This window comes from Cornus florida, unplaced genomic scaffold, assembly GCF_030987335.1.
Source record: "Cornus florida cultivar Cherokee Brave unplaced genomic scaffold, ASM3098733v1 CherokeeBrave_3.0.0_Hap2_Chr10, whole genome shotgun sequence".
NCBI classification, from domain to species: Eukaryota; Viridiplantae; Streptophyta; class Magnoliopsida; order Cornales; family Cornaceae; genus Cornus; species Cornus florida.
In genome coordinates, this window is record NW_026775580.1 from 72,977,623 (window position 1) to 73,121,801 (window position 144,179).

At 33.9% G+C, this 144,179-nt stretch overlaps 9 protein-coding genes and 1 long non-coding RNA gene across 18 annotated transcripts; 5 read left to right on the forward strand and 5 right to left on the reverse strand.

Annotated features, from left to right (window-relative positions):
• Nucleotides 1-6,821: 6,821 nt before the first annotated feature.
• On the forward strand, nucleotides 6,822-9,387 carry LOC132276439 (tubulin beta-1 chain-like). 2 transcript variants are annotated; one of them, XM_059777859.1, is made up of 2 exons: nucleotides 6,822-7,191; nucleotides 9,251-9,387. In XM_059777859.1, the coding sequence occupies exons 1-2, from the start codon at nucleotides 6,987-6,989 to the stop codon at nucleotides 9,307-9,309; spliced, it is 264 nt and encodes an 87-aa protein (XP_059633842.1). In that variant the 5' UTR covers nucleotides 6,822-6,986; the 3' UTR covers nucleotides 9,310-9,387. The 2 variants fall into 2 exon arrangements, with proteins under 2 accessions (XP_059633842.1, XP_059633843.1); XM_059777860.1 differs by having other exon boundaries at nucleotides 7,622-9,312.
• On the forward strand, nucleotides 9,310-10,130 carry LOC132277846 (tubulin beta-1 chain-like; the record flags this gene model as incomplete). Its single annotated transcript, XM_059779687.1, has 2 exons — nucleotides 9,310-9,619; nucleotides 9,711-10,130. Coding segments are annotated over 2 exons (516 nt in total), but the record flags the coding sequence as incomplete, so codon positions are not given.
• On the reverse strand, nucleotides 9,970-10,287 carry LOC132276437 (uncharacterized). Its single transcript, XM_059777858.1, is given in 2 exon segments — nucleotides 9,970-10,032; nucleotides 10,035-10,287. Coding segments are annotated over 2 exon segments (315 nt in total). The 5' UTR covers nucleotide 10,287.
• A 691-nt stretch (nucleotides 10,288-10,978) lies between these two features.
• LOC132276436 (uncharacterized) lies at nucleotides 10,979-12,118 on the reverse strand. The gene is made up of 2 exons (XM_059777857.1): nucleotides 11,699-12,118; nucleotides 10,979-11,589 (listed from the first exon to the last, which is right to left on the reverse strand). The coding sequence occupies exons 1-2, from the start codon at nucleotides 12,023-12,025 to the stop codon at nucleotides 11,302-11,304; spliced, it is 615 nt and encodes a 204-aa protein (XP_059633840.1). The 5' UTR covers nucleotides 12,026-12,118; the 3' UTR covers nucleotides 10,979-11,301.
• A 3,120-nt stretch (nucleotides 12,119-15,238) lies between these two features.
• LOC132277847 (uncharacterized) lies at nucleotides 15,239-22,721 on the reverse strand. Its single transcript, XM_059779688.1, has 3 exons — nucleotides 22,633-22,721; nucleotides 15,951-16,007; nucleotides 15,239-15,842 (listed from the first exon to the last, which is right to left on the reverse strand). Exons 1-3 carry the CDS (start codon nucleotides 22,719-22,721, stop codon nucleotides 15,239-15,241), a joined length of 750 nt encoding a protein of 249 aa, XP_059635671.1.
• Nucleotides 22,722-56,785: 34,064 nt separating this feature from the next.
• Nucleotides 56,786-68,772, forward strand: LOC132279562 (filament-like plant protein 4). The gene is made up of 6 exons (XM_059781579.1): nucleotides 56,786-57,057; nucleotides 59,058-59,177; nucleotides 62,659-62,899; nucleotides 63,144-65,571; nucleotides 66,239-66,284; nucleotides 67,862-68,772. The coding sequence occupies exons 2-6, from the start codon at nucleotides 59,064-59,066 to the stop codon at nucleotides 68,300-68,302; spliced, it is 3,270 nt and encodes a 1,089-aa protein (XP_059637562.1). The 5' UTR covers nucleotides 56,786-57,057; nucleotides 59,058-59,063; the 3' UTR covers nucleotides 68,303-68,772.
• Nucleotides 68,773-72,687: 3,915 nt separating this feature from the next.
• On the reverse strand, nucleotides 72,688-73,479 carry LOC132279729 (protein SMALL AUXIN UP-REGULATED RNA 12). Its single transcript, XM_059781762.1, has one exon. It carries the CDS (start codon nucleotides 73,377-73,379, stop codon nucleotides 73,068-73,070), a length of 312 nt encoding a protein of 103 aa, XP_059637745.1. The 5' UTR covers nucleotides 73,380-73,479; the 3' UTR covers nucleotides 72,688-73,067.
• Nucleotides 73,480-79,741: 6,262 nt separating this feature from the next.
• Nucleotides 79,742-98,115, forward strand: LOC132280184 (5'-3' exoribonuclease 3). Of its 7 annotated transcripts, none has more exons than XM_059782334.1 (23): nucleotides 79,742-80,221; nucleotides 83,211-83,313; nucleotides 83,412-83,488; nucleotides 83,573-83,764; nucleotides 83,903-84,022; nucleotides 84,147-84,209; nucleotides 84,408-84,557; nucleotides 84,651-84,815; nucleotides 85,463-85,540; nucleotides 85,655-85,741; nucleotides 86,856-87,215; nucleotides 87,454-87,555; nucleotides 88,289-88,384; nucleotides 89,849-89,919; nucleotides 93,475-93,603; nucleotides 93,713-93,789; nucleotides 93,887-93,927; nucleotides 94,056-94,130; nucleotides 94,239-94,396; nucleotides 95,364-95,468; nucleotides 95,605-95,688; nucleotides 96,870-96,949; nucleotides 97,092-97,308. In XM_059782334.1, exons 1-23 carry the CDS (start codon nucleotides 80,018-80,020, stop codon nucleotides 97,169-97,171), a joined length of 2,697 nt encoding a protein of 898 aa, XP_059638317.1. In that variant the 5' UTR covers nucleotides 79,742-80,017; the 3' UTR covers nucleotides 97,172-97,308. The 7 variants fall into 7 exon arrangements, with proteins under 7 accessions (XP_059638317.1, XP_059638311.1, XP_059638312.1 ...); XM_059782328.1 differs by having other exon boundaries at nucleotides 79,744-80,221; nucleotides 95,605-95,680; nucleotides 97,092-98,115; XM_059782329.1 differs by having other exon boundaries at nucleotides 79,744-80,221; nucleotides 83,937-84,017; nucleotides 95,605-95,680; nucleotides 97,092-98,115.
• Nucleotides 89,926-91,630, forward strand: LOC132280186 (uncharacterized). Its single transcript, XR_009471490.1, has 2 exons — nucleotides 89,926-91,351; nucleotides 91,414-91,630. It is a non-coding gene; the product is annotated as an uncharacterized LOC132280186 (long non-coding RNA).
• Nucleotides 98,116-100,332: 2,217 nt separating the features above from the next.
• Nucleotides 100,333-107,353, reverse strand: LOC132279277 (LRR receptor-like serine/threonine-protein kinase EFR). Of its 2 annotated transcripts, XM_059781207.1 has the most exons (5): nucleotides 106,476-107,353; nucleotides 105,826-106,188; nucleotides 101,202-103,187; nucleotides 100,722-101,085; nucleotides 100,333-100,629 (listed from the first exon to the last, which is right to left on the reverse strand). In XM_059781207.1, the coding sequence occupies exons 1-4, from the start codon at nucleotides 107,263-107,265 to the stop codon at nucleotides 100,742-100,744; spliced, it is 3,483 nt and encodes a 1,160-aa protein (XP_059637190.1). In that variant the 5' UTR covers nucleotides 107,266-107,353; the 3' UTR covers nucleotides 100,333-100,629; nucleotides 100,722-100,741. The 2 variants fall into 2 exon arrangements, with proteins under 2 accessions (XP_059637190.1, XP_059637191.1); XM_059781208.1 differs by lacking the exon at nucleotides 100,333-100,629 and having other exon boundaries at nucleotides 100,925-101,039.
• Nucleotides 107,354-144,179: the final 36,826 nt, after the last annotated feature.

The following is a 144,179-nucleotide window of genomic DNA, read 5'->3' on the forward strand; positions in this document are numbered from 1 at the left end:
CCTTTGTTCCATCAAACCCCATCAAAGGGTTGGAGGTGGGCCAAATTGATGATGATGGGATCTCCAACTTGTAATGATCCGGTCATTTATCTCCTTTCTTTCTTCGGTACTTTTTTTTTTTTTTTTTTCATTTTCGTCTTTTTCTCGGTTTTCGTTTTCGTTTCCATAACCTCACTTTTGTGCTCGGATTTGATTCTGGCTTTGCAAGCATCCATGATATTTAATTTCCATGATATGTATATTTTTATTTTTCTAGAAAAATATGTTAAATGTTTAATTTTCGTGTAAAGAGTATAGATGCATAATTTCTTCGAAAATATTCTTGACTTTTAGGGTTTTAATGTAATTAATTAAAGTAATTATTTTTCGTCTTAGGGACTTCTTTGCAATTTGATTTGAAAGATATTTTGGAAAAGGACCTTTTTGTAATTTTTGAAAAGTGTGACAAGTGTTACGCTCTCATAGAGCCACTTGTTGGCATTGGGGTAGAGTCACTTGGAAGCATTACCTTGTGACATGTGGAGGGTGGAGATTCACCCACTTGTTAGCCTAGAATTGGTGCACTTGTTGGCTTGGATGGTTGACAAGTGTAGGTTTAGGATTAAACCTACGAAGGAGCCATGGATTAGTGACAAATGTAGACACCAAATTGAGTCTTGCATTGTGTTTGTATGAGAGGCAATGTAAGAACACCTAGTGAGTGGAGGAATACTAGATCCTTCACCCACCACTTTTCATTTTATCTCATCTTCATCCCATTTGCTCTCATCCGAACCTAGCCTCCATTGAAGGAAAAGCTTGGCTTAGAGCTTTTGACTTCATTTTGCCTTTCTTCCACTCACCTTAGACAATAAAGCTTGGAATACAAAAGTTTTATCTCACCTTCCTCTTCAAAACCCTAGTTTAGTTTTCCATTTTAAGCTTGGTTGCTTTGGATTATAGTGATTCAATTCTCTATTGAGGTAGGGGTGGTTGTATGTTTATCCTCTTTGGGTTTTATATATATTGGAGTTCGATATATATTGATTACATGTCTTTTAAATTCTTGTAATTGCATATAAATGGAGATTTGATATGCTTGACTTAGGATTTGTGAATTAAAGCATGTATATGACTATTAAATTGAATAGGTAGATTATTGTTTAATGACTTGCCTAATACTTATAATTTCATTGAGGGCTTGTTATGAATATCTTGGGGTTATACTTATGTTGCTAAGTAATGGAGGTTCATTGAAAAGTTAGTATGAAAATCTTGTATGTAACACTTGAATTTACTTGTAGGTAAATTATTATATTGCAAGATTAGTGATTGTGGCCTACATAGATAGTAAATTGCTTTAGTGTAATGTGTAATATCATTAATTTGCCACTTTAGACATGTAATCTTAAAGCATGGTTTGTGTGGTTTCACTCTACTTGTGCTTGGTAGGTAGTTTCATGCATTGAGTTGATAAATGTCATGGACTTGTTAATTTTTGGAAGTTTGTAAGGATATGAAATGTTTGATGGCTAGGGTTTGACTCTAGTACGGAGGATAAAAATTCTCTTAAGTCATAATGTGCACTAGGTAGTACCTTGTGGATCGTAATTACCCGAAATAACTTGTATGGTCTTGTGGCCACATATCCTAGTTTTTCCTTTATTTGATTTCGCATTTTATTCCAAGTTGTAAATCATGGATTTCTTGTAGCTTGTGATTTGGTGATTTTAATTTCAATACGGTTAGTGTACTTATTCATGTATACTTGGATGCTAAATGGTTATCATTTCAAATATTTGTATAGCTTGAGATGATCCTTTAGAGTACCTTGAGAACATAGACGTTAGGTGGAATGCACCCTTGTGATGATCTATATTTGGTTCGCATTATACTTGAAACTATAGGGTATGCGCATGCACCACATCCTACGAGTAACTTGATTACTCACCCTAGTTGTTTGGGTTATTTTGCAGGTAAAGAAACTTTGTTTTAGGATGCATCACATCCTTAAGTTGCTTTGATGCCTTGAAGTATTTTGTTGTATTTTGGAAAACATGCAAGTGTTAGCATGTAGCATCATTTTGGTGTAAAAATGCTATCTTTGCCTTGAATCATGTAACGTGTACCCAAGTACACCTTTTGTTGCTTATTTTGTATGTATAACAGGAGGCTAAGGGCTATTAATTTTAAAGTCACACAAGTATGTTTTTAAACTTGTTTTGGATCATTTGGAAGGCATGTATAGCTTCAAGGTTGCCTTAAACTTGCTTACTATTTTGTAGTTCAGCTGATTTCTTATTTCTGTTTTGTCGTTCGGCAAATTGTTGCCTTTTTTTTCACCGTTCGACAATTAGAACGTCAAAACGCCTGACTATGTAAGTCCGAATGCCTGACCATGTAGGTCAGAACATCAGAACGCTTGACCATGTAAGTCAGAACATCAGAACGCTTGACCACGTATGTCCGAACGTCTGACCATGTGGGTCAGACCGCTTGACCATGTAAGTCCGAACACTTGAACATGTAGGTCAGAACGTCCGAACGCTTAACCACGTATGTCCAAACGCTAGACCATGTAGGTCAGAACGTCAGAACGCTTAACCATGTAAATCCAAATGCCTGACCATATAGGTCAGAACGTCAGAATGCTTGACCATGTATGTCCGAACGCCTGACCATGTAAGTCCGAATGCCTGACCATATAGGTCAGAACGTCAGAATGCTTGACCATGTATGTCCGAACGCCTGACCATGTAGGTCAGAACGTCGGAACGCCTAACCATATAGGTCAGAACGACCGATCTTGTATGAGTGCCGAACGGGTGCTCAGTGTTGAGTGCCGAGCAGGTGCTCAGAACCTTTCTTTTCATTTGCTTTGATCATCTTTCACTTCCGCATTTCGGATCCATTATCGGATCATCTTTTGGTCATCACTAACGCACCGGGTTTATAAAACTTGGGTCATCACACAACTGTTCAAAAACTGCCTTTGTTATAATATTGGCGCTGCTACCTGGGTCTACCAAGACTCTTTTGATCATGCAATTTGCTACCAGAAGACTGATGACAAGTGGATCTTCGTGGGGAAGCTGAACTCTAGATAAGTCTCCATTTCCGAACCCAATATTAATACTGCCTGAAGTAATAGTGTTTATTGAGGATAACTTCCTTAGTTTGTGGGCTGCCCTTAACCTGGAACGGTTTACCTTTCTGACTCTTGGTTTTCCTTTGATCTCCCATGTATCGCATGAATGACCTTTACTTGATTTCCTTCTACTTTCCGAGGATTGACCTCCCTCGGCCTCGATTGCTCTTCTGGTGCGAAGTAATTTGTTAGATCTCCTCTGGTTATCATATTTTCTACTTTTCGCCTGAGGGATCTACAATCATTGGTAGTATGCCCATAATCTCTGTGGTAGGCACAATGTTTACTTTTATCCCTTTGTTCCAGGGGTTGCCTCATTGGTTGAGGGGCTGTAAATCTTATTTTGTTCTCTTGGAATAACCGAGCTAATGTGGTGCAAAGAGGTGTGAACATCTCTTCGGTCCTTTGTCTTTTCTCAGGTACTTGGGCGACTGGTACTAAGGCATATTGGCTTCTTTGACTTTTTGAACTTGACGTTTTTTCTCGGGGCTTATTTTTCACCGTGACAAGGGTGGCATGTTGTGCTCGGTGGGCTACATTCTCCTCGAGTCAAATGCAGATTTATGCCCTAGCATTGAGAGTCTGCATGTCTGGAGGGGAATATTTGACTAGGGAGGTATGGAACTTGGTTCCCTGGATCATGCCAATCTTGAACGATTCTATAGCAGTCTCAGGGTGACAATCTGCTATCTCCGACGCCTGCATGTTGAACCTAGACAGGAAATCCTGTAACGGTTTTCTTCTCTTCTACCTTATAGTGAAGAGACTAGCGATAGTCTTCTTCTGCTTCTTATTTCCACAATACTATGCTAAGAACATGGCGCACAAAGTTTCATAGTTCGGGATGGACTTGTGCGGCATATTCTTAAACCATTCCAATGCGGCTCCCGTTAGATTAGTTAGGAAGACTTTACACATGAATGCATCATTGTGATTGTCTAGAGCCATTTTCTGCAAATAGTGATCGAGGTGACGGGAAGGATCTCTTGTGCCGTCAAATTGGGTGAAGGAAGGCATAGTGAATTTCTTAAGTTTGTCGACATAGTATATATGATTAGTGAATGGAGTCTTCAACAGAGAGCCCCTGTGCTTTCTAACCATCTCGGCGGGCGTCTGAATCCTCATGAGCTTCTTTTCATCAAAGGCCTCCTGGACACCAATGCCATTAGTCCACACTGTAAGCTTATGGCTGGATTCAGCCTGTTCGTCTTGTGCGTGATAAGGATGATTGTCCGAAGCAACCACCTCGATTCTCGTCCTCTGCTCTTGCTGAACTTCGTTAGGCCGAACCTCGTTAAGCCAAATCTCATTAGCTTGGGGTTCGTTAACAGGAGGAATATTGTGATTAGGGGGAGGTCCCGCTGCATCACCTGGTGGTGGCTGTGGTGCTATCTGTGCCATAGTTGCTTATAGAGCATCGTTCTTCTGTTGAAGCAATGTAATCTGAGCTATGTTGGCCTCGTTCGCTTGATGAAACGTCTCGAATTGGTGCAAAAATTCTTCTCGCATCTTTTGCATTAACTCTATCTGTTGATCAGCTACTGTTACGGATCCTCCGATTGACATTCCAAATTGTAGTAGCATAAAAGGTTTGAATCACTCGTGGGAGTATATTTTTATACGCTTCCCACAAACGGCGCCAAAGTGTAGGTGCAAAAATTCACTTAACTAAAATAGTTAAAAGAAAAAATATAACTCACTCAATAAAAATAACAATTAACAAGAATTATTTAGAGAAAAACGTATATTGCTCGATGATCTTTATTGGAAGTCTCTGCCTCTATTTATATACAAAAAGATGGTGAAATTATGGTAGAAATTGTCTTGCTTGTCCTCTAATTCATTCCATATATACCATTCTTTACACATAGAGTTCTTTTCTTTTTATAATTCTTTCCCTATCAGACTTTTCTTTTATGGAACTTTCTTTCTATGCAGGATCTTTCAATGAGTAGGACTTGTTCCATTTGTGATGAATTTGGGCCAAATACAACCTGGACCAGCAGATCTTATTAACGGTCTAGAAGTTCAATATTAACGACCTTGGGTTGGTAGTGACTTAATTTGGGCTTGACTAAGGCTGGACTTCTGCAATCTATTGAAAGATCAAGAGTGTAATTTTTTATTATGGTGACGTGGACGCTTCTCATTGGAGGAGGATTTTTCCCTCCACAGGTGACTTGGATTATAGTTAAAAATATATATATATATACCGAAATTAAAAATAAAATTAAGGGTTAAGTGCATTAAACCCCCCTCAATTATGAGCCAATTGCAGGAAACCCCCTTAAACTAAAAAATACCCCCTAAACTAAAAGAATGTTGCATTTAACCCCAAGGTGTAAAATAACCGTTAACTAAAAACTAAATTTACTGTTTTGCCCATTATACATATCCAACTTTAGTTGCTGATGTGGCCTTTGTAATCTCCATATCCAATGAAAATTTGACAAGTCATCCTATCATTAATAATTTTACTGTGGACAAAAAAAAATGAGAAATGATAAAATACATTTAATTATTGGACTTTAAAATTGACCCATGTGAAAAGCTGAAGTGGGCTGGATGCAAAACACTATTTCTCTTCCTTCTTGGTTCATTCTCTCTCTTCCATCTCTGCACATGGCAGCAGTGTGGGGGAGCTAACATCCGGCACAAGCTTTGTGGGATATCTTGGTCTTCAACATATATAAATCTCCTTTTCACGAACCTCTCTAAATCTCCCAAACACAAGGCGGATCGCTACCGGAATCTATGGAGGCCATGGTCGCTAGAATCCATGGAGCCCTTGCCGCCAACAAAGCAGCCCTCCTCCTCCTTAGCTCCACCGTCTGCGGCTGCACTCTCTAGTGGAACTGATCCGATCCAAACCCATGTTCATGGTCAGGCGGCTACTGCAAAAACTTGTGAATCTTTGTCCTGATAATCCTACAACTTATATACTGCTATCAAATGTGTTGTCAACTTGGGGTTAGCCGCAAGACCCAATCATAAAAGCTATACATTTAGTCACAAAAGCCCTAAAAATCTGTTGTGGCCGATCACTAAACCAATCCAATCGCAACTGCCCAAAAAATACGCGTTATTCTTTCAATCAATTCCCATCCAAACACTGACCTTTGCAACAAACGATTTTTGTTGAATGATTTTTCACCTTTTCGTCATTCTCGTCATTGCCGGAGTTCGACGTTAAAGAGAAAAAAGAAGAAGAGAGAGGTGGATTGGAAAGAGATAGGGGTGGTAGTGGGTGTGGAAGGTGGATGTGGTTGTCAAGGAAGAAGAATCTTTGTAAGGGCGAGAGAGCGGCGGCAGGTGGTGACGGTGTGGCAGCCATGGACTGGCGGTGCTGGTGATGGTCATGATAGACAGCGAAGGTGGTTGGAGAGAGAAGGTGGACGCGCGAGTATATATATATATACACTTGTATATATAATATTCATTTAATTATAAGGTTATTTTTGTCTTTCTGAATATTTGCCAAGTCATGTGACAAACTTGCCTTTCTTTCCGTTGGATTTCAAACAGCCAAACAATATTTTGCAACAAATTGAATAGTTCAGGGGGTTAAGTATCTTTTTAATAGTTCAGGGGGGTTTTTTGAGAAAGAGAAAATTATTCAGGGGGTTTAATGCAATTAACCCTAAAATTAATTGCACACATATATATATATATATATATATATATATATATAGGGTGATCTTGCATATTCAACCAAATCGGTTCCAAGTTCCGAGAAGTGATCTGCGACGAGCACGGCGTCGATCCGACCGGTAGGCACAAGGGCGATGGATCGTCCGATCTTCAGCTCGAGAGGATCAACGTCTATTTCAATGAAGCTTCCGGTGGTCGCTGCGTTCCTATGGCTGTTCTCATGGATCTCGAACCAGGAACCATGGATAGTATCAGATCCGGCCCGTACGGCCGGATCGTTCGCCACTTCGTCTTCGGCCAGTCCGGTGCCGGAAACAACTGGGCCAGAGGTCACTACACCGAAGGCGCCGAGTTGATCGATGCCGTTCTTGATGTTGTTCGCAAAGAGGCTGAGAATTGTGATTGTCTGCAAGGTAATTTGGTTTATTTCTCATTTCCATCCAAATGTATAGTCATGCTTACATATATACACTCATGCATATATAGATTTAGTTATATATATACCCTTATATGTGTGTGTATACATAGGATTTAAGTTTTGAATGGTTCGGTTTCGTGGTATGTGAATTTTAGGGTTATATTGAAGTTTGATACACTGTTATGGAACTTGTGTTTGCGATTACTGATTAGACTGTAAATGTACTAGATTATTTGCATTTTCTTTGTTTGAATTGCATTATGTGTTGTGTTAGGAAGCATGGATTTAATGCTTTGGAGGTCAGAGGATTTATAATTCCTTTCAATGTATATGTATTTTCAAGTAAGGAAATGAAGATTTACTTAAGAAACGAAAAGGAAATGAGCATTTTTCTACTAATTTAATTTCCTGTTTTAATGTTTCAGTGAATGTACCGACTCACCATTAACACGTGCAGCATTCTGATCCCTAATATCTTTGATGCTGAGTTTTGGAAGCATGGAATTGGAGTAACATTTATTACAGCATGGAATTGGAGTAACATTTATTAAAATTTGGATCTAAAATGATCTACAATTCTGGGATATATTTTGTTCTCCCTTTTAGAATATTAAACTCATTAGATGATTTATAAGTTTCTTTTTTAGCATTACTCTCACTTTGATTGTGATTGCCTAACATTATAAATGCAGTAGTACTAGAATCACATATTTTTTTTAGATCTTCTGAACATGAAACATATGGTACTTATTAGATGATTTGTAAGTTTGTTTAGCACTACTCTATCATTTTGATTGTGATTTTGCCAAACATTATAAATGCAGTATTTTTTTCGATCTCCTGAACATAAGGTATTTGTAGTTGTTGTCCTTGTGGAAGTAGGGGACATTGAAGTTTTAAGCCTCAGTGGAGGCATGAGAGTGCTTAGCTATTAGCTACAAAAAAGAAAGAAGAAAAAGGGGAAAAAATCATGGAAGTAAAAAAAATCAACTTCAATTTTAAGGCCCTGTTTGGTAACGCGGCCAAATTTTGTTTTCTGCTGTCAATTTTTTAGAAATGAGAAGCTTTAACAGAAAACATGTTTGTTAACTCTGTTTGTTTTCTGGGCATCTTTTTTTTTTAAAAAAAAATGCAGCACTGCTGCCACTTTCTTTGTAAATTTGAAAGCATCAAAATGATGCTGCGAAGTAGTGTTTCGAAAAGAAGCGGGTACTGCGGTGGCTACAAGGCCCACTTAAGTTATTACGGGCCTCTGTCTTAAACGGCCGAGGCCACACATCTCTCTTTTTTATCGGCCTAACATAACGTCTCACTTTCAACATCCATCTCTCTGTCTCAAACATCCATCTCTCACTCTTGCCCTCATCTCACTTCATCTCTCGCCATCTGTCCACAACAAGGAAGCCAACTGTCACCCTTTTTTTTTTCACCTTTTGAAGCTTAGGGTGTGTTTGTTTTTACCGATAACACACCCTAAGCTTCGATTGGTGAAGAAAGAGAGTGAGAGTTGGTTTCCTTCTTGTGGTGAGAGAGTATAGTGAGATGAGAGCGAGAGTGAGAAGGTGGATGTTTGCGAGTGAGAGAGCTGAGAGTGAGATGTTACATTAGAGAGAGATGTGTGGCCTCTGTTATTCAAGACAGAGGCCTGTAATAACTTAAGTGGGCCCTGTAGCAGCTACAGGGCCCACTTCTTTCCGCAACACTACTTCTTTACTTACAAAGTGGCAGCTACCCTTGTTTTTTGTAAGATACCCAGAAACAAAACAGAGTTATTAAACACATTTTTGGCTGCTGCATCTCATTTTTTGTTTTTTGTAAAAATGGCAGCAGGAAACAAAAATTGACAGCTTTACCAAACAGGGCCAAAATTATGATTTTTATATTGTTTGAGTGTGCCTTATCATCCATTGATCACTGCTGGATGATGTTCAAATATTATGACAACTTGGTTTGCAATTTATTGTGGCATCTTGGTTAAGCAAGTCCTTTTTGTTATGAAATGGTTAGGAAAAATGTTATTTTACTTTGTGCACTTATTTGGGAACATTATTCAGGTATCGATTGCCAGCACAGAAAGATAATATTTGTCATCTATTGCCAAACGGGCTTGTGATGCAAGTGTGACCTGTATGTTTCTCTTGTTTATGGGACGGGTTTCCAGGTGTGCCACTCCCTTGGAGGTGGCACAGGTTCTGGCATGGGAACCCTTTTGATATCCAAGATAAGGGAAGAATACCCAGACAGAATGATGCTCACATTCTCTGTTTTCCCTTCATCAAAGGTCTCGGACACAGCTGTTGAACCTTACAATGCCACCCTCTCTGTGCACCAGTTGGTAGAGACTGCTGATGAATGCATGGTCCTAGATGATGAAGCACTCTATGACATTTGCTTCAGGACCTTGAAGCTCAGCACTCCAAGCTGTGAGTATTAAATTTCTATTGGTTTAATTAGACAAGGACCTTTATAATGAATAAATATTGAAGCTTAACTTAATGCCCCTTTGTTTTCCAGTTGGTGACCTGAACCACTTGATATCTGCAACTATGAGTGGGGTAACATGCTGCTTGAGATTTCCTGGCCAGCTGAACTCAGTGCGGAAGCTGGCAGTGAACCTGATCCCATTCCCACGTCTTCATTTCTTCATGGTGGGGTTTACACCACTCACCTCTCGTGGATCGCAGCATTACATCTCCCTCAGTGTCCCAGAGCTGACTTAGCAAATGTGGGATGCCAAGAACATGGTGTGTGCAGCTGACCCTCGCCATGGTCGTTACCTGACAGCATCAGCCATGTTCAGGGGAAACATGAGCACGAAAGAGGTGGATGAACAGATGATCAATGTGCAAACAAAAACTCATCATACTTTGTCGAGTGGATCCCTAACAATGTGAAGTCAAGCGTGTGTGATATTCCACCGACAGGCCTAAAGATGGCATCCACATTTGTAGGGAACTCCACATCGATCCAGGAGATGTTCGGGAGAGTGAGCAAGCAGTTTACAGCCATGTTCCAGCGTAAAGCGTTTTTGCATTGGTACACTGGTGAAGGAATGGACGAAATGGAGTTCATGGAGGCAGAGAGCAACATGAATGATCTGGTTGCTGAGTACCAGCAATACCAGGATGCCACTGTGGAGGATGAGGAAGACTACGAGGGTGAAGAAGAGAATTACGAGGGCTAAGACATCGGAGAAGGGTGGCACTTACCCTCATCTGATGAAGGTAAGGTATGACAAAATCAGCTCCCTTGTGGTTGGTTATCTACTACTACTGTGTGGCCTCTTTTGCTCCTTTTGCTTCTGAAGTTTCAGCTCATTTTCCTTCCCTTTCTGAACTTTCAGCTTATTTCTTTGGTTCTTATTGTTCCATCTATTACTGTATTCCTTGATATGTCACTCTGTTTGTTCTGTTGAAGCTTTTGAATAATAAAGTAACTTTTCCTAAAATTCAATTGGTAATTAATTCCTCAAATTAGAGAATGCCCTTTTATGCCGCAATCATACTCTTTTAATCCGTAAATTGTTTTCTTAAGAATTTTTTTTCAAGTCAGAAAAATTATTTTCCATAATCACCTAATTTTTTTGAATTTACAATAAGTCATTTCGGCAAGTCTGTTGTTCATGAAATGGGCTAAGCTTCGGTTGAATGTAATGGGCTAAAGCCCTCGTTTGCTACTTTGGCCCATTAAATGGGCCTGTAGATATTTATGATATAATCAATTAGGACAAGTGTTACTATTCATTTCCTTTCATTTTTCCCTTCAACCAACCACAACATTTGTCCCAAACAATCTGATTTTGGTACAAAATTATATAATTCTGCGTACTATGCTTTCAAATAGTTCGATTCTCACATCAATATTTGTACATGACAAATTACTACAGTAGGCCAAAATTAATATTAGAAAACGACTTTAAAAAAAAAATGATATACAGCAATAGGAGAATCAAACTAGTCAAAAATTTGTTCAACATGAGGTGACTCACTTGTGTACAAGACCGCAACAAATTCTACAATCTGAATTAGGGCAAAAAAATTAATGCAATGTCCTTAATTGTTAATGCCACCTATTAATACAATACACACAGAGTATATGACAAAAATTATTTAATCGCTATAGGTTTCATGTAACGCTTCATCTCTTTGATTCCTACCATTCTGTGCTTTCGTGCTTCAGCAGCTTTGGCTCTGATATGGGCCAACATCACAACCCTAGTAGTCGGATCAAACGCCGATGACTCATGTGGGACCACCAACCTATAACCCCCAAACATCGTCTGAGTCTGATTCACAATTAGCGCCTGCTGATGAACCAGACAAGGTATTTGACCGGGTCTTTCTTGGGCTTTTTCTATTTCCAAACCTATGTTATGGATTTGACCTCTTTCACGCTGTAAAAAACACAGAGTCACACACACGTTGACAGAAGTAAACCGAAAACAGGGAGACATTTAAGCCGAAAACCAATCAAGAAACAGAAATAAGGATTAAGAAAAATACCCTTTTGTCGGAAGGTTTCTTGTGCTGCTGGGGCCTTTCGTCGGATTCACTCGGCGGGAAAGAAAGAGGCGTAGCTGGACTCGAAGACTCGACCATGAATTTGGGCCCTCTCTCTGTTCTCCGCGGCGGAGGCAGTGCCGGCGCCGATCTCCTCTTTTGGTTGCCCCACCGCAAACGGGCCTCTATGAGAATCGGTAGATCCAGCAATATATTGGCGACCACTTCTTCATCGGAGGAAGCAGAGAGAGTGGGAATGGCGGCGGCGGCGGCGGCGGTTTCGATCATAACTTTCTTCTTGAAGTTTGCGGATTTTAAGACAATCTTCATGAATGCAATATCGACGAAAGAGGGCTCAAGAAGATTGATGCGGCAATCAACCACTTTTACATGGAATTTTGGACACGATTAGAGGATTTTATAATTTTAATATCTTAAGATTTTTTTTTTTGAATTTACAATAATATCATTTCTATTAAGGTAAGTTTCTTGCCGTGCAAGCTCATGTAATGGGCTAAGCTTCGGTTTCATGTAATGGGCTAAAGCCCTCTTTTGTTACCTAGGCCCACTAACTGGGCCTGTACATATTTATGATATAGTCAATTTGTATAAGTGTCATTATTCCTTTCCTTTTTCCCTCCAACCAAACACAACATTTGTCCTAGCCACCATTTGCATACTCCAACTTTCACAAACAATCTGATTTTTTTTTTACATACTACACCAATAATTGAAATTATAAAATAAAATAGAACAATAAAACAAAAAGACTAAAATAAGAATGAGGCAAAAATTTTATAGTGTTTCTCAAATTTACATTACATTTTAGATATCCGATTAATGCAATGTCCTTAATTGGTAATGCCACCTATTAATAAGAATAAAATTTACAATTTATTTAATCGCTATTGGTTTCTTGCTTCTGCAGCTTAGGCTTAGATGATATTTATTTACAATTTATTTAATAGCAAGAAAAGAGAGAGAATAGAACTTTTAGTATAAAATCACTACTTCTCCTGCAAACTTTAGTTTCTAAAATATATTATAGCATTCATGATACATTTTCGCTCCATTTGTTTGGATGTAAAGTATTTTCTTCAAAAAAGATTTTTCTTTTTTAGATAAATATATATATTTTTATTTTTACTTTTTTGGTGTTTGGAAAATGTTGAGGTTGAGGTTGAGGTTGAGGTTGACGTCGAATTCATCGGATGAGACGTATAAAATAACTTACTGAAAATTGATGGGTAAGAAAGTTTTAATTTTTTTTCTTCTTCGCTAATATTTTATGACAACCAAATATCAAAAAATAAAAAATATATATTCTAAAGAAATATTTTTCATCCAAACAAAAGGAGCTTTTATGACGTTGATTTCCTGGATAGGTGGTGAAATAATCATATTTATGCCAATTTCGAATGAAAATAAAAAAGAATAGTTTCTTGTTTATACTTTTCTTATTGTCCTCATATTTTGTACTGGTTATTAACGGCTATTTCATTCTCATCCACTATGATGGGCTGGGTAAATACACGGACTTCTATTATAAGGTCTTGTTAGGCCTGAATCAGTCTTCTTGTATTTTGTTTAGCAATGTTACTTTGCTTTCTTTTCTTCGCAGGGCCTAGTGTAACTTTACAATATATACAGGGCACAGTACATAAACCCCCCTCAATTTGTAACCTTTTTCAATAAATCCTTATTTAATTTTTTACCAAAGAACTCCCTTACACTTGTAACCCTAGCTAATAAATCTCCTTGTCTAATTTTTAACCAAAGATCCCCCGCAACTATCTAGTGGGTAAAAGAATTGATATTTGGACTAAAATGGCATTTTATTTAAATCTTAATTTTTTTAAACTTCAAAAATTCATATCTCATAAACTGTACATTCAAATATTGCAAATAATATATGCATATAAGATTTGTTTAACAAAATTTTATACCCAGAAAGAAATAGACAATCCAAAAATCTACTGCAACAATCTTATTTTATTTTATTTTTTATAAAATACTCGGGTTATTTGCAAGAAAATTTTCAGAATTATTCATTTTCATTTAGAGCATAACATATAAAAAAAAATTAGCCACAAATAGAGACCGAATATTCAAAAAATTTTAAATCATGAGTCTATAAAAGAATAAAAATACTTTAACGCAAAATATGATATCTTATGAAATCAATCTCTGTTGGGGCTAAAAAAAATTTTATAATTCGGCTCCATATGTAAATAAATAACTCTAAAAATTTTCTTCCAAATATCTCTAGTATTTTATTTTTTAAAAATAAAATAAGATTATTGGAGTAGATTTTTAGATTGCCTATTTCTCTTTGATTATGAAGGTCTATTGTACAAATCTTATATTTCTGAAATCTTTATTTCATAAGCTTTCCGTGCATATATTATTTATAATTTTTAAATGTACGATTTGTGATATATGAATTTTTGAAGTTCGGGAGAATTAAGATTTAAATAAAATGGCATTTTGATCAAAATATCAACTATTTTACCCCTTTCAATAGTTGAGGGGGGTTCTTTGGTAAAAAAGTAGACAAGGAGACTTATTGAAAAATGCTACAAGTCGAAGGGGGGTTTTTTAGTAAAAAAATAGATAAGGGGAATTTATTGAAAAATGGTACAAGTCGAGAGGGGTTTTCTATATATATATATATATATATATAAAATTGCTTATTGGTAGAATGTTTTGCTTCCTAAGTGGGTGTACCCGTATTTGATTTCCCCCTTCTCCCATTTGCTGGGATGAAAAAAGAAAAAAAAAAATTTGCTTTAACCGTAAATATTTAATGGATTTGATAGCCAGAATGAGATTTAGAAATAACTATAGTTTTTTTATAAAAAAAAATTAAATTGTAGAGCCGGAGCGAGTGCAAGAGCCACAAAATATAAGTGAGAATCAGAACTAGAGCGCAAGAGGGAGTACGATCAGGGAGTAAGAAAAATTGCGTGACTGAGGATCATATACTAGGGGATCTTTCCACTATTGGACACAATCCTTAAAGCAGAAAGTACTGATATTTAATTGGATGTGTCACGACGATATTGCGTGTGTTTGATACAGACATATCAATATATAATTGGATATATGTCTAACGCGATTAGAAATAACTACAAATTTAAATGGTTATTTTTAAAAAACGGATAGGTCAATTTGTGAATATATATATTTTAAAAATATCTTGCTACATTTTGATTTAAAAAATCTAATGAGGTAAAACTAAAAAAAAGGCTTAAAGTCCAATTTCAACCCTTTTTTTTTTTTCACCAACTTAGAAACAAAACATTAAACAAAAGACAAAATACAATAAGGGATAAGAGCATTTAACAACCACTCGGGCCATATGCTCCACTCCAAATCCCCACATTCGGCTACAAGAGCCTTTTTTCCTATCAAATGAGAGACGACGTTTCCTTCTTTGGGAGTCCATACCAAAGAGGAACCCGGATAAACCTAAAGAAGAAAAAAGATGTCCTCAAAAACCACCACAAGAGGCTCCGCAGAGGGCATAAAGCGCTGCACTGACTAACAATCCCCCTCAACGACCACCGAATGGTAACCCCAATCCTTTAGCAAGAGTAGTGAAGTCCTCAACACCAGACCTTCTGCCAAAGTTGGGTCACTAACATTCCGGAAGAAAATTGAAGCCATCTTAATCGGCTGGCCCAAATGATTCCTCACAATCATGCCTCCATTGCATGTCAAAGCAATAGAGTTGAAAGCAGCGTCGAAATTGAGTTTCAAAAAACCTTCAGCGGGGTCGGACCACACCTTCGAAGGATGAAGACGAGGAGGAGATGGGATTACAGAGAGCTTGTTTTGCCTGTAAACTTCTAAAAATTCGGTAAAATCTCTTAAAGCCCTCTGAACAACCTCAAATGGGTCTTTTTCGGACATAGAAAAACATAGGTCATTCATACTCTTCCATATGGACCAATAAATAAATGCAGCCAAACCGTAATACTCTTCCGACTCCACCAAAGAGTTCCAAGAATTACATAACTCAACCCATCTCTTTTTCCAAAAGGTAGGCTGCACTCCACTGAAATCCATTTGGAATGGGCTTAGTTTCCAAACCGTACACGCAAACGAGCATGTGCAAAGAAGATGGTCAAACGTTTCATCTTGACTCCCACAAAAAGCACAACAAGGAATATCAGACACTCCTCGTTGGAATAGTTGCTTATTCACCGAAATTCGCTCATGGAGGCTTTGCCAAATAAAAAGCTGGATCTACCTGTGAGCTTTAAGACGCCACACCTTCTTCCACATAGAGCCCCGGACCGCATCAAAGCTACATCCATCCACAGGTGAGGGAGTTGTGGGCTTAAAAAGAATTGAAAGAGCTACTTGGTAAGTGCTTCGAACGGAGAAGTTTCCATCTCTTGTGCAATCCTAAACCTTGCTGTCAGCACATGAGCGAACACTCAAAGGAATATGCAAAATTTGCCTGCAATCACGCTCATTAAAATGTTGGTGAACCAAAGATTCATTCCAACTGTGAGAAGAATGATTAATTAAGGCTGTCACAGAACTAAAATTAGCCCGACACTACAAAGAGGTAGCCTTGAAATTGGCATAGTCCGGTAACCTTTGAGGAATCGCACTCTCACCTCTTTGAGTGCACTCACTCTTACGATCTGCACTCGTAATATATATATATATATATATATATATATATATAATTGCTTATTGGTAGAATGTTTTGCTTCCTGAGTGGGTCTACCCGTATTTGATTTCCCCCATTTGTCGGGATGAAAAAAGAAAAAAAAAATTGCTTTACCCGTCAAAAAATCAATTAATGGATTTGATAGCCAGAATGAGATTTAGAAATAACTATAGTTTTTTTACAAAAAAAAAATTAAATTAAATTAAATTGTAGAGCCGAAGCGAGTGCAAGAGCCACAAAATATAAGTGAGAATCGGAACTAGAGCATGAGAGGGAGCACGATCAGGGAGTGAGAAAAATTGCGTGACTGAGGATCATATATACTAGGGGTCTTTCCTCTGTTGGACACAATCCTTAAAGCAGAAAATACTGATATTTAATTGAATGTGTCACGGCAATATTGCGTGTGTTCGATACAGACATATCAATATATGATTGGATATGTGTCTAACGCGATTAGAAATAACTACAGATTTAATGTTTATTTTTTTGAATCGACTAGGTCAATTTGTGAATATATATATTTTAAAACTATGTTGCTCAGTTTGATTTTAAAAATCTAACGAGGTAAAACTAAAAAAAGGCTTAAAGTCCAATTTCAACTTAAGAGCTTTGTTATCACTTCTCGTGTCGAAATTTAAGCAAAATCAGCGTGAGATAGGAAGAGGAAGAAGAAGAAAAAGTAGAGACCTCACCCAAAATGAAAGTTGTCATTATGTAGTCAAGGATGAGAAATTGAAAAAAGTTAATTTTTATGTATTAAATATATTTTTGTTTATTCAAAACTTTTTATATTTTATTTTGTGATTTACCATCTTAGCCAATCATCGGGAATTGGCATTATGTGAGCAAAGAAAATAATACACAAATTACATCATCTTGTTATCATTATTAAAGTGATCTTACCGTAAAAAAAAAAAAACAATTTAAAATACAATAAAAAAAAATATACGAGCCAGTCAAATTAAATTAATAGCCAAATTTGATCAAAAGAAAGAGTGCAGAACTTTGATTTACTTTTATAATATATTATAAATGAATTTTGGTACGAAATTTTGACTATATAATCCTTGCACAACACTATTTCAAATTGAGTGTAGAACTTTGATTTATTTCTATAATTTATTATAAAAGAATTTTGGTACAAAATTTTGACTAAATAATCCTCGTACAATACTATTTCAAGTGTTTAAATTCCCACCTCAATACATGTACATGGTCATAATAAAAAGACGAAGTACTACACCTCATAGAAGGGCCTTATGTACAACAAAATAACATGTTGTTTGGCAACATTAAAGATGCAAAATTAATATTAGAAAAAGACTAATTTAAAAATAAGCTAAATGCTATTCAATTCCAATTTTATAGATTAAAATTTATGCTACCAAACACATTATGAATAAATTTGAAGTGGGTCAATTAGGATATCTCCTTGGTGCTAAAAGCAAAAGAAAAAAAGAAAAGGATATATCCTCCTTGATTAGCAATGCTCCCCTTAGTCCCTCCTTTATAGTAAAAAAAAATATAGGTAAATTAAAAATAAAATTAAGTGCATCTATATATATATATATATATATATATAGGGTGATCTTGCATATTCAACCAAATTGGTTCCAAGTTCTGGGAAGTGATCTGCGACGAGCACGGCGTCGATCCGACCGGTAGGTCCAAAGGCGGTGGATCGTCCGATTTTCAAAAAAAATGCCGCACTGCTGCCACTTTCTTTGTAAATTTGAAAGCATCAAAATGATGCTGCGAAGTAAATGGCGAGTTGATAGCCTCTATAAATAGTAAGCCTATACTCCCCAATTGATTGTCTAGTTATTTACGTCAACTTGAGAGTAATTTGATTCTCACGGGTGATCCAGTGAGTAAAGAGTTTTTCCTGAGCAAATTATAAACTCGAATATCACACAAATTTAAATGATCAAGTGTAATTTGTTGGTACTTGCACATTAACTCACACAATTCTCTCAACGTGTGCTGCTTTCACGCTTCGAGTGCGTTCACTCTTACTATCTGCATGCGTTTTCGCTCATATTCTCACTCTGTGTGATTTAAATTTTTGAGCTTCAGGTCTCAAATTCGCTCTTCATCCGGCCGTGGTCAATATAACTTAAATTTGCACATATACAATCTTGTTTATAGCGACAAAGTTTTTTGTTTCTCAAAAATAAAAGTAAATAGAGATTTACATTAGGATGAGTAAAAAAAAAAAAAAAAAAAAAATGTTGAAATATACAATCACTAACTATCTTAATTTTTGGCACATCTCCTCTCATTCATGCTCATTTTTAATTGTAAGTTGCCCACGCATTTTCTTTCTTTTTTTTTTTTTTTCTTCTATCCAATGAGGACGCATTTGAGGTAAGACAAGCTAGATGTTTGCGGATTTTGGTACATGGGGAGGCCATTTTCATAATATAATAGTTTTGCTAGCATACAAGAGGCTATATTTGAGAGCTTGGGAATTCAAAACTCACCAACACAAAAGACAATATAGTTATTTAAAAAGACATACGAAAAATAAAAACAGTTGTCAATTGGATTGTTTCTCATGTCTATACCCTCCTCCTCCCCTCTAATAAGTAACAATTAACTCCTCACCCCTTGACAATTAATTAGCAAAAGGGTTTTATCAGCGTGTTATTGCTTGTGTTTCGTGTTTATTTATTTATGTATTTTTTTTTTTTTTGTTACAAAGAGTGTTTCTGTAACAAAACAAAACATAAAAGCATATTTGGTAACTTTTGTTGCGATATAAATAGAATCGTGTTTGTTATTTTTTTTAAATGCCAAAACTGGAAACACTAATTAGGTGGTGTTTTCAAATATTTCCGCACTATAACAATAACATTGCAACGATTAACAATACCCAAAAAGAAAACCGTAATGACCTTTTTAACTAGTAATTTTATTATTCAAACTTGTAATTTTTTTACCGATCGCGTTTTCATGTTTTTACTTCAAAAAATTTCTTAAAAAATTAAGTTATCAAACATGCTTTGCTCCCTATGTATGACCTTTGAGGAATCGCACTCTCACCTCTTCTTTGACTGTGAATTCTCCAATCCAATTTGGAATTTCATCCAGCTGAAATGCGGATTTCACATCAAGTTGGATTGAGGTCATAGCTTGGTCATCTCATTATTGGAAGGACAATTCAAGGAACTGCCTTGTTTGGCTGTGTAAATTGTGTCTCGCCGCAACTACTTATTGTATATGGAAGGAACAAAATTTGCGGCTATTCGAAGGGAAGGTGTCCAGTGCAAACCAGGAGTCATATTTTCTCCTTTTAAAAAAGGCCACTGTTACACTACAAAAATTACAAAATGTGTTGCGGTGTTTTATTTTGCTACAGTACAACAACAAAAAACATTAAAAAAAAATAGTTGCCAAACAAGTGGTAATTCAATAAATGTACCATTAATGAATGTGTTTGTTCTAAAATGGAAAACTACATCTCACTAATATGGGTGACACTCGTTGGATCACAATAATAAGCCTCTTACAGCAACTCCATTATTGTTAGTATAAAATCACTAATTCTTCTATAAGCTTAAGTTTCTAAAATATATCCTGGCATTCGTAATACATTTTTGCTTCATTTGTTTCCACGTAAAATATTTTTTTAAAAAAGTATTTTTCTATTTAAATATATATATTTTTATTTTTACTTTTTCTGTGTTTGGCAAATATTTAGGTTGAGGTTGAGATTGAGGTTGAGGTTGAATCCATCATCGGGTGAGGCATATAAAATAACTTACTAAAAATAATTTATGGATAAGTTATTTTAATTCAAGTTTTAATTTTCTTTTCTTCGTAAATATTTTATGACAATCACATATCAAAAATCAAAAAATAAAAATATATATATATATTCTAAAAAATATTTTACATCCAAACAAATGGAACTTTCATGACCTTGATTTCCTGGATAGGTGATGAAGTATTTTGCAGTAATCATATTTATGCCAATTTCAAATGAAAATAAAAAAGAAGCAGTTTTTGTTTATATTTTTCTTACTCCCTTCTGTACTCATATTTTGTACTAATTATTAACGGCTATTTCATACTCATCCGCTATGACATGCTTTGTAATTTGTATCTCAAAGAAAATTCACAGAACATGTACTTTTTAATGTATATTTGACTTTTTATACAAGTGCTAGAAGTTCTTGTTTCATAATCATTTTCTTTATGTTTTTATTGTTTCAAAAGTTTGTTTTTGAAACAAGGGTGTTAAACGTAAAAGGAAAAAGAAAATTTCTTAAAAAGGAAAATTCAATTGATTTAAATGTTGGCATTTGTAAAAACCAAATTGGATGTTAACAGATTTGAATCCCATCGTCAATAATCTATTCCTTCTTTTTGTTAAATAATAATAATAATATTATTATTACTACTTTCTCTTTCTCATATATATATATATATATTTACTTTTCTTAAAGCAACTCACGCACCATTTAAGTAACTAGTTCTATTCGAAAACCAAAATAAATAAACTTTAAAAGCTGGACAAGAGTAGCTACATTGTCTTCTGGGCTCATTGGTTGGGCCAGTGACCCATCCAGACCTTATTCTGATGGAAAGGGAAGGATGAAGCCCATATATTTTGATTTTACTTCGTAAACTTGGAACTGCATGGACTGGATTAGCTAATGCCATGTACTGTTAGCTAGCCCAATACAAAAGCTGAGGCTATTCTAGTAAGCAGGCCCAGTACTTTGGGTATGACCCAATATTATTCCAGAAACTAAAATAAGCAGTGCTGGGCTTGGTTGTACCTTCCCCAAATCCCATTGATTTTAAGAATTTGAATGGAATTGTTATTGAACTAAGTCCCGTAAAGCGGGAGTAGGAGCGAATGTGAATGCAAGAGTTAGAGAGTGAAAGTAGCAAAATCTAAGTCACTGTTTTCACGTTTTTGCTTCCAAAAATCTTGCTACAAATTTTAAGTTATCAAACATGCTTCCAATTACTATTGAACACAATGAACAACAAAAACGTTATTTTTTTTTTCGAATGAAAAAAGAAAGGCAAAATGTTTCGGATTGCCAAACATGCCCTAATTATCTAATTCTTTTCATTTATTTCATCTTAATTTTAAAACAATAGAAGTAGAGGGGCTAAAATCCCTTCCACATCTCTTCTCATTAGATGGTCATTTCCTATTGTAAGATGCTTGTACATTTCCTTTCTTTTTCTATTAAATGGGGACACATTTAGGCAAGACAAGTATTGATATTTGGGCATTTTGGTACATGACAAGGCCATTATCAGAATTTTATTGTTATACTAGCATAAAAGGATTTTATCTTAAGAGAGTTTGGTAATTTAAAACTCACTAACACAAAAACAATATACAACTGACTGTTTGGGGAATTGACTGTTTAAGCTTTGGTTGGGGCCTCTTGTTTGGTCTACCAGTAGTGTTGCGTTTGGGCCTAATTTCCCATTGGGCCACTTCTTTGTATATTTCTTCTTTTAATACATATCATTTGCTTTGCCTTAAAAAAAAAAAAAAAATTAAATTAAATTAAATTTCCTAATATACAATTATACTCAAAATTTGAGGAGTCATATTTTCATCTATAATTTTTGGTTAACAAACAAGAGAGTCTCAATATTTAGTTTTTATGGTTAGATTTGTTACATTTGTTCCTAATGTACGCAGTACACATTATATTACAATTAGTGCCCACGACTGTGACTAGCTCTTTTCCTTATATATTGGTGTTGAAAGGGCTTGTAGAACATACTAGAATTATAGTATCTTATTAAATGGTGTAGAATTTTTTAATTTTTTAAAGAGCTTGTGTAAAATACTAGTGTTGTAATATTGTACCAATTCACATGTACTTCATTTTTTTTTTTTTTCTTTGCTTAGGATTGCTATAAATAGGTATGTGCTCGGGGATTGAAATCAATTGAAGTTAAGAGTAGGGTTTATCATTCTTTGTTTTAAGAGTTTATGAAATATACGACTCTGAGTTTATGAAATATACGACTCTCTTATAATATTATAAACTTGATTTTATTTATGCATTAAAATACATATTAGTGGCCAGTTGTAGATATCAGCTATGATCTAGAATTGGAGTAATTTTATCATATAATTTAGTTCTCAATTGCTTATGATATAGCCAACAAACAAAGGTGAATAAAAACGTTGGAAATTACAGAGAGATTGAAATTCCAAGTCCGGACTAAATAATAGAAATCTATCGAGATCTCAAAAACTTACCTGGGCTTCTCTTTCTCAAATATATGTTTTCCAAACAAAGCATACTTTAAAAGCTGGACAAGATTAGCTACATTGTCTTCTGGGCTCATTGGTTAGACATTTAGACCATATCATGCCCTGGAAAGGGAAGGCCGAAGCCCATATATTTTGATTTTACTCCATAAACTTGGAACTGCATGTACTGGATTAGCTAACACCATGAACAGTTAGCTAACCCAATAATAAAGCTCAAGCTATTCTAGTAAGTAGGCCAAATACTTTGGGTATTGTTAAATACAAAAAAGAGAACTTGTATTGTATATATTGATGTAAAATAAGATATATACAAGAAGGGTTTATGTAGGAGGGGTTATGTGTGATGAACAAGTAAACCTTATATGTATATGGTAACTGTACATATGGTAATCCTATACAAGGTAAACCTATATATGGTAATCCTATATAAGATTAGAATATAACATACAATATAGTAATAATATATTCTAACATACCCCCTCAAAATCAAGGTGGATTAAATGAAACCAGTTTGAATTTGGAAACGAGATCTTCAAAGCGGCATGGCGAAAGCGATTTGGTGAAGACATCAGTGATCTATCAAATGAAGTGATGGATCGCAATTATAAGGTCTTCTGAAAAAGATGATGACGAACAAAATGACAGTCAATCTCAATATGTTTAGTGCACTCATGAAAAACATCATCGTGTGCGATCTGGATTGCACTCCTATTATCACAAAAACTATGAGTGGCAGTGGATGAAGAAACTCCCGTGTCTTGAAGGAGCCAACGCAACCACAGAAGCTTAGAAGTAGTATCAGCAAGCGCCCTGTATTCAGCTTCTGTGCTAGATCGTGCAACCACAGTCTGTTTCTTGCTACGCCAAGAGATAAGTGAATCACCAAGAAAGAAACAATAGCCTGTGGTGGAACGACGATCTGTAGGATCTCCTACCCAGTTTGCATCTGAATAGGCACAAAAAATAAGCGATGATTGGGAAGAAAAATGCAGTCCATGAAATATAGTGCCTTTGAGAGAACAAAGGATGCAATGAAAAGCAGCAAAATGAGTGGACCGAGGGGCAGTCATGAACTGACTAACTATGTGAACAGCATGAGAGATATCATGACGAGTGACAGTGAGATAAACCAAACTACCTACCAATAAGCAATACAAAGTACTATCTCGAAGATATTTTTCATCATGTAGATTAAGTCTTGTATTGCACTCAAGAAGGGTATCAACAATTAGACCTGTCAATGGATCGGATTTTGATCCGAATCCAATAACCCGTTTGCTTAACAAATCGGATATGGATTTTGCCGATCCGATCCGAATTAATATTTTATATATATATATATATATATATATATATATATATATATATAAGAGGCAGCCCCAAAATCTCCAAGCCCACTTCTTATTCCCAAGCCCATTCTTCCATTTAATCTTTATCTAAACCCTAACCCTATATAATTCATAATATACTCACACTGTTACACAACACTACCCTTGCCTCAAAACAAATTTCCCTAAACACGACTCCCACGTAGCAGAGCTGCAAAATCAGAAAAACAAGGAACCCATCGATCGGCGATCGTAAAATATGACTCCTCTTAGGTTAGTGTTCTTCCTTTCTCTCTTATCCGATCTCACTTCTCTCCTCTTCATATTGGCATGATCGAAATTGGGACGATTTTTTATTTATTTTTCATGGTGTGAGATTTAACACTAAAATTGATATAGAAGTGTAGATCAGTGCGTACACATGCATAGATTCACATATGCATATTTTTCTTTTAAATTTTTTTATTGATATATATTTTGCCCTAATTTGTGTTGTCTTTTTTTTTTTTTTCCCTTTTCTCTTTCATAAAATCTTTTAGTTATTTTCTTTTGCTTTCCTTCTATTATTACTTTCTCTCTTAATTTAATTGTTCTTATATTTTCTGGTGTGAATATTTTCATAATTTTATCTCTAGAAACTCTCTTTAAAAAAAAAAAAAAATTCTTCACGTTTCTGTTATAGTATTTGCTCCAATAATGTCTGAAAAAACCTAAAGAAAATGATGGTGATCGGACGTCGAATAATCGGATCAGACATCCGATAATCAAACAAATCGAATACAGATTGACTCATTAAAAATCCGTCGGATTATCGGACCGAATCGGATCACTCTTTATGCTTATCGGGTTCGGATCGGATTGACCATGATTCGATCCAAATCTGATCCGTTGACAGCTCTATCAACAATCTTATTGTCAATGAGACCTGATTTTGAGAGAAGATTAGATATATATTTCGCCTTAGTAAGATAGTAACCATCTGTAGATGTAGTTTTCTCAAGACCAAGAAAATAACTGAGAGGTCCAAGATCCTTTATCTCAAACTGACGATTGAGAAACTGTTTAAGCTCCTGAATTCCAATCAAATCATCGCTAGTAATGATCATATCATCAACATAAAGTAAAAGAAGAATGATACCTCGATTGGTGTGTTGAACAAATAAGGCAGAGTCATATTGACTAGTAAAGTAACCAAGTCGAGAGATAATTTGACTAAATTTGGCAAACCAAGCTCGTGGTGCCTGTTTGAGACCATACAAGGCACGTCTAAGTCTGCATACCTTATTAGAAGGATGAGTAGAATCTAGAGGAGGCTGCATGTATATTTCCTCGAGTAAATCACCATTGAGAAAAGCATTCTTAACATCCATCTGAAAAAGTCCCCAATGACGAGAAGCTGCCATGGCAATAAGAGTTCGAACAGAGGAAAGACGTGTAACAAGAGCAAATGTCTCCTTAAAATCAATGACATATTCCTATGTAAACCCTCTAGCAACAAGTCGAGCTTTGTAGCGCTCAATAGACCCATCTGCACGAGTCTTGATCTTGTAAATCCATTTGCAGCCTACAACAGACTTTCCAAGAGGCAGATCAACCAAATCCCATGTATGAGTTTTTGATAGTGCATCTAACTCTTCTTATATTGCGTGCTACCATATGAGGTTAGAAGATGCCTCATGAAAAGTTTGAGGTTCATGTAAGGTAGCAAGAGTATGATAACAATGAAAATCACTAAGATGTGCATGTGGATTTCTTACCCGAGTTGAATAAGGGCAAAGATGTGTGGTAGGTGCACTATCAGGAACCTCAGACTGAGCAGATGAATGGGACTTAGCTGGTAGAGGGTTGACTATATCAGATGATTCTGTAGAATTAGGAAAAAGATCAACAGAAGTGTCAAATAGGGGAAGAGGAAAAGCCTTATCATGAACACCACTAAACTTAGATAATGTATGAAACAGTTTATGCTCCCAGAAAATGACATGACAAGAAATTATGAGGTGTTTATCAACAGGATCATAACATCTATATCCCTTTTGTTCAATTCCATAGCCAAGAAAACAACAAAGTCAAGAACGCGGTGGTAACTTATTTCACTCATGAGGTTGAAGAAAAACAAAACAGGCACACCCAAAGACTCTAAGATGACTGTACTAGGGAAGTTTTCCATAGAGACGTTCATAGGGTGTTTGATTTTGTAAAAGTTGTGTAGGAATACGATTCAAGGTATAAACAGCAGTAGATGCTTCACCCTAAAAAAATGAAGGCATAGAAGCAGAAAAAGTAAGTGAACGAGTTAAATCTAAAATATGTTGAAGTTTACGTTCAGTTCGACCATTCTGTTGAAATGTGCCAGTACGAGAAGTGTGAAAAATTGTATCATAATGTTGAAGAATTTTTTGAAATTCATGTTATCAGTATTCTTGAGCATTATCAGATCAAAACAATTTGATTGGTTTAGAAAACTGAGTAGTAATCATTTGAGTAAAATCACGAAATATTTTAAGTAATTCAGAACGATTTTTCATTAAAAAAAAATATCTATGTGAATCGTGAAAAATCATCAACAAAAAAAACAAAATATCGTGATCCTCCCATAGTAGATATAGTCGAAAGTCCCCAAAAATCAGAATGAATAAGATCAAATGGAGCAGAAGCAAAAGAATCACTTTTATTAAATGGTAAGGTAGGCTGTTTTCCCAATTGACATGAAATACAATCAAAAGACTTAAATTTAACCTGACCTAACAAACCCGTATATGCAAGGGTTTTGACACAAGATAATGACGCATGACCCAAACGAGAATGCTATAACTCAAGAATAGGAGAGGTGGATCGTGTAGAGGCAGTAGAAATAGTGGTAGTAGGCAGATGTAATGAAGAAAGTTCAAACAGTCGTCCTATCTTACGGCCTGTCCCAATGATTTGTCCTGTCCGAGGATCCTATACAACACAACCATTAGAAGAAAATGTTATGGTCAATCCCAACTCAGTTAATTGTCCAACAGATAAAAGATTAAGAGAAAGATTTGGAACAAGATAAACATGGGAGCACAGATAACTGAGATTGAGAAATAGTTCCTATGTGTCTAACAGCCATAGTGAAACCATCGGCTGTATGCATGACAAGAGAATGAGAAGTATGAGTCTGGGATGTGAGTAAGGTAGGATCAGGTGTCATATGATTGCAGCAAGCAGAGTCAAAATACCAAGAACCATGTTTACCTGGTATAGTAGAAAGAGCAGTGGAAGATGCACCTAAATATCGAGATAAAACCTGGTTGAGAACTTCTTCAAGGTCAGTTGCAGAGAAAATAGATGAGGCAGATGTAGATTCGCCAGAAGAGGTGTTGACTGGTGTTAAAAATGGCGGTGACAGATATTCTGTGTTAGCCACAGCTGTAGTGGAGAGTCAAGCACGAGTACGACAAAAATCAACGTTATGCCCTAGAAACCGACAGAAAATACAGTAAAGACCTGAACGGTCCTTTTTGTTATTGGATTGCTGAGAGCCAGATCGATTGTTTTTGTTGCGTCCATTGGAGCTAGACTGATTGGTATTGTTGTGTCTATTTTGTCAGAAAAATGAGGCAGGACAATCTGGTGCTGATTGAGATGACATTAACTGAGGAGCAGAATATGGTGTGTGTAATACCCTTAATTTTAAAAGGATAGTCTCGGTATTTATTTATTTGTTTTAATTATATTTTTAATTATTTAATTGATTATTTGACTAATTGTTTATGTGTTTAATTGAATTAGGTATTACTTGATTATTTGATTATGTGTTTATGTATTATTTGTATTTGTCTATGTGTTAATTGTTTAATTAGATTACGTACTTAAATGGTATTTTGATTAATTCTAAATTAAAAGTTTTCGTTTCTTTTATTATTTTATTTTATTTTTCTTTTATGGTTATGGTTAGTGGTAATTGGCCAACCAATTGGGTCCCATGGACTACTTGGATAGGAGGTTGGATGTGTATGGATTATTACCCGTGAATAGTTGTGTATGCATATATATAGATATATATTATATACATATATAAAAAGGAAAGTAATTTATTAATTACTTTTATGGTAACTTGGGTAGTAATATTTAATCTGATGTATATGTTTTATATTTAAATAATAAAAATATATATAGATTTGATACGTGTTATGTTTCAAGTTACTGTATAATATTATGGTAACTTAAGTATTATTGGATAATCCATTAATAAATAATGGGATGTGTATAATTTATTTATTTAATAAAAATATACTTAAATTATATACGTAACATATTTTACTTACCTTTTTAATATTTTATTTTTTTTTAAGTTGACTTGGATTGGGAAAAGGGTTAGGGTTATTTTATTTAGCCTATAAATATATAGCTACAGGTTGTAAAAGGGGGTTAGAAATATTCACGTGATATATTTTAGAGAGAGAGAGTTAGAGAAGGAAGGAAGGAGGAGAAAAACTCTTTAGAGAGAAGATCAAGGAAGAAGAAGTTTAACTTTCGATCCGGAAGTTTAAGGCAAGTTCTTCTTCTATCTCTTTCCCTTTGATTCGTGTTTCTATGCATGCCTAGGAAATTTCAGGATTTATTAAACACATAAAATTAAATAATTATGCATGTTTAATTGTATTAGAACATGGGTTTTATGAATTTGGTTCATATTTGTTCTTATGTTATGAATTGATAAATGCATGATTTTGATTTGATTTCCGGTTTGAATTTTTACATGTTTAAATTATGTATATTTCATATCTGTGGAATGATGGAACGTAGAAACATGCCTAGGATTCCTGAACATTAAATAGGACTAGGTTTGGGTTTAAATAAATTTAAATAGACTCAATCATAATGATGCTTGCTATTTGAATGTTTTAAACAAACGAATTAATTTAATCTTTTAATATGTTTTAACAATTGAGATTAAATGTGTAGGATGAATTGGATATGGAGAATGCTTATTTGATGGTATAATAAAATATCATCATATGTATAAGATTCAGTTTATGTAGGTCATATGATATAAGAAACTTAAATAAATAATAAGTCATTCCTATTTTGTGATAACTTGATATCATATTATCATAGTTATTTCTGGATTGTTTGATGTATTTCCTTAATCATTACATCAATTGTTGAATTGTGTGATTTAATGCACCGGTATGGGACGGTGGCATTCTAGAAACGGATTAACTTATCAGTTAAGTCCTACCTATTTTATATAAGGGAATGGATTAACTAAAATGTTAAGTCCTACTTATATTCAAGTCAGGTCAGCTGAATAAGTTGAATGACTTATAGATAATTAATTTATTATATAAGGGAATTGATTAACTAAAATGTTAAGTCCTACTTATATTCAAGTCAGGTCAGCTGAACAAGTTGAATGACTTATGGAGAATTAATTTATACCGGATAGAATGGTTAATAGATTTTATATATATAAGTATGGTGCCATGATATGAGCTTGAGTCTCAGGATCAGTGGTTAGGGTGCGTATATCGCCAGGGATGTGTAGCTAGATATAGTGTAGTTGTGTACCCTGGTAGGTCTAGGTATTCATGCCCACTATATGTGCGTTTTGCATGTTGCCTACTATTCAGGTTGAGACAACCCTATAGTCTAGTGAGGTTCCTTTAGTGTGTGTATATATATATATACGGACTACTAGTTACTGTTGGATTGACTAGGATGTATACGTGTATCGGATCTCTGCTTGGACTGTAGTAGAGTAGAACTTGTTTGTGGGCCTGACCCACCATTATTTTTCAGGTGTTCGTCAGGAATAGAGGTTGTTCGTGCTGAGCAGGAATCAGTCTACTTCATTCTTCCGATGCTACATAGGAGTTCCTTTATGATTCAGTTTCCTGATTTAGATAGTTATTGCTGTCATTTGTTTAGTTTGGATTTTCTAGGGGTCCACATAGTATGGATTCCCGAGTTGTATTTTGGAGGATCAGTTGTATCAGAAGAGTTTATTAATTAATGGAAATATATTCTGAGGTTTATTATTAGATTATCATTTTAGTTTCTTGTCAGCATTTTATTTATTCTTCTTTATTCTTTTGTACTCTGTATTCGTTTATTATCAATTTGTTTTGATATCCTCGAGTATTCGGGCGTGGGCCTAGCCAACCCGTATTTGGAAATCAGGGGGTATCACAGTTGGTATCAGAGCACTCCAGGTTCAAGTGTCCTTAGGAGTGTCTTTCGTTATGTGACTTCCGCGTTGCGTCTCTTAAAACTTAGAGCCCGTATTAGGATTCGTTGTACTCTATTTACGGTTTGTTAGGAGGAGCTGATGTCAATTATATTCTATAGTCTTAGAATGGTTGGCACTAGGAAAAGGATGGGTCCAAGGCGAAAATGATAAAGACCCAAAGGAGTAAAGGAGTACGTTATCAATTTCGTTACCAGAAGGCAAAGTTAGGGATGGATGGTTTAGGTTCGTTCGGCGTTACTTTAAAAGTATAAGTCAAGGAAGGATTTAGGTGTACGTGATAGGTCATCGCATATCGGGGCCAACACAACTTCAGTTGATCTCAAAAAGGAGACAAGCGAGGAGTAGGAGCCGAAGAGGATCCTAATAGAGGATATTTATGTGTATCCAATAGAGAGGGTACTAAATCTTGAAAATGGATGATCGCGCGAGGTGATCTGAATTGCTAGTAGTATAGCGAATGTTATTAGTAGAATTGGAGTTGATCAATCTAACATATAATTAAGTTTTTTTTTATCATCTCTAAAAGAGGTATATAAGAAGTATTGTTCAGGAGTTTGGGGATCGAATGTGTTCTTATCAGAACAAAATACATAATTTTTAAATCATATACAAAAGGGCATTGGTATTATGTTGTGACGTTCTAACTTGCTTTATAAAGCCAAGTTAGACAGTTTACATTCTGCATATAAGGAGGATGAGGGTTAAGCCCTTAGTATTTGCTTAGGCAAATATTTGTGTTTTTAAGCTATGTTTTAAAGGATATGTTTCGAGGTTGGATGATTATTTACGAAACTATAAAAAGGAAAATTTGAAACAATCTAGTAAGGTTGATTTCAAATGAGACTCTCTTTTCTAGAAAGAACGATGTCCTAAGTAGGAGTATATTTTGTTTTATTGTGTTTATCATACGTGTTTTATTTTTATTTTTGTTAATTATTCGGGATTTGGTATGTGGTTTGGTTGGGACATAAGTGTGTGATCAACCAATTATTGTTTAATAACATGGTGTAATAGCGCTATTTACGCTAGATTTGTGAGCATACGGTCGTAGGATTTGGTAGATACACATAAATCTAGCCAATCTATTGTACCTAGACATGTGTCATTATGGTGTGTTTTGGGATGGGATAATTAAACCATCACTACGAGTCAAACAATTTAGAACGATTTGTTTGATATACTTTACTCTAGGTATGGATTTGTGTCATATTACAACGCCATGATAATGGTGGTTGTTAATATTTTGGGATGCGTGAGATGGTAGTAAATAAAGATCACTTTAACGCCATGATGATATATCAGAGGTGCTGGATTTGCTGAACATCTTCTTGAAAATTTCAGAAGTTGTTACCAAGTCGGAAGGAGGATTTAGTACTGAATTAAGTCATAGTAATTCTATAATTCAGTGATAGTGGTGTTATAGCATGTGGATGTCCATTATAATGGATGCAAAGTGCTATTTCGAATGAGCTTTATAACGATTTTGGAGCAGCAGTTTTGCTTCATATCTATAGACAGAGGAATTAATCGAGAGATTAAATTAGACCATAAAGGATATGCTTGAGGCATATATCCTATGTTTTCATGGACAATTGGAAGCATTTACTTCGCTTTTCAGTTTTTGTCTGTGGTATTGTTGGCACAAGGAAGTTGGGGTGACAACATTTAAGGTTTTGTATATTACCTCGTAGATACCTCTCATTTGTTGGTTTGAAATGGAAGCAAGGGTTGTACAATCAGACCTTGACTTTATTTAAAAATATGCCGGAAAGAGATACTTTCCTTTGTATTGAACTGCGCGTGGTTAGGAGGCGACAGTGGGCTGTTGTAAATAGTTGAACTCGTATACTGGAGTTTTTCTATCAAGGAGTAGTTTGCTCGTTCTGTTTTCCATATAGGAAGAAAGACGATTTTTGGAGAAAGGTCAATTTTACTTATTACATTGACTTTTAGAGGATTTTGTTTCGCAATTGAGGCAGTCGCCTATGAATTAGCGTTACCAAATTATTAGCGCTGGGTGCATAGGAGTTTGTTCGTATATTCTATGGCACTTGGAGCTATGCAGATCATTCCCTTGTCAACATAGGAGGATTACGTTGTTATTTGATACAACCTATGCATTGTATGATTATTGTGTTTCTTAAAATATAGGAACCCTGTATACCATTTGGTATATTGGAGTTAAGTGGAGCCCTCATAGTGAGGTTGCATCTACTTAGGACTAGGAGGATGTTTTTTGCTCATAGTTTCCAAGCATAATGGAAGAAAATAAGGGCAAATTCCGAGGACGGAATTCCTTTTATTAGGGGGGAAGAATGTAATACCTCTAATTTTAAAATGATAGTCTCGGTATTTATTTATTTGTTTTAATTATATTTTTAATTATTTAATTGATTATTTGACTAATTGTTTAAGTGTTTAATTGAATTAGGTATTACTTGATTATTTGATTATGTGTTTATGTATTATTTGTATTTGTCTATGTGTTAATTGTTTAATTAGATTACGTACTTAAATGGTATTTTGATTAATTGTAAATTAAATATTTTCGTTTCTTTTATTATTTTATTTTATTTTTCTTTTATGGTTATAGTTAGTGGTAATTGGCCAACCAATTGGGTCCCATGAACTACTTGGATAGGAGGTTGGATGTGTATGAATTATTACCCGTGAATAGTTGTGTATGTATATATATATATATATATATTATATACATATATAAAAAGGAAAGTAATTTATTAATTATTTTTATGGTAACTTGGGTAGTAATATTTAATCTGATGTATATGTTTTATATTTAAATAATAAAAATATATATAGATTTGATACGTGTTATGTTTCAAGTTACTGTATAATATTATGGTAACTTAAGTATTATTGGATAATCCATTAATAAATAATAGGATGTGTATAATTTATTTATTTAATAAAGATATACATAAATTATATACGTAACATATTTTACTTACCTTTTTAATATTTTATTTTTTTTTAAGTTGACTTGGATTGGGAAAAGGGTTAGGGTTATTTTATTTAGCCTATAAATATATAGCTACAGGTTGTAAAAGGGGGTTAGAAATATTCACGTGATATATTCTAGAGAGAGAGAGTTAGAGAAGGAAGGAAGGAGGAGAAAAACTCTGTAGAGAGAAGATCAAGGAAGAAGAAGTTTAACTTTCGATCCGAAAGTTTAAGGCAAGTTCTTCTTCTATCTCTTTTCCTTTGATTCGTGTTTCTATGCATGCCTAGGAAATTCCAGGATTTATTAAACACATAAAATTAAATAATTATGCATGTTTAATTGGATTAGAACATAGGTTTTATGAATTTGGTTCATATTTGTTCTCATGTTATGAATTGATAAATGCATGATTTTGATTTGATTTCCGGTTTGAATTTTTACATGTTTAAATTATGTATATTTCATATCTGTGGAATGATGGAACGTAGAAACATGCCTAGGATTCCTGAACATTAAATAGGAACTAGGTTTGGGTTTAAATAAATTTAAATAGACTCAATCATAATGATGCTTGCTATTTGAATGTTTTAAACAAACGAATTAATTTAATCTTTTAATATGTTTTAACAATTGAGATTAAATGTGTAGGATGAATTGGATATGGAGAATGCTTATTTGATGGTATAATATAATATCATCATATGTATAAGATTCAGTTTATGTAGGTCATATGATATAGGAAACTTAAATAAATAATAAGTCATTCCTATTTTGTGATAACTTGATATCATATTATCATAGTTATTTCTGGATTGTTTGATGTATTTCCTTAATCGTTACATCAATTGTTGAATTGTGTGATTTAATGCACCGGTATGGGACGGTGGATTAACTTATCATTTAAGTCCTACCTATTTTATATAAGGGAATGGATTAACTAAAATGTTAAGTCCTACTTATATTCAAGTCAGGTCAGCTGAACAAGTTGAATGACTTATGGATGATTAATTTATTATATAAGGGAATGGATTAACTAAAATGTTAAGTTCTACTTATATTCAAGTCAGGTCAGCTGAACAAGTTGAATGACTTATGGAGAATTAATTTATACCGGATAGGATGGTTACTAGATTATATATATATATAAGTATGGTGCCATGATATGAGCTTGAGTCTCAGGATCAGTGGTTAGGGTGCGTATATCGCCAGGGATGTGTAGCTAGATATAGTGTAGTTGTGTACCCTGGTAGGTCTAGGTATTCATGCCCACTATATGTGCGTTTTGCATGTTGCCTACTATTCAGGTTGAGACAACCCTATAGTTTAGTGAGGTTCCTTTAGTGTGTGTATATATATATATACGGACTACTAGTTACTGTTGGATTGATTAGAATGTATACGTGTATCGGATCTCTGCTTGGACTGTAGTAGAGTAGAACTTGTTTGTGGGCCTGACCCACCATTATTTTTCAGGTGTTCGTCAGGAGTAGAGGTTATTCGTGCTGAGCAGGGATCAGTCTACTTCATTCTTCCGATGCTACATAGGAGTTCCTTTATGATTCAGTTTCCTGATTTAGATAGTTATTGCTGTCATTTGTTTAGTTTGGATTTTCTACGGGTCCACACAGTATGGATTCCCGAGTTGTATTTTGGAGGATCAGTTGTATCAGAAGAGTTTATTAATTAATGGAAATATATTCTGAGGTTTATTATTAGATTATCATTTTAATTTCTTGTCAGCATTTTATTTATTCTTCTTTATTCTTTTGTACTCTGTGTTCGTTTATTATCAATTTGTTTTGATATCCTCGGGTATTCGGGCGTGGGCCTGGCCAACCCGCATTCGGAAATCCGCGGGTATCACAGTGTGGCTAAAACAATGATATGATTTTGAGAACGACGAGTCTGCAAACGTGTCTCTTCTCGAACAAGTTCATTGAGAGCTTGATCAAGTGATGGAAGAGGTGAGCGATGGAGAAGTTGACTACGTACTGGTTCAAAATCATCATGAAGACTCATCAGAAATTGATAAAGTCGAATCTAATTATGATACGCGAGAAATTTCTTTGCTTCAGAAGACTATTCCCATGATAGTTCGGAAAGCGCTAATTGATCCCATAAGCATTTCATCTAAGAGCAGAATTCATTAATTCGCTGACCAGATTCTTGTTTAAGAGTAGAAAGTTGAACCATTAATTGAAATTGGCAAGCCCCATCAAAACCAGAGTAGCGAGAGACAAGCATATCCCATATCGCTTTGGCTGTCTCATAACTCCAAAATTCCATACTAATGGAAGAAGTGGATGTGTTGTGTAACCATGTGATGATCTTGTGATTGTTACTGTCTAATCTTTAACACGTGTGGCATAGGCATCTGATATCTCTTCTTTATCTTGAGTAGGTTCTGTACGATCTCCGGTGACGTAGAATCATAGCTTGTGACCTTTCAAAAAACTTCGCAAATGAGTAATTGTCACCATTAAGAATAACTGAAATATGGTGGGTTACCTCATTTTGGGCCATTTAGAAATTCTAAATGCAAAAACGGACTGCGAATTCTGAATTAGCGTGAAAAACTGGGCTAGATAAGTGTTTTCAAGAAAAAAAAATCTGACGCTGCTGATGTGTCACTGTGATGATGTGGCATTTTGCTGACGTGACAGGGTACTAATGTGGTATTGGCTGACGTGGCAGTGCTAACTTGGTATTGTCTAGCGTGCAGTGCTGACGTGGCACTTGTTGACGTGTCAAAACTGACGTAGGTTGCTGACGTGGCAGAGCGCGTGGATCTAACACACCTGGGTGCGTAGCGGACGAAAAAAGCTGGCTGAATCTTCTAGCAGCGCGTGCAAGCTATTTTTCGATCGTTTTTGGTGGCGTTGGGATGATCTTAGTGTGTTCTTTCGCCTGGGATACTCAGAATTGCAAAAAGACTTGCTGAAAACTCAAGTTCTAACCCCTAATAAGATGTATGCTTGATGAACTTATTGAAAGTCATCAAGTGAAAATATATATATATATTTAAAATAAAGTATACAGAGAATTTGGCGCTGATATCATGTTAAATACAAAAGAGAGAACTCTGTATTATATATATTAATGTAAAATAAAATGTATACAAGAGTGGTTTATATAGGAGGGGTTATGTGTGATGAACAAGTATATCCTATATGTATATGGTAACTATACATATGGTAATCCTATATAAGATAAATCTATATATGGTAATCCTATATAAGGTTATAATATAATATACAAAAATATAGTAATAATATATTCTAATATATTCTAACAGGTATGACCCAATATTATTCCAGAAGCTAAAAAGAGCAGTGTTGGACTTGGTTGTACCTTCCCCAAACCCCATTGATTTTAAGAATTTAATTGGAATTGTTATTGAACTAAGTCACGTAAAGCGGGAGTACGAATGAATGCGAATGCAGGAGTTAGAGCGTGAAAGCAGCAAAATCTAAGTCAGAGCGTGAAAGCAGCAAAAATCTAAGTCATTATGTAGAGTAGGAGTGAGAACGCACGCGGAGTGTTAGAGTATGAGCACGCTCGGTGCATGAAATTGTCACCCGTTTAGAAGAATTGTGTGACTTATGTTGAACCATTTAAGAGTGCTTTTATTTTTTAAAAATTATTTTTTAATATGTTTGGTAACCATTATTTGAAACCAAAACCTTTTGAGATTGGGATCTGGAATGAAATGCCATTTGTATGTTTGGAACAAATTGGATTTGAAACGAAAGAAATTCCTTTTTTTTAGTATGGATGTAAAAATGGGATTTGGAATGAAATTAAAACTATAATATTTTTGCCTTTGTTATAATAATAAATAGAAACTTTGTTTTTAAATATGATTGAATAAATATGGAATTGTAAAAATTGGAAAAGCTCTTCTAGTAAGCAGGCCCAGCACTTTGTGGATGACCCAATGCTATATAAGAAGCTAAAAAGAGCAGCAACACCGGGCTTGGTTGTGGGCCTTCTCCCATTGCCAATGTTAAAACTCTCATCTTCCTAAGGTGTTTGAAGGCATAAACGTGAAAACCCTATTTTATCCAAAAATAAATACATAAAGAAATAAAAATAATTAATTAAATAAAAAAAACTTGAACCATTCATTAGTTGTTACACAAAAAGTTACCAATGAGAATGGAAGGTGAAAAATGGAAGCAAACATGGCATAAGTAGTAAAACTGTGCATGTGATACACTATTATTACATTTGTAGTGGGAACACATGTGACTGACTGTCCAAGATTGCAGTTGAGGCCATGCATGACAAACTCCACTAACTGCCCTTTAAAACGTTCCATTTACTACAAAACAACTTCAAGAAAACCCCAAGACAATGAAGAAGCATGCTTCTTTTTTAGGACTTTATGAGTCAACAGAGTTTTTGGTTTTTACTATTGCCCACTTCACAAATATATATATATATATATATATATATATATATATATATATATCCACTTCACAGATATATACATATGTACACACACGTATACATATACACATATACGTCTACATGTAACAAGTTCGGCTTTACTTACATGTCATGTTCAGACAAAGAGAATTTGTTTATGCTATCATACGTTAAATTGTTAAAAAAGTGACATGCGGCCATTTTTTCAAAGATCTATGGCTGACAATTCAACACATCTAATGAGATGGTATATTTTTTTGAACCATGTCATTTCAAGTATTTTGAATTATTGGGTGACATGAAATATCACAAAACGGTTAAAATTCAATTTCCGATAAAGTGTGGGTGACCGTTAACTTAGAGATCTTTATCCAAATATTACATGGTTAACACTGTGTTTGGAACCTTAGAATTTTATAGGAATTGAAATTTAAAAAGAACTTCAGTTGGTCGGATAATGGGATTTTAAAAGGGAAAGGGATTCGATGGGATTCTAAAGCAAATTTGGTATGGTGGAGAATTCCGAGTAAAAATGATAAGAGTTCAATGGGATTTGAAATATTATTACAACATTACCCTTTTATTAATTGTTTTCTCATCTCTAATTCTAAAACCCACCTTCATTACACACCCTAGTGGTATGTGCAAATGAGCTCTTGTAATGTAAACCCTAGCTAAAAGTGTTTACTTTTAAAAACAAGTGCTTTTACTTTTGAACAAAGAGCCAAATCTCCAGCTAAAATCATATCTCAAAATGAGTTTACTCTATGCATCTTTTCAACATTACCATCATCACATCTCAATGATCTCTTTCTCATGATTCAAACTAATAATGCCGATTATCGATTGATTACCTTCTCGTTTTTGAGATTGATTTTACTAAATCACTATTTGTCGTTTTCTATGATTAATTAGAGGCAACATTGAATTCCTCTTTTTTTGTATTCAAAAATCAAATCCACCTTTCTTGTCAGATGTAGTTTACTAAATTTCCCAAGCTTTTATAATACTTACTTCAAGAGTAAAATGATATTGTAATGTATCATTTCATTTCTTTTCAAAAGTAAAAAAAGGAAAAAAAAAAATTCCCCTATTTCTTAATATTGTTAAGGCTTCATGCATAACATTCTAAATGTTTCGTTGCATAAAATTAGTGTCTTATAATTAAAATTGAAAAAAAATTTATGCATGAAGCCTTAACAATAATTCTAAATGTTTTGTTACATGAAATTAGTGTCTTAGAATTGAAATTGAAAAATATTTTTTTTCTAATTCTAACAAAAAGACATCAATCCTATAAACCGAACATAAAAAAAAATAATAATAAAATAAAATAAATAAATAAATAAAATAAAATAAAATAACTACTTTCTCGGAGTAATATTATTTTGCACATAAAACACTTGCTGACCTATACTTAAATTTATCAATCCCCTTTAATCATTACACAAGACCAAAATATATATATATATATACACACACACACACATCAACAAAACTATTGTTTTAGATGAAAAACATCACAATGGAGTGAAATTCACCTAAATTTCTTAGAATTGAAAAGTGAAAGAGAGTGAAAAAAAATATGCTTTCAAGATTCAACCATCAAATGAGGACCAAGAATGGATGTATTCCCAAACAAGCCCTCTCTGTCGGTTATGTCACAGTGGGCCCTCTTTTTTACTCACACTGATCTGCAACAACCCCAACCTACGGTCCAGCTTGCATCAGAGTTCGGTTTGTGTCAAAATCAACGATCCAGATAAGCACAATCTGGGCCCCATTTGCCCCGATTTGCCCCCATCTGCACTGAAACTAGAAAAGTACGTACCACCCCATAATACTGGGACTTTGCAGAATCCAATTGTTGGATCTCATTGAACTTATGTCTCTTGATAAAAACCAAACATGGACTTGTCACAACAATCTATTGCTTCTCGTGAATGATGAGTTCATAGCCTCCATAAATAGCAAGCTTCCCTCAATCGATTGTCTAGCTATTTATGTCAACTTGAGAGTAATTTGATTCTAACGGGTGATTTGTTGGTAAATTATACATTAACTCACATAATCTTTTCAACACGTGCTGATTTCACCTTCACAATTTGCATGCGCTTTTACTTATGTTTTTATTCTGTGTGACTTAAATCTTGTTACTTTTGCGCTTCAGGTCTTAAATTCACTCTCCATCCAACTCTGCTCAGTATGACTTAAATTTGCATATATGCAGTCTTGTTTACAGTGACGAAGTATTTTGTTTCTCAAAAATAAAAATAAATAGGGATTAACTTTATGATGAGTGCAAAAAAAAATGTTGAAATGGACGATCACTGACTCTCTTAATTTTTGGCACATCTCCTCTCATTCATGCTCATGTAAGATGCTCACACATTTCCTTTTTTTTTCTTCTATCCAATGAGGACGCATTTGAGGTAAAGACAAGTATAGATGTTTGGGGATTTTGGTATATGGGGAGGCCATTTTTTCATAATATTAAAGTTTTGCTAGCATACAAGAGACTATATCTTTGAGAGCTTGGGAATTCAAAACTCACCAACACAAGAGACAATAGAGTTAATTTAAAATGTACACGGGTGAATATGCAGAAAACACCAAAGAGTACAACAAAAATTTTATTTTTAAAAATTAAATACGCAAAACAAAAACAGTTGTCAAATAAATTTTAAACCAAATATTGTGTTATCTGAATGATTGGATTGCTTCTCGTGTTTGAGAGCACGAGTCTTGCACCCTCCCCTCCCCTCCCTACCCCTCTAACATCCAACCACTAACCCTTTAACTTTCTTGTCTTGAAAGAAAAAGGAAAAAACAAGGGTTCTAAGGGCCTGTTTGTCAACCGCTCTTGTTTTGTGTTTTTTTTTTGTTGCGAATGGTGTTATGTAGCAAATCAAAACATAAAAGCATGGTTGGTAATTTTTGTTGCGATTCTATTAGTACTATGCTTGTTTCTTTTCTTTTTTTTTTACAAAATGTCAAATCCGGAAACATCAATTCGGTGTTTCCAAATATTTCCATACTATAACAATAACCCTGCAGCGATAAGCAATACCAAAAAAAAAGCAATAATAACCTTTTTAACTAGTCATTTTATTTATCAAACTTTCAACATTTTTTTACCAAACATACTTTCATGTTTTTTGTTTCCAAAAATCTTGTAACAAATTTTACATTACCAAACATACTTTCAATTACTTATTAAACACAACGCACAACAAAAACGTTAGTTCTGTTTCGGAAAAAAACAAAAACACAAAACATTTTTGATTGTCAAACATACCCTAATAATAAATTTCTTTTCATTTATTTCATCCAAATTTTAAAACAACACAAGTTGAGGGGGTAAAATCCCTTCCACATCTCCCTCTCATTGGATGCTCATTACCTATTGTAAGATGATTTTACATTTCCTTTCTTTACTATTAAATGGGGACACATTTACGCAAGACAAGTATTGATATTTGGGCATTTTGGTACATGAGAAGGCCATTATCATAATTTTATTGTTATACTAGCATAAAAGGACTTTATCTTAAGAGAGTTTGGTAATTTAAAACTCACCAACGCAAAAACAATACATAATTAAAAATGTACATGGGTTGAATGTGTCATAGAAAACACCAAACAGTGAGATATATAAGATCATGATCACCGTGGGAACAAGTGATAGTGATAAAAATAATAAAAATAAAAATAAAAAAGTGCAAATGAGTTGGGGGAGAACCAAAGGCAAATCGAATCCAAAGAAAAAAAATAAAAATAAAATAAAAAACCAAACCCCCTTACCTTGGCACAAAAGAAAAGGGCAGTTGGACTAAAGCTGTCTTGTGTTAGTGAGGGTCCCAATAATTATAATTAATGTGGTTATATCTATATGACTATATATATATATATATACACACACACAAACATATATATGTCATGTCTCTTATATATGCTTGCTTATGAACAAAGCAAAGGTTGAAATTCCCACAAGGGGTAGAAATAATGAACCATGTTAGCAATCATTTCCATCCAGCATTTTCTCCATGAAATAAGGTGGTAATTATATTTTTAATATTCTATTTCAATTGTCTAAATCAATAAATAAATAAAGCCAATGCCCTTTTTTTTTTTTTTTTTTTTTTTTTCAGTTGAGGGTAAGCTTATAAAGCCAATGCCTTCATGATGCACCAATCCATCATTGGACACTGCTTCTTGATCAGATAGGGACGCATAGGCTTTGTTTATGTCAACAGCTAGCAGTGTAATATGAGTCATGACAAATCAACCAAACCGGTGTCTATAAATGTCATCATCTCAATACATACATATGTATATGTGTGTCTATATATTTATATATGTCAGAATTTTTTTTTTTTTTTTTTTCGGAAGGTATATGTCAGAAAATTTTCATCTGACACACGTATATATATATGTATGGTTACTCCTTTAACAGACTACCTTTTTTTTTTAATAAATTGTGAATTTGGAGAGGAGACTTTACAAAGTGAAAATTAGAGCATCTCGATCAGTTTGTTAAAATATTTTTTTGTGCAAACTATACATGGTCACGTATGATATGTAAATTTTTTTTTATCTCTAACACTCTGTTAAGATACACTACTAATGAGTAAAATTATTGTGTATTTTACATCACATTTTTACACAGCCACATCAGCATATTTCTTTTCTCAACCATCTTTCGCATTCCATTAACGAATCAACCCTATATTAGGTAGGTTTGTAAAAATTATGTGGGATGACTGGTTGATTGTTATTGGAGATATATTTTTACACAAAAAGTATAAAACAATTTTTGAAGCTAAAAATAAATAATCCAAATTTTTTATATAAACTTATTATAACATATCAGATTTACACAAATATATATATACACACACATACAAGAGTTTAAAAATGCTTAGATATTGTCCATTTTTTTAGTGTATATCCAGAATTGACTCAAATATAATGCAAAGCATAAAATATCTACACCAATTAAAAGGGATCTGATAACACAATATTGTGCGACACTTGGTCATCACACCTAAACTTGTCTATTTTAATTTTTAATAGAAGATGCCATCAATGTAGCTGGCAATCGAATTTCTCTTTGGAGGAGGGTTGGCACTTGCACTGAATGGGCCTTCTGATTCCCTTTTTTTTTTTATCCCTTTTATCTCTTTATGATTCCCCTATTTATGTGTGTGTGTGTGTGTTTTGTTATAGCAGATCAACAGGGATACATAAATAAATGCCAGCTAAATAATGAATTGTGCCAAATACATAAGGACAGTCAATCACGTACGTAACACGATTTGTATTAGGATCTTTGTTATAAATTTACTTGCTTTTGAGGTGTTTTATGAGTTTTGGCTTCTGCTCCATTGAACATTTGAACTGTCCCTACCTTGCTCTCAATACATTATTATAACATATTGTTACTATCATTAACTACTACAATAAATTCTTGAACAGTATGGTATGATTCAATTTCAATAGAATTGGATGGTTTCATAGTTTATAGATTCAATGTGAATCAAAGTGTGATAGTGTGATATTGTCTCAAGGTGCAGCGGCGTTGGCAGAAATTTGTAAGGTAAATCTCGTATTTGAGTTGTACTTTTGATTTAAATGGTGCGTGTGTTGTGGGATCGCTATACCTGCTCTAAAAAAAAAAAAAATTGTGATACTTGTGCAATTGAGGTGATACTTTTTTATCTCCTTTTATTTGGTTCAAAATGGAATGATGAAGAAATGTTACTATTCTTTATTTATTTTTATTTATTTTATTAAAGTTTGCTTATTATTTTTAGAATTGTCCTCCTTTTTCTTCTTCTTCTTCTTTTTTTTTTTTTTTGACGGATTCAAAATCAAGGCTGAACAAGTAATTGACTACACTAGTAGCATTCCAGATCGTAAAACCATATAATCAACTTCATAAATATTTAAGCCGGCTTCCTTATCATATCTGTTGAATAAGAAATTACGTATTGTCGTATTAATTATGTATTTTTACTTAAAGTAAGTTGAAGGACAAGCATTTAACTCTCACTCTAAACTTTTTTGTACTTCTAATATATATATATATATATATATATATATATATATTTCAATGTCCATTTTGTACTCAAAATAAGTGTAGAGAGTTATTGAGGAAATGCATATAGAATGTCAAAATTATGAAGATTGAGTTGTTTTTGCTCTTTTGTTTGTGCATTTCCCTACTTTATTATTATTTTTTGTATTCATGTGGTTTAAAAGGAAAAATATCATTAATGTTTTTTAAAAAAATTAAAATGTATTAAAATGGATATTAAAAATAGAATTTCTATAGACTTTTAGTAATAGAAATAAAAATATAGATATAATAAATTTTGATTTTATTTTTATTGGTTAGTAACATTTGTTATCACTATCAAATCTTGTGGCATGTTACTTGTGTTGCTAGTAGATATCAAGGTTATGAAAAAAAATTAATTTTTTTTTTAATCTAGATAATAAAAAGTTTGGTTAAATAGGAATTGATTTAAACTAAACAATAATTATTATTGTGTCAATATTTTTTATAAGCTCTGAAGTCGAATCGATTCAAATCATTCTTGTATAATTCAAATCGGTGGTTTCATTTGCTCCACTTTTTGAGAATTATTTAAATGAGTTATTGTATTCCGCATACTTAAGTTATTGATTTTTTAAATAAAAAAATAATATAATTAATGTTTAAAAGTGGAGTGCAAGACTATTTTTTAAAAATAGTAAAATGTGTAAATAGTTTTGAAGAATAATTATATTATTATTATTATTATTTTAAAATGTAGGATTAGAATACTTTGAGCATAAATATATTTTCCATATCACAATTAGGAATCATTGATTGACATTAAGGGATAAACAAAGAATGTTAAATGAAATGTGAATTTGAATATGAGAGCAACCGTTTTATATTAAGTTATAATAAATATTAGTAGTTTTTTTTTATAGTTGTTAGTCTTGTGACAAATAGGAATATAATTCTCTGATGTGCACGTACTGTACATTTCAGTGCACATCCAATGACAGGGATTGACCCAATGTTGAGCCAATCTTAATCCTCCACCATAAAATACTAAAGTATACATGTACTTGATAATAACCTTATTATAATTAATAATGTTATTAATTCCATTTCAATCTAACTGACAAAAGAAAAAGAACCATATAGTGGAAACTTGTATGCATCAAAGAATTTAAAACAATATCATTACACATTTATTGTGAGAGGAAAATGACTTAAACCAATTGGAGAAAGCATTAAATAGCAGGTATTGAGTCATTGGATCATGGGACTCCACCACATTTAAGGGTTACCGAATATTTAATACAACGTACAAGGTACCAATATTAGGTGAGTCCAAGGCATCGTGCACCGAATTTATTAAAATTGTCTGTGCATACACAAAATATATGACCCGTATGAGCTCAATGCGTGTTGCCCTAGCGCACCCAATATCCATCCTCATCGTGCATCATTGCGAGGATTGGATAACAAGTATGTGAGAACAATTTTATTAAGGATCCGTGTGGCATGCATTATTATATATATATTTTTTATATTGGTATTTAAATTTGGACCCATATCTTGTTTGAAGCGAGTGATATTGGATTGGAATAGTTGATAACATATCATATTTTTTTGGCCCAGATTCATATCATCATATTAGTGATATTGTGTGTTTTGGTATTGTAGCGAAAAAACATAAACAAATTTTTGAATTTTTCAAAACAAATTTTGGTTATTAAATATGGTTCTGGTTTCTACCCAAAAACGATTATTTTGGGCTAAAACACATGGCCAGCCAAACGTGCCCTAAATATGTATATTTTCATTGGGTGAGGGTGTCACACCTAATATCTGTGTACTCGTGACTGAAACTGTAGTGGGTACGGCATGATGAGTTTTTGCTGGTTCAAATATAAGCAAAAATTCAGGTTGGCTATCGAAAGTTATGTTTGTATATATATCATTGCACTAGCTCAAGTCTATATCATAATCATAGTAATTCGTTATCTGTTTGTCTGTGCCCAAACTATCATTCAAATTCAGTTGTTGCTTGTTTTTTCTAGTTGATAATGCCCTATAGTATTTTTTTTCCCCCCACTATAGTACTTATTTTGGAACAAATTATGAAAAAAGAAAAAAAAAAAAAAAAAATGAACAAACTAATAACTCATTTAAAGCGAATAAGTAATAAAAATTTATTTAATTAAGGGTGGTTTAAAATGCAAATTGAATATTACTTAAAAAATAAGTGTCATTCAAAACAAAAATAAAATTTTAAGTTATAGGAACACTTGTCACTTAATGCCATACAATTAAAATCCAAAAAAAAAAAAAACATCAAAATAATTTTTATTTTACAATTAACACGTAAATTTTCAATACTTCAATTTTATTTCTTGAATTTTTTAGTTTTATCCAACAACACCTAATTTACACTCCTCTGTCAAAACTATTAAAATAAAGTGCTATTTCATATATATATATATATATATATATATATATATATATTTAAAAAATGAATTTTAAGCCGGCGTAGCCTTATTTCTCAACAAGGAAGAATCGGGTTATAACTTTGCTTGTATAAAATTGTAAAACTTGTTTATTCTAACCACCCAAAACAAAATTAAACTAATAACAACCGTATTATATTAAAAACACCAATCAACGATAATAGTTGAATCTTATAATTAAAAAACCATAAATGTTTTTTTTTTTTTTGTAAGCTAAAAACCATATATGGACCATATATATCAAGAAGTAATTAAAAAATATTCTACTTTTATAAATCATGGAATCACTTTTTGGTAGTAAAAAATGGTTGAATCACACAATTAAGATCAAGAGATCAACATCCTACTTTAAACTTTAAAGTAACTACTGGTTTAAGATGCTTCAAACAGAAAATAAAGTTGAAAAGAGCCGGACCATAATTTAAAGAGTATTCCTTTTTCTTTTCTTTTCTTTTCTTTTTTTCTTTTTTCTTTTTTCTTTTTTTGTGTGTGTGTGTTTATTGTTAAAGAGATTGAAAGGGCAAAAATAATGAGATCAAATTAGAAATTTCAGAACTGTGTAACTTTGTGGAGCTTAAAACATATGAAAGAAAGAAAAATAAATTAAATAACAGAAAATACTATTCTCTCTGTTTTAAAGTTTTAACATATTTATTTTTGAACTTTAGGTACATAGCATTAGTCAAAAAAATAAAAACAAGAAGAATATTGTTAAGCAAATGAAGCGGTCGTTGAAATTATGCATACAAACTTCATACATCAACAAAATAATTTATTTATTTTTGCTCATTATTGTATGGAGTTCAGACTTCAGACGTACGTACAAAATAATAATTGATGTGTTTGTTGACTTTTACGGTGCAACGCCAGAAATTCTAACAGATGGGGATTTATTAGCCCAATCCTTGGTTTAGAGTCAAAAGCAATAAAAGAATGAGTAGAACATCCTTGGTTTAGAGTCAAAATAAATAAAAGAATGAGTAGAAACCAAAATGCACATAATTAATGTTGCACTGGAGATGCCTTCATGTCCTCAATCAAATAAATTTTATGTGTAATTATTTCAAATAAATATAGTTCTCAATATTTGTAAATAATAACTTACAAAATTAAACAAGTAAATAACTGAAATATTGTATTTGAAATCATGATATTTCGAGTTGGTGCCATGATAGTGTTGCATTATTGTTATCTGTAGGTCATGAGTTCAAATTACTAAAATAACATCACCGTGTGCTGTAAGTAAGACTAATTTCACAGGCCTAGAGTTTTGGTGTAGCACCAAGGCGTTGCTTCTACTCGCGCAAACGCTTGGTTTGTCCACACGACCTGCCTTGGTCTCATCAGGGGAATGGCTCCAGCTCCTGACTAGATTGTGCAGGGATGACCAACTCCCTTCTTTATAGCCAAGTCCACGACTAGCGACAAGTTTCTTGAAAGAACTGAGTCGACTTGCTGAACTCTGAAGACATATTATGTTGTAATCCTACACGTCCCTTCCTTGGAAACATGCTCAGTCAAACTCCGCCCTCCAGCAAGCAACATGCGTAACTTCCATGCTCATAATTTGGTCAGGACAATTTCGGAATCCGTCCGTGACAATGTACCTCTAACTTTATATGAGGAGAGTAAATTGTTGCATGAAAAAAATAAATGAATAAATTGCATACTTCTAACTCTCTACAAATTCCACACTAAATATATTTCATTGATGTCACATCACTTGAGGTGCAACCAACATGAAAAAAGTAAATTAATTTATGATATTATTAGTTAAATTCAGCTACTAAATTTAAAGGAATGGTCATGTAACATCTTACCTAAAACTGAGTTAACAATTGAATGAATTAATTATTATTTTTACTAAAAACTTCTCTGTTTAGTCATCTAGAGCATTTGGCATTTCTCCAATTACAAAATAATATTTTACCACTTTACAAAAGCTTCTAACCACTCCTTTTAATATTTTACATTTAATATTGCAAATAAAAAATTTTGTTAACCACCCTTTTCCATCTAACTAAATTATGGCATCAAAATGTGTCATGTGGGACTTGAGAGGTATTTGAAGAAATTGTTGAGGGTAGATTTGTCACGTGAGTAATAATCTTTCAGCTTTTCTCGTTTTAGAAAAAAGTTGATTTTTTAATTATTTTTTGATATTTATTAGAGTTGTGATTTTTTGTTTTCTGCCGACGAACGCCGACAAAGTCCCGGTTTGGGTAATTAGGAGCAAAAAACCCGGGTTATTCGAAAGGTGGTCGCTTTCTTTTAACACGTGTCATATGGGCTTCCTGTGGAGCTGACAGTGAGAGCCTTACGTGGTCCCCACCGACGACAGATAAATTTAAAAAGCATTTGCATGCAGAGTCGTGTGTGTGTGGACTCCTGGGACCACGTGTCTTTTACTTCTCCTTGGATGCTGCTGCATTCCCGTTCCCTCCTTTCTCCGCGGGAGCTCTTATCCTCTAATGCGCAACACATGGGACATAGCTTCTTCAACAATTTATTTCGATTTAATATATTAATGTTTAATTACTCTGACCAAGTCTTAGATTTGGACAAATTACAGATTAATACATTATTCATATTTTATTACTTACATTTCTCCTTAAACCCGTTTTTAAAAGGTTATTGAATATGAAAATTCAGTAATATTTTTATATTATAATAATATGTTATAAATAATTGTTAATCTAAAAATTTATGTGACTCATTGTAATTTATTTAAACTTCAAGAGAAGTTAATGTCATATATCCTATTATTTATTTTTTCACAATGAAGCGAAAATTGTCATCTTATAAAATTTAGTCAACATGTTTGTTGGAAAGAATATCGTTGAAGTATTGAACTGCTAAAACTCAAAAAAAAGTCATAAATGATCTATCCTATGTAATTTGTCGATATTTTATGAGACGTCAATGTAATTTACTTATAGATTAAATTACTAAATAGTCTAAAACCATTGTACTTGATGATGATTCAGGCAATCTAGATTATATTAAAGAAAATGGTCTCGCATGGGTGATAATATAATAATATATATTACAAAATAATAATAATAACATTAAATTTGGTTGGAGTACATCATTAAGTGACGAGCTAATAATTTTTGTATACTGACTTTTAATTTAATGCGTTGTATAACACTATTATTTAGAGATTGTGTATAGCGATTTTTAATTTGAATAGTTATATGAGATACTATCATAAATTAATAATTCTTTAATCTACCAAATAGACATAAATTCGATCTTGGTTTGAATCTAATTTAAATCCGAAATAATTAGGATATAAGTTGAAATATTTAATTAAATAGTCGGTTAATACTTACGAATCGATAATTTATTAACTAAATAAATTGAATTAAACAATGTTTATTTGATTCGAATCTCATCCATTCACAGACCTAATCAAACCACAAACTGTGAAACCCAAATGAACATATATATATGGAATGGAGAACCTTCAACTCTTCATTTGGTTCAAAACTCTTTTTAAATTTTAGTATCAAGTCTTATTACCGACACAGAAAACAAAAGAAACTCAAAAAAAAAAAAAAAAACCATCACAGGTCTCCGAAACAGTACAAGAGGATTCACGAGTATCACTAGGCTGTATCAGAGGTTCTAGAGTGTTTCAGCTGCCTGTTTAGGTTATGCACCTCGACTAACATAGCATATATATATTTTTCCCTATAAGGCTATAACATAGCAAAACTCATACACTATATTATGTAAATATATATACACACTATTACACACTCATAATTTCATAAAGCCTACGTACCCCTCGTAAGTCTTAGGCTCAGTTTGGTAGAGTAGAAATGGGAGGAAAGGGAAGGGAAAGTGATGGAGGGTAACTAAAAAACTGTGTTCGGGTAAAATGGGTGGAAGGGAAGGGAAGGGTTTGGAGGATTATGCATAGCCTTCCACAGTGATTTGTTTAACCTCCCAAAAATGGGAGGAAATGGAAGGAAAGGGAAGGTAATGGTTGATGATGCCAATTTTACCCTCAAATCAATATACATATAAGATAGCAGTTGCAGAAAGAATGGAGAGACGGCGGGCAACGGCGAACCCGAACTGGAACAGCGGCGATGGCGAACCCGAACTGGAACAGCGACGATGGAAACTTGAAAGATATGGGTTTTGATTTTCTGAACAATCTGATATACTGATACGGGTTTTGAATTTTTGATTCTTGTAGACAGAAAGATAAACTGAAATATATGGGTTTGGGTTTTGAACTTCTGAATCTTGTAGAGAGAGAGAGAGAGTTGAGAACGATAATAGAGATGGAGGCCGAGATTGGGAAGGATGAAATGATTTGCCCTGGTTCGGAACCTTCAAGAACGAAGGTGCTACAGCCGGATCTGGATCGCCCTTATTCAAGAAAGAAATTTTTCTTCCCTTTTCTTGTTTATTTCCTTTTATTATATATATATATATATATATATATATATATATATATAATGGGGATGGAGGCGAGAATGGGGAGCTGAAATGATTTGCTCTTTTTTTTTTTTTTTTTGCAAGTATACTATATATATATATAAATAATAAGGGTATAATAGTAAATTTATTATTATCCTTTCTTTTCCTTTCTTCTCCCAAACATAATTATTATCATTTCCTTTCTTTTCCTTCATTGACTAACCAAACACAATGGAGGGTTAAAATAATCCTTCCCTTTCTTTTCCTTTCCCTCATAACTAATCTTATCCTCCCCCTTCAAATCCACCGTACCAAACATATCCTTAATTACAAGGACACTGCGTCTTCTTATATACGTATGTAGGACGCAGTTGGGATTAATTTCGAGGGACCCACTACTAGGTCAGCCTAGGGGCTTTGGGTCTCGCACCAACCGCACCATCGTGTCTCTCTCCCGATAGCTACCACAACCAGTTGTGACGGTGCGCGCTCTTTGCTTTCAATCACCACCACTGCATGGTTTATGTATCCTGCACCCTCCTTTATTTCTCATTCAATTAACCTACCTCTCTATCTTCAATTATTATAGTGTACACACACACACATATATATATAGTACTGTATAATTGAGTTTGTCTGGAGGGCAAAAACAGCAGAGCAAATCGAATCGTGTGGTTGATCAGCATTCATTTTCAGTACCTAGGTCAGGTGTGAAACAATCGCATTCTATGAACTGCTACTTTTTCTTCTTACAAAAGAATAATTACATGACCTAAGCACTTCAGTTGTTAAGTGCAGGCTTGTCATACCAATATTAGCATCAAAATTGACCATCTTCACTCATTTTTGATTGAGACCCTTTAATTTATAAGCTTTTATGTATATGTTTCTACTTCATATATATAACCTTTCAGGTCGGAAGTTGGAGGATTGGTGGGGGAAAGAGAGGGTTTTTAAGTATACGTATCTAATTTGAATTGAAAATTAGTAAGGTGATATAAAAACTGTTCTTTAATCGACTCTTCATATGAGTCAGCTTCTACTTATGAGATCTTTATTAAAATGGTCTACATCATAATAGCCTTGGTACCAACAAAAATTAGAATGCAAAATTACATGACATATCATTTATTGAGTAAATAAATTACATCCACTTTTTCTGAAGTATAACAAATTAATTTCACATGGTTAGGCCTTTCATTTTTCACACGATTACAAAAATCCTAAGGGAGATCAATGTTATTTATTCTTATTGTCTTTTCATACAAAGAAATGGTAAAATTGTTATTTTATAAAATTTATTTAAATATAAATGAGAGAAACTCTAATTATTCAATATTGTATTGATGATGATATGTAAGATATATACAAGAGGGGTTTATATAGGAAAGGTTATGTGTAATGGACAAATAAACTCCATATGTATATAGTAACTATATATATGATAATCCTATACAAGGTAAACTTATATATGGTTAGTATATATTTTACAATATAATAATAATATATTTTACAATATATTTTAACAAATATGGTCAACAGATCTACCGAAAAGAAAATTATAGGCGAGTAGGGGTAATGTTAAGCACATGCACTAAACATTTGGAGAAATAAAAATCATAAATGTTGTGTGTAAAATTTCATTAAAAGTCAGCATAATTTATCCTAATTTATTTATTTTGGATGGTGAAAGTTTGTGCTAAAATAATGATAAAAGTTAAAAGGAGAGTTTGTATGGTCAAAGTAAGCAAGTAGCTAGCAATGGTGACCCTGCGACCAAATCAATATTATATCTTCTACCAAAACCAGTCAATTTTTTAACTAAACAATTAAGAAGAGTGTACTAGTTGATTTACTGAAACTAATCACAGTCTGGTACCATTTATTTTATATGCTTCAACAATTATATAGGACAAATTTAGGTTGGGTGTTCAACCATCCCACACTCTCTAAATGATACAATTTTTTTCATGAGTCGGTGGTAAAATGCCATTAAAATGTCTTTTTATCTAGTCATTGACATGCTAGCTACATATATGCACAACAATTCTTTTCTTTATGGAATTTCTCTTCATGTGTCTAATTTTGATGAGGTGATAAATTTTTTTATTTAATTTTCTTGTATAAGAATTATATTTTACCACCGAAGATTGAAGTCTAGTGACATTTTATCGCCTTTTAAATTGAAAGTTGAGAATTTTTTATTTAAAGTGTGTGCATGTGTTGTTTGTTAGGATAAAAAATATATAAAAAATAAATAAAGTACGTTGCGTCCAATCCTTTAAAGTAGAAAATCAGCCATTCCCCACAAACACGGTGTAATGGGGTGGAAGAGGAATTGTGAGGGTGTGTTTGGCACTACTGTTTTTTTTTTTTTTAAATTTTTTTTTGTGTGTCGGCTGTATTATTATTATTATTTTTTTTTTTCTTGTGTTGGTCTCTTAGGTCATTTCATAATTTACTATCAACGGATTTAAATGTATGCAAATTTTTCATCTTATATTCACTATAAAATTACTTGATTTTTTTTGAAAATCACTTCATGAATATTCGAAAAAAAAGAGACTTACCATTAAGCTATCCCGATTCTTGAAGTTCGAGTGTTTTATTTTGGAAGCAGACTTTTACAAATTACAATGTGATATCATCAACTAAAACTCAAATCCATGGATATGCTATCAAGTTAAATACTTGAATCTTTTCTCCTATTCAATTTTAATTGTTTTTTTTTTTATATTAATTTTGAATTTAAATATTAGTAATACATGACTACAAGTAATGTTTAGTTAAACTTTAAAACACATATGAATTGTTTTTAAATTTAATTAATTAACTTAGATTACTAAATATGTTATTTTTCATATTATGTACCTCACGGTGCTCACATACTATAATATTCGTATGTTCTGTCCTTTTTTCTTTTCTTTTTCTCTTTCTTTGTAATAGATAACTCACAATGTTTTCAGCGAGTTTGAACTCCTCGCATTCCATTTTATAATAAGAGAAAATATCATTAATGTCCTGTTTGGTAAGAAAGAAAAGAATGGATGGAAGGGATGAAAAATAAATGGATGAGACGTTCTTAAACAAGAAACTGTGTATTTCTTTCTTTTAATAAATTCATAATTTACTATATTAATTAAGAAAGAAGGAAATAGAAAACTTTAATTATTTTTAACATTATATCTAATAATATTTATAATATTATAATTTATATAATTTAGGATAATATTTAGTTTAAAATTTCTATAACTTGTTTTCCTTCCTTTCCTTTATGAGTAGATGAAAATTTGTAAAGGAGGAATGATGATATTCTCCTTTCTTTCCTTATATTATCTCTATCGAATAAAAAAATATCGTTTCTTCCTTCGTAAAAATTTGTAAAATTTTTTTTTCTTTCTTCCTACCTTTCTATTTTCCTTTCTATCATCTACGATTTTGCATAACAATTGGGTAAGTTTAATACTGTAAAATGGTTAAAATAACAATTTATTATAATTATTATTTTTGGAAAACTAAATTCCTTAAAAGAAGCAATACACATCTTCTCTATTTTCAAAGTTACCCATTTACTCTGTCTAGCTATGGTTGCTTTATTCAATGTCACGGAATGTTTGGCTATTCATAGAAAACATATTTTCATAATTAGTAGTGATGGACAACTCCACTCATTTATATTGTACAAAATGATGGAGATGCCTTCCCCCCACTTCCCTAGCTATCTTCAATCCAACCACATTGTCCAATACTTCCCAAATATATATATATATATATATATATATATATATATATATATCTCTCTCTCTCTCTCTCTATATATCTCTCTCTCTCTCTATATATATATATATATAGTAAAATTACACCTTTTTCTATTTTTAAATTTCAAAGACCAATAAATCCTATAAAAATTTATTAGGTCAATCAATTCCTGCCTTAAATTAATTTTCAATTGAGTTCAAAATTCTGTCAATAACAATTTTTTTTCTTCTTCTAACATTGCCCTTTCTTTGAATACATTTAATGTCCTTTTACTATTAAAATACTAATTATATCCTTTATCTCAATTTTTCAATTAGCACGAACTAAAATAACAATAAAAATGCACATGACACCTAATTAGTAATCTTCTAATATTTTTAACAAATTAACTAATTTCACTTTTTTTTTTCTTTTTTTTTTTTTTTCATGGAATCCACAATGTTATTTTCAAGTAGTAAATTCATGAATAATTAATGACTAAGTTATAATTTTTTTCAATCATTTTCCTACTTAATATTTGCCCAAAACTAATTATTTCAAAAACAAAAGTAAATTTATATATATGTTTGATATTATTTTTTTATTACAAAGTACCTAAAGATAAATTTTATTTAAAATTTGTTCGAGATTATTTTTTTTATTACAAAGTACCTAAAAATAAATTTTATTTTATTCCAATCAGAAAGGGTAATGATGAAAAAATAATTATAAGTGAACTTAATAAAAAATAAATAATTCAAAGTAGGACCTTATTATTCTATTAAAATTTAATAGGACTTAAACTTAATGATCCGTTAAATTAAAAGATAAGACTAACACGTAATTTTTCTTATTCTAATTAATATGTTAATAGGTGCTCTAATCGCACATTTATGTCCAACAATCAGCCTCGAAATTATTATATCACCATCCTTATAATAATTTATTTGATTTCATAGAAAACAAAAACACGCATCTTTGCCACCATTTCTTGTTTTTTGTGGCGGTTCTAATGAATGTCATCAGCACTCAATGAACAATCTCTTCATGGTGCATGTTAAGGCCTGTTTGGATGTCTCAAGAATTTGGGTTTTTGAACATTGTTTCTAGGGTTGTCATCATTTTCTAAATACCCTTTACAATGTTGATCAACATTAGAAGAGTAATATAATACTTATATCAAAAATTTGCAGTGAATTGTATAATTGACTTATTTTTGATTGATTATTTATGCAAATTACAAGTGGAGGGGTCCATTAATTTATTTATGGAATAGATGACCAATTAAAAACAGTAAATGTAACCATTCACTTCAACAAGATGGTGTAAAAATTATTTTCCATATTAGATAATCGTCATAACTTACTTATTAAGATTTGAGGAAAGGCAATTGAAAATTTGTTTATGTTACATTTGGTTGCAGAAAAAATTACTTTATTTAAATTAAATTTTTTACAATTTCAATTTCAAAACACTATTCCGTACAACTGAACATAACCTTATACTTTTCGATGAAAAATTCAAAATAATATGTCTCCTTAACTAAGTCGAATTTAATCTCCAATTTTATTATCAGCTTTCATATATCATTGTGCCATTTTTCACATGGATATATGATAAACAAATTTATGTCATTTTCCTTCATTTACAGACACCAAACAAGGCACAAGAATGACAACTAAGCAATTCATTTCTTGTCTCAATCTCTGTTAATCGTGTTTTGGTGAGAGATGCAAACATTAATTCATAGTTAAAAACAACACTTCCCTTCAAAACAATCCTAATTTTCTTACAATTTTTCATATGTTTTCTCAATTTAAAAATAATTTTGGTCTCACAAGTCACAGGTCTTTTTTAATTACAATCAAAGTCTTTTTTAATTACAATCAAAGTCTTTTTTAATTACAATCAAAGTAGTTGAAATATGCCATGAAATTAGGTCACGTCATGGTCTCATCATCATCATCAACAAGATAAAGGGTAATTTTGACATTTTGATGAGTATATGAACAATGTTATTGTCGTAGTCAATTTAGTTGCTTTCAACAATTTGTCACACATTACTCTTCAATTATTAATACGTACACATACAAACGTATATAAATATAGATATATAAAAATACACACATATGATACTGTGTGTTGTGTGTGTACACAAAAGTTGAAGGCACTCAAGTGGTTTGTCAACAGTGCCTAGTGACGGTGGTCCAAAAAGTAGCTGTATAAATTCACATACAAAACTTGCAACATCGGGTACAGCTCATGACTGACTTCTGGAACAAGCGTGGGACCTCACCGTCAATAGCGTATTAGTTAGGGGTAATTCTGTCATCTAAACTTGCAAATCAGGATAATTAGTAAATTATTTAGGTTGCTATAATTAAAATTTCCATAAATAATAATATTATTTTAAATCTTTTTTATAAATTTAAAGGTTGATGTTTGGAGCTTTCTTACGTTTTGCTTTTTAAGTGACACCAAACGCGGAATATTTTAGCCCATCCACCAACACCACCAGCAGCAGCATCACTTCTCCACCACCACGTCCTCCGTCTCCCTCTCTCTCTCTAGAAAACACTTGCAGACACTTTCTCTCTCTGGAATTGAAGGAGAAGAGGATCTTAAGGGAGAACAAAACCTATATAGATCTTAATCTCTGTCACTGAAAAATCTCAACTTACTGATATTTCCAGAGCAACACTTGATTTTCTGTTGTGAAAGCTGCATTGCAACTGGTGAGTCGATTTTTGATGTTTCCGATCTCCTTTAGTTCAATTCGATCAATGTCGTTCACTGAAAGAAAAGTGTTTTTGTTTTCACTCGGTTTATTTCTGTTTTTTTCAAAACAATCTCTTTGTTTCTATTTGAAGCTGTTCTTTCTCGTTCGGGAGATATTCTTCTCTTTTTGTCGGTCACGGTTGTAGATTTTTTAATTTTTTATTTTAATTTCTGGATTTGATTTTCGTTCTTCAATGACTATTGTGGTCTATCAATGTTAAAATATAGGGCGAGTTCTTCATTTTGTTTCAGATTTTGATAGCGTATCGTTCCGAGAAATTATATGTATGTATATGTGATTCTATTTTTTCCAGTCGAAGTAACTTATTTTATTTTATTTTTTGTTTTTATTTTATTTATCTCACTGTTGGTTGCTGTATAGATTTGAATTAATCTCCTAAAATTAAGTCATGTTTTTAGATGAATTGGCTTCTAATATGGTTTATATTGTTTTTCAAATTACTTCCTCTGTTCAAGCTTCTATCTTAGGGTGGCGAATTCAAACCGAAAAGCAATGCTCTCTAGATAAATCTTGGTGTTCACATCTTGCAATTGGTTGTTTTTGAATTATCATCTGAATCGGTGGGCTGAAATTGGAGCATTTGTAATGGTGTTTTTTTTTTTTTTTTGTGTGTGTGTGTGTGCCTGTGATAATTAAAAACTTCAGATTTAAACAAAATGTAGGCAATGCATGTCATTGTTTGTACTTCTCTCTCTTTTGTTGGATCTTCTTAATAAATATTCAAATAGTCATGAGCGCATTTTCTTGATGGTCCAGTCTTCCTCCTCTCCCTCTCCTCTTTCATGGTTATGGAAAGTAGCTGTTTGCTTTTTATAATATTTAATTTTCATAGGGCTGGATCTGCATTGCAGATTTGAATATCATCAGGTACTATTTTTTTTTTTGGGTTGATTCTTAAAACTTGAGACAAAATGATTAAGAAATATCTGTATCTGGGAAAAAAAAAAAAAAAAGAAAAAAAAGAAAAAAGAAAAAAGGAATTGGCTCAATGCAATTGAGTGGCTGTAGAAGGTTCAAAATCGGCATTCCCTTGATTTTTTTTGAGAAATTTTTTTTTGAGGTGGATATCAGGGTGATATATATTAGCAATGCATCTAGTTCATGTTTTCTGATCATGCACTGAGGAATAAATTTTTCAAAGTTTGTACAAAGTAAAAACCTCTATGTGCAACCTGCCAACTGACTAATTTGTTTAACTTAGCGAGAAACTGTGAAAATTCAATTTTCTCACAATGTCAAAGAATTTCTCTTCCAGAGATGATCTTTTGTTTGTCAAGTATGTACTCTACATGATGTTTACTCTTCTCTCCTTAATTTCTGTTGCAGATTTTAATTTGGTTTTTTTTTTAGTTGGTCAGAGTAATACAGTATTTTATTACTTATATACAATGTACTATTTTATAACAAACATTTGGTTATTTTACATCTGTACATCTGCAAATAATTGAAGACCATTTGACTGTAGAACTCAGACTCATTCAAACCTGGTTCTCCCACTCCCTCCAACAATCTTCTTAATAAGAGAACAGATATTTTAGTAAGATGTAAGATTTATGTTTGTGTGTGTGTGTGTTTTACATTGTAACTTGCTTATTTTTCTGCACCAGTTAGCAATTGAAAATTTATTGCACTATCCACTTTTATGGATGGTTAGAATATAGGTTGAGCAGAATTTAGTGTGGTTTATTGACATTGAAGTATAGTTACTTATTCATGATTTGGTTAATTTAGCTGAACATTGTACTGTGAAGGCCAGCAAGCACGTAGTGAAAACCTCTATGTATTTAGCAAGTGATTTATGCTTAGCTAGGGGGAAAATGAGAACGATAAGAGACAAATTTTAAGTTATGAGTTCTTCTGTTAGTTAGACCAACTTCTTCATAATATTGTCAGGTTATATTCTGTTGCTAACTTATATACGTGCAAACTAAACAGTCTGGGATGGATCGGCGGAGTTGGCCTTGGAAGAAGAAATCATCTGACAAGACAGCAGCTGTGGTAGCAGCTGCTGCATCAGACTCAGCTGGTGCTTCAGCTGGCACTCAGAATGATCAGGTCTGTTCCTTGACTTCATAATGCGACTTTATTTATTTATTGTTTTAAGTTTGTTAAATAACTTGATTTGATTGTATTCCAAAGATCTCCTCTTATTCTTTTTTTATTAATATTTTTAATGTTATTGGGAGTGTTGAGATGTTGAATAATCTGCATTATTCTGTCTAAATTTTAATGACTTCCACTTTATTTAGTCCTATCTGATTCCTATCAGAAGCCCTCTAATCATGTTAAATGACCAGCACATCTTTGTGTAACATTTTACCGTTCCCAATAATTCAAATTCCCCCCTCCCCTGCGCCTGGTAAGGCTCAATAAATTTAATTGTCAAATGCATAGTTCTACTGTAATTGATCCATGAATTTGAATCTGACTGTGCTTAGTCACCCTCTTTGTTATATGCTGTTCTGAAGACATGCACATACTTATCACATTATGACTACTTGTCTTGGAATGGGCATTTCCTTCTCTCCTCTGTTGAAAGGATTGTTCAGTAAAGTAGTGAAAGCTTAAAGAGCCAATAATAGAAGGGTCGAAGAGAGAATGTAATGGCTGTCTGCTCAATCTTACAAGCACACCCAAAAAAGCTGTCCTATTTATATTTTAGTTAAAGAACAATGCAATTACATAGTAGCCCCTATAAACCACAACAATGTACAATACCATCTGCAATTTACAATGATTGTTTCTACTCTCCCCCACAAACTAAGTCTGATTAAATAACATCAGTTTGTGAACTAAATAGTCATGCCACGATCAGATCATTGCCCCTGCAAAAATATCTGGTATTGATAGTTGGTGTTGAGTGGCAACATGCAGAAGTTTAATCTCACCTTCCAAGTAATTGTGAACAGTGAAGTGACAATCGACTCAATATCCTTTGCACACTAAATAGTTAATATGGGGTTGGATACAATATGAATGCCCTTGTATTATTGGCACTCAGGGAGGTTGTAGTCATGATTAACACACCTAGGTCTTATGGAACACCCTTGAGCCATTGCTTTGTCGTTTGCTTTGGTAGAGGAATTAGAAACAGTGTGTTGTTTTTATACTTCTAGGAAATAAGAGAATCGCCAAGAACACACGCAGCAGCCAGGTGGCCGAGCAATGGGAATGATGGCAACCAACCCAATTAGCATCAGCATAAGCTTGAAATTGGAGAGAATAAAGAAAGAATGGTTTCCTTGAATTAGTGCCTCTTAGACATTGAATAATAAAATGAACTGTTACTGCAGTGACATGTAGCCACAGTGGCAGCCACATAGCGTTGAGTGGGGGTAATTGCCCCCACTCAACTTTTGTTTTATGTTAGTTTTTTAATATAAAAGTTTCTACTATTGTAAAAATGCACTCACTTCAAATTACCAAAAAAAAAAGGTCCTTAATATTGACCCTTTTATAGGTGGCTATCTTCTTGCACATCACTTTTCTGCAACTAGTTCATGTCCTCCATGTTAGTCGATATATCTCTTTTACATTCTTCTAACGAGAAGAGTCATATAAGTCTTCTTTCAATATATTTGGCATATGTTCTACCAGTCTCAAACCTTGGCCTTGTGGTGGGTTCAAGCCTAGGCCAACAGGCCACAAGGTGAACCGGTTTCTTTCAATATATTTATCAACAGTAAGCCAGTGTGGAAAATTCTTTATTCTATTTTTTTCACTTGATCTCAGTTTTTTTGAATTAAAATTTCATCTTAGATTACAAAACAACAGAATAAGAATTTTGTTAACATCAATAAATTGATTTTCTTGTAAATTGGTTTTTCAAATAACTAAAACTATAATAGAGTCTTCTAATTTACTGGGATTATTTCACATAGATTATCATGCAATGTTCAAAACATAAAAACTGATCATATACAATCATAAATGTATAACAATAGATGTAAATCAATATTTAAGTTTTTTTTATTTATTTTTTATTTTGATAAAAGAAATAATTATATTGACATTGTTCAACATTACCCCCACTGAATTAAATTCCTGGCTCCTCCGTTGTGTAGACGGTATGGATTGAAAACAAACTTCTAGTGATGTGAATTGCTTAAAATGTCAGGTGAATCTTGATGATTGGTAGATTGGACAGCCAATGTAGGTGGCACTTATAATTTGGATCTGGGAGCCTCTCACTGTCATTCCTTTTAAACTTGACATATCATCTCCATAGGGTTCAACGCATTTATCTTCAACTAAATTTGCTAATTATATCAAGGCCATGGTATTTTCTCTATGTATATCCACATGGGGAGACTTCTAAACTGATAAAGTATGCTTGTACAATGGCCTTAAATTTTTCATCTTAAAAGATTGTCCAAAAATGTTTCTTTGGTTGCTCAAAACCATACAGATAATTTTTTGTTATAATTATGCCAACAACGTATGACAAAAGAATGATAACCACTAGTCAGAAATGATGGGTGAATAATGAGTAGTCAAGTTTGTTATGTGTGTATCCAACATCTAGAATAACCTTCTAAATGGTTCAAAACATGTTCTTGAGCCTGCTTTACCCATAAAGTGATTTTTATTTTTACATATTTTATAACTGGCATACTATATACTTCTTAGAGAAATATCGTCAAGGATACACATAAAAACTGTTCATTAGAAATCTGAAAGACAGTTCTCTGGTTACAACAGAAATATCAACAATCAGTTGCATAGTGGTCATTTTAGCTACTGGAGCAATTGTTTCTTTATAGTTATCCCCATATTCTTGTTTGTACCATGACAACTATTCTTGCTGATTTTAGTTCTATAGAGAAGACCCATTACTTTCGATGATACAAGTGTTAGATGTACAAACGCAAGTTCCCATGTGTCATTCTCTATTAAGGCACTTGTCTTTCTGGTAAGAGTAGGAATATCTATAGTAGAAGGGACAAAGAGTGAATAAATTGGTCGTTGCTCAATCTCACAGGAACACCCATATGAACCTGCTTATATTTAGGCTCAAAGGCTGTACAATTGCATAGAGCCCATATATATATTAGACTACTTATGCTACAATTAACATAGATTGTTTATACTTGTATAAGTAATATCCATTGGCATGAATCACTTGTCAAACCTAATATGAATCATTGGGTTGAAGCCTTTTCAAAGTGAGGTAAAACTATGTGTCCCTATGCAGTGTTGTAAAACTCTTTTGGGAGGCTTTTGCCTAGTCATTGTAATATTAGTTTGTGTGAAGCATTCAAATGGTTCTAATTGCACATATTAAAGTGTTTTTAGAGAAGTTCACTGTTTCAACAACCTGAAATTTTAATTTTAATGAGTGAAACACATTTTTTATTTTGGAATGATAAAAGCACTTCAACCGGAACTTTTATCTTAAGCAAGTCGTATCCCTCTTTTTTTATTTGTGACTAATTTATTATAATGAATTAGTTTAATTCTCTTGTTGATTTGGTTATTTTTCCCCTCTATAGTTCTTTTATTTTATATTTATTTTATTTTGTCTCTGGATGAACAGGATAAGTACAAAAAACCAAATTATGTTCAAATCACTGTGGAGTCATATTCACATCTGACTGGGTTGGAAGATCAAGTGAAGACCTATGACGATCAAGTGAAAACATATGAAGATCAGGTGAAAACTTTAGAGGATGAAGTTAAGGAATTGAATGAAAAGCTGTCTGAGGCCCATTCAGACATGACTACCAAGGAAAGCCTAGTGAAACAGCATGCTAAAGTTGCTGAAGAAGCTGTCTCAGGTATGATATATTTGATTAAATTTATATGAACTTAAAAGAAACTTGTGCAATTATGCTTTTTTTCCCACTTAAAAATTCATTGTCATCTTCTTTCGATCAAGATTTATATTTTTTCTTTTTCTTTTTTGTTCTTGTATGTAGCTTTAACCAGGCATTGTAGTTCAGTAGCTGTGTTGAGGACTTGGGTTTTTTTTAATTGGACATGGACTGAATGAAATAAAACTAAGACTTCTCTTCACTGCAGGTTGGGAAAAGGCTGAGTCAGAAGCTTTGGCATTGAAAAATCATCTAGAATCTGTCACGCTTTTAAAGCTTACTGCTGAAGATCGAGCTTCACATTTGGATGGCGCTCTCAAGGAGTGCATGCGACAGATACGGAATTTGAAGGAAGAACATGAACATAAATTGCATGAAGTTGTTCTTACCAAAACGAAGCAGTGCGACAAGATAAAGCTTGAGTTTGAAGCTAAGATAGCTAAATTAGACCAAGAACTCCTCAGGTCTGCTGCAGAAAATGCCGCACTTTCGAGGTCTTTGCAAGAGCGTTCTAACATGTTGGTCAGGATGAGTGAGGAAAAATCCCAAGCTGAGGCAGAGATTGAACTATTGAAGAGCAATATTGAATCATGTGAAAAAGAAATAAATTCACTTAAATATGAACTTCATATAGTTGCCAAAGAGCTAGAAATTCGTAATGAGGAAAAGAACATGAGTGTCAGATCTGCAGAAGTAGCTAACAAGCAGCACCTGGAAGGAGTCAAGAAAATAGCTAAGCTGGAAGCAGAATGCCAGAGGTTGCGTGGTCTTGTGAGGAAGAAGTTGCCTGGTCCTGCAGCACTGGCCCAAATGAAGCTAGAAGTTGAGAACTTAGGCCGGGATTACGGAGAAACTCGACTAAGGAGGTCTCCTGTAAAGCCTTCTACTCCCCACTTGTCCTCTTTGCCTGAATTTTCCATTGACAGTGTAAACAAGTGCCATAAAGATAATGAGTTTCTCACGGAACGTCTTTGGGCAATGGAAGAAGAAACAAAGATGCTGAAAGAAGCTTTGGCAAAACGTAACAGCGAATTGCAGGCTTCCAGGAATATTTGTGCGAAGACAGTTAGCAAGCTTCAAAGTATAGAAACACAACTGCAACTTCATAATCCACAGATAAGTCCCCAAAAATCTGATGTTCAGATTTTCACTGGAGGTTCCTTTAGTCAAAGTGAAAGCAAACCGCCTAGCTTGACTTCCATGTCTGAAGATGGAAATGATGATGAAGTTAGCTGTTCAGGGTCTTGGTCTACAACATTGATCTCTGACCTCTCTCAGTCCAAGAAGGTAAAGAACGGTGAGAAATCTAAAAAAGCCGAAAATGCAAATCACATGGAGCTTATGGACGACTTTCTGGAGATGGAGAAATTGGCATATTTATCAAATGATTCAACTAATACAAAATCTGAAATTGAAAACCCTGATGCTTTGGTGGAGTCCAGTACTAGCACAGATCTTCAGCCCAAAGAGCAGCCCGACTCAATTCCATTGGCAACTCAGATGTCTACTGATATGGATTTGTCAGCACTGGACTCGCAATCTGATATTAGTCCACTGCCCTTGGTGAAGCTCCAATCAAGAATTTCCACGGTGTTTGAATCCATGTCCAAGGATGCTGATATGGTAAAGGTTTTGGAGGATATAAGACATGTTGTACAGGAAACACGTGATAGTTTACATCAGGATTCTGCAAATTGTCTTTCGAAAGATAGCACCTGTTCTGGTGCCACATGTGATTTGCAGGCTTGTCCTGAGGAGACTGAGGTAGCGTCAGAGAAGGAAATCTCTTTGTCCCGATATAGTAAACAATGTGAAGAAACTGTACATCCAATAAGCCCAGAATTGGCAGCTTCCATTTCTCATATTCATGACTTTGTCTTGATTCTGGGCAAAGAAGCTATGGCTGTTCAGGGCAGGGATCCTGATGAGGATGGACTAAGCCGAAAACTTGAGGAGTTCTCTACCACCTTTGATAAGGTTCTAAGCAGTAAAGTAAGTTTGGTTGATTTTGTTCTTGACCTTTCTCGTGTATTGACTAAAGCCAGTGAACTCCACTTTAATGTCCTGGGCTATAAGAATCATGAAGCAGAAACCATCAGTTCTGATTGCATCGATAAGGTCGCCTTACCTGAGAATAAGGTGGTCCATGACTCATTGGGACTGGGAGATAGATATCCAAATGGTTGTGCCCACTTTTCTGATTCAACATCTGATCCCGACATTCCCCATGAAGGAAATTTCGTTCCAACCTTTGAACCAAACACTACATCATGGAAATGCTCACTGGAGGAGTTTGAGCAAATGAAACTAGAGAAAGATAACTTGGTAATTGATCTAACCAGATGTACTGAAAATCTGGAAAGCACCAAGTCTCAGTTACAGGAAACAGAGCAGCTTCTAGCAGAAGTTAAATCACAATTGACATCTGTTCAGAAGTTGAACAGCTTGGCTGAGACACAGCTGAAATGTATGGCAGAGTCGTACAAGTCTCTTGAAACACGCGCAGAGGAGTTACAAGCTGAAATAAATATTCTGCGTGTGAGAACAGAAAGTCTGGATGATGAGCTTCAGGAGGAAAGGAGGAGTCATCAAGATGCTTTGGCCCAATGTAAGGATCTTCAAGAGCAATTGCAAAGGTTAGCACTGAACCTTTTCTTGGGTATGTTGGCATTGCCTGCCCGACTAATAGTTCCTCATTCAAGTTTAAAGGCCTGATTGTTTTTCAGCCAAATATTGGGTTTTGACATATCACGTGTTTTCCAGTCAATTAAATTCAAATTGTTCATACAAAAGCTAAAGCCCACATTTTCAGGCCTGTGAGGGAGGTCTTTACTTTTATATTTTAGAGGCCTCTCTCAATACAGAGAAGAAATTCAACTAGGAAAAAAAGAAGAAAAGAAATTGAAACAGTTACATGTGACATCCACATCCTTTCCAATCCCTTTCCTACTAATGGAGCCTCCTGTCATTTCCTACCTCTGTTTTTGCAAAGATGTTCAACAATTCCTCTGCTAGATATTCCTTCCCTACGTTCACTTGGTTTCCTTTGGCACAGAATTCTGGTTGCACTTTGTATTCATAAATATTAAGTTAGAGATGGGACTTGATTGAACAAAACTTTTTTTCTGGCTCAAACCAGCTTTTTATATTTGAATCTTTGAACTTACTAATGGTGCCATGACTGTTTATATATGAATATACATATATATATATACATAGTATGTATATATTTGCTTATATTTCCATGTTTTGTATAGATTTGAATTTATTGCTGACTTCTGCATGTCCTTTTTAATTTGTAAGGATTGAGAGCTGCCCAGTGGCTGATATTGACGTCAAGACTAAAAAGGTGAGGATACAAGTCATTTTGTATTTTCAGAGCCAGAATTACTCACAATGCTTTCATTTTTTACTTCACACAGTATATCAATAAATACTACAATTTCCTGAACAATATAGTCATGCTTTGTCCCAACAGTATTTGGCTATGCATGCTATTTAACAATAGATATCGGGTGACAAGTCATGCTTACTAAGTTTTTCAAAAATGAACTTTCAAGAATGCTCTCAGCCTTTCTGCTCTTTCCTGGGGTATTATAAGTCAGTGATTAGAGTAGAAACAAAACCCTACTAAATTCAGAGTTCCCATGTTGTCCTAGAAAAGAGAATTATGTGGAATGAGCTGGTATCTTGGTAAAATATAGATAATCTATTATTAATTTAGAAAGTCGTGATTCAATTTTATTTGAATTTGGGAGTTTGTGATTCACTGACCAACATTTATATATGTAATTATGAATGTGTATGTATAACTCGCAGTCTTGGCGCTTGCATTGTGGGCTTGTTACACATACAAATATGTCATAAAAGTCACACGATAGTGATATTATGGTCTTGAAGCTTGATCTATTTTTAAAGCCATATATGGTATGATAGGAAGGAAAAGAAAAGAAAGGAAAGGCTAGTGTTAACATCTCATTGTGTTTGGTTGATTTGTGAGGGAAAAGAAAGGAAATGATAGCCTTAGCACTTAATCATGTTTGGAGAAAGAAAGGAAAGGAAATTATTTTAATGTATTTACCACTATACCCTTTCACACTAAAAAGACAAATATATAAGTAAGAAATGATAAGACAAATACAAACATGTCTAATTTTCAGGGACAGATTCCTAGCTTTATTTCATGTATGTGTGCACGCTTTACTGAAATGACCATGGCTAGATTTGGTAATCTTATCAATGTCCTAGATGTTAAAAAATGGAGGGATGCTATTTTTAGTTGATGCATGGATTCAGGAGGTTTGCGTTAAAATGATAGTGATGATAAAGTCCAAGTATGTACAACATATGTTCATGTGTAACGTTGTTGTACTTCTTGTCAGGATATGCTTTAGGATTTCTTCAACTTTTGCTTTAAGTATGGTAAAGATTATCATTGAAATGCTTTCCCTTCCAAAATAAATCTGAGAGCCTGTCTGGTAGGAATTACTTTACTACCTTGGTCAGAGCATGCACAAAAGTTAGGGCTGCGATTTATATCCACTTCTTCTCTCTCTGGCCTAGCACAAGTTTATTTTTTTATGATAACACATTTAATTAAGTTTATATTTTAGTCTTAAAAAATTTATAGCACATTTAGTTAAGCTTCCAATGGTTGCACTTGGTAGTTTGGGCCGCCTTTCTTTCTTTTCTTCAGGAAATGCAAAATCTTTCTTATTTAAATTTAAAGCAGTCTGGCTTTCTCTGCTTATGTTTTTTTAAACTGAATATTCTTTTCACGTTATGCATTTTAAATGAATTTATCAAACTCTCTGTTCTTGTTAGTCACTGAAAGAATCCCATGTCAAATAGAACTTTAACCTGAGATTTAATGTCTATTTTTTTCCATCACTTGGTTTGATGCTATGATGTTTCTCGTCATTTCAGGAGAGAGAGTTAGAGGCTGCAGCAGAGAAGCTAGCTGAATGTCAAGAAACCATATTTCTTCTTGGCAAGCAGTTGAATGCTTTGCGTCCTCCGACACAGTTTACGGGGTCTCCACACAGTGAGAGGTCTGAGAAGGGCGAAGGCTTTGGTGAAGAAGAACCAACTACCAGTGGCATGAACTTGCAAGACTTGGATCAGGCCGAGACGGATACCAATTTGCAGAGAGTAGGTAGTGAGTCGCCCATGGATCTTTACAACTCCCCGTATAGCCCTTCAGACAATGAAGCAGCACGCACTCTCCTAAAATCACCAATCAGTTCCATGCATCCAAAACACCGGCCTACAAAGTCGAGCTCCTCTACTTCTTCTACGCCAACACCAGAGAAACATTCACGCGGGTTTAGCAGATTCTTTTCCTCAAAAGGAAAGAATGACAATTAGGCTTGCAGCTCGCAGGGTCAAAAGATGTTTCTAAGTTGACAAGCCGTTGGGAAAGAAGGAAAAAAAAAAAAAAAATGTAGCAGCAACGAATATGGGCTGAAGTTCTGTACATACTGATCTGAATCGTATTCAAGTTGCTCAGCTTTTAATTTTCAGAATGCAAATTCTCGAACTGGTATCGTATTTACTCTGAAATTGAATAATGAGTTTGTCAAAGCATGAGATGGTCATCAAGTTCTGATTGGGAGACCGTTAGAAACGAGGAAACCGTGAAAGCTGATTTCTGATGATTTCCCATCTGAGGATGCTTTGTGATCAATGTGAGGTAATTTTGTATGAACTGTACATGATCTCTCTATCTATTAATACCTTTTCTTTTCATCCAACCTGTAATAGTTTGTTTGTTTGGCTGAAACAACTCATAGTTTTTAAACTTTAAGGTAATACATTGATATCATGTCACGTCATTATTCTTTTTTCTTTTTATTTATTTATTTATTTTTGTTTATTATTTGGGCAAACATGGAGATGGAAGTTAAGAGAACACTGTAGAATTAATGTGTTTTAGGAATGTGCAAGTTAGTTTGGCATGAACTCCATCCCGAAAGTATCACCACTCTTCTACTCTTTTCACTTAAATTTAAAGATGTCTAGATAATTATTTGTGTGTGTGTATGTGTGTGTTTTATATATATTTATATATATCTTTATGTGTGTGTGTATAAGTAAAACATCTTGAAAAGGTAAGATAATTAAATTTCTTCCACAATAATTAGTAATTATATATTTTCAACTACATCGAGAAATAAAACTAATAATAATATTTGTAATTTAACAATACATTCAACATCGAAATAGACGAGTTAAGGTAAAAGAATTATAAAAGAGTGTTCTATGAAAACAGACTTTTTTATAATCGAATGTTTAGAAAATAGTTATAAAGAAACTAAACCAAGGAAACCGTTTTTGGTTCAGTTTTATTAAAATTTAGTTGTAAAAAGACATGTTTTTAGATAACTATCTTTTAAAAATATAAACTCTTTTTAGAGAATTATAAAAGATTATTCTTTGAAAACAGGTCTTTTTATAACTGAGTTTTTAAAAGATAGTGTTAAAAAAATTGAGCAAAATAGAGTGTTTTGTATAGGTTTTTTAAAACAAAAAAAACTGTTTTCATAGATACGACAAGTGAGATGCCAAATCAACGGATACATTTGAATAGTTATGAATTTCACTGGACAAAAGAGGACATTTGTCAGAATACTATTAATTTTCCCTGTGAGTGTTTGTATTTCTAAGCCAGACCAAAGCCCACAATTGTTGTACAATTGAAAGCTGTTCTTTTTTTGTTTTTTGCCAGATATTTATTTGGGTAAACTTGTCATGTAATGAAGTTTTTAGTTGGGGTGTTATAGTTTGTGTTGGTAGGAGAGCTTACAGAGTCAGATCAATTTGTGGATAGAAAGTAAAATCAGGCAACAAGGTGTGTCCTACAACAGAGCCAACCTCCCAACATGAAGTGGGCTTTTGCTTGTCAATCACCCAATTCTGGAATCAGAAAAATAAAGATAATGGTAACACTAGTGGTAACAATAGCACCCACCAACCAAACCATATTTTTAAAAAAATATCCTTCTTTTGTGTTGGGATTTTTATTCTAAATTAGGGTTTGTGGAAAAGATCTGTCAAATGCTTGCTAGCTATGCGGAAAAGATCACAGAAGTTTCTATTATGACTTTTCAGTGATTAGACTTTTTGGTCAAGCAAAGAGTAAGGATTCAACCCTGTCTGAGAAAATTTGTCTTTCTGATCTTAGAGTTTATGCAGTGAACAGTAGTTTTTTTTTTTTTTTTTAGACTTTGTGGTTCTTGACACTGAACCAGTCCATGACCCAAAGAAATATATTCCCGTGATCCTCAATAGGCCCTTCTATCTCGTTCTGAAGGTTTTACAAGATATTTCAGGTTAATAGGAGGTTAAATTGATTTACAAGCTCTTTTAGAATCTTTCATTTGCGAATAAAAATGCTAGTAAGAATTCCAGAGGGCAAACATTTATGCAATAGTTTGTTTTATCGTGATTCGGCAGTAACGAAAAATAATCTCTCCTTCTTCCGCAAAAATGAGGGACTAGCCCCTTTATACATAGACTACATGAATTAAATATAGAATCCAACCTCGTAGTTTGCACTCTGTACTACCCTCACTACGTGGCTAAACAATGAGAGGTTACAATCATCTAGTCAAATTGGTGTCACCAATGTATGACACTAAGATTATTGATAAATGTAATGATTCGTTCAGTTGAAGGTTTGGAAAAATTAATGGAAGGTATCTCTCATTTTTTATTTAATTAGACAAAATGAATAATACAAATGATGAATAGACTGATACTTTTTTTTTTTTTTTTTTTTTTTATTTAGTTGAAAGTAAGGGAAAGAGAATTTCAATATATATATTTTTAAAATCTAACCTCAATTTATAAAATAATAAAATGTAGATATCCATTTGAATTTTTTTTTTTAAAAAATGGTTAAAATTAAAAATTGTATATTGTAGGTAGTTATTTATTTTCTCGTCCATTCTCTTCAAAATTGGGCGGACGAAAAAATATGAAGAAATGAGGAATGAAACATTCCTCCTTACTTCCTCCATCTCTTTTCTTCCCTCCAACCAAACACAATATGCTTTTTCATTCCTCTCCAATTCTTCTCTCCAACCAAAGTTAGCATAAAATTTATCATCCGATATTCAAATGAAATTCTCATATAAACTTAAAACAAAGTATAATTCATATAAAGCTTACTAAAAAAGAATAATTTGGAATTGTAACACAAGTACTCAACAAACACAAATTGCATCAAGAATGTACAGGAAGGAAACATTGAAAAGACATATGGAAGAATGAAGAAGCAAAAGTAACAAAGGAATCAACTGCAAGTTTCGATTTGCATCTAACATTTTTCTACACACATAGAAAGAAGCCAAACATGTTTTACGTACTAATCAATTATCATACTACTTACTATTCTACATGTGAACTTTTGTCTCTTCTTGACTATATAATTTAGGCCGTGGAAGAAGGGAACTATTTGTGGTAACAAAACACGTCATACATTAATGGAAAATAATTGCATTATTAAAATTATACTATTTGTTTTGTTTTGTTTTGTCATATTCAAACTGGGAAAACTCTAAATTTGCATTTGACTCTGTCATTGTAAAAAAAGTAACAAGTTGTGGGGCATATTGGAAGTATATGATTCAGTATTTTGTCCTTTATATTTATCCAAATCTGTCACTTGATATCCATAACTTCTGTGACGTACATATACACTATACATAGCTGTTATTTATCCAAATCTGTCACTTGATATCCGTAACTTCTGTGACGTACATATACACTATACATAGCTGTCTATCTTCTTTAATTTGTTATAAAGAGTGTGTGACATCTACTGCTTTGTAGTCTCAATCCTTTAGATTTACAGGAAAAAAAAAAAAAAATTGATTTACATTTTATCATCGCTATGATCTAGCTCAAAGTCAGAGACTCACAGGTTATTGTTTAAGGGAGCGAATAAGATGTTGATAACTAATATAGTTAATACCACCATCATTGAATAATGATATGATAACAAAAGTGTAAGGATTTATGGTCTTTTTAGTTTTTATATATTGGCACTCCACTTGTATTCTTACATTTTCTTTTTCTTTTTTTTAAATATCGTTCAATATAATTCAGATAATCATCCTTAAAATTACTGATGCACTCTACTTCTATTGACTAATTGTGTTATTTTCTGGGACTAGTTGTATCACTTTTCTCTGATGATCTAGTTGTGTTTAAGTTTGATATTACTAGAGTAGCGCAAAGTTAGTTTGTTTTAGAATTGCATTTTGAATCATCTTTTAGTGATTTGATTCAAACGTTCTGTGATTGTCCGTATTTTTAGTTCGTTACAGATTTCCTAGGTCTGTTTGGCATGCGTTTTGTTTCTATTATTTTTATTTTTGGGCTGTTATGTGTCAATTTTGACAATAAAAGTATATTTGGTGCGGCTTTGTTTTATTTTACATAGTGCTCATTCCCAAAACCAAAACACCAAAAAGATTATTTTTTCTTATTTTGACAACGGTTTATGGTCCAAAACCATAACAGTAGCCCAACACGGATCAAAAATAAAACGCCCGTTCCCAAACGTGTTTACAATTTTTTTTTTTTTTTTCAAAACACTCCTACAGTTTCTGTTCTAGCCAAAAACAAAACATTTAAAATAAAGCGCATACCAAACGGATGTAAGAATACAAAGGTAAAAATGCGGATAGGACATATCACCTGCTCACTCATATATGAAAATACATAATTCTCAAAGAGACAGAGAGTGAGAACATGGGAACAACCCTAAAATATCATTAATATTAGTTATTCTCAAGGCCAGTTCAACACCACCCCGAGAAAATTTTCAAATCTGTTGAAATATACATAATTACACTTTCAGGTGCAATGGTACAAAAGTTAGAACGACCTAATAACCATTACACATACATATAAAATCATCACTTTGTATAAAATAATACCAAATATTGGGCGAACCTCTCGCTCTCCTAGCATTTTGTAGAGGGTCGGATTTTAGATTTAAAGAAAGAGAGAATCGAAAACAAAGAAGCTAGTAGTGAATTGCAGCTTCATATTCTCCTCCGATTCTCTCTAAAAAAAGGCAAAGCTAATTCCAACTCCTTAACATCATGCACACTCCCTCTATCTAATGAGCTAGCATGGATGTCAGAGACTGAAACACTCGTTCTTCACAAGGAATGGTGAGGCCCATGTCGTGGTCGAACCCGAACTCTTCTTCTGCTTGTCTGAGGAGGCTCTGGAACTCGGGACGGCTCAAGAAGGCGATCGGAACAATGTATCTGCTTCTGTTCTCGCCAACATACACAACAAAGTGTCCTTTTGGGACATCCACAGGAAGCCCTTCTTCATCATCACACCCTTGTCTCTTTGAGCATCTCTTCACAATGTGCTTGAGAACTGTTGTCTGTGACAGTTTGTTTGATTTTTTGATGGCCATTTTCTGATGGAAAGAACTTGTTGAGATGAGAGAGAAAGTAGAGAGATATATAGAGAGAGAGAGGGAGGAGAAAGGTATAGGGTGGTGGGATGGAGAATGGGAGTGTGAATGGTTGGATTTAAAGTAGGACTTTTGAGGATGACAGAAACAATGGCATGTGGCCTTGTGGGGGCAAAGAAGAAACCGTGCTAAGGGTTTTTTTGGGCACTGTAGGGACATGTTTGGGAGCATAGCCGTGGGGGTTACTATCCCGTGTTCCCACCAATTAGTTTAATTAAGAAACAATTTATTTTTTAATGTGACTGGTTTTTGTGGTTTATGTTTAAATCATACATGCTAGTGTTTATCATAATGTAGATTAGTTGTACAAAAATAAACTATATTACGAGTTAACGGCAGGAAAAAGGGTGTATTTTTGCCTTTTGAGGGTGGCTCTTTTGTAATTTGGAGATCACTTTCACCGGCTCAAGTAATTAAAGAAACAGTCTCTCCGCATGCCCCCTTCAGACATTGCCCCATAACAAGTTGTATTTGATTGTAACACTCGTGAATTCTCTACTTTTTGTCACTTACACGGTTAAATTTTGAAACAAAGATGTGGCCATTTGAAAGGGAATAACACAAAAATTATACTATCAAAATTTCGTATTAAAATTCTTTTAAAGTAAACTGAGCCCATCAATAAAATTTTATTTTATTTTTCATTTTGGAACTGTCAACCACAGTTCCAAAATGAGAACTGCTTGATATTTAGCCTATCTAAAAAATTTCTTTTTTTTTTTTCTTTTTTTTTTTGTTAACCTGACAGAGGGTGAGAATCACAATCTAAGACATACTACATTCAAACCTAATGAGAACTGCTGGATATTTAGCCTATCTATGATGATGAATAGCCCCCATGTTCTAAGGTCCAGAAAGTAGCCTTCTAACAACACCACCACAATGTGTGTGTGTGTGTGTGTGTGTGAGAGAGAGAGAGAGAGAGAGAGAGAGAGAGCGTCATTCTACTTCATATATATGGTTACGTGCAGATTTTGTGTCCTCATTCCCTGTCCATTTTTCCCATCTCAGCTGGTACATTGAAAAATTGACAATACATAACATTTTTATTTGCACAAGGACTGCATGTATTATATGCCCCCACCCAATATTCAAGACAAGTTGGCCTACCATTCATTGAGTCAACTCAACATTCATCAAAACAAACTCAATCCCATCTGAGTTTTCCGCTCTGCTAAATTCAGACTCAGCTGAGTCAAAACACAGAAAACCAAAATTAAGAATATAATAATATAAAAATGTGAATGAAAATGATGAAATGTAGTGGGACATGGGCTAGTCTTCTTCATCCAAGGACGCCTCTCCATGTTCTGTGAATGAAAATGGGTGAATTAGAAATTAAAACAGGAGGGTTGGGCCCACAACTTTCACCAAAAGCCTGTGCACTATTCAACAAAAGCCGACTCCTATGGTAGAAATTGTACCCTGCTAAGCACATGAACCCCATGTTACCTTTGCCCCAATTCCTCTTGTAAGGACAACGTAGTAAGGACCTGTGATGTCTGTCAACCCACCTGCTTAACTAATTACTCTATACAAACACACACACATACACACACTCTCTCCCAGAGCTAGCATTTGCTAGCATAAGCGGAACCCTCCCGTGGAAGGGGATCTTGTGCCGCGTGTAGATTATTAATGCAACACACTATAGTGTAATGCAAATGACACACAATGCGGCACGTGATGAAATGGCACGGGAGAGGATAAGGGTTGTTGCTGCAGATGAGATTCTCTTCTGAGGAAAGTATGGATAGAGTCCGCTTTATCATATGGTGGTTGTTTTTTCATCATATTATGAAATAAGTAGACATTGAACAGAAAGGTGTCAGCTATGAGAAAATAGAAAGCAATGGACATATTTCATCCTACCCAAAAAGGCCAGGCACCATCTGAAAATTAAACCATGTTAGAGCCAAAAAAAAAAAAAACCATGAAGGAGGTAGACTGTGAGGACTCTTGGGCCCTCCTAAGTATGTTTCGAAAAGACACTCTAAGCTTCCTAATTACATCAAGGACAAGACTCTAACTGTCGGCTAGCGAACCTAAAACACGCTGAATAAGAATGCCATGTGCAGTCGCGATTGTCATTTATAACGTTGCACGCCTACTTAAATGAGTGAGATGAATAGTCTCATTCACAATCGTGACTGTTGTACATAACGTGCACGTCTATTCAAATAAGTGAGATGGATTGTGACATTCCAGCTAAGCATCGGAATTAGAACAATAAGGACTTACGGAAAGTACCTTAACCATGGCTGTGAACACATTTAATAAGGCGCGTGTAACTAAAAGAGATCGAAGACATTGACATCTAACTCAAGTTCGTCTAATCCACAACTGTGTTATCTTAAATTGCACCCTACAATAGGGAACAACATTCTATTCAGAGGGTCCAAGCCAGGGTGTATGATTTGTTGTATGAGTCAGAAGAACACATGTTCACGAGAAGAAGTAAATGAAGGGTGTGTACACTTCTACTAATAATAAAAGACAACTGCTAATTTCTCAACTATTTTAAAGAATAGTAAACTTAAAATTAATCAAATTAGAATGCTTTATATAGTCGCGACATTTATAACATTGTTCGGGTACTTAAATAAGTGAGATGGATGGTCCCATTCTAGTTCAATATTTGAGAACTCCAATGATCGAACACCAAGGACTTAAGGACGTACCCGAACCGTAGTTGTGATCGCATGTACCGCATAATTACAAGAGAAGATGTGACATCTAACTCATTTAATCTAACGCGCAATGCACAACTCTGTCATCTTAAATTGCTGCATCCCACAATAGGGTACAACATAATGTACAGAGTGTCCAAGACATGGTGGTTGATTTGTTGTATGAGTCAAAAGAACACAACATGTTCATAAGGGAAAGTAAATGAAGGGTGATTTTTAAGACACTCACAATTAAAGAGCAAGACCAGAGAGTAGAAGGTATAAAGTTGTGATTAATGACCTTGAATTTCTCTACTCATATGCAACGCCTTCAAAAGCCACGTGTACAGGGTAAGACCGAATATGTCCAGAATTTTTGAGGCAATGTTAAAGGCTAGTCACAAGTAGTCTGAGAAACTAGAATTGATGAAAAAGGAGAATAACATGTTGAAAAAAGAGGATGAGTAAAACAAAAGTTGCTTGAGGAATACAGAATTAAAATTCAGAATCTTCAAAGTAGGATAAAAATTATCGAGAGCATGTTTGAATGTCATTGTCCTCCACTAAATTTAAAGTTTGTGTTCTTGTGTGATTCATCATGACATTAGGGTCTTAGTCTCTATTAAAGGTTGGCCCAACATATGCAAATGTGACTATGAAGAGCAAGATCAAGTTGAGCTATTATTTTTTTGCCGTACTAGTCATGGTACCCCTTAGGTGTTTAACACGATAGCACTGTCTCTATTGATTCCAAAAATGGCCAACTGTGTGACAACTGATCTTTCACGTACATCCAAATAACAACTCCAAAATAATTTAAAAATCCTAAATACAACTCGAGAATCCTTAAATATAGAGTAAAAATTCCATAACTGAAATAAATATAATTGTCTAAAATTGAAATAACTAATTAAGTAATTATGATGTAAAATCCTATGTCGATGATACCAAAAAAGTGATGAAGTTAAATCTCTTATACAATCTGACAACAACTTAATTTATGTGGGTACCCCCACAAAAATTATTTATCCAAAAATTCGAACTTAAATAATTATAAATAAATAAACTTGTCAAAAATCAGCCAAATCCAAATCAAATGATGGTAATATCATAACACCCATAATTCACCACCAAATACATGCAATGCACCAAAATTGAATTGGACTTGCATGATGTAGGATTTGCATGCAGACCATAGTATTTGAGAGACCATGAACGAATATGGACCCAGCAGTTAATAGAATTGAATTAAAGAGATGTTCTCCCATGAAATGGGCCACAATCAAAACAGGGGTAACTGCTGAGAAGTGAAATAGAATGTTGGGCTCATCGGAACAAAAGCACTTTTCGGCTTTTCCTCCAGAGTCATTGCAAGTGTTTGGGCCTCTTATTCTTGCAGATGGGACAAGTGTTTGGGCTCCTTATTTTGCACAAGTCTATCCAAGTATGAAAATTTGATATGTGTAAAACTCAACTTGCCAAGCCATCTAAAAGATTGAATAAATCAAAATTAAGATACACATCCTAAATTAGTAGTTTAATTATAAAATAAAAAGGGCAATACTCAATAAGAAGTTCATGCTTACTCCTGATGTGCGGCAAAAATAATGTGACAAGTTTTCCTAAAATAGAAAATTAAAAAAATTAAATGCTTACTGGGTTAATCTAAAAGGATGCAAATCAAATCCTAATTTAACTCTCTTCCCTTTCTTTCTCTCTCTCAAACTACTCCGTTGAAACCCTAATTTGCCAATACAGAAAGTGTTGACTTTTATCTTTCATGGTTTAAGGTGTAATCTTTATATATATTTATCAATTGTTTTTACCTAAAGTACACCCAATTACAAAAAATCTTGTTCGCATGATTTGATAGATGATTTGTTGATTGCAGGATAGATTGTTTGTTATTGCTTATTTCTTGTCAAACAAATATCTATAGTTATTTTTTCTATTAATCATCTAGAGCTTTGTTTGTATCTTGTAATATTATTTTATTTAAGAATTTTAGCTTAAAATGTTTTTTTTCGACAAAAATCTCCTTCTCATTCACTTCTTGGGAAAGAATAGGGGGAGAAAGAGTTAGATTTGGATCATATTGGGTTTGATCCAGATAACCTTTAAAATATTTTAATTTTTATTATTTTATATTATAGGGAACGTGTTACATTAATTTTGGGCCGCATCAAGGTAAGTATGAACTGCTTACTCACCGGTGATTAGGCAAGTATCGTCCAAATAAAAATAAAGTTGTCTATGATTTTTGTTGCCAAGATAAGATTATCATTGAATTTAACATCTTAGAGAGAGATTGTGTTCTTGTTAAAATACCAATCGGTATTTGGTAGCATTACTCTCATAAAAATTATTATAAAATGCCCTATCATTCATGGACGGAGTTAGAAATTTTTTTCAGTGCGACACATTATAGTATTGTACACTATAACATATATTTACAATATAGCATACATACATGTAAGTCTATTTATAAGTATATATATAGAGAGAGAGAAAGAGAGAGTGATATTTTTTGGATTAAATTAATTTACACATATAGAATATGCAGATTAAGAAAACAATTTAGGAAAAAAAAAAAAAAAAAGAAAAGAAAAAAGGGAAGAACATTTCTTTTTTTTCAAGACCAACTATTCTTACTAGTACATAATATATGTTGGATTACTAAGAATCAACTTATGCATAAAGTGCATGTGGTGAGATATGCATGAGAAGAGGGGGAAAAAAAATGGAAGATAGAATTAGAGTTGAAAAAACATTTATGCACTGATTTAAGTAACATGAATTCTTGATAAAAAAAATTAAAAGAATATTAGTTAAGATGGTTTGGTTATGTGCAAAAAAAAACCACTAATTGTGTTTGCCATTTAATAATTTAATTTGCTGTTTAATAATTTAATCTGTTGTTTAATAATCGCAATTTGAACATTATTAAAAATGGCAAGTGTTATTTAAAATGAGTAAAATTTTAAGTAACGGTACATCACTTAACAATGAATATTGAAATTTTTCAAAAATTATTAAAAATATTTATTTTTTAATTAACACGAAAAAAAAATTTGTACTTAAAATTCAGTTATTAAAATTTGCAGTATTTAATTTTCACTTTTATCAAACAACACCTTAGCTAAGAAGAACAACATAATTTAATTATACAATGACGCTAAGAACATAGAATTAAAATTAACTAAGTAGAGTTAGGAAGGAAAAAAATATAATAACATGTGATTTAATTAGATAAAATTGCATTTCAAAAAAAAAAAAAAAAAAAAAAAAATTTATGTCCCTAATATCAAGTAGATTCGATAGATTTATTATTGTTATTTTTTGAGTTGACTTAACATTAAAGATGAGTCCAAAAATATCATTATCTAAAAATATCCATAACTACTTTTTACCAAAAAAAATATCAACTACTTTACAGGAATAGTCCACAACATTTACTAATATAGTAAACCGTACGCAAACCAGAAATTAGGACCAACCGATCGACTCACTATCTTCGTACACAAAGACATAAACACCCCTCGTTTTCTTCAAAATATCTTCCACTCCCTTCGAAAAGGGCACTCTGTCCTACTATTTGTTTCGTGCCCTAATTTGCCGTCGCCGCCAACATTGACTCGCATCAAACCGCCATACTATTTTGTTTCGTGCCCTAATTTGCCGTCACCGCCAACATTGACTCGCATCAAACCGCCATTTCTAATATTCGCATATTCTCTCTCCTGTTCGTTTGAGTTCTATCTATTGTTCGTTTTAGTTATCTCTCTGGCATTGGAGTTGTATTCTTCATTAATTGTTATATTTATGTTGTATCTATTGTTTGTTTGAGTTTTGAGTTTGAGGAAGGTTTGATCGAAGATAGCTTAAAGCTTGCGTGAGTGTTGGTCTGCGATGGGAGTTCCGGCGTTTTATCGATGGTTAGCTGAGAAGTATCCAAAGGTGGTGGTGGATGTGGTTGAGGAGGAACCGGTTGTGATCGACGGAGTTACAATTCCGGTCGACACGAGTAAACCTAACCCTAACAAGCTCGAATATGACAATCTCTATCTCGACATGAATAATATTATACACCCTTGCTTTCACCCCGAAGACCGGGTACCAATTTCATCTCTGGTTTTTCATTCTATTTGTCACGAATTTGAAGCTTTGTTGTGTGGTTGATGTTTTTATTTGTTTTTAGTTGCATTTCATTTCTGAAATGGTGAAATTCGATGAGACGTTTGGTGGTGTTTTGTCAGTTGTGTCCTTGTGAAAAAATAAGTGGTTGGGTTTTTGAAAATATTAACATGAATTGAGCAAAAAAAATGATTACATTCTTTGAAATGCTGTTAGCTTTACCAATAGAGTTGCATTATTTACTCTTTCTATCTCTCTTTCAATTGTTTTTTCCGTATGCTTTTTCTTTGTGTTTTTATGTGTGCATGTTCATAGTCTACAACTTATCTGTCTAAACTTTGTGACTAATTTTAGCATCATGAAAATTTGGTTCCAGTGATTTTATTTTTGCTAGATAAGGATAAGTTTTATTGACTGACAAAAGAAGTAAAAAACATGATATACACAATAGGAGCCCAATCAAGGAGTTGCAGAAGTTGAATAGTATGAGGGGTTTTCATATTTATTATTATTACAGTTATTTGGACCCAAGTACCACAATGTTGCATAAAAGATGATTAAGGATCTAATTTATGTTACTTTTAATTAATCAATCCTTAGTTGACCCAAGGAATTTATTTATTAATATTAAGGTTAAGAAGGAGCTGATTCCTGATTTTACTTGTTGGAAGGTGACAATGTAATAAACATGTAAAATTGTTTGACTTAAGTCAATGTCTTTAAAATAGGGGGAAAAAATAAATTAAAGAGTATTTTTACTTATATATATAAAAAAAAATCAATTAAAGAGTGCTGTTTATTATATAAATAAAAATAAAAATAAATTTGAAAAGTAGTGTTTGGAAATTTTTACAAGTAACAAATGGTTGGATTAGTTAACTAGTGTGCATATTGGCATAAGTACATGACTTAAGTATTAAATCCAGCCATCAAACAAGTTGAAGTTCTGAAATTCAAATCTGAACCTGATTTGTCCAATTCATATACTTTTATGATTTTTTTTTTTTTCTTTTTTGTTTTTTGAGGTTTTTAGTACAGATAATAAGACTTTATTTTATATATAAGAAAAAACCATCCATAAGCATTGCATTGTACATAAAGTAATATACATGAAGGATTTTACATAAAGTAATATATGCAGAAAGACTAAAAACAATTAATTAAAATAGAGTATAATTATTTATATTCTCATCTTATAAGCTAATTATAAATTTTAGCGTTATATTATACAAAGGGAGAGCATCATGCAGATAGAATGCTTTCAAAAAAAAGATCTCTATAGGCACGAAGATGGCAAAACTTTACCTTCTATTTTAATTTTTAATATTTTACTAGATATCATGTTGTGATCACTTAATGAAATAAAATATTTAAATACCTCTTTAGTGGTATTAGAGAACTCAAACATCTCCCAAATAAGAAAAAGAACTTCAATACTATAAAGAAACTTGAGTATATATATTCTTTGTAATGCTTGAAAGAAAAATTGAAAAATCAATAATGGAGAACTTTAGAATATAAACCCAATTGATTTTTTTACAGTTAAAATAAATAAAAAATATTTAAACAAAATTCGAAGGATTGTAACGACCCACTCTACCATTCCCTTGCTCAGGCGATATGGGACTGTGCACCTGTAGCTCTCCCAGTGTGGTAGTCTGCCAGTGCCTCTTGCACCCGCTCATAGTTGTTAAAGGCTCAAGGCGCACTAAGGCATCAAAGGCTTTCTGGAGCCTAAATGCAAGGCGCAGTATAAGGCGTGAACCTGATTAAAGTAAGGCGCGTGTATATATTAATGCATATTTAATATATTTATTCATAATCAAGTAGTAATTGCAGTTAATGTGAGTAGTGAACCATAAATTTATGCACTTTGTCAAATATTGCATAGGGTTAAACAATACGATATATGATATAGAACCTTTTAATTTACTAGTCGTCAAGTAAAAAAGAAAATACCAACGGACTAGTGGTCTAGCAGTATCAGCCTCTTACTTTCCAAATGGAGGTCAGGGGTTAAAGTCTCAGAAGAAAATGATATGAATAAATGATTAAAAAATACAAGACGTGTCTTTTTTGAGCCTGGGGCCTACTAAAAAGCATGACCTTGATTAAAGGGCCTGGCTGTAGTAGGTTGAGGTGCTCTACTTGAGCCTTGATGAGCCTGGGGCTTTTTTGGAGCCTAGGCGCTCCTTTAACAACTATACACCCACCCACAAAGTCGCCACAATCCACCCCCCGGGAGGCCTAACGTCCCTGTCGGCACACTTCCGGTTGAGCTTTGTTCTGATACCATTTGGAACGATCCACTCCACCACATGATATGATATTGTCCGTACGGTTTTGCACTTGATTTTTATCCCCAAAGGCCTCATACCAATTGGAGATAACATTACCACATATAAGCACTTCACCATTTCCTTACCCAGGCGATGTGGGACTGTGCAACTGTAGCTCGGTGTGGTAGCCTGCCAGTGCCTCTTGCATCCGCCTACAAGGTCGCTGCAAGGAACATAATATTTTTAGCAAAAAACTTAACGGACTCCCCCCCCCCCCAAAAAAAAAAAGTTTGAATGATTATGGCCAAGGCCTTTTTTTTAATTTTATTTTTAATAAAAAAATACATTTTGACATTGAACCCTTTTCAATTTTGAAAGAATAATTGGGGATTAGCCCTATCTTTTAATCCCAACCGTTTCTCAACCAATGTTTAACTAACTCGTGTTAACTTCTATTAGTCAGTCGATGGTTTAGATTAAAAATGGGACTGAGCCAAAATGACTGATATCAAAGCACATGCAAAATTGTGAGACTTAAGTAAATAAACTAATTATAATTGTGTATTGTTATCAAAATTCTGAATTATGCTTTGCTTCATCTTATTTGTGCACAAAAATGTTATTTTTTATTTCGTTTTATCTTATACTTCAACAGATATTTATAAAATAACTTATTTCTTTCAATCCAGCCTTCTCCAACCACATTCGATGAGGTGTTTCAGTGCATGTTCGATTACATAGATAGACTTTTTGTGATGGTGCGGCCTCGCAAACTGTTATACATGGCTATTGGTGGGTAATAAGGTGGAAGTACTTTGTAATTTTACTTTGGAAGTTGATAAAAATTGACATGCGTCATGTGATATTCATTATCTTGAAAAATCTGGTAGATGGCGTTGCCCCAAGAGCTAAGATGAATCAGCAGCGGTCTAGGCGTTTTAGAGCAGCCAAAGATGCAGCAGATGCAGTATACGCCTATCCTATACATTCTTTATTTACCTGCTTATAATATAAAATATAGCTAATTTTGATTTGTGACTTCTTTTTGAAGGCAGCTGAAGAAGAAAAGTTAAGGGAGGAGTTTGAAAAAGAAGGCAGAAAGCTTCCCCCAAAACAGGATTCCCAAGTTTGTGATTCTAATGTTATCACACCTGGAACTGAATTCATGGCTGTTTTGTCAATTGCTTTGCAGTACTACATTCATCTTAGACTAAACAATGACCCTGGATGGAAATCTGTTAAGGTATTTTTCAAGTTAAGTTCTGGTGCAGTTTTCATTGATTTCTTTTGCGAATATAATGGTTTGCTTGTCCTCTAGTGCGTGTTGTGGTGAAGAAGGATTAGTGCTCTAGGATTTGCTTATCATTCTGTTCTTTTGAAGGTTATCCTTTCTGATGCAAATGTTCCTGGTGAAGGGGAACACAAAATTATGTCGTATATTCGTCTTCAAAGAAATCTTCCTGGTTATGATCCAAATACGCGCCATTGCCTTTATGGTTTGGTGATTCTTCTACTTCAACATTTCTGTGATTGTATTTAACAACTATTCTCCCTGTTATGCTTTGTTTCTATTGTTTTAGACTATTATTATTGGATTCTATCATTCTAATGTTGCTACATAACAGGATGCTGATTTAATCATGTTGGCTTTGGCTACCCATGAGGTTCATTTTTCAATCCTCAGGGAGGTTTGTATTTTACTTTTGGTGGATCTTTTAGTATTTTATTATTATTAGCATTCTATACTTGCTGATTTTTCCATTGCAAAAAGTTTACTATTACAAAACTAAGAGGATGGAAAATATTGGGTTTATATGCGGTTTGTTGTCAGTGTTCTCTTCAAATTTTAACAGATAACAGACATGCTCCTGCAATTTGGTTGCCAGGTTGTATTCACCCCAGGACAACAAGACAAATGTTTCCTATGTGGTCAAATGGGTCATTTAGCTGCAGAGTGTGAAGGAAAGGCAAAGAGAAAGGTAGGGGAATTTGATGAGAAAGGTGAAGGTGATGCTGTGCCCAAGAAGCCGTATCAGGTTAGCTTTGATCCTTACACGTAAAAGTAGTAGGTGTGTTAGTGCTTTTACCTGGTTTGATGTTTGCTTACCTAATTTGGGTGTCGTTTGCAGTTTCTCAACATTTGGACTCTTAGAGAGTATTTGGAATATGAGATGAGAATTCCGAACCCTCCTTTCAAGATTGATCTTGAGCGCATTGTTGATGATTTTGTCTTTATGTGCTTCTTTGTCGGCAATGATTTTTTACCCCATATGCCCACGCTGGAAATTCGCGAGGTCTGTTTTGTCTTTTAATTTTTTTTTTTTTTCATGCCACTCAGTCATTTGATTTGGCAGCAAACTTTAACTTCCAGAACCACCTTCCACACACAGTCAATTATGGAATACAACAAACTGAGTTAGAGAAGTTTAGTGCATTTTGACAATGCCTCTAATATTCTTTGTGATACTATTATGACTGCAAACTCTTAACTGTCTTGTTTGATTAACATGATGCTTTGTCTTGCTTTAAAACGAAAAATATTCCACAGAAATTCAAATGTAGATTAACATTTGAACAAGAAAGTTTAAATGCAGACATTTTAATATGGATGAACTTTCGAATAACAAAATTTCCATGGAGGACTTCCAAATGTAGATTAACATTTCTGTATTTTATCTTAATTTCAACAAAATAACAAAATAAAGTATTCAGGAATGATATCCTTATTGCTGAATATATCAATGGAGATTATTATTTTCTGGTTCATGATATTAGATACATCAATGGATATGCCAGCATGTTGATGGGCTTTTAAACCACCAACAAAATACATTCTTTCAATGTACTGCTAAGATTGCTATTTGCTGTCAAATACTTTCAGGATTTATTCTTATACTCTAATAATCTATACGATTCTGTGTTTTTTTTTAAATTTTTATAGGGTGCAATAAACTTGCTTCTGGCTATATATAAGAAAGAATTCAGGGCATTGGGTGGGTATTTGACTGACTCAAGCAAGGTATTTTATTGAATATGGCTAGGCCAGATTACCAAGATTGCAATTCGCTTCATTTTTTAACACGCTTGAAGGATAGTTTTAATTTCCATCATTGTTTCTCTTTCCATATGTCAGCCAAATCTGAGCAGGGTCGAGCATTTCATTCAGGCTGTGGGATCATATGAAGATAAAATATTCCAGAAAAGAGCTAGGTTGCATCAGGTTTGAGTTGTTTTAGCAATGACATGGTTGCCTTCATCCATTAGATGTCCACTTTTTGCTTTGTAGTTCAATGAGGTGGCATTACTGAAAATTTTGACTTTCCTTGAATGATTGTTTTTTCCCCTTTTGCACTGTGGTCTTCTCCAATGTCTGGATCTTGCCAATATATCCCAGTTATTTTTTTGTTAAATTTATTACACTTATAAGTTTGTTTTTCACATCATAGTTTCATTTTGTCGAATGCTTTAGCAGCAATCTCTTTGTAAGATTATATGACAGTGTGCAGCCAAGTGCTGCAAATCCAAGGCTGTTAGGATCGAGATTCTATGTCGGATTGATTAGGGGTCCGCATGATCGGATCGAAGATTGTAAGATCCTTTAAAATGAGGGAAAAAAGAACACTAAAACTGCATGTATAAGTAAAGAATCCTTAAAATAGATAGAGAACAAGTCTAAAACACAAAAAATAGCATGGACACGTTCATGCAGATACCTTTGTTAATATACTCAAAAGGTAGACTAGAAGATCAAGTTTTAGATTCTTCTATTATCAGTTTCCTTACAAAAATGTATGTTTTATAATACCAAATTACATTTTAATGAATGAAACCAAGAAATTTTTTTAGTGCAATCCAAATACCAACTACATACCCACAACAACCAACATTTTTGACAAAAGGTTAAAGGAAACAAATTATTGGTTTTTATTTATTTTTTGTATACATGAACGATCCTATGGTGATCCTACTATCTTCTGCAATTTTTGGCGATCTTACCACAAACTTATTACTCTTATTTTTCTTAGGATCTTGATGGATTTGATTAGTTTGTATTGTTGGATCGAGATTACGATTGTGCAAACTGACACGGAAGTATCACTGGCTGTGGCATAGCACTGCCTTTTATATTTATTCTGTTCATCAATACTTTAGCATTACCATTAATATTATACTTTCATTTGTGAGTTCTTCTGCCAGTGGCTACCTATCAATGCATTTATGCTAATGTAGAATGAGGGCATCCCATCAGTGACATAGGATGTAGCTATTGTAATGCCTGCTATTCTTGTGAAGTGAAACCAATATTATCATTATATTTTGCTTTCATTGTTCAGAGGCAAGCCGAAAGAATCAAGCGTGAAAAGTCGCAAGCAAAAAGAGGGGATGATGCAGAACCTAAACTCAAACCTGAATCTCTTGTTCCTGTTGCTCGGTATCATGGTTCTCGTCTTGCTTTGGGTCCTTCACCTTCACCATATCAACAATACCGTCCAGTGAGTTCGACGTGTGTGAAAATTGAAAATTCACTTGGGAATGTTACTGCGGGTATGTCAACTCTTGATATTCAGAGTAAGCAGTCAGGGATATCTGATGGTAGAGGTGCCTGTGTCCGGGCAAAAAAAATTGCACGTTTGTCTTCTGGGACCACCATTGGTGCTGCTATTGTTGAAGCAGAGAATAGTATAGAAATAGAAGTATGTTTTACTGCTTCAGGAGAGGCACTTTAATGTAATTCTGACTCCATCCATATTTTAGTACTAATTTTCCATGGGTTAGCATCATAGTTGTTTTGAGTTTTGGAAACAGGGTGCTAACATTGAATTTATCATCATTATTAGTATTATTACTTGTTATCGTTTTATTCTTTTTCTCTTCCACATGTTAAAATGCTTTTGACTGAGTTATGTTCTCTCTGTGTGTGTCTGTTCTCAGTCAGAAGAATGTGAAAACAAAGAAGAACTGAAAGCAAAGCTAAAGCGGATACTTCGTGAAAAGTCTGATGTTTTTAACTCTGAAAATCAAGATGAAGACAAGGTATGTACTCACAGATGTATGTTGGTCAGTTTTAATATATACCATGTCTTCTGTTCATATGTGGTGTTCATATCTGCTTAGATGTTTGGGACTTTATTAAAGATATGTTTGGTATCCGAAACCAGTGCCAAATTATGCATCCTGAAACTTTACTTTTAAAATCGAAGGCTACCTAAAAGAATGAACTATTTAGGTAGTCGAAATCATTATTGTATCATATGATAAACTTGTGTTTTGCATTTCTAATATTACATGTTATGGCTGAATCGAAGCTTTTGATAAAGCTTATTCATAGTATACATCTGCAAAAAAATCTGAGGGGCTATATGTGCAATATAAGAATGTCATTCCAATTGTATGTATATGCATGATTCAAGAACATGGATAAAAGGACTTGAATCTATTTTTTCAAAGAAGTGTGGGAAGTCATGCAATTGTGGAGTGGAACTCAGTAACTCAGTCATGCTGAGATGTGGGCTATTCTGAAGGCCAGTGTTTATGTTGCATGCACAGTAGAGTTTTCTTTTAATCTCCAAAGAAAATTTTTGAGATTAAATGAGTCAACCTTACGTTATTGCCTTCTGTTTTGAATTTTCTTGTAATTTTGGAGATAAATATTTAGAATCTATAATGACTAAAAGAGCTATATCTGAATATATGCTACCACTTATATGATTCATCTTGGGTTCTTTTTTCTTTTTTCCCCTTCTTCTTCTTGATGTCCTTTTATCAGGTCAAATTGGGAGAACAGGGGTGGAAAGAGAGATACTATGAAGAAAAGTTTTCTGCAAAAACTCCCGAGGAACTTGAAACAATACGTAAAGATGTTGTAAGTTACTTGAACTTAACTACCATTGATGTTGAATATATGAAAGGAGTAATAATTATTATTGAACAGTTAGGTCGTAGTTTGACTCTTTGTTTATCCCACTCGGTCCCTGACTAACAAAAGAGAGTTTGTCAGTATGTTTTGTGAACATTTACACGACAAATTTGCGCAAATATGGTTGTCATTAGTTTGTCTGGTATCATTGACTTGGGTTTAGTTGAGTAGAATTTTTGATAACTGATAACATAAATCCCTGCTGCAACAATTGAGAAACTTTTCTAGCCACATAGTTTACTGAATTGATCTGGTCAAGTTCCACCTGAAAGATATTTTACTTATCAAAAAAGAAAAAAGAAAAAAAAGTTTCACCTGAAAAGGAAGAGTTTTATTTATTTATTTTATATTTATTTTTTAGTAAAAGCTATAAGGTTTTTTTAATAAGTTGCTATTGGCAGATTTCATGAATAGCTTGGTGTGATGGTTCTAAGTTTATTGAAGGTTTTGACCACCTCAACTTCTTTGGATAAGCTTATTCCATTAGATTTCTATACTTGAAAGAAGCCCTATTGATCCTACCATTTCCTGTAAAAATATTGAAATGGTTGCTAAATTGGTGCCTCAAAAGTTTCCATGGGAGCAGGCTAAATTGTATGTGCAAGCATTAAGTCTGTCGGTGCCATTAAGTTCATGTGTATCCAGTGCATTTTATTGTTGAAGGATAGGCTATGTGGTCAATATGGATTTTGGGCAGGAGGAGGATTCATGGGCAATCCAAAACTCCTCCCCATGGTTGACACATGTTGGCATCACCATAGGTGCACCATCTGCTGACACCTAAGCAACCATTGTTGCTGCCACCTTTCCTAATTTTCTTGGTTGGGTATATTTTTTGGGGTTCCACATGCTGAAGCTGCCTTTATTTATTTATTTATTTGTTTGTTTGTTTTGTGGGGTGCTTGTGGTTAAGTAGATGAAGTCTCCCATTTAAAGTCTAATCTGAACTGGTCCTCCTTGTGAGCGTATTCCACGATGAGCAATCGTTTTTGAAAGATTGTGTCTTAATTTAAGAGTGTGTGTTAATTGGAGTTAACTACCAACTTTTTGCAATGAACCAGGGAATGCAATCTTAAACATTTAAACAGAAAATTTGCACTTGTCGATTGTAATTTAGGATCTCTTTCTCGTTCTCACTTGCAGGTGACATTCATAAATTGTTTCTTGAAACTAAAATCATAAGAGTAGATGTATTGGGGTTGGATTTTCTGATGGTACTAGAATGAAAACTTTGATTGCGGGGTTTAGTGATATCATTTGGAATCTTTGGAGAGTTTTTTGATCTCTGACATGACCAGTACTTTGTAGTGGCTCTTTCTTGCAGTTGCGTTCTACTGCATCTCTTTGAAGTGATAAAGCTCGTGTTTTAGTTTAAGTGGGTTAACCAAAAATTTTATTTCCCTTTGGTAGGTTTTGAAATACACAGAAGGTTTATGTTGGGTTATGCACTATTATTACGAAGGGGTTTGTTCGTGGCAGTGGTAAACTTTTCTCCTTATTCTATGCAATAGACTTGTAACTTCTTGCTAATGGCTGTTGAGTCTCTCTCTCTCTCTCTCTCTCTCGCACACACCCTCCTCCCAATTGGCTCACTCTGCTCAGTGCATAAAGAATTGATGATATGTGTTAATATAAACTCTGCTCAATGCATAAAGAATTAATGATCCATGATGCACAGAAACTTCTAAATGTTGAAGCTTTAATGTTCGACTCTACCCATCGTTATCAAATTCTAGCCTAGGCAGCGCCCTGGGTACTTATAATTGCTTAATCACTGGTAGTCTGGACCATAAGATGCAATGCACTTCTTGTTTCAAACATGCACCGAGTTTTGCATTACAAATTGTTGTCATTAAAATATTTTTATTTAGTTAATTAGGGAAAATGATAATTAATAAAAAAAGTGAGCACCTGAACTTGATGAGTACTTTTTGAACTGAAATACTTGAATAAAATTATGTTATGTAAGTCAACAAACTGAAGTTTTGTTTTTAAAAAAATTATAAGAAGAAGAAACTCAACCGCTAGCAAGTTGAGACCTAGCCTCTCTCACTCTCTCTCATTTTCTCTTTCAGTTTTATTTTTAACTCCAATCCTCATATTATGCAACCTTGACTTCACTGCACATCTCTATGGTAGTTTCTATTTCCTTTTCAAATATATTACTTCTTTAATTTAAGAATATGCAGTGGTATTTCTTTTATGTTCCTCTGAGATGCTTTTAAATGTTAGATTATTGTAACAACATAAGGTTTAAAAATATATATGAAATAGGTGTATTAATGGTCGACTAAGTTCGTTCTACTTTTATCTTCATTATCCAAACTCCATCTTTATGGTCAGAATTGGCTTAAATCCCAAATTAAAATTTGTCCAACAAAGTACAACCCAAATTTGAAGACAACCTAAATTTGAACACTGAATTTAGTAGGAAAAATTCGATCACTCTGAAAACTCAAATTTAGTAGGCTTTAGTTCGTTAGTCGAATCTCCACCACTCTGAAAGCCCAAGAATACTTCTGCAATGTGAGTACTCTGGAATTCCATTGACAGGTCTGGTATCAAACTTTTGTTCTTCAAGAATCAGAGTATAAGTTTATAGAGTTGGTCTTCAAGAATCACAAGACAAGTTGATCTTTGTCTTCTAATGGTGATTACGAGGCCTTAGATCAAGCAAAATGACATTCGATGTAGACAGATAAACATAGAATCTAAGAAGCACGGACACGGATACGGGACACGGATACGACACGACACGGACACGGCGACACGGCAAATCCAAAAAAATTAGGACACGGACACGGCGAATAGTATATATATATATATATATATATATATATATCAGCATTAATAATTTTAAAAAAAAAAACACTGATATGTTTAGGTTGGAATATATATATATATCACTGATATGTTAGTATATATATATATCAGCATCTTTAGGACGCGGATACGGCGAATTGTGGCATCTTTAGGTTAGTATATATATATATCAGCATCTTTAGGGTAGTACAAAACAAAAAATAGAACATATCAGCATTAAAAATTAAAAAAAAAAAAAAAAAATCCCAGAAAAGTGTGTCCGAGCTGTCTGAGCCGTGTCCGTGGCGTGTCCCAGCCGTGTCCGAAAATTGAAAAAAATAAAAAAATTCCAGACACATTTTTTGGCGTGTCCGACACGTGTTGGACACGGATTCTTCGCCCATTTTGGAGTGTCCGTGCTTCCTAGCATAGAATGTAGAGAGAGAAACGGAGGATGTAAGGAGAGAAACATAGAGAGATGATGATGTAAAGAGAGAAACGTAGAGAGGACAAGCGATTCGTTTGGGTCTATAATGCCAACAGGACACGGCGTCGTATAAGCCAAGCCCTTATTGGGTAAATTGCACTTATCAAAAAAAAAAATTATTGGGTAAATTACACTGACCTCCCTTAAGGTTTGGGCAAGTCTCACACAGGTGGAGCGTTTGAAATTTATTACTTTGACCCCCCCCCCCCCCCCCCATCAGAACTTGCAAAGAAATTTTACAAAATAACCAAATTACCCTTACACTCATTCTTACACTCCTTTACAAGATTGCACTGGCTTACACATGAGAACTGTTGAAAAAAAAAACCCAGCAGAACTATATATAAATATATATGTATACACATATTATTAATTCTTAGAGAAACAGTAAATAATAGATTCTCACCACCAGTCACCATTAATTCTTCAAGCATAATTAACGTAACACTAAACAACAGAAATCTCTAAATTTCATAGAAATCCAGATATCCAATGATACCAACAACTATATAAATAATTTATTAGACATCTAAAATAAGAGTAAAATTTGTATATTTAATATATTCAAGCACACACATATCCAGAACAGAAGATGATTTCTAAAGTTCTAAACTTTGCATTTTCATCATTCCGTCAAAATAAGCATTAGAAGAGACAATCTTACCAAACAAAACTCCAGAAATAGAATGATTGATGACTGGCGGTAGTTTTCAATTGATATCAGAGTCGTCAAAATCGTCCTCGAAGGAGTTGAAGAAGTCAGCGTCGACGAGCTTGTGGTTGACGGCAATATGGCCCTCGCCAAAGATCTCGATGGTGACGACATCGTCTGCGTGTCCATCGAATTGAGATGAAAGGAACCATGATAGGATTTTAATGAACCTCTAAATGAAGGGATTTCCGAATTGTAAAGCTTATATATATATATATGGTTGTGTATGCCACTATGCCCCCAATAACTTCAGAGAGCCAATCAATTGCAATGATAATTACCTCTCAAGGCAGGTTCTTATGAACAGAACCCAAAATGGGTTTTTATATCAAGGAGAGAGAAATTATGTTTTAGGTATATATATTATTTGTATATATTAATGTACAAGTAACTTGCTGTTTAAAGAAGTGGAGAGAAGAGATAGATGTGGTAAGGTGGCGGCTGCGTGTGGAGGTGGCGGTGGTAGGAGAGGGTGTCGGTGGTGGAGAGGTGAGAGAAAGTAATGAGAGAGTGGAGAGAGAATAATTGATTTTTTAGATTTTATAATGTATTATGTATTAACTTATCAATATATATATATATATATATATATATATATATATATATTATGTATTATAAAAATATATTACATTTAAGGGTATAATAGACTTTTTATAGTCAAAAGGGAGGTCAGTAATAAAACCTCAAACGCTCCACCTATGTGAGATTTGCCCAAACCTCAGGGGAGGTAAATGTAATTTACCCTTCATTAATTTAATAACTCGGTTAACGGCAGGTTTGACAGAAGGGACCGATTTGAACCAAATCATTAGGAGGGGGGTATTTTTAGAAGAAGAGGGGTGTTATATGCACAATATGCATACCCCAGTGGTGTTTTCTGCATTTAATCCTGTTTCTAATATATTCTCCGTGTATACTTCATTGTTTATACTTTCATTGTTTATCTACCAGAAGGTGTTATTACTTTGTTGTTTATACTTTCTTGTCTTACATATGTTCTTTTAGGTCTTCATGGCACAATATTTTGTCTTACAGGTTTTATCCCTATCATTATGCACCATTTGCTTCTGATCTCAAGGATCTTGGGCAGTTGTCTATAAGCTTTGAACTAGGTTTTCCATTCAAACCATTTAATCAGCTTTTGGGGGTTTTTCCAGCTGCAAGGTTTCTGTTGCTACTTTATTATTATTATTTTTATATTTTATTTTATTATTTTTTATATAAAAATAAATTCTCCATCACTTACTTGTGTTCTTACTGGGTTCCATTGTAGCTCCCATGCACTTCCTGAGCGTTATAGGAAATTGATGACAGATCCTAACTCACCAATTATAGATTTTTATCCGACTGGTGAGGTTCAATGATTGGCTAAATGAAAAGTTATATTTCTTTGGGGGCAAATATAATTTTTTTTTTTTTAAATTGTTTACTTCTGTTCTGTTTTTAGATTTTGAAGTGGACATGAATGGAAAGCGGTTTTCTTGGCAGGTGAGTTTTATGTGTAAAATAGTAATTTCTTGTTTTTTTTTCTCTTATGGGCAATATGTTTACAGGAAGTCAATGTTCTAGTTTTGTGGAATCTTTTGACCTTTTCCTGTGTGCCTTTTATTTTGAAGGGTGTTACCAAATTGCCTTTCATTGATGAATCCCGCCTTCTATCAGAGGTTGAAAAAATTGAACACACTTTAACGGTATGGTATTTTGAAAGAAAATTCTGAGACATATTTGGCTACTGTGTTCTTTTCCCAGGTTCTTAAAGTCTCAATTTTTCATATTTAAATATTTTATTCTATTTGTAGGAGGAGGAAGTACGGAGGAACAGTGTGATGTTTGACTTGCTTTTTGTGGCATTATCTCATCCCCTATCTCCATATATATTTTCTCTTGATGACCGTTATAAACATTTGCCAGACAAAGAGAGAATTGAAATCAAGGAGCAACTTGATCCGAGGGCCAGGTTTGTGCTGTGCTGCTTAAGTTTGATTATTTCATAAAATAATGCGAGTTTTCAAGATGAGGTTGCTTTTGCCATTTGGGTGTGTCAATCAATTGTTTAATATCCTGAAGATTTTTCTTTCTTAGTATCCTTGAGGTATGATTATTAGTTTTTTCTATTTTTATTTTTATGATTATCAAGATGGACTTACTTTTCCCATGGATAACAAAATCCTTAGATTGTTTTTGGATTTCTTTACCATTCTTGTCTAAAAATTAAAGCTGGTGTACTCCAATATTCCAATAGTTCATACATCAAAAGAAATATCCCGAATTTCCTGGGAAAAGTTCATATATTTAATTTCTTAAAGTTCTCATTTTCTCAACAGAATTCAAAAGGATCATTATTTTCCTTACACAAGTATTTTTATTTGCAAGATGATTTTACTTCAAAATTAATTTTCACAACTTTTTTTCTACCTTTAAAATGTTTTTTTAATGCCAAAATCTGTCTGGTGGATATTTTTTACTTCATATTCTTCTCACTGCATTCCTGAATCGTGCCCAAGTTCAGTGTTGTTTGATGGCAAATTGTTTTTTGAACCCCAGATTTGTTCCTATGTTGGCAAGTTTGTATCTTTGCTACGATTGTCTGTGTAAATCCACGTATCTTGTATTTTTTAATTTGCGGTTGCAGGGAAGAGACTCATCTTTTGATTTGCTTGATAATAAATATTTGCATACTTGGCCCCTATCCTTTCTCCCCCTTTTTTATTGTTTAAATACCTCTAAACCTAGCTCAGAGTTAGGGTCTGAGGTTGTTTTTCAGCAATAGCAGGACTTTATCCCTTCTCCTACATCATCGTTCCTAAATCATGTCCTTTATATAAATAACTGCGGTTTGCTGGCCTCTTGAATCCTATTAATTTTTTTTTTTTTCTTTTGTATTGCTTGAAGTATTTCCTTATATTGTTTTGGGTTTCATGCAGTGATGGGATGAATGGTTATATATCACTTTGTGCTGGAGACCCTTGCCCTCCAATTTTTAGGTCACCTGTTGCAGGACTGGAAGATATTATGGATAATCAAGTCATGTAAGTTTCCAATAAATCAGAGATAATCTTTAAGTGGGTTAATTAAAATAAAATGCTTCTTGGATTCCTTTTCCTTTTCCTTTTACTTTTTCTATTTTTATTTTTTTATCTCACCTGTTACTCCTCTGTTGTTCAGTTGTGCTATATACAGACTTCCAGATGCTCATAAACATATAGCTCTACCACCAGCTGGAGTTATTTTCCCAAATAAGGTATTTAGGTGACTATTTCTTACACTTTGTCGGACCATCTTTAGTATTTTGTTTTTGTCTCATCTTATCTCCTCTGTTGTTCCTAGTTCCTACAACCTTGTCATTGATGTATACATATTTAAAATTTATCAATTCGTCTTACTACTAGTAAATCTGAATTCTGCATTTTATTCATGCTCATTTTGTGAACATTAACCATCTGAAGTTCCTTTTGAACATGTTTTCTTTTTGGTTAAAGTCTTGTAAACAAGATCGGATTAATGATTTGGAATTGAACTTCCAAAGCAACCTAATATGATTGAATAATAGAATACGTGTTAATAAACTTTTTATTCAGTCTTTAGTTTTTATTTTTATTTTTATTTTTATTTTCTATCAATTCACTCTTGATTTTTGAGCATGTTTATTAACTGACATTTACAGGCACCCAACTTGAATTGGTAGTAAGGTTCTTGTGAATATGCTTGGATTGCAACTTGGAGACGCACTTCTAAATAAACCTAATAGGCTTCTTCTTCTTTTTCTTCTTTTTTTTATTTTTATTTTTATTTTATTTTTATTTTTAAGCCAAAACCTAATATGACTTAAGTTTGTTGAAAATGACCTCAAAATTATCTACTTGGTCATTGTGCTTCCACTGGATTGTGGCTTCTTTTAAAATTCTTGGACTGAGCTTAAATTAGTGCCTAGTGAGTAGTGTGGGAACATCATCCTCTGTTATCTCTGTATGGTTCTGCCATCCTATTTACTTTATGACATTTTGTTGCCTTCTGCCTGCTTGGTTTGCAATTTAAATAGTTACTTGAGAAGTATAATTTGTTGTAAATGTACACATACATGAAGGGAATTGTCTGAAATCCATCCGATAAATGATTCCTATTGCACAAAGGTTCTAGTTGAATAATGAATATACATCTCCTACCTGTTACCTTTTCCATGTTTTCTTCCTCGTCTCCCTCAATCCGTCTTCAAATAACCAAATCCTCTTTACATATTTTATGAATTTGAATCCTGAATGTCTTCTTTCAAATCCATCAATCTAATATTAACATGCACAATTTTTTTTTACCGTAGGTGATCTCAGTGATTATGTATTCTATTAGCATTGCTATATGGGGCATGGCGTTGATACGTTAGTGGTACCTATATTATGCTGTGTAAATTCACCCTTGCTTGTATCTTTTTGCAGACTGTTTCGGTCAGGGATCTTAAACCTGAGCCCGTTTTGTGGCATGAGGAATCTGGGAAGAAGCCATGGGAGAATGGAAGGTATGCTAACTCTTCTTTAAAATCATCTGCCTATGGTAATGAATAGAGTTGGGTCTTTATCTATAATTATGATCCTATTGTGTTGTTATTTTCTTGATATTTTATTAAGGGATTATGGGTGTTTCCGCGTTTCTCCCTACAGGCAAAACAGCCCTGGAACTATTTTTGGTCGGCAGCTTGGGGAGGCCGCACATCGGCTTGTGGCTAATAGCTTACAGTTAAAGGCAGGTCAGAATGGTTATGGTGTTCGAAAGTATGCTCCACCCCTATCCTATGATGCTGCGCATAGACCACATTTTTCCTCTTACCAAGGTAACCGATACCATAGTCAGGAATATGATAGAAAGGTTGCACCTAGAACAGGCTATCCTTCTCAAAGTACACATGGTCAACCCCGGTCTTCAAATCCTATTACTGTACAGAATCACTTAAACTGTAATTATGGTCGACCATATGCTTCATCTACTGCACGTGCTGCTTACAATCGATCACAACCTCAGCATGAAAGGAACAACCGATATGCCACCCAGAGTAGGGAGCACTCAATGCAGGGATACTACCCAACAGGGTTCCATCAAAATGGTGGAAATAGGTACCCTTCACATGCCCCTCCACGGCATGCAGTTCAAATTCCCGTACCAGTTCAAACTCCTGCTCCAGTTCAAAATCCCGTACCAGCGGGTGCCTATTTTCATCAGCAAGGAGGATACAACAGTTTCGGGAGCTACCAACCATACAGAGCCACTGGTGGTTATCAATGGGTTCCGGTAAACCAGAGTGTTGGCAGAGGGAATGGTCATCCCCAACAACCGGGCAACCAATTCTCAGTGGGAGCAAGTAGAAGACCGCCGCCGCCACCACGTGGTTATGGCCAGTAGAGGTATATTTTCTAATTGTCGCCCGACATTGCCATCTTCATGGTAGTGTTGTACCATGTAATCCATTCTCAAATGTCCGCTAATTGAAATTTCAATTCATTGTCATGTTTACCTTTATTTATTTGTTTATTTTATGAACGAGAAGATTTAGTTTAGGTGATTCTCATTTATTTGGATCTGTTCTATTGTATTCTCACCTACTTTGTATGGGGGCAAAGTCCTGAATCTTGATAATAGACCACAAAAGATTTGATAAATGCATACAAGCCTATATTGTTCTATTGGGTACACTCACTCTTAATCTCTCTCATTTAGAAGGATGAGAGAATACCATGAACTAAACCCTTGATTACCCGTAGGCCTTTTTGTTTGAGCCCTGTTAGGAACAATATTATTATGGATGTGTGGGAGCAATTTTATGACGGGGATGGCTCCCTTGCCATACAAAGTTGCTTCAAAAGTTCAACCTGCTATACTGCTGGCAAGATAGTGCCAAATTAACAGCATGACTATTATAATGAAAAGTTAAAGAATAAGTCCAATAAAGTCTTACTTGAGTGTGTCCCCTTTTGATCGCCTCTTTGTTGGCAGGGGACAAATGGCTATGGCTCAGCTGATAGTCAAGGCTTGGGCTTAAAAAAGGAAACATTCGATTAAAAACCCTTCTCAACCTTCAAGATTTTCTTTAAGAAGTAATTAAAAATATGGTAGATGAAGATGGATTGCCAAAGGGATGTTTTTCAAACTTAGAACTCCTTAGGTTGTGGCGTATAAGGCGTTTAAGGAGCATATGCGATAAACTTGAGCAGAGTTGTTCGTAACCATGAAGGTCCTGTCATGGGAACTGATTCCACAACTCCTTAATATGGAAATATTGGATATTAGGAGTTGTTACGAATTTTAGGAGATAATTTCAGTTGATGAGGAGGAGGTGGAGGACAACAGGATGCTTGAACACGTGAAGCCATTATTTACCAAAAGTCATTGGCTTCTCCATTTTTTATTTTTTATTTTAATCGATTGTCCAAAACTAAAAATATTTTCTTTTGGCATTTAACAATGCACCTAATTTGGGGAAGATTGAAGGACAACTGGAATGGTGGAAAACATTAAAATGGGAAGACGATGCCATCCCTCTTCTTTCCAATATAATTGATTAATCATTCCACGTCGATTCCTCCGAATAAAGTTTTATTCCGTGCAACTGCAATCATGTCCACAAGTTTTAGGGTTTTCATTATAATAAGAAAAGTCGCTCAAAAAAAAAAAAAAATATATATATATATATATATATATATATGTATATATATATATATATAGAATGAATATTTTGATCTCGCTCGAGGTTGTGATCTCGAAGCTTGGTACTCGAATCTGTGTTGTGCTTTTGAGGTTTGTGCTCTCGAGGGTTGGTGACCAGAAAGCTCTTACTGGGGTGTTTGACCTGCTCAAGATTGTAATATTTTGACCATGGAAGTTTTTACTTTATTTGCTTGAGATTGTCAAATAGGGGCTTTTGTGTACATTAGAGGCAGGCACATGGGTGGTGCATGGGTTCTTCTTTCTTTTTGTCTTTTAGTGCTTTTGTCACTATCTCTTGACTTTTTAACGTGTCGTGTCAGCTATGCTAGTATGGTATACTTGCAAATTATAACAAAAAAAAAAAAAAAAATACTTGACACTGAACAAGGACCAAACAGAATGACATTTAAGTGAGGCTTACGTGAATTTATTTATTTATGTTTCACATAACAATAATTAATTTGGACAATTTTTGAATATTTAGTATATGCCTTTGGGGGACACACACTACCATACATTTTCTTCCTCAAAAATATATATCCGTTTTAAACTATCTACGATGTTATTTCAGATTTCACATGTTTTAAATCAATATATTTGTTCTTGATTTTAGATTTGACCCTTTCTCAATTGATTCTTCTGCGCAATTTGAAGACACAATTTTCGATAGCATTAAAAGGTTCACCGTTGATCTGTTTAGTATATTACTTTGAAATTGAAGTAAACGAATGTTTGAACATATCAAGTTGACAATTCTTGGGCTCTTGTAAATGTTTTCATCAACATGATCTCAGAGATGTAAATTGATTGATAATTAGTTCAAAATGCATACTGTGAGTTTAATAAATATTGTAGTGGCATAACCTGATTGTCATGAAGCCAAATCATAGATAGGTTTTGAGTTTGTGCCATAAGTAGTTATCCACTGGACATATTTCTAGTGAGATGCATTGCAACATTTTTATGATTAAAGTTGCAACCAATAAATTTTTTCTATAAAATTTAGGGCATCACATTTTGTTTTTTATTTGGAAATTTGAGGAAGATTTTAAATTATAAAGCCACGAGGTGGTAAAATAATTCATACTTGAGAAGTAACCTAAAACTACCAAACATAACGTGATTCAACTAACACAAGTAATAATAATTTAATCTATTTTCAGATTTTTCTGATTGTAGTTGTTGTAGAACATAAGAAAGTCATTAACCAAAAATCATTATGTAGATATACCATGAAATCATACATGCAGCACACAGCTAGCTATAAAAAAACAGGGTATTACAAAGCTGAAGTAGTACATGACCATAAAATCTCTAGGACACTCAAGCCAAACTGTCTGACAGACAAAGTCATATATATATATATATATATATAATATTTTTTCTATCGAAATGACCCGACATGTATGTGCTTCAACCGGTGACAGAACATACTTACTTTGAGAAATAGTTTCGATATCGTGAAGCTACAAATAGTTCCATCTCTCAAATCAATGCAATCTGTTAGTAACAAAATCACGCTATCAGCACATAACATAATATATATATATATATATAGGCATTCTTCCACCTAAGTAACATAAAACAGATACCTTCTTATTTCTTGCCTTTCTCAACTTGCAAGAAACTTATGTTTGATCTTCTTTAGTGTAGACAGAGCTTCTTCCATGTTCATCCTCTCTTGTGGTGATTCTGCACAGCAATTAAGAGCCAATTGCATGATGGATGATACACACTGCACCTTTGCACTGACTTGTCCTTCCTCTGGTGTGATCAAGTTGGCATCTATAACCTGAGTTATCGCATTAGGTAGCGACTCACTCACCCATAGCTTCAAGTTCAAATCTCCAGCAAACATATCATCAGTGGGCTTAGTTCTTGTGAATGTTTCCATTAACATAATTCCATAACTGTAAACATCGCATTTTGTGGATATTAATCCTTCTAATCCGTACTCTACATCCAACATGAAAATTAATCAAGAGAATTAACATGTACGAGGAACGTGAAACTGCAGTTAAAAATTTTGTTACTATAAAATTTGAATGATAGCTAAAGTTAAAAAACTTTACCTGGTGCAATATATCCCAATGTAGCTAGAGTCTTTGTGTGCACAATACTATCCCCCTTACCCAAGAACTTTGAAATGCCAAAATCACATACATGTGCAACCATATCTTCATCAAGCAGGACATTGTTGGGCTTCAAATCACAATGAACCAACGATATTGAATAACCGTGGTGAAGATATTCCAATGCACAAGCCACATCTATCATTATGTTTAATCTCTGCAAGATATCTAAAAAGTACCTTTGAGAATACAACCACTTTTCGAGACTCCCGTTAGGCATGTATTGGAGTACCAAGGCTTTGAAATCCAAGTTATAGCAACTGCTGATAACTTTAGTGAGATTTCTATGACGAATGTTGCGCAACATTTCACATTCCGTGTCAAAACTCATGGGTGCACCTTCTAGTTGCAAATTGAACACCTTGATTGCCAATATAGTCCCATCCGCAAATGTTGCTCTGTAAACAGAACCAAAACTTCCCGTTCCAAGCAAGTTGCAATCACTGAAACCATCTGTAACACGCAGAAGTTCTTGATATGTAATTCTTCCATTTGCAGACGGGGGTAACAATTCCATTTGAGTTGGAGTTCTGTTTCTTTTTTGGCTTCTTATAAGTACAAAGGAGAAGATCAAAGTAATCAAAGCAATTGGTAACACAATGTATATAACTAGAAGCACTCGTTTTGTCCTTGTTCTCTGAAGAGAGCTTGAAAGGCATGGTGGGACTTGAAACTTTGGGACACCACATAGTGCTTCATTCGACACGAAGGATTGACTTGTGAAGTTTACAAATGGTCCTTTGGTGGGAATTTCTCCTCTTAGCCTATTGAAAGATGCATTGAAATACTTAAGAAACAAGAGTGACTCCATTGACTTTGGAATTTCACCTGAGAGATTGTTGTAAGATAAATCCAACTTTTCCAAGTTGATCAAGTTGCCAAAGGACATAGGAATATGTCCTTGTAGTCTATTATGTGCCAAAAAAAGATAGATCAAGGTTTGCAGACCTCCAATTGTGCTAGGGATATCACCTGAAAAGCTATTCAATGATAGACCTATAAGTATTGCAGCCTTTAAAGTTCCAATCTCCGAGGGAATTGAGCCATTTAAAGAATTTGAGGACAAGTTCAAATACAAAATATCTTTAAGGCTGAACAAATTTGTGGGTATTTTTGAGGTTAATCTGTTTGAATCCAGAAAAAGTTCTCTTAAAGATGTAACATTCCCTAGACAAGCTGGAATTGGACCAAAAAGGTCATTTACACCCAGATCTAATGATCCCAAGTTGTGTAAGAGGCAGAGATCATTTGGAATGGGCCCTTGTATCCTGTTAATTGCAAGATCTAAAATTTGTAGCCTTGATAACTTGTTCATTGTGGTTGGAATAAATCCTGTGAAGCCATTAGCTTGTAGATGGAGGAAAGCCAAATTGCTCAAGTTACCAATATGGTTGGGAATTCTGCCCTTAATTTCACAATAACTCGCATAGATACTTTGAAGCGAAGTAGACAAATTCCCAACGGAAACCGGAAGGATTCCATTAAGAGGATTTTCTTTTATCCACAATTTTTTTAAACGTCGGCAATTCGTCAAGGCAGTAATAAAGCTCAATTCTGGAGATTCGCTGGTGAAATTGTTCCCTGAGAGGTTTAGAAGTTCGAGGAGTTCCAATTTACCGAGTGAGTTGGGAAGTGAATGGCCGAAATTGTTATCGGAAAGATCCAACATAATGAGTCTGGACAGATTAGAGATGGACTGGGGGATAATTCCATTGAGGTTATTTAGGTCAAGGAATAATTGTTCAAGATTGGGTAAATTAATATTTGACGGAAGTTTGCCAGAGAGATTATTTTGCACAAATGCAATGAGTCGTAGTTTCGACATGTTGAAAATTGTTTCCAGAATCGGTCCTCCTTTTAAGTTATTCAAACTTAAATCTAAAGACTCCCGATTCCAAAGTTTTCCAATTTCTTGTGGTATTTCACCTGCAAAAATTAAAAATGTATCACACACAAAAAAATTTGTAGTTAAATCACAATTACCATCAAACCTCTTTTTCAAAATAAATTTAAATGGCTTGCAACACAGTATGCAACTTTGAGGCCAATGGCCATGCCAAGCTGCTAGTGTTACACATATTAGAGCCAAGAATCATCATCATATCATTTATTTGAGCAATATAAGGTTGTGATTTAATTTCAATATTTACGAAGTGCGCTAGATGATAAGCATTGAATATTACATATTCGAGCCCTTAAGTGTGCGTATGTTAAGACCTTAAGTGATACTTCTATCCAGTTTTATACTTATTTTAGTATATTTACTTTTTGTAGGAGATTTCCCAAAGAACAGGAGAAAATCGTAATTTTGGAGCTTAAATATTGTTTCCGGAGCTTATGGAGATGTACCAAACCATCTGAGGCAAGTTTGGAGTTAATCAAGGGGTTTTTGAAGAAGTTCAATTGCCGAACTCAAGCACAATCATTTGTGCTCGAGCACAAAGTGGACTGAAGAAAGAAAAATGACTAAGGCAAAAATGCTCGAGCACTACATTTTATGCTCGAGCATTTCTCAAAATGCCCGAGCACAAATCCCCTGGGAAGATGAAAAAACGCTTTGAAAATTCCAAGTGCCAGAGCTCGAGCATTTCTCAAAATGCTCGAGCACAAGTTCAAAAAGCTCGAGCACAAAAAATAATGCTTGAGTACAACTTCAAGAAAAGTCAGAAATATTCTAAGTGTTGAAGAAAAAGTCGCTTCGAAAATATTTGATAGAAATTAGGCTAAGTATAAAATGAATGCTCGAGCATTTTCCAAAATGCTCGAGCACAAGCTGCAGAGCTCGAGCACAAGATTTTGTGCTCGAGCATTTTCATTTCAGGAAAATTCTTTAAGTGCGGGATTAATTCTAAAACCATCCTTTAAAGTCCCAGACGGCCCAGAAGTCCTAAAGCCCATCCAAGAAGGAATAGAAGTCAGTTGCTTCTATTAAAGAAGGTGAAAGGCCACAAGAAAACTCTCTTGCAATATTTCAGATCTAGCAGCAGCTTTTAGGGTTTTTGGAGTTCTCTTTGAAGAATTGAAGAAGAAGATCCTCAGAAGAGGAGTTGCAGTCCATGAAGATGCTTGCCGCACCAACAAATATGATATTCTCTATCTTCATGAGTAGCTAAATCCTCTAGGGCATTGATGTAACCCGAATCCGATTGTTATGGTTTGATTGTTCTTCAACTTTGGGATTTTTCAGTATTTATGTATAATGATTGCATGATTATGAGCAGTTGACTTAGATCCTCTAAGCAATTGGGTTTTAATGAAATAAAATTGGTTTTTGATAAATGAATCTCCTGTCATAGAATTAATTCTTCGTTAATCAAATTCAAACTAGTCTTATTGTTTAAGATTGACGGCTAAGGGCTTCTCATGACACTAAGAATAGTGATTATGCAATGGTGCTTAAATCGTTTTTGTGAATGAATGTTTTGATAGTTTATGCTTAGGGCAGACGAATTACTTTGCAAAATTAGTTTAGAATAGGTAGATAGATAATTCGTGCCAACCGAAGATAGGTTATTCTTAGCGAACATTCATGATTTATCTTCTTAAAAATTGAATTGCATTGAATGTTAATTCTTTTAATTCCTGGTTATACATAAATATTGAAATCTCTAAGGTTGAGTCAGTTTATCATGGTATGAGGTTCAAGCCCTAAGTACTTCTCCTTCTGATCTCAGTTTACTTTATTTTGCTTATTTTCTTTTCATGTTATTGAGTACAATCACAACAAACACAAATTTTCTCTAAATTAAAATAGAAATTAATTTTAGACTTGATAAACCACCACAGTCCCTGAGGTTGAACACCCTCAAAGTAGCCCTATCCAGCAAATGATTCGTTCTATCGCAAGAGGTCTTTTATAGTTGAAAAACACCCACATCCCTAGACATGCTACGTCATTAATGTTCCCGATCAATATAAATACATCATATCCCACCTATTTTTGAAACTTGCTTCCAACTAACTAACTGTTATATTGATTTTCATTGGCCTGTATGCCCGCGGCACCCAATATCTACTCGATATTTACGAACAAGCATGTGAAACTTAAGCTACGGCTAATCTGTACACTTTATTTAAAGCTAAAGGAGTGCAATGAATGCCACACAACTGGTGGTACGTTCAATCTATTTTTAACAGGCTGTATTTTGAAATTAGGGAGTGACTCCACTGCTTCATGCTCTTTTATGAATCTGTTAAAAAATCCTTATCTCTGTATATATATTCAGGGTCATTTTAATCCGAGATGGGCCTTTCAAAGTGAAAAAATGTAACTTACTTTAATTTATCGTTCAACTTTTCTGGAAGCCATGAAATTTATTAATCTTTAACATTTTGGTCGTACATGTCCATTTTTTTTTTTTCAATCTAACTACATTGTTTTATGTCATGCTTCGTATGCTTTTATACACTAGACCAAAACTGAATCAGAAATGCCCTTTGGGAGAGATGTTTTATAAGATAAGGTCATATATTTTGCGTGTGTGTGTATATATATATATATATATATATATATGCAAGCACACATGGATAAAGTAAGGAAGGGCAAAAGCAGAATGTATCATACCTTCCAAGTTGTTTCTGAGAAGATTTAAGTCTTTCAGGAAAGTTAAGTTCCCAATCTCTCTTGGTATTGCTCCACTGAATTTGTTAGATGACAATCCCAAGTTTTGAAGTTCCGAGCATTCATATAAAGTGGAAGGAATTTGGCCATTGAACTGGTTATTGGACAAATAAAAGTCGTGGAGTTTTGGAAGACGGTAGCACATATCCACTGGAAGATTACCCGATAGGCTATTATTGTCAAGTGCAATACGTTCCAGCGATGAGATGTTGAAGATGGAGGTGGGTATGGAGCCCGAAAGTTGGTTCCACGCCATGTCCAAAACCTTCAGATTAGCAAGCTTGCCAATTTCTTTAGGAATGTTTCCTGTAAGGTTGTTGAGGGTGAAAATCACAAATTAGGGATATCATAATAGAAACTATTGTTTCTAATGTTGATGGATAGCCGGTTGGAGAGAAGTTATGTATTTATTCATCCTAGTAATTAATTAATTAATTAATATACATCATTAACAGAGCACAAATTCCAAAATTATCCTGCTATGAAAATTTTTGTTACTGTATAAGATAAAGTAGTCCTTACATATATGCAAACACACCTGGATATTACTAGTAATTAAGGGAAAACAAAAAAAGCAGAAATATTTATCATACCTTCCAAGTTGTTTACGCCAAGATATAACTCTTCCAGGATGGTTAAGTTCCCGATCTCCCTTGGTATTGCTCCACTGAATTTGTTATATGCCAATTTCAATATTTGAAGTTGGGAGCATTCATGTAGAGTGGAAGGAATTTGGCCAGTGAACTGGTTATAGGACAGACCAAGCAAGTAGAGTTTTGGAAGACGGTAGCACATATCTACCGGAAGATCGCCTGACAGGCTATTATGCTCTAAACCAATAATTACCAGTGAGGAGATGTTAAAGATGGTGGCAAGTATGGAGCCTGTCAAAAGCGAGTTCTGTCCCATGTTCAAATATTTCAGATTAGCAAGGTTGCCGATTTCTTTAGGAAAGTTTCCAGCAAAGTCGTTGGAATAGAAATCGATGGATTCTAGTCTACGCAAATGACCTATCTCTTTAGGGATACCACCATAGAAACTATTGTTTCTAATGTTGAGTAAGGTTAGAAAGGAGAGGTTTCCTATGTGTGGAGGGATGGTGCCTGTTAGGCCCATGTAAGAAAGGTTTAAGGCTGCAACTCTGTGGTGGCGAGTGCTGCAACGGACACCAATCCAGTCGCAAGGGGAGGAGGTTGATGAGGTGGTCCAGTTTTTTGTCAAAATGTTGTGAGGGTGGTGTCTAGTGATATGGGATTTGAGGGCAAGAAGAGCTGATTCATCAGTGGTGATGTTTGGTGCACTAGTACTAAAAGCCATGAGAGGGTAGTAGTGCACCAACATTAATATAACTCTAACACAAACAAGTGAGTAAGTTTTCTCCATCACGTACGAAGATGATACAGGTCGAGGTGAATCAGAAGAGGAAGGCCAAGTGTGGAATTAATACAGTAGTACATGAAATAAATTTAGTCTTAATAATTCTGATGAAGATATATGTGGCCTTGACTTTGAGTCTTTATTTCCACAATCGAAAGCTATACATGTGGTTCTCGGAAATCAAATGCAGACCTTGACCATGTCAAAGTCTTCTAATATGGAGGCTTCCTCTAGAAAATGGTTCCATCCCCATTCTTCTTCTCTCTTCTTTTCGTCCTTTTATTTTACAAGCGTGCAATTTGGTGTGTGAATCACTTTGCCGTGTTCTCGAGGCAGGAAGTAAGGTTGAAAACAGTACCTCCCCCAAACCCTTTTTTGTCTTTTAAGCCAGCTGTTTTGTTCTCTTCTCCCTTGAGACGCTTTTCTTTCTTTTGTTTGCTTCTCTAATTAAGGAGTTATATATAATATATATATACATACATATTCTTTGCTGTTAGTCTGTTACAGGCTTATCTAAAACGTCCACTGCAGTACAGTACACAGTTATGGTAAAAACTTTGGCAATAATTTAGAAAACCAATCAAAAGTTTGTGCTTAATTATGTTATCAATTAACAACACACACTACAAAGAAAAATGAATATTTGCAAGGTGTTAAATCCTAGTCTTGTACACACACACACACACACACACACACGCACATATATATATATATTGAAATTTACCTTAAAAAAAAAAAAGCAAATGCAAAGCTAAGAACCATGCAAAGATAGCAGATTAAGTTAGAATTGGGTAGCATGAATTGGTAGCAATTGAAAATATATTTGTAGAGAGCAAATGATCTTGTAACAAAAGTCACTAAAAGTAAATTTGTTAACACCCACTGAAGTTGAGAAATAAAAATACCAACCCTTCATTTCCTCTAAACCAGATTGCAAATGAGCCCTATTAGCCTCCAACATTCTGGACACATGCATCCTTACCTCATTGAACGAATATATATATATATATATATATATATATATATATATATATATATGAATCTGAAGAGGTTGGTCTAGTTGAATTGAGAGATTTTTTTAAATGATTCATTTAATTTTTCACAAATCTCAAAACTGGCTCAAACTAATTGAGTGAGAATCCACTTCTCCGCTAATTGAGTGAGAATCCGCTTCTCCTTAGACCTGGCAAAACACCAACCAGTTTCAATCAAGTGGTTAATAAAGATAACTCATCACGATAAAACCCCTATTCATTACTCTCTGCACTTCACAATGCAACCCAATGTACGTTTTCTATGCCTCAATGTTGCTGAAGATCATGAACATCAATGTAAGTTATTTTCAAAACAAATGTGGATTTTATACATGCCCCAATCCCTGAAATGATTTTCTTACTTATATGGGCATCATCTAATTGGAAGCAACTAACTTCGGAAGTTTTTTTTTTTGGGCGGATTTTACCTTAGGGCTCAGTTGGTGATTTCTTGCTCTTCAAATTGTATGGCCCTGAGTAGGCCTTGATTTTATGTTTTTGGACTCCTGGCCCATTTTTAATGGGCTTGTTTTTTTCTCTCCTTTTATTTTATTTTTACTCTTCCGGTATGCCCCTTGTAATCTTGTACTGTACAATTTTCTTTTTATATACAAACTTACTTACCCAAAAAAAAAAAAAAAAAAAAAAAATTTCGCTGTTATTACATTTCTCAAAAGAAAATTATAATATGAAAGTCGAATTGCCATTATTAATTTTTGTATATTTGTTCAGTCATACTGTTTTTAACTCTTAAATAGATTATTCAATTATCTTGAAACTTCATTTAAAGGGTGAGATTAAACAAAATAAAACATTCATACTATCAAACAAAATATGATATTAAGTTAGCCACTAATTACACTAGCTAATGACCATGTTGGGAAGACATAAACAGGAAGTCTGGAGGGTTTTACACATGGTACGTGATTTATATTATTATTTTTATTCTTATTCTTATTATTATTATTGAGATTTGGGACCAATTAAGGCTTTTAAATTATAAAATAGCAAGTGAAATGAAGACCCCTATTAAGTGTTCGACAAATTAAATGAATTTGGAGTTGGCCTGACTCTTCATTTGGTTATTAAGTCATCAGTGACCATGTTCCATTTTCATTCAACTATATATATATATATATATATATATATACATATACATATACATATAATGTAACTATAAATATATGTGTGTGCATGAAGGAAAGCACGTGTTATAAATAGATTAACAAGTATTTCTATTACTCATGCATGGTGTTTATACTAATTAATACTATTGTTTTTTATGATTAACATGCATGAACCTTTGGATTTTTTATACCTAATACAGTTTTGTGTCGTGAAATGCGTGAAAATGAAGTCAAACTTTTATGTTGTGTGTGTGTGTGTGTATATATATATGTTCATATAAGCTACAGTGGAACTTTCTAACTACAACCAAATGAAGTTGAGCAAGGAGTAATTCTTTAATCGTATAGTCAAAAACAAATTCTTCCTTGTAATTATTTTTTCATTATAAAGTCCTTATTTAATCCCCAAAACTAATATGCATACCCCTAATTTTTGTCCTACTACTAATAGAACTATATAAAGAACAATACTTGACTACTCACCGGTGAATAGGAAACTTATACACATCATGTATGTGACGCAATGTTAAATGTCCTTGCATTTAAAATAATAAAAATTAAATAATTTGATAATTATTCGGGTTAAACCCAAATGAATCCGAATTCAAATCAAATTCTAATTTTCTCTCCTCTTCCTCTTTCTTACGCTTCCCTAATTCATCCGCCTCTCCCTCTTCCCCCCCCCCCCCCCCCCCCTCTCTCTCTCTCGCTCTCATATGTTTAGAGAGAGAAACTCCAATTGTGTCTCCGGAGAACTGGAAGAAGAAGAGAAATAGATGCAGAGGAAGAAAGAGAAGACCAAGAAATTTGAGGTAAGTAAGTATATTTTCTCTTCAATTAGGTATTGAATTTCTCGTTGGATCAATTATTTAGATGCCCTCTTCTGATTTTATGTTTCAAATATCTAACTTGCAAGAATCATATTTGTATGGGAAGTTTGGTATTTCATCAGTTAGATGTTAAAGACAAAGTAAAAACCACTTAAATACAGCTCTCTTGTATGACTTCAATATGAACTTAATGGACATGTTATAACTTAAAAATGACCATATCTTCAACATCCAGCTTCTCCCTTTACCACACTCTACATTTTAAGAAGAAAAGAGAAGTAGATGCAGGGGAGGAACGAGAAGACCAAGAAGTGTTGAGGTAAGTAAATACAGTCTCTTGAGTTAAGGAGTTGTAACTTATGGCCTCTAAATCACCCCGTAAATGTAAATTACCCACTAAATGTCATTACCCAGTACTTTGTCTTTAACAACTAAATGATGAATACCAAACTTCCCATACAATTATGATTCTTGCAAGTTAGATATTTGAAACATAAAATCAGAAGAGGGTATCTAAATAATTGATCCCAGAAGAAATTCAATATCTAATTGAAGAGAAAATATACTTACTTACCTCAAAATTAACTTCTTGGTCTTCTCTTTCCTCCTCTGCATCTACTTCTTTTTTTCTTCTTCTTCCAATTCTCCGGAGACATGAGTGGAGTTTCTCTCTCTAAAAATTTGAGAGAGAGAGAGAGAGAGAGAGGGGGGGCGAGAGGCATATAAGATTAGGGAAGCGTGAGAAAGAGGAAGAGGAGAGAGAATTATAATTTGATTCAGATTCATTTGGGTTTAAACCGAATAGTTATCAAATTATTTAATTTTTATATTTTAAATATAATAACGCTTGTCAATTTAACATTGCGTTACATACATGTGAGTATAAGCTTCCTACTCGAGATTAAGTAGACAAGTATTGTTCTTATATAAATATTATCAAAAGTTTGGTGTACTTAATCTCTTCCTTCTAAATTCCGAACACTCTCAATCAAGTGGATAGCTTTGAATGAATTTTTTTTGTTTCAATTTTAATTAACATTACAACTACTTTTTTAGAATTCACTCGTTATGCTCATTTTCAGTTTACCTAGTCTTCTCCGACGTGATGCCACGTGGTTTCAATTTACCCAATCATAGACTTTTAACCCTAGATCAGATATATTGTACGAGTTTGGATCATCCACTATAATCAATCTCTGCTGTAGTGTGTTGCAAAAATTTTCTCACATATTTATTCTACATTTCAATACATTTGATCTAAATTTTAACAAATGTATAAAATTTAGAACAAATGTTCTATCCATTGAAATTTAGAATAACTATGACGTTTAAGTGTGTTGAAATCTCCTTTCAATATCATTAGATCTAGTTTTAACATATTTTTATGTTTTGAAATATAAAATAAATGTGTTGAAAATAAATATCAATGAATTAGAAAGCGTACTACAATAGAGCACAAAGGATTTGGACTCTATATTATATACATACACACATAAATATATGCTAACAACGGAAACTCGGAATGTGAGAGGCATAGGCATGGGATTTGGACTCTGTGTGTAAATTTTTTTATAAAAATATATTTATACGAGCCTATATTCATTAATATAAATTGTTAACAAACTTATACAACCGACCCAATGTCACTTAAAATTGACTTGTTATTAAATGATGTTAGAAATTAGGCTCAAGTTCTGTTTGTCTTCTTAAAGAACAAACTAATTGGAAGCAACTAACTTTGGAAGTTTTTTTTGGGCCGATTTTACCTTAGGGCTCAGTGGGCGGTTTCATGCTTTTCAAATTGTTGCTTTATTTTATGTTCAACTCTTGGCCCATTTTTAATGGGCTTTTTTTTGCTCTTTTGATTATATTTTTGCTCTTCCGGTATGCCCTTGTAATCTTAAAACCCCACCATGGAGATGGTGAGATTAAACAAAATAAAACATTCATTTTATATTATGATATTAAGTTATCCACTGATTACACTAGATAATGACCATGTAGGGAAGACATAAACACGAAGTCTGGAGTGTTTTACGCATGGTAAGTGGCTTATATTATTATTATTATAATTGAGATTTGGGACTAATTAAGGCTTTTAAATTATAAAATAGTAAGTGAAATGAAGACCCCTATTAAGTGTTCAACAATTAAATGAATTTGGAGTTGGCCTGACTCGTCATTTGGTTATTAAGTCATCAGTGACGCATGTTCCATTTTCATTCAACTATATATATATATATATATATATATATATATATATACATATAATGTAACTATAGATATATGTGTACGTGTGCACGAAGAAACATCCATTTCATGCTCCGCACAGCACGTGTTATACATAGATTAACAAGTATTTATAATACTCATGCAAGGTGTTTATACTAATTAATACAATTGTGTTGTTTTTTATGATTAACATGTTGGAAACAGGGGTATTAAAAATATAAACTTTGGATGAGATTTTGAATAGATTCTGCTAAGAATTGTTTATGGATCTATAGACAAGCGCGCTCCTCTCTGCAAGGGAATGAACGTGCTATATTTACTTTCTCAAATCTGTTTCCGGGTGAATGAAAAATTAGCTTCAAAGTAAGGTGTTTGATAAGTCTAAATAGGTTTGCAAAATGTAGGAAATGTTTATTCCACATCGGAAAAATATTAAAACCTAAAGGCACCATGTATATAAACCCCCCATTGGGTTCATTCCAAAGCACTCCAATTAAGAATCATTTTCTCTAATTTTGAATTCTCTCCTTCCTCTCTCTTCTTCTATAAGTGTTTTAGTCAGTCACTTCGAGTCCGAGTTCGAGTCAGAGAGTACTATATCGAGCCGGTTCGCCTAATCCTTTAGTTTGCAGTGCTACTACCGAATGAAGTAAAAGTTGTTCTATCCTGGAAGATAGACGCAACTGAGTCTGTTAACACCATAGCGGAGCGAATATGTCTTAAGGAAATAGAATCAAATTCTAACCTCGACTTATTTCCAGATTCTTTTATTTTGTTTTAATTTATTTTATAAAATATTATATATATATATAGATTATTATGTTATAATAATTATTATATATATACACATATTATATTTATGCATAATATTTAAATAGTAATATTATAGTGTATGGTATACTTAGACCACATTTTGGAAGACAATCTTAAGACATATTCTGCTTATACTATAGTTTAATTATTTAAATATTATTTTTGTAAATTTGACTATGGTCTGTATATTTAATATATATCAATGGCAAGTAGAAGTACTACTGTGCCTAATGTTCCTATAGGGAGATGCCCGAAAAATTTAATAGGGCGGATTTTAAAAGGTGACAACAGAAAATGATGTTCTACCTTACAACTCTAAATCTAAGCAAGTACCTAGCTGAAACTGCCCAAGTGCTAGAAGAAGGAGAAACTGACATTACAAAGCTAGGAGCTGTTAATGCATGGAAATATGGAGACTTCCTATGCAGGAACTACATCCTCAATGGATTGGACAACATTATATAATGTGCACAGTCAAATGAACACTGTAAAAGAGCTATGGGAGTCATTAGACAAGAAATATAAAATTGAGGATGCTGGTTTGAAGAAGTTCGTGGTCAGACGATTTTTGGACTTCAAAATTATAGACTCCAAAACAGTCATGAGCTAAGTGCAGGAGTTTCAGCTGATCCTACATGAGATATATGCTGAGAAGATGACTTTAAGTGAATCTTTTCAAGTAGCTTCAATCATTGAAAAGCTACCACTTACTTGGAAAGATTTCAAAAACTACTTAAAGCATAAGCGCAAGGAAATGGGGCTCAAAGACTTGATTGTTAGGCTGAGAATTGAAGAAGAAAACCGCATATCTGAAAAGAAAGTCGGGAATTCTTCAATTGTGTCAAAGGTGAATGTAATGGAAGCTGGACAAAAGAATAAGAAAATGAAGTACTCTAGCGAAGGTCCCAACCAAGGAAACTACAAGAGGTTCACTGGAAAGTGCTTCATATGCGGCAAGTTATGACATCGAGCCAAAGACTGTCGCAGCCGCAAAGCACAACATAACCCCAAGAAAAAGACCATTGAGGCGCACATTGCTGAGGAAGATAAGTTGATAGCTGATGTGTCAAAGCTAAATCTTTCAGCTATGGTTTCTGAAATCAACTTTGTGAGCAACGATAGAAAATGGTGGGTGGACACAGGAGCTACTCGTCATGTTTGCTCAAAAAAGAAGATGTTCACTAGCTATGAAGCTATAGTTCATAGAGAACAACTCTACATGGGGAACTCTTCTACTGCAAAGGTTGAAGGACAAAGAAAGATCAAGCTATTAATGACCTCGAGAAAAGAGCTCAATCTTAATAATGTGCTGCATATACCAAACATTGGGAAGAACTTGGTCTCTGGGTTACTCCTAAGCAAAAATGAATTCAAGCTGATCTTTGTATCTGACAAGTTTGTGTTGACTAAGAATGGGATGTATGTGAGCAAAGGGTATCTAAGTAATGGACTATTTAAGTTCAATGTAATGATTGTTGTATCCAAAACTATTTATAATAATAATAAAGCTAATGCTTCTTCTACTTATATGATTGAGTCATATGATGTGTGGCATGGTAGGTTAGGACATGTTAATTATGAAACGATTCGTAGATTAATTATCATGGATTCTATACCTAAATTTAGTATTGTTTTAAATAAAAAATATCAAACATGTATAGAAGCAAAATTGACTAGAACCTCATTTCACTCTATAGAGCGAAGTACTGAACCTCTAGCATTAATTCATAGTGATATCTATGACTTTAAATCTGTGCCAACCAGAGGAAGGAAAAAGTATTTCATTACTTTTATTGATGATTGCACAAGATACTGTTATGTATACCTGTTAAGAAGCAAAGATGAAGCCTTGGAAATATTTAAACATTACAAGAATGAGGTTGAGAATCAACTTGGCAAGAAGATAAAGGTGTTTAGAAGTGATAGAGGTGGTGAACCATTCGCTGACATTTGCTCAGAACATGGTATTATTCACCAAACTACCGCTCCTTATTCACCTCAATAGAACGGTGTTGCTAAACGTAAAAATCGTACCTTAAAAGAATAATGAATGATATGTTGATAAGTTCTGGTTTAACCTAGAATTTGTGGGGGAAAACTTTGCTTTATACTAATTATGTTCTCAACAAAATACCTCAAAAGAAAACAAATGTGACACCTTATGAATTATGGAAAGGTCAAAAACTTTCCTATAAATTCTTAAAAGTGTGGAGGTGTCTAGCTAAGGTTGTAGTTCTTACTCTTAAGAAAGTTAAGATAGGACCAAAAACCTTTGATGGTAATTTCATTATCTATGCACAGAAAAATAGTGCATATCGTTTCCTTGTGAATAAATCAGACATTCCTGACATTCATGTCAATACAATTATTGAGTCAATGAATGCTTGTTTCTTTGAGGATATATTTCCTTGTAAAAATCCTTTTAAAAGAAATTATGATATTGCTAATAGCAATATACAAGAGAATATAAACTAAGAGTCTATAGATGATGAAAATAAAGAAGAACCTAGACATAGCAAAAGAGCTGGAACGTCTAAGTCATTTGGTCCTGATTTTTCTGACATATGTATTGGAGAATGAGCCACAAAAGTATAAGGAAGCTATGTCTTCTCCTGAAGCTCTTTATGGAAAGAAGCCATAAATAGTGAAGTTGAATCCATCATGCAAAATCATACTTGGGAGTTGGTGGATCTTCCTCCTGGTACTAAACCTTTTGGGTGTAAGTGGATTTTCAAGAGGAAGATGAAGTCTGATGGTTCAATAGATAAATATAAAGTTAGGCTTGTTACTAAGGGATACAGGCAAGAAGAAGGCTTGGATTATTTTGACATATTCACCGGTCACAAGAATAACATCCATTAGATTGCTACTATCTATTGCGGCATTGCAAAATTTAGAAATATATCAAATGGATGTTAAGACTGCATTCTTGAATGGTGAATTAGAGGAGGAAATCTATATGGAATAACCTGAAGGTTTTGTTGTTCCAGGAAAAGAAAAGAAGGTGTGTAAACTTGTAAAATCCTTATATGGATTAAAACAAGCTCCTAAACAATGGCATGAAAAATTTGACAAAGTGATGTTGTCAAATGGTTTTAGAATTAATGAGTGTGATAAATGTTTTTATGTGAAAAACACTTAAAATGGATATGCCATTGTGTGCCTATATGTGGATGATATGCTAATAATGGGTAGTAATGATGTTATAATCAAAACTACTAAAAAGATGTTGACAAAAAATTTCGATATGAAAGATCTAGGCATAGCTGATGTCATACTAGGAATCAAGATTTCTAGAACATCAGATACTCTAGTATTATCTCAATCTCACTATATTGAGAAAATATTAGAAAAGTTTAATAAAGAAGATAGTAGTCTTATAAAGACTCCTGTTGATGTGAATATTTATTTATCAAAAAATACTGGTCCTATCATATCACAACTTGAGTATTCTCGCATTATAGGAAGCTTAATGTATTTGATGAATTGCACACGACCAAACACAGCAGACTCAGTTAATAAATAGAGTAGATATACAAGTAATTCAGGAAAGAACCATTAGACTGCAATAATCAGGGTTCTAAGATATTTAAGATATACCATAAGTTATGGATTACATTATTCTAGATATCCAGTAATACTTAAAGGATATAGTGATGCTAATTGGATATCAGATACGAAGGATTCTAAATCCACCAGTGGCTATGTCTTTACTATTGGAGGAAGTGTCATATCTTGGAAATCTTCAAAACAAACTTGTATTGCCAGATCCACTATGGAATTTGAATTTATTGCTTTGGATAAAGTTGGTGAAGAAGCTGAATGGCTTCGTAATTTTTTTGAAGATATTCCAAATTGGCCTAAACTTGTGCCTTCTATATGTATACATTGCGACAGTTAATCAGCAATTGGAAGGGCACAAAGTAATATGTATAACGGTATGTCTCGACATATATGTCAACGACATAATACCGTTAGATAATTGCTCTCAAGTGGGATAATCTCAATAGATTATATCAGGTCAAAAGATAATTTAGCGGATTTGTTTATAAAAGGTTTGACAAGAGAGCAAGTGTATAGTTCATCGAGGGGAATGGGATTAAAGCCAAAAGCTAACGAGACATCTTAATGGAAACCCAACCTAGTTGACTGGAGATTCCAAGATCTAGGTTCAAAGGGACAACAGAAATTCTGAATGGCTCACCAGAAGTACTGGGAAGATTTAATCTTCAACCCATTACTATGATGAGACAGTGTTACCTACAACGATGATTAGGAAAAACTATGCTTTTAATGACTCTTATACTTTGAAAATTCAAGTAGGGTATAGTACGATGCTCTTAATAAGAAGTCACCTATATGAGTGTGAAGTAGGGCCACTTCTATGAGAACTTCTAAGGCTAAGTTTTCTAGAGCACTCATAAAATACCAGAAGTTGTTCAAGGCCATATGAACACAATCATGAGAACCGACTTTGTGTGGAAAGGAACTGTGTGTTTGCTATTGTCTTGGTTTATATCGACGGCTGAACAGTTCAAGACATCATGTTTACTAGTTAGCTAGTAAATCCAATAGTAATACACTGGGGAAGGTTCAAGGCCAAAAGCTACCTATCCCAATACAGTTACTTTCCAATAGTACTCTCTCTCTAGTGTCTGTATCTTCTTCATTTACAATTTACGCAAATTTCCATTCATGTGGGGGATTGTTGGAAACAGGAGCATTAAAAACATAAACTTTGGATGGGATTTTGAATAGATTTCGCGAAGAGTTATTTGCGGATCTATAGACAAGCGCGTTCCTCTCCGCAAGGAGATGAATGTGGTATATTTACTTTCTCAAATCTGTTTCCGACTGAATGAGAAATTAGCTCCAAAGTAAGGTGCTTGATAAGCCTGATAAGTGTTCAAATGTGACACATTTTAGCACCTAAGTTAGGGTATTTTTGTCCATTCATCTATCTTACTTTCATGTCTTAGTACTTATTTGTGTTTTTGCCTATTTCAGGTCAATAAAGTACAAATAGGCTAATAAGAGTCATTTAGCTCAATTTTGGAGCTAAGGAGCAAAGTTGGAAAGAAGTCAAGAAAATTGCACCAGAGGAACTTCAATCGATCGAAGGAAGTCCCGATCGATCAAAGTTGGCTACAATCAATCGAAATAGGGTGGTGCCAGCTCAGCAAATTGGATAAGGCCAAGAAGATATTTTTGATTCCATGTCAGCTTCGACCGATCAAAGCTAAGTGTTTGATCAATCGAAAATCTTCGATAGATTAAAAATGCTGCTGGCAGTGTGCTATCTAATTCCCGAGCGTGCCGGACTTTACCTAACTTTGGTAGCTGCAAATTTCCTCCAATGATAGGCTGTATTTCTGACTTGGTGCCTAATCTAAGGACCTTGTATTTAAAAGGAATTGAATTGAACCATTTTGTAATCCATCTTTTTGTCTTCAATTTTATTTGATTGTAATTTTATTTTTTCTCTCTAGAAAAAGTTAAAGATTAGGGTTAGAAGAAAAGAGAAAAGTGGAGGCTCTAAGAACACTTCTTAAAATCTACACACACTCTCTCTCTAGAATTCAACAAAGAAGAAGAGGAAGAAGATGGAGCCATATTTGGGGATTGCCCTTGAGGGTTCCAAGATCACACCCACCTCCTCAATGATTGACTAGACTTCTCATTGGGGCTTAGATGAGCCCCAAGTTTGTAATCTAAATCTCTATCTTTTTCATACTTTTAGGGAATAATATCTTGTAATTAATGTTTTAGCCTTATGAATTTAATGAATCTTGGGTTCTCCTTTGATTTCTATGGATTAATTATTTCTATTGATTCTCTATTTGATTACATGTTATCTTATGTGCGATTATTTAAGAATTGATCTCTACACTAGTTTTTCTATAATAATTGCATGTCTATGTGTAGTTGATTGAGAATCTAGTGATGGCTAGACATTATTTTTATTAGATGGATTTGTCAATTAATTTGATGAATTATGCTTATGTTTGATAGGTTGTTCTACAATTTAATTCATGCTTGTAGGTAGATAGACAATCTATACTTGATTTAGTATTCCATGACTTATTATTGCAAATTCCATGATTCTCTAGATTGATGTGTGTTACAATTGCGACTAGTTTGATGGGTCATGCTTAGAATTGATGGGTTGTTCTGCACTTAGTTTATTTGTTGGTTAGGTAGACAATACATTATTAAATTTGATGGTCCATGCTTAATATTGCAATTGGTAGTCACATCTAAATTACAAGAATGTTTTCCCCAATTAGTTGAAAGTGTGTGGTTTGGTGAACAAGCTTGGTGGCGATTCCAATACACTCCAAAACCTCACTTCTCATCTCTTAAATCCTTAACTCAACTTAGTTTATTTTAATTACATTTAATTTTCTTGCATCTTAGTTTAATCAACCAATCTCTCTCTTTGCAATCATTTGGTACATTAGAGTCGAAATTAAATTCCAACACGTATAATCCCTACAGACGATCCCTACTCGTTATGCTTCATTAGTTGTAGTAGTGGTTTTTATAAATGTAAATTTAACTAGACAGGTTTTATAAACCACAATCATATTTTGACCTTGCGAAGCGACCTCTCGCATTACAAAGTTCGTTTTCTAAACATATAAAAAGTGGCTTGTCAAAGCCTAAATGGGTTTGCAAAATGTGGGAAATGTTTGTCCCACATCGAAAAAATATTAATACCTAAAGGCACCATGAGGCCTATATAAACCCCCCTATTAGGTTCATTCCAAAACACTCCAATTCAAAATCCTTTTATCTAATTCTGAATTATCTCCTTCCTCTCTCTTCTTCTATAAGTGTTTGTGGGTACGAGCCATTGTCTTTGGATTTGAGCCTTAGTCAGTCACTCACAGTCCAAGTTTAGTAGTCACTTCGAGTCCCAGTTCGAGTCAGAGAGTACTACACTTAGCCGGTTCACCTATTCCTTTGGTTTGTAGTGCTACTACCGAAGGAAGTAAAAGTTGTTGTATACTGGGAGATAGACGTCACTGAGTCCGTTAGTACCATAGTGGGACGAATCTGTCTTAAGGATATAGAATCAAATTCTAGCCTTGACTTATTTCCAGATTCTTTTATTTTGTTTTATTTTATTTTATAAGATATTATATATATATATATAGATTATTATTTTATAATAATAATTATATGTATACACATATTATATTTATGTATAATATTTAAATAGTAATACTATAGTGTATGGTATACTTAGACTATGTTTTTAGACTACATAACATGCATGAACCTCTGGATTTTTTTATACCTAATACAATTTTGTGTCGTGAAATGTGTGAAAATGAAGTCAAGCTTTTATGTTATGTATGTGTGTGTGTGTGTGTATATATATATATATATGTTCATATTAGCTACAGTGGAACTTTCTAATTATAACCAAAGAGTAATTCTTTAATTATATAGTCAAAAACACATTCTTCCTTGTCATTATTTTTTCATTATAAAGTGCTTATTTAATCCCAAAAACTAATATGCATACCCTAATTTTTGTCCTACTAATAATAGAATTATATAAATATTATCAAAAGTTTGGTGTACTTAATCCGTTCATTCTAAATTCCGAACACTCTAAATCAAGTGGATCGCTTTGAATGAATTTATTTATTTATTTTTTTTGTTTTAATTAACATAACATCCAATTTTTTAGAATTCACTAGTTATGCTCATTTTTAGTCTACCTATGTAAGATTATTTATAAATTGTGTGGCCAACTTGATTTGGACATGTGATATATTTCATTAATTAGTGGTTAAGTAAATAAATATCAGATTAATATTATATTAATTAGTCAACTTATAAATTACCTTTTTGTAATTAATTATTGGAGAAGTGTTTTCCTATTTATTCCTTACTTTGATGGAAAGTGGAATTAAGATTACTAAAAGGAAAATCGGTCCTCTCTCTGCATTTACAAAAGTGCATATTCCCATTAATTATGTATGTTAATGAAACAACACGTGTAAAGTTTTATATGCATATGCAAAAGGCCAAGAGAGAAAAATCAGTATGCACGTTGTTTTGCCTATTGTTGGAGTTGCAGCTTAGTTTGTTGTTAAAGGATCTCGACGTTGGACTTAATCTCAACAAGATTTGCAATCACATATCGAGGTATTTATATTTAACTACTTTATTTATGCATTATAGATATGTGAAAATAATGAAGCTCTAAGATCTTAGAATTCATGTTTATTTATGATTAATGCTTGACACAAATTATTAAAGTTTACAACCTAATCCTCTACGACGCGATACTATTGTAATCAATCATTGCTATAGTGTGTTGCAAAAATATTCTCACATATTTATTCTACATTTCAACATATTTGATTTAAATTTTAACAAATGTATAAAATTTAGAACAAATTAATGATCTATCCGTTGAAATTTAGAATAACTATGATTTTTAAGTGTTTTGAAATCTCTTTTCAACCTCATTAGATCTAGTTTCAACATATTTTGTATGTTTTAAAATATAGAATAAATGTGTTGAAAATAGATATCAATGAATTAGAAAACGCTATAGCACCAATGTGCTACAACGGAGGATTTGGACTCTATATTGTATACATAAGCACATAAATATATATATATATATATATATATATATATATATATATATATGCCAATAACGAAAACTTGGAATGTGAGAGGCATAGGCATGGGATTTGGACTCTATGTATATAAAATTTTATAAAAATATATCTATACGAGCCTATATTCATTAATATAGATGTTCATAAACTTATACAACCGAGTCTAATGTCATCTAAAATTAACTTGTTATTAAATGACGTTAGAAATTAGGCTCAAGTTCTGTTTGTCTACGTAAAGAACAAACTCAAATCAAACTATAAATAAATCGAGCCAAACTTATTTATGAACGACTTGATTTATTTGTAACAGTGGACCATTTAAATCCTCCCAAAAAATAAAGGATAAGAAATTATTAGTCCAAGACTTGGAACCCTCTTTTTATAGATAAGAAATAAAATAATTGTAATAGAGAACAGAACCAGTTTGTGTTTTAGTCAGTCCAATATCAATATAAAAAGACAATTAATAGGAGTAAAGAGAGACAAGGATGGTGCATGTTCATGGTTATTCGCATGACTTTAAGCCACAGAAAGCAAACTAATTAATCAATTAAGTTGAGAAGTTAACGAAAGGAATCTTAAAAATTTGAACGTGTTTTACTTATATATATACATGTAGGCTATGTAGCTAGGCTTGGTCGGAGCCACGATTTTTATTTAGAGGAGCGTAGTGTAAAAACAAAAATTATAATTTAAATAAGAAGAATAAAATAAAGAATAAAAAATTACATATTATATACATCATTCTAAAGTGCAAAAAGAAGAATACTAAAAAGTAGAGAGGGCCAAAAAAAATTAATAAGAAGAAGAAGAAGAAGAAAAAGGGAAGAAAAATAAGAAATCTGAAAGGAAAAAAAAAAATAGAGTTTGAGTAAAGAAGGGAAATTAAAATTTTTTTTTTTAAGAAAATCTAAGGAATATTAAGAGCAAAAGAAAAAAGGAAAGAAAAATTTAGAAGACAATTTTAGAAATTTAAAATTTTAGGGGGGCATTATATAGAATTTTTTTTTTATTTATAAATATACATCATTCCTTATTTGCTTAATTTGAAAAATGTAGTGAGTTTTTTAAAATTATATAACAGGGGAGTTTTTTACACTTTAACCTAGGGGTGACAAATGGACGGGTTGGGTTGGGTTTGGTTTGGGTTGGGTTGAAAATGAACGGGTCAAATATGGGTCAAGATCCATATTCAACCCGTTTATAACAGGTTAAAATGGGAAGGTAAAAAATATATAGGGTCAACCCATTATGACCGTGGACCCATTAATTATTATTTTTTAAATTATTTATTTTTTTATTTAATTTTTTTTTCCCGGAAGGTTTTAAAATTTTATTTAATAACAAATAAAAAAAATAATCCCAAACTCATCAATATTTATCGACTCGTTTTAGAAAGAGATAAGTGAAGGAATGAGAAGAAATTTTTAGAGGGATGGGGGGATTGTGAGAGACAAATTGAGAGGAGAGAATCGTGAGTGAGAGAATTTTGGAGAGAGAGAAATAAGTTGAGTGTAATATAGAATAGATGTATATTGTATGTTTATTAGGGGTGGCAATTTGTGTTCGTGGGTCGCATTCGTGTCGTGTCGATGTAAGGGTATTATACTAAATAAGTAAACTCAAACATAACCCATTTAATAATCGTGTCAAGAATCCTCAACACTAACCCAATCAAACGTATTAATCCGTTTAATGACATGTTTTTCAAAATGAGAAACTTAATATTTAATCAAATACTAAATAATAGAAAAAATTTGTCATAATTAACCCAAATATTCAAAATAAAAAGAAAAATTATAAGGTATAGATAAAGTTTATGTTGAAATGACTTAACTATCTATAGTAATTGGGTTTAAACAGATAACATTTTACATATGTCATATTCAGGATTATAACATGTTGAGTTACATGGGTCATAAACGGGTTATACAGATTGAACCCCTCAACCCTAACCTGACACGGACTAGTAAACGGGTTAATTATGTCGACCTTTTTATAACCCAAACTCATTTATGTCAAATTCAAACCCTTTTAATTCGTGTCGTGTTCGTATTGTATTGTCGTGTCGTGTCGTAATTTGTCACCCCTAGTGTTTATTATGTGATGGGTGAAATATAGATTGAATGTGGTTATATCCAACCAATTTTTGACCCATTTTAAATATGGTTCACCCAAAATTATTAAGAAACGGACGAATATAAATGAGTTGATGGGTTGTAACCCATTTTGCCACTCCTAGTCGTTATCTATAATCATGATCCGATTGTGGTGTTATTTTCTTAATATTTTATTAAGGGATTATGGGTGTTTTCGTGTTTCTCCCTACAGGCAAAACCCCCCGAAGTATTTTTGGTCGGCAACTTGGGGAGGCCGCACATCGGCTTGTGGCTAATAGCTCACAGTTAAAAGGCAGATCAAAATGGTTATGGTGTTTGAACGTATGCCCCACCCCTATCCTATGATGCTGCACATAGACCACATTTTCCCTCTTACCAAGGTAACCGATACCGTAGTCAGGAATATGATAGAAAGGATGCACCTAGAACAGGCTATCCTTCTCAAAGTACACATGGTCAACCCCGGTCTTCAAATCCTATTACTGTACAGAATCACTTAAACCGTAGTTATAGTCGACCATATGCTTCATCTACTGCACGTGCTGCTTACAATCGATCACAACCTCAGCATGAAAGGAACAATCGACCTGCCACCCAGAGTAGGGAGCACTCAATGCAGGGATACTACCCAACAGGGTTCCATCAAAATGGTGGAAATAGGTACCCTTCTCATGCCCCTCCACGGCATGCAGTTCAAATTCCCGTACCAATTCAAATTCCTGAACCAGTTCAAACTCTTGTTCCAGTTCAAAATCCCATACCAGCGAGTGCCTATTTTCATCAGCAAGGTGGATACAATAGTTTCGGGGAGCGATTAACCATATAGAGCCACTGGTGGTTATCAATGGGTTCCAGAAAACCGGAGTGTTGGCAGAGGGTATGGTTATACCCAACAACGGGCAGCCAATTCTCAGTGGGAGCAAGTAGAAGACCGCCGCCACCACGTGGTTATGGCCAGTAGAGGTATATTTTCAAATTGTCACCCTACATTGCCATCTTCATGGTAGTGGTGAACCATATAATCCATTCTCAAATGTCCGCTTATTATTCAATTCATTGTCATGTTCTCTTTACCTTTTATTTATTTATTTATTTTATAAACGAGAAGATGTAGTTTAGGTCATTCTCATTTATTTGGATCTGTTCTGTTGCATTCTCACCTACTTATATGGGGGCAAAGTCCTGAATCTTGATAATAGACCATAAAAGATTTGATAAATGCATACAAGCTAATATTGTTCTATTGGGTGCACTCACTCTTAATCTCTCTCATTTAGAAGGATGAGAAATACCATGAACTAAACCCTTGATTACCAATAGGCGTTTTATTTGAGCCCTGTTAGGGACATTATTATTGTGGATATGTGCGAGCAAAATAATATGAGAGATGCTTGTTCGTTAACGCGGCCCGTGAAGGACTAACTTGTGAAATAAATGAGGTACTCACTCTTCCAGAGTTATTTCGCCTAGAGATTTGTCAAACACTAATATTACTGTTGGATTTGGCAGATGAAAAGTTAATGGGATACTTCGAATGGGATTTTTTGCAAACTTATAACTCCTTAGATTGTGGTGTATTAGGCGTTTAAGGAGCATATGTGATGCACAATTGTTCATAACTAAGAAGGTCTTCTCATGGGGATTGATTCCACAACTCCTTAATTTGGAAATATTGGACAACAGGAGGCTTGAACACGTGAAGCCATTATTATTTATCAGAAGTCATTGGTTTCTCTGAGAGGAGGAACAACCATTTGTACTTGTATTTGCCCTCCTTAGAGGAGGTTTCTTTTGCTTAAGTTTTTGAGTAGAGTACTCCGTACCTATTCATTTATCACTCTCCCATTTGGATCCGATGTGGGACAAATCTCCTCTTATAACATTCTCCCTCACCCGAACTCGCAACGCCCTCGTTGCGGTTGGGCCACCTTACCTACCCAGGTGGCTCACCTGGACCCTTGGCATGGTACCAGATCAAGGATTGGGTCTGACTCTGATACTAACTGTAACGGGTGGACGCTTACCCATTTACCCAAGATAATTTAAGCTCTTGGGTAGTGTTGCATACCCACCCATTTATACCCAATCACTCTTCCATCTGGATCCGATGTGGGACAAATCTTCCCTTGTAACAATTGTCCACAACTAAAAATATTTTCTTTTGGCATTAACAACGCGTCTAATTTGAGGAAGATTGAACGACAATTGGAATGGTGTAAAACATTAAAATGGGAAGACGATGCCATTAAATCATAATTCACCCCTCTTCTTTCCAGTATATGTGATGTTTCCAATTTTCTCCATTTTTCATTTTTTTGGAATTTTGTCATTGCAAGGGCATTTTTGTCGTTTATCGTTTTACAAACCAGATACTGCAGAGTGTGCCGGTTGTGTCCGAGAGTTGTTTAGAGTATTTTATTGAGTCTAGGACTCTTTAAAATGCAAATGTGATTATTTTCGCATTTTTTTTGTTTTTCGGGCCGAACGGTCCCGTGTGGGACCCGCTACCAGAATTGTTGCATATGGGGATTTTAATTGGGTCAATTTGCATTATAATCAGTTTCTTTAATGTGTTTTATGTGATTGTGAAATATATCTGTGTATATATATTTTTATGTAGTGTAAAATGAGAATAAAAGAAAAAAGAAAAAAAAAGAAAAAGAAAATGGGTGAGACCCATAACTTTTTTAAGTGGTCATGAGATCACATTTTGGTCTCTGTTCTCTCATCCTCTCTCCCGCTGGTCTTTATCTTCCTCTCAGTTTTTTTATTTTTATTTTTTTATTTTTCACTTAAAGGTTTCAATTCTTGATTTCTCTTTCAATACTTGGTATTTTTGAATGCCGTTTGCGGCAAATTGAAGCTCACGGCGAGACCTACAAGTTGATAGGAAGAATTTTTTGGTTGGTGCACTATAGGAAATTCGAAATCTATGGCACAAATTTGGGGGTTTTGTATAATCTTGAGGTAGGGGTCTCTAATCCTCACTTTCTTGCTCCTTTGTGAGTTTTTCAACTTTAATTGTTGTTAAGCATGATTAATTTGAATTGATTATTTCTTAAATGATTTAATTGTATTTATGAAGCATTTAATTATGTGTATTTGTTGATTTAAATGGAAAACATGCTCTATTTGAATTTGATTGCATTCAATTATGTGTTGATGGAATTATATGAAGAAAAAAAAAACATACCTAAGTGTTAATTTTCATGCCTATTGTTTATTATTTTGATAGAAATGATTATGAGAATGCTTGCTAAATTATGTTGTAGAAATTTTTGTTTCCTTGCAAATGGCAAAACATATGACATACATTTATAACCTTGGGCATGAAAAATGACAAATTATTTGAAATGAAATAGAAAGGGTTTTTTTTGGGAAGAGTTTGGATAAAATGATTTTTGAGAAAACCCGGTCACCGCGGAGTCACCAAAGGGCCAGTGTGTTAATATAACCTAGAGGGAATTAGAGAAATCGCTCTAGCGTGGTTGAGCTAGTGACGACGGCTGCTTGTATACGTCAAAATAATGTAGTGAATGTGTGGTTCAAGAAAAACCTTTTAGGTCAAATTTAAATTTATAAAAACCACTACCAACACTATTACTAACGTAGCAAGAGTGAGTAGGGATCGTCCCAAGGGATTATACGTGTTGGAATTTAACTTCAACTCTAATGTACTAAATGATTGCAAAGAGAGAGATTGGTTGATTAAACTAAGATGCAAGGAAATTAAAGTGCAATTAAAATAAACTAAGTTGAGATAGGGATTTAAGAGATATGAAGAGAGGTCTTAGGGTGTTGGAATCACCACTAAGCTCATGTAATTAACCACTTGCTTTCCATTAATGGGGAATACATTGTTGTGAACAAAATGCGACTACCAATTGCAATATTAAGCATGGACCATCTAATTTATGTATGAATTGTCTACCTAAACTAAGTGTAGCACAATCCATCAATTTTAAGCATGACCCATCTAAGTAACAGCAATTGTAGTACACATCAATCTAGAGAATCATGGAATTTGCAATAATAAGTCATGGAATATCTAAGCAAGCATAGATTGTCTACCTACCTACAATCATGAATTAAATTGTAGAACAACCCATCAAACATAAGTATAAACCATCAAATTAATTGACAAACCCATTCAATGAAAACTCATGCTTAGCCATCACTAAATCCTTAATTAATCACACATAGACATGCAACCAATATAGAGAATCTAGTGTAGAGATTAGTTCCCAAATAATCACACATAAGATAATATGTAATCAAATAGAGAATCAATAGAAAGAATTAATCCATATGAATCATGTAAGAAATAATTCCTAATTTAATCACACATAGACATGTAAATAAACTAGAGAATTAATAGGAAGAATTAAACCATAGAAATCATAGAAATATACCAAGATTCATTAAATTCACAAGGCTAGAACACTAATCACAACAATATATATAAATCCCCAAAAATAGAAATACAAGGGTTTAGATTACACAAGACTTAGGGCTCATCCAAGCCCTAAGTGTAGATCTAGCCAATCATGGAGGAGGTAGATGTGGTAATGAAATCAAGCTCCAAATATGGCTCCATCTTTTTCTTCCTCTTCTTCTTCTTCTTCTTTGAAGCTCTAGAGATGGAGAGAGAGAGTGGTCTAGAGATGGATCTTGAGATGTGCCTCCACTTCCCTCTTTTTTTCTAACCCTGATCTCTAATTTTACTAGAGAGAGAAATATAAATTACAATGTAAAAAATAAAATGATAAAAACTTCTTTACAAAATGGGTCGCTTCCCTTTATATAGAAGGTTCTTTTCTTAGTCACTAAGTCAGAAATATAGGCCCAAAAATATCTAATCCCGTACTATGTGATAGGTGGACTTTTGGGCGCGCATGGAATAAGACAGCTCGCTGCCAGCAAAAGTTCGATCGATCCAACTTTGATTTTCGATCGATCCAACTTTGATTTCCGATTGATCCAACTTTTCTCAGAAAGTTGGATGGATCCAACTTGGCAGATTTTCAGCATCAGCCTCTTTTTGCTCCAAATCATCCTCTTTTTGCTCTGGATCATCACTAAGACTTAGTTTGACTCCAAAAAGGCCTTAAGAAACCATTTTTAGCCCATTTTAACATTATTGACCTGAAATAGACAAAAACACAAATAAGTACTAAAACGGGAAAATAAGATAGATAAATGTCCTAGAACACTCAAGCTTAAGGGGTTTAAAAGTGTACTTTTCAGCGCTCATCACACCCCCAAACTTAAATATTGTTAGTCCCTAGCAATGAACTACGAAGTAAAGAAATGAAATGAACAACTAAACAACTATAACTAGAAAGCAATAAATGGATAACGCCACTTTCGTAAGGAACAATTGCATTTAGCATATGCAACAAGCCTTTTAAACCCCTAGGTTACCCCTAGTGGACGAGTGAAGTCTCGTGAGGGTTTCTAGAAATGATACCCACAAACATTAAGCTCATTCTCACAAAAGAGACACCAATATTGCAAACAAGTATTGGAAGAAAACTATCTCAAGTATGCAATTTTTCAAACATTTCTAAGCAATCTACCAAAATCTCAACATCAAGCAAGCAAGTATGGTCCTCCACACATCAAGAAAATGATCATGCAGATCAAAACAACTTTAGAATCCTTTTGAGTGGACCAGCATCAAATATGTTGTTATCTAAGCCAACTAAAGAATTACTCACATCCTTACCCTCAAACTAGCACACAAATCTAGTACCGATCATCAAGACAAAAAGTGGACATTTTATTAAAGCTTCATTCATCTAGGTGCGCTTATTCTTTTCACTCGATTTTTTTATTTATTTATTTTATTTTTATAGGATCAAAGATGGAAGCATAATGCAATGTGTTGATCTTTTAAGCTTTCTAGCGATTCATGAGGTCGAGCGTTAGGTCAATGACTCCCAAACCAGACGGCTTTAGGGCACTAGGTGTTAAAACACCCCTACGGACTTACAAGCTCAAATCAACTAGGCTACAAATCAAGACAACTTCCATCTAATCATTTCTCACTTCTCACCATTTGGGAGAAGTCCTCACTTTTTATTACTTTTGCAATTTTTTATTTTTTATTTATATATATATATATATATATATATATATATATATTCAATTTTTTTTTATATTCAATTATTAACCTAGAGTTTGGACCCTTCACCTTTCGGCGCGAGAAGTTCAGTGCTTGATGAGGCTAGAATCCCGGCTACTTAGTGAAAAGGGGTTGTTATCCACCTTTATCAAGAATGAAAGCTTTCAATGCACTACTAGCTCATTTGGGATATAACCAATTCAATAATCAACAAAGCATGTACCCCACAAATGAATGCTAGTGTGCGCCTATGCTAGTGTAGTGCAATACCGTTAGTTTTAAAAAGGATAAAATTGAAATTTCAATTATTTTAAGTGCATTTTTCTGTGACTAGTTGCTTAGGTGTTTAATTGTTTTATTTGATTTAAATTGTCAATTATGTATTTGAATGTAAAATTAAATGTGTTTTATTTTTAAACGAACCTGGGCTTGGATAGGATTAACGGACTGTTTGGATGGGACTGTTTGGATGGAATAAATGGGTACAGTTTTTACCCATGGAAGTATATACATGTATATATGGGTATATATGTATATACGGTTAGTTTCATTAGTGGTATTTATTAATAATCATAATTTAATATATATTATAATTTTAGGGTTACGTATATTCTGTTGTATCGTATGGGCCGACTAGGTCTTAAAGAGGTTTTCAGTTTATGATTTTAATTAGGTTTTAAGTTTAGGGTTTTATTGATTTAGGATTTGGAATTAGTTATAAATATATAACTTATACGTCTCTAGGGCTTGAGAACCCTATTCACAACACAGTGAAGGTAGAACATCATAATAGAGACTTGTGAGAAAACTGAACGTGAGAAAATTGAGCGATAGCAGTTAAGGTTTTGGCCAAGGATTGTAGGCCGGACCAAGGAGGAAGGTTGAGGGATGTTTGTGGGTTAAACCAAGAGTGGCAGAGGAGGTACAATGGAACTAAGGTCGCCGGAAAAACCTAGGAAAAAGACGGTGAAAGGTTTCAGATCAAAACCTTTAAAGAGGCAAGTTCTTCTCTTTCTCCTTCTCTTTGGCTCGTGTTCAGTGCACCTAGATAGTCTCTAGGGTTTAATCAATTTGTAATTGGAATTTACATGTTTATTATATGCTTTATTGATGATCTGGTTGTGTTGAAATCATATTTGTTGTAACTCATGCATGTATGTTTTCGGTTTTGTTTTCTTAAGGCATGTGAATTCTATTGTAATTTCAGTTACTGTTTTTGCTTTCAATTACTGTAAATGAACTATGAGATTTTTACTGGGTTTGGATAAGACTCCTAAGATTAGTTTGTGAAGAGGAACAGAGCGGTTGGGATAGAACTGTTGTTGCAAAAATAGTTTCAGTTTTGTTCCTAACGCTTGTTAGTTCGGTAGCAAATTTAATCTCTGTTGATGAACACTGAAAAGTGCGCATTTAAACCCGTTAAGCTTAAGCATTCTAGTACCTTTATCTATCTTACTTTGCCATTTTAGACTTATTACGTGTTATTTATATTTTCAGGCACTAATCCCAAAATTGAGCTAACTCAGCCAAATAAGAGCTTAATTGAAGCAATCCTGAGATAAACCAAAGGAGGGAGCAAAGTGGAGAATGAAAGGAGCAAAAAGGAATCAAAGTTGTGCAGCTGAAAAGTTCGATCGATCCAACTTAGAGTTCGATCGATCGAACATTTATGATCGATCACAGTACTTCTCGATAGATCCAACCTTGGCCTTTGCTGAAATTCCAAGTTCGATCGATCTAACTTCACCTTCGATCGATCGAACCCTATTTTGTCCTACTTAAATGATTGATCTTATCCACAGCTGTACGCCTACCAACCACTTTTGTCCTTTTCCCCATAAATATCTTCGAAATATCTCAGCCTTGTCCTTATCCGGAGGAGTCAGACCACTTCGATCGATCCAAGATGCAGTTCGATCGATCAAACCCATCTTCGATCGATCCAAGTTAAGGTTCGATCGATCGAACTTCCTCCAGCCAGAAAAAGTTAAAGTCCAGCTCATTTATTCCGTCCTTCACCCAATCATTGGAGAATATGCCTTGCACGACCACAGCTCATCATAGGGTGTATTTGACCTAGCTATATAAGGAATATGATACACTTTTTGGAGGTTTTTCAAGAGTCTCTTGTCACACATTGAAAATCATCTTGGAGGCTCTTCTTGGAGAGGAGGAAGGAGGGAAGCTAGAGCACCATTGAAGGAGATCTTCACCAACAAGGAGCAGCCATGGAGTTAGCCCTTGAGGGTTGAATCATCACTACCATGACTGTTTAGACATCCTCTTGGGGCTAGAGTTAGCCCCAAGCATGCTTTCTATACTCTAATCTTGTGTATTATTGAGGAATTAGTGTTGTATGATACATCTTGATATTCATGTATATATAAATCTTGATTATTTCATGGTTTGTATGGTTTAATGCTTCCAATTGACTATTCTATTCTACCCATATGTCTATGTATGCTAGAGTAGGATATTCATGTGCTTATCTCTAGATTTAGTGTTTTTGATGCATGTCTATATGTATTGATGCTATAGATCTAGAGATTATCAAGATGATATGCTTAATGAATGCTATTTTGGTTCATTTGATGGTTTATGCCTATTCTTGATGGTTTGTGCCTCCCCTAGTCTAGATATCTTTATTTTCATGCTAGCAGTGCAGATTTAGTGTAGTGGTAGTGTAATGTTAGATGGGAGGACAATCTACTCTTGATGTTTGATGTTCCATGCTTGTGAGTCCAAATGGCATATTCCTCTAATATTGTGTTGTATGTGGATTGTGAGCTTAATGAAGGATTAATGACTAGTTATGATATGTTGTATCTTTCACATGTGTTTAGACAATTTATTCCTCTCCCAATAGATATTTTGTACCTCTCACATGATGTTTAGATAATGCATGTTTAACTAAGTCATCCTTAAGGATTGCTTGGACTATGAGCTTAATGAAAGGTTCAATGACTTGATTTGATATATTGTTCTCTTCACATGATGTCTAGACAATATATTCCTCTACCAATAGATGTGTTGTGGCCTCACACATGTTGATTGAGACAATTTGCACTTGTTGAGTCACCCTTACCAATTGAATGTCTTTTACACACACAACATTGTTGCAACACATTCATTTCCCTCATTAGTCAATTGATTATGGTTTGGAATAGTATTGTTTGGTGGTAATCTCTACACCGCAAGACCTTTCCTTCGTACTTACTCTTTATTTTATTGCATTTTAATTAATTCTTTTCTAGAAGTAATCAACCAACCCAACTCTCTTTTGCAATCATTTGGTACGCTAGAGTCAAAGTTGAAATTCCAACACGTATAATCCCTTGGGACGATCCCTACTCACTCTTGCTACGTTAGTAGTGGTGTTGGTAGTGGTTTTTATAAATTTAAATTTGACATAAAAGGCTTTTCTTGAACCACACATTCACTACATTCATTTTGGCGTATTGGAACGGCCGTCGTCAGATTTTGGCGCCGTTGCCGGGGATTAACGGTTTTGTTGGAATTAAACTAGACAATAGTGTTCATTAGATTGCTTCTATTTTTATTTTATTTTCTATTGTATATTCTTTTCTCTTGATTCTCATTATTATTTGTTCAATTAGGTACTTGACTACAAGGAAGGCGAACTTTGGAACTTGAAGCAATCATTGGAGCTTAAAAGCTAAATTTGGAGTTGAAGTGCTAAAGGACCGTTGTGAGCAATTCTTGGAACTCTTGTATTTTAATTGTTTCACTTCTTTGTATGCTTGTGATAGCCCTTGTTGAGGCTCATTTTATTGCTAAATTTTTGTCCAAGTATAGGCCCTTGTTGAAGCCAATTTTTTCTTGCATTTGGGTTTTAATTGTGAATGGAGGAATTGTTTAATCCAAGTTTGGGGGGGACTTACATCCCTTCACCTTATGCTCCTCCATCACATTTTAATCCTTATGAGATTGAGTCCAATTTATTTCATGCATCATCTTATTATGGACTTGATCACTCATTTAATCCTTCTTGTGACTATTACCCTCCCCCACCATTTTATGATGAATCAATTCCACCACCTTCTAAGTACTCACCCGGATTTGAAGAAAAAGTGTTAGCTTTACTTGATGTGCATATTTCACACACTTCACTTATTAATTCTCATTCTCAAACTTTAGCCAACTTAGAAGCTCAAGTTGAGCAAATTGCAAGTACTCTTTCTCATCAAGAGGAGGAGGAAGAGGCAAATGAAAAAATGGCAAGAACTTCAATGTATATAGATGAGGATAATGAGAGTGAGGAGAATGAAATAAGTGAGCTAATGCCTAGCACTCTATCTTGTATAGAGGAGGAAGTGGCAAGTGAGTTAGTGGCTAATCCAATAGAACATAACATGATTAATGAGGACTTTCCTTATTTTGATTATGATTTTATCTCGGAGATGGCTACTCTAGAGAGTGAGGAGATGTTGACCACACTTGAGGTAGGAGAGAAGGAGGAGGAACTTGTTGAAGAGGGCCTTCCTTCTATTATCTCTAATGAACCTCTTGAGGAATGTCTTTTGGAAATGTATAAAAATTGTGGTTTTGACTTTAAAAGCTCTAAAAATGAAATAAACTCTCTAATGGACTCCTTAGCTTACTTAGAAAGTGAGGAAATGGTAATTTATGAGAAGGAGAAGAGGGATGAAGAGAGGGTGTTTCTTATTAATCCAAATGAGTCTTTGAAAGACAATGCCTCACCAATTATCAATATGGATGATCATTTGAATGTGTTTCAAGAACACAACAAAGAGGCAAGCCTAACCATGATTGATTTTGTTTTCAAGACCGTGGATGAAAGGAACAATATCATCTCTTTTATTTCTTTTCAAGTCATTCTTTTGGATGATGATTTATTGTCATAAGTGGGACATTAAATGAGAAAAGTGAAGAGAGGGTCAATAATGATGTTTCATATCCAGTTTTTGATTCATTTGATTAGTGAGTTGACTTAACGTCTTGCTAGAGACGTTAAACACTAGTATTCGTAGAGTTTCACAACTCTATTCCTCCCTCATTTCTTTTTATTTTTCATTCTTGTATACATTCTTCCATCTATTTTTCAAATTTTCATTTTTGTTACCATCATTAGGGCTTAGCATAGGATTTTCTGCACTTTCAGTTCAAAATTAGGCATTTGGTGCCAGTTCGATCGATCACAAGATCACCTTCGATCGATCGAACTATCTTTCGATCGATCCAACATGTGGTTCGATCGATCATGAGTCCCAACACTTAGAAAAATTTTGGGCCTGCATCCAAATTCCAAAATGCTTGCTCTCGGGATCTCCAAATTTTCAAAAGTTCGATCGATCGTAAACCATTTCGATCGATCGAACTACCTTTCGATCGATCCAACATGTGGTTCGATCGATCATGAGTCCCAACACTTAGAAAAATTTTCAGGCCTCATTCATTTTTCAAAAATGCATGCTCTCGGGATCTCCAAAATTTTACATGTTTGATCGATCGAATTTCATCTCGGATCGATCACAGCTATGTTCGATCGATCGAACTTCATCTTCGATCGATCAGAACTTTGCCCCTTTGACCCTTTCACTTTTTGACTTTTTCCTATTTCTATTTTTATTTTATTTATTTTATTTTATTTCATTAAGTTACCTCTCTCTCTTGACTAAAAAAAAGAAGTTTTTGGAAATTTGTAAAAAACACAAAAATATTTTTGTTAATTTTATTTTATTTTCAAAAATTCCAGAAAGATTTTTTTTTATTTTCATTTTTACTTTTATCTCCAAGCTTTATTTTTATTTTTATTTCAAATATTTAAAATTAAAAAAAAAAATCAAATCCCAAAAACATTTTTCTTTTATTTTATTTTATTTCCTTTTATCTTATTTCCAAAAATCCAAAAATACTTTGTTTAACTTTAATTTTTAATTCTTCTAACTTATTTAAAAAAAAAAAAAAAAATCTTTGCATTCCTTATTTTCTTACATTTTTATTTACTTGCCTTTTATTTTTATTTGTGTACATATTTGTTTTGTCTAAAAAAATAAAAAAATGAGACGATTTTTCAAAGAAGTATTCCGTCTTACTAGAGACGTTAAACTTAACACCCATTTTGCATATTTCTTACATTTTTTATTTTTCTTTGCATGTTTTCACATATATATTAAAAAAAAAAAAAAAAAAAAAATGAAAAACAAAAAGTAAGAAAATTTTGTATATACTTGCATTGTACATATTCTTTCCATTTTTTTTTGCATTGTACATGTTCCTTTTCATTTCTTGCATTGCACATATTGTTTTTCATTTCTTACATTGAACATATTCTTTCATTATATTTTGCCTTATTTAATTTTCTTTTTATATTTTGTTCATGCATTTTATTCTTTATTTTTCTTGCATTTTGTATATACTTGTTTTCATTAAATGAAAAATATAAAAAGATTCATCATTGTGCCCTTATGTGTAGTCATGCATACTTTATGCTTTAGTTAGGGCTTGATCTATATCTCTCTTGCATCATGTGTTACATTGCCTTAGAATGCTTGATTTGATTATTCTTATTCCATTTGATATTTGATGTGAGTTTGCTAGCGTGGTTATTCAAGTAGGTTGTTGATTCCAAGTTTGGAGGAGATGTCTTTCGAATTGGATCATGACCGGGTTTCATGTCTACACCACCACGGTATACTCTTTCCATCTTTTCCATTATTCTCATTACACATTGAGGACAACGTGCGGTTTAAGTTTGGGGGTAAGGTGTCTTGTTGCATTCTACTTAAGATTTGAGCTTTAAATGCATGATTGAGATTTGAGATTGATGTCAGTTATGATTTTGATCTTTTGAGGACTATATTGCTTAAAATTTAAAAATTGCTTGACTTGAGAGTCCAATACTCCTTGTATGCCTTGAGGATTCCATTTAGGAGTAAATTTTTCAAAAGATTGATATATTGCTTGCATTTGTGGTCCACATCATCCTGAATTTGTGATTGTTTTGAGATTCATTCTAAGATTCTACACTAGCACCGGTGCACACTAGCATTCATTTGTGGGGTACATGCTTTGTTGATTATTGAATTGGTTATATCTCAATTGGGCTAGTAGTGCATTGAAAGCTTTCATTATCGATAAAGGTGGATAACAACACCTTTTCATTGAGTAGCCGGGATTCTTGCCTCATTAAGCAGTGAACTTCTCGCGCCGAAAGGTGGAGGGCCCAACCTCTAGGTTAATAATTGATTAAAAAAAAAAAAGAGAGAAAAAAAAAAGAGAAAAAGTTGCAAAAGTAATAAAAGTGAGGACTTCTCCCAAAAGGTGAGAAGTAGGAAATGATTAGATGGTTGTTGTCTTGATTTGTAGCCTAATTGATTTGAGTTTGTAAGTCCGTAGGGGTGTCTTAACACCTAATGCCCTAAAGCCATCTGGTTTGGGAGTCATTGACCTAAAGCTCGCTACATGAATCTTCTAGAAAGCTTAAGAGATCAACACATTGCACAATATTTCCATCTTTGATCCTCAATAAAAAAAAATAAAAAAAAAAAAGAAAGAAAAAATAAAGTGAAAAGAATAAGCGCACCTAGAAGAATAAAGCTTTAATAAAAGGTCCACTCTCTTATTTTGATGATCGGTACTAGATTTGTGTGCTAGTTTGAGGGTAAGGATGTGATTACTTCTCTAGTGGGCTAAGATAGCAACACACTTGATGCCGGACCTCTCACATGGATTCTAGACTTGTTTCGATTTTCATGATCATTTTCTTGATATCTGGAGGACCATACTTGCTTGCTTGATATTGAAATTTTGGGAGATTGCTTAGAAACGGTTGAAAAATTGCATACTTGAGGTAGTTTTCTCCCAATGCTTGTTTGCAATACTGGTGCCTCTTTTGAAAGAATGAGCTTAATGTTTGTGGGTACCATTTCTGGAAACCCTTACGAGACTTTACTCGTCCACTAGGGGTAACCTAGGGGTTTAAAAGGCTTGTTACATATGCTAAATGCAATCGTGGTCCCTGCGAAAATGGTGTTATCATTTTACTTGCTTTCCAGTTTATACTTGTTTAGTTGTTCATTTCATTCCTTTACTTCTTAGTTCATTGTTAAGGACTAGCAATATTTAAGTTTGGGGGTGTGATGAACACTGAAAAGTGCGCCTTTAAACCCGTTAAGCTTAAGCATTCTAGTACCTTTATCTATCTTACTTTGCCATTTTAGACTTATTACGTGTTATTTATATTTTCAGGCACTAATCCCAAAATTGAGCTAACTCAGCCAAATAAGAGCTTAATTGAAGCAATCCTGAGATAAACCAAAGGAGGGAGCAAAGTGGAGAAAGAAAGGGGCAAAAAGGAATCAAAGTTGTGCAGCTAAAAAGTTCGATCGATCCAACTTAGAGTTCGATTGATCGAACATTTATGATCGATCACAGTACTTCTCGATAGATCCAACCTTGGCCTTTGCTGAAATTCCAAGTTCGATCGATCCAACTTCACCTTCGATCGATCGAACCCTATTTTGTCCTACTCAAATGATTGATCTTATCCACAGCTGTACGCCTACTAACCACTTTTGTCCTTTTCCCCATAAATATCTTCGAAATATCTCAGCCTTGTCCTTATCCGGAGAAGTCAGACCACTTCGATCGATCCAAGATGCAGTTCGATCGATCGAACCCATCTTCGATCGATACAAGTTAAGGTTCGATCGATCGAACTTCCTCCAGCCAGAAAAAGTTAAAGTCCAGCTCATTTATTCCGTCCTTCACCCAATCATTGGAGAATATGCCTTACACGACCACAGCTCATCATAGGGTGTATTTGACCTACTTATATAAGGAATATGATACACTTTTTGGAGGTTTTTCAAGAGTCTCTTGTCACACATTGAAAATCATCTTGGAGGCTCTTCTTGGAGAGGAGGAAGGAGGGAAGCTAGAGCACCATTGGAGGAGATCTTCACCAACAAGGAGCAGCCATGGAGTTAGCCCTTGAGGGTTGGATCATCACTACCATGAGTGTCTAGACATCCTCTTGGAGCTAGAGTTAGCCCCAAGTATGCTTTCTATACTCTAATCTTGTGTATTATTGAGGGATTTGTGTTGTATGATACATCTTGATATTCATGTATATATAAATCTTGATTATTTCATGGTTTGTATGGTTTATGCCGATTCTTGATGGTTTGTGCCTCTCCCCTAGTCTAGATAGCTTTATTTTCATGCTAGTAGTGTAGATTTAGTGTAGTGGTAGTGTAATGTTAGATGGGAGGACAATCTACTCTTGATGTTTGATGTTCCATCCTTGTGAGTCCAAATGGCATATTCCTCTAATATTGTGTTGTATGTGGATTGTGAGCTTAATGAAGGATTAATAACAAGTTATGATATGTTGTATCTTTCACATGTGTTTAGACAATTTATTTCTCTTCCAATAGATATTTTGTACCTCTCACATGATGTTTAGATAATGCATGTTTAACTAAGTCATCCTTATGGATTGCTTGGACTATGAGCTTAATGAAAGGTTCAATGACTTGATTTGATATATTGTTCTCTTCATATGATGTCTAGACAACATATTCCTCTACCAATAGATGTATTGTGGCCTCACACATGTTGATTTAGACAATTTGCACTTGTTGAGTCACCCTTACCAATTGAATGTCCTTTACACACATAACATTGTTACAACACATTCATTTCCCTCATTAGTCACTTGATTATGGTTTGGAATAGTATTGTTTGGTGGTGATCTCTACACCGCAAGACCTTTCCTTCGTACTTACTCTTTATCTTATTGCATTTTAATTAATTCTTTTCTAGAAGTAATCAACCAACCCAACTCTCTTTTGCAATCATTTGGTACGCTAGAGTCGAAGTTGAAATTCCAACACGTATAATCCCTTGGGACGATCCCTACTCACACTTGCTACGTTAGTAGTGGTGTTGGTAGTGGTTTTTATAAATTTAAATTTGACATAAAAGGCTTTTCTTGAACCACACATTCACTACATTCATTTTGGCGTATTGGAACAGCCGTTGTCAGATTTTGGCGCCGTTGCCGGGGATTAACGGTTTTGTTGGAATTAAACTAGACAATAGTGTTCATTAGATTGCTTCTATTTTTATTTTATTTTCTATTGTATATTCTTTTCTCTTGATTCTCATTATTATTTGTTCAATTAGGTACTTGACTACAAGGAAGGCGAACTTTGGAACTTGAAGCAATCATTGGAGCTTAAAAGCTAAATTTGGAGTTGAAGTGCTAAAAGAACCGTTGTGAGCAATTCTTGGAACTCTTGTATTTTAATTGTTTCACTTCTTTGTATGCTTGTGATAGCCCTTGTTGAGGCTCATTTTATTGCTAAATTTTTGTCCAAGTATAGGCCCTTGTTGAGGCCAATTTTTTCTTGCATTTGGGTTTCAATTGTGAATGGAGGAATTGTTTGATCCAAGTTTGGGGGGGAATTACATCCCTTCCCCTTATGCTCCTCCATCACATTTTAATCCTTATGAGATTGAGTCCAATTTATTTCATGCATCATCTTATTATGGACTTGATCACTCATTTAATCCTTCTTGTGACTATTACCCTCCCCCACTATTTTATGATGAATCAATTCCACCACCTTCTAAGTACTCACCCGGATTTGAAGAAAAAGTGTTAGCTTTACTTGATGTGCATATTTCACACACTTCACTTATTAATTCTCATTCTCAAACTTTAGCCAACTTAGAAGCTCAAGTTGAGCAAATTGCAAGTACTTTTTCTCATCAAGAGGAGGAGGAAGAGGCAAATGAAAAAATGGCGAGAACTTCAATGTATATAGATGAGGATAATGAGAGTGAGAAGAATGAAACAAGTGAGTTAATGCCTAGCACTCTATCTTGTATAGAGGAGGAAGTGGCAAGTGAGTTAGTGGCTAATCCAATAGAACATAACATGATTAATGAGGACTTTCCTTGTTTTGATTATGATTTTATCTCGGAGATGGCTACTCTAGAGAGTGAGGAGATGTTGACCACACTTGAGGTAGGAGAGAAGGAGGAGGAACTTGTTGAAGAGGGCCTTCCTTCTGTTATCTCTAATGACCCTCTTGAGGAATGTCTTTTGGAAATGTATAAAAATTCTGGTTTTGACTTTAAAAGCTCTAAAAATGAAATAAACTCTCTAATGGACTCCTTAGCTTACTTAGAAGGTGAGGAAATGGTAATTTATGAGGAGGAGAAGAGGGATGAAGAGAGGGTGGTTCTTATTAATCCAAATGAGTCTTTGAAAGACAATGCCTCACCAATTATCAATATGGATGATCATTTGAATGTGTTTCAAGAACACAACAAAGAGGCAAGCCTAACCATGATTAATTTTGTTTTCAAGACAGTGGATGAAAGGAACAATATCATCTCTTTTATTTCTTTTCAAGTCATTCTTTTGGAGGATGATTTATTGTCACAAGTGGTCAATAAGGATGTTTCATATCCAGTTTTTGATTCATTTGATTAGTGAGTTGACCTAACGTCTTGCTAGAGACGTTAAACACTAGTATTCGTAGAGTTTCACAACTCTATTCCTCCCTCATTTCTTTTTATTTTTCATTCTTGTGTACATTCTTCCATCTATTTTTCAAATTTTCATTCTTGTTATCATCATTAGGGCTTAGCATAGGATTTTTTGCACTTTCAGTTCAAAATTAGGCATTTGGTGCCAGTTTGATCGATCACAAGATCACCTTCGATCGATCGAACTATCTTTCGATCGATCCAACATGTGGTTCGATCGATCATGAGTCCTAACACTTAGAAAAATTTTGGGCCTGCATCCAAATTCCAAAATGCATGTTCTCGGGATCTCCAAATTTTCAAAAGTTCGATCGATCGTAAACTATTTCGATCGATCGAACTACCTTTCGATCGATCCAACATGTGGTTCGATCGATCATGAGTCCCAACACTTAGAAAAATTTTCAGGCCTCATCCATTTTTCAAAAATGCATGCTCTCGGGATCTCCAAAATTTTACATGTTCGATCGATCGAATTTCATTTCGGATCGATCACAGCTATGTTCGATCGATCGAACTTCATCTTCGATCGATCAGAACTTTGCCCCTTTGACTCTTTCACTTTTTGACTTTTTCCTATTTCTATTTTTATTTTATTTTATTTTATTTATTTTATTTTATTTCATTAAGTTACCTCTCTCTCTTGACTAAAAAAAAAAAAAAAAGAAGTTTTTGGAAATTTGTTAAAAACACAAATATATTTTTGTTAATTTTATTTTATTTTCAAAAATTCCAAAAAGATTTTTTTTTTTATTTTCATTTTTACTTTTATTTCCAAGCTTTATTTTTATTTTTATTTCAAATATTTAAAATTAAAAAAAAAAAAATCAAATCCCAAAAACATTTTTCTTTTATTTTATTTTATTTCCTTTTATCTTATTTCCAAAAATCCAAAAATACTTTGTTTAACTTTAATTTTTAATTCTTCTAACTTATTTAAAAAAAAAAAAAAGAAAAAAAAAAAAAAATTCTTTGCATTCCTTATTTTCTTACATTTTTATTTACTTGCCTTTTTATTTTTATTTGTGTACATATTTGTTTTGTCTAAAAAAATAAAAAAATGAGACGATTTTTCAAAAAAGTATTCCGTCTTGCTAGAAACGTTAAACTTAGCACCTATTTTGCATATTTCTTACATTTTTCATTTTTCTTTGCATGTTTTCACATATATATGAAAAAAAAAAAAAAAATGAAAAACAAAAAGTAAGAAAATTTTGTATATACTTGCATTGTACATATTCTTTCCATTTTTTTTTGCATTGTACATGTTCCTTTTCATTTCTTGCATTGCACATATTGTTTTTCATTTCTTACATTGAACATATTCTCTCATTACATTTTGCCTTATTTAATTTTCTTTTTATATTTTGTTCATGCATTTTATTCTTTATTTTTCTTGCATTTTGTATATACTTGTTTTCATTAAATGAAAAATATAAAAAGATTCATCATTGTGCCCTTATGTGTAGTCATGCATACTTTATGTTTTAGTTAGGGCTTGATCTTATATCTCTCTTGCATCATGTGTTACATTGCCTTAGAATGCTTGATTTGATTATTCTTATTCCATTTGATATTTGATGTGAGTTTGCTAGCGTGGTTATTCAAGTAGGTTGTTGATTCCAAGTTTGGAGGAGATGTCTTTCGAATTGGATCATGACCGGGTTTCATGTCTACACCACCACGGTATATTCTTTCCATCTTTTCCATTATTCTCGTTACACATTGAGGACAATGTGCGGTTTAAGTTTCGGGGTAAGGTGTCTTGTTGCATTCTGCTTAAGATTTGAGCTTTAAATGCATGATTGAGATTTGAGATTGATGTCAGCTATGATTTTGATTTTTTGAGGAATATATTGCTTAAAATTTAAAAATTGTTTGACTTGAGAGTCTAATACTCCTTGTATGCCTTGAGGATGCCATTTAGGAGTAAATTTTTCAAAAGATTGATATCTTGCTTGCATTTGTGGTCCACATCATCCTGAATTTGTGATTGTTTTGAGATTCATTCTAAGATTCTACACTAGCACCGGTGCACACTAGCATTCATTTGTGGGGTACATGCTTTGTTGATTATTGAATTGGTTATATCTCAATTGGGCTAGTAATGCATTAAAAGCTTTCATTCTCAATAAAGGTGGATAACAACCCCTTTTCATTGAGTAGCCGGGATTCTTGCCTCATTAAGCAGTGAACTTCTCGCGCCGAAAGGTGGAGGGCCCAACCTCTAGGTTAATAATTGATTAAAAAAAAAAAAGAGAGAAAAAAAAAAGAGAAAAAGTTGCAAAAGTAATAAAAGTGAGGACTTCTCCCAAAAGGTGAGAAGTAGGAAATGATTAGATGGTTGTTATCTTGATTTGTAGCCTAGTTGATTTGAGTTTGTAAGTCCGTAGGGGTGTCTTAACACCTAATGCCCTAAAGCCATCTGGTTTGGGAGTTATT

Bases quoted from the DNA above. Each gene is read 5' to 3' on its own strand.
- LOC132277847 (XM_059779688.1), bottom strand. From the start codon at position 22,721: ATGAGCCCAGAAGACAATGTAGCTAATCTTGTCCAGCTTTTAAAGTAT. The intron at 16,008-22,632 runs GTAAGTTTTTGA...GGATGGATGTAG, and splicing joins TTTGAGAAAGAGAAGCCCAG to CTTTGATGCGGTCCGGGGCT. The intron at 15,843-15,950 runs GTAGATCCAGCT...TTTTTGTGGGAG, and splicing joins TGGCGTCTTAAAGCTCACAG to TCAAGATGAAACGTTTGACC.
- LOC132276439 (XM_059777859.1), top strand. From the start codon at position 6,987: ATGGCTGTTCTCATGGATCTCGAACCAGGAACCATGGATAGTATCAGA. The intron at 7,192-9,250 runs GTAATTTGGTTT...AACATTATTCAG, and splicing joins GAATTGTGATTGTCTGCAAG to GTATCGATTGCCAGCACAGA.
- LOC132279277 (XM_059781207.1), bottom strand. From the start codon at position 107,265: ATGGAGAAAACTTACTCACTTGTTTGTGTTAGAGTTATATTAATGTTG. The intron at 103,188-105,825 runs GTATGATACATT...TAATTTTTGCAG, and splicing joins TCTCAGAAACAACTTGGAAG to GTGAAATACCACAAGAAATT. The intron at 101,086-101,201 runs GTAAAGTTTTTT...TGTTGGATGTAG, and splicing joins ATTGGGATATATTGCACCAG to AGTACGGATTAGAAGGATTA.
- LOC132280184 (XM_059782328.1), top strand. From the start codon at position 80,018: ATGGGAGTTCCGGCGTTTTATCGATGGTTAGCTGAGAAGTATCCAAAG. The intron at 83,314-83,411 runs GTGGGTAATAAG...AAAATCTGGTAG, and splicing joins ACTGTTATACATGGCTATTG to ATGGCGTTGCCCCAAGAGCT. The intron at 84,023-84,146 runs GTGATTCTTCTA...GCTACATAACAG, and splicing joins GCCATTGCCTTTATGGTTTG to GATGCTGATTTAATCATGTT.
- LOC132276436 (XM_059777857.1), bottom strand. From the start codon at position 12,025: ATGAAGATTGTCTTAAAATCCGCAAACTTCAAGAAGAAAGTTATGATC. The intron at 11,590-11,698 runs GTATTTTTCTTA...TGTTTTTTACAG, and splicing joins AGAAACCTTCCGACAAAAGG to CGTGAAAGAGGTCAAATCCA.
- LOC132279729 (XM_059781762.1), bottom strand. From the start codon at position 73,379: ATGGCCATCAAAAAATCAAACAAACTGTCACAGACAACAGTTCTCAAG.
- LOC132279562 (XM_059781579.1), top strand. From the start codon at position 59,064: ATGGATCGGCGGAGTTGGCCTTGGAAGAAGAAATCATCTGACAAGACA. The intron at 62,900-63,143 runs GTATGATATATT...TCTTCACTGCAG, and splicing joins TGCTGAAGAAGCTGTCTCAG to GTTGGGAAAAGGCTGAGTCA. The intron at 65,572-66,238 runs GTTAGCACTGAA...TTAATTTGTAAG, and splicing joins CTTCAAGAGCAATTGCAAAG to GATTGAGAGCTGCCCAGTGG.